At 44.0% G+C, this 144,179-nt stretch overlaps 1 protein-coding gene across 3 annotated transcripts; it reads left to right on the top strand.

The window, feature by feature from the left end:
• The first annotated feature begins 58,140 nt into the window (after positions 1 to 58,140).
• On the top strand, positions 58,141 to 142,791 carry HPS1 (HPS1 biogenesis of lysosomal organelles complex 3 subunit 1). 3 transcript variants are annotated; one of them, XM_030202913.1, is made up of 19 exons: positions 58,141 to 58,298; positions 65,451 to 65,567; positions 70,481 to 70,615; positions 71,843 to 71,985; positions 74,708 to 74,816; positions 81,119 to 81,279; positions 88,898 to 89,000; positions 95,593 to 95,712; positions 100,775 to 100,844; positions 105,078 to 105,139; positions 110,086 to 110,250; positions 122,134 to 122,313; positions 125,332 to 125,399; positions 128,219 to 128,350; positions 134,896 to 134,961; positions 136,382 to 136,526; positions 137,570 to 137,683; positions 141,553 to 141,635; positions 142,489 to 142,791. In XM_030202913.1, the coding sequence occupies exons 2-19, from the start codon at positions 65,451 to 65,453 to the stop codon at positions 142,649 to 142,651; spliced, it is 2,136 nt and encodes a 711-aa protein (XP_030058773.1). In that variant the 5' UTR covers positions 58,141 to 58,298; the 3' UTR covers positions 142,652 to 142,791. The 3 variants fall into 3 exon arrangements, with proteins under 3 accessions (XP_030058773.1, XP_030058774.1, XP_030058775.1); XM_030202914.1 differs by lacking the exon at positions 65,451 to 65,567; XM_030202915.1 differs by lacking the exons at positions 58,141 to 58,298; positions 65,451 to 65,567; positions 70,481 to 70,615; positions 74,708 to 74,816 and having other exon boundaries at positions 71,908 to 71,985.
• Positions 142,792 to 144,179: the final 1,388 nt, after the last annotated feature.

The following is a 144,179-nucleotide window of genomic DNA, read 5'->3' as shown; positions in this document are numbered from 1 at the left end:
TCCCTGAGATGGGCGTCCTAATTTCGATTATTCACAAAATTCCTAAACGTCCCCAGCTGCTCTCTGCGATTTGGGCGTCCCCATTTCGATTATGGTTGGTGAACTATAGACGTCCCCAGCTGCTCTGTGTTTTGGACACCCTAATTTTGATTATGGGTGAAAAAGATAAACGTTCCCAGCTGCTCTTCCGGTTTGGAAGTTTGCATCCCCTTTATTGGCGCCTCTTTAAAACGGTGTTCTCTGTGCTTGCACTTTAGAGGTTTTTCTTCAGATCATGGGGTGGTATTTTTAAGCATTTTACCTTCAGTTATAGTAAACCTTGTTTTTGCCACTGTATGCTTTTGTAGACCTGTTTGTTTTTTTCAGTCTAATTTTTTTTTGGAGGGGGGGGGGACACCTTTTGTCCAATTCTTAAAAGATAACTGGTGTGTGGGCTGTGTACCTTTCCTTTCAAAGGGTTTCTGGCTGGGTATTAGCTGGCAGCTTAGCATATACTCTGCATTTTCTGCATCTGACCAACTCTCCATCCTCTACCCTCCAGCAGCTGCTTGCTATGTTTGATGCAGTCCCTCACTGACCCCCATTCTCTCTCCTTAGTTGAAGCAGCCAGCCTCTGGCGCCTTGGAGAAAACAGACTGGTGTTACTTTTGGCAATTTCTGGAACCACAAGTTCAATGTAAGCTCATACCTCTCAGGCACCTCTTTTCCTTCTGCTATGTAGGTGCTAAACAAACACTTCTTGCATCTTGCACTGCAGCTGGTCAACAGGATTGCAAGGGACAGCAGTGGACTCTAATACTCTGGACTATGATACTGATGATTGTTTCTACCCAGTTCATTGTATAGATGTCATGTTCTCTATTGGACACACTCAGTTGTGCCTGCCTGTGGGGGTGGGGGAGGGGAAGAGGCCCTGAGAATAGATGTGTGCATCCCTCATGGTCAAGGGCTCCCCATTCTCTCTATGTTCTCTGCATTCAAATCTTCTCTATTTTCACCAGGTTTGCCGGTGGTTGCTGTGCAGTGGTGGAAGGAGACGCCACTTGTTGCTGCATCAGGGCTTTACTGTGTGCTTGCAGGTCACGCCGTAGACCCTCGATGCTATGCTCCAGCCGTTGGAGCTGCTGTACCACTTCCCATTGGGCCTGTACCCAGTGGCGTACCAAAGGGGGGGGCGGTGGGGGCGGTCTGCCCCGGGTGTCGGCGGGTGGGGGGGGTGCTCCGTCGTCTCCTGCTACCATCCTGCGTTTTTTTTTAATCCATGCAGCGACGCAGGCAGCGCCTCGTGTCTGCCCTGCAGTGTGTTGTCAAAAAAGAAAATCGCTTTGCCGGCGTCGGGCCTTCTCTCGCTATGTCCCGCCCTCGAGGAAATAGGAAGTTACCTCAAAAGTGGGCGGGACATAGCGAGAGAAGGCCCGACGCCGGCAAAGCGATTTTCTTTTTTGACAGCACACTGCAGGGCAGACACGAGGCGCTGCCTGCGTCGCTGCATGGATTTTTAAAAAAAACGCAGGATGGTGGCAGGAGAAGAGGGCTCTGTCGCTCTCCACGGAGGGGGGGGGGCTCAGATGGGAGAAGGAGGTGGGGGAGCTCAGAGGGGAGAAGGGAATTGGGGAGGGGTGAGGGAGCTCAGAGGGGTTCGCAGAGGGGAGAAGGGAGGGGTGGGGGAGCTCAGAGGGGTTCACAGAGGGTTGAAGGGAACTGGGGAGGGGTGGGGGAGCTCAGAGGGGTCCGCAGAAGGGAGAAGGGAACTGGGGAGGGGTGGGGGAGCTCAGAGGGGTCCGCAGAAGGGAGAAGGGAACTGGGGAGGGGTGGGGGAGCTCAGAGGGGTTCGCAGAGGGGAGAAGGGAACTGGGGAGGGGTGGGGGAGCTCAGAGGGGTTCACAGAGGGTTGAAGGGAACTGGGGAGGGGTGGGGGAGCTCAGAGGGGTCCGCAGAAGGGAGAAGGGAACTGGGGAGGGGTGGGGGAGCTCAGAGGGGTTCGCAGAGGGGAGAAGGGAACTGGGGAGGGGTGGGGGAGCTCAGAGGGGTCCGCAGAAGGGAGAAGGGAACTGGGGAGGGGTGGGGGAGCTCAGAGGGGTTCTCAGAGGGGAGAAGGGAACTGGGGAGGGGTGGGGGAGCTCAGAGGGGTTCACAGAGGGTTGAAGGGAACTGGGGAGGGGTGGGGGAGCTCAGGGGTTCGCAGAAGGGAGAAGGGAATTGGGGAGGGGTGGAGGGAGCTCAGAGGGGTTCGCAGAAGGGAGAAGGGAACTGGGGAGGGGTGGGGGAGCTCAGAGGGGTTCGCAGAGGGGACAAGGGAGCTCAGAGGGGTTCTCAGAGGGGAGAAGGGAACTGGGGAGAAGGGAACTGGGGAGGGGTGGGGGAGCTCAGAGGGGTGCTCAGAGGGGAGAAGGGGATTGGGGAGGGGTGGGGGTGCTCAGAGGGGAGAAGGGATCTGAAGCTGGAACTGGGGTCCGACAAGGGGGCAGGAGGGAGAATGGGTCCATGCCTGGGGCAGGTGGGAGAATGGGTCTGGGGCTGAAAAGGGGGGTTGCAAAGCATGTGGTGGATGAAGGGGGCTGGAACTGGGGGCTGAAAAGGATGGTATTTGGGATAAGGGGGCTAGTGCTAGAACTGTGGGCTGAAACGGGGCAGGGGCTGAAACTGTGGGCTTTAAAGGGGACAGGGAGAACTGGCTGGGGCTGAAGCTCAGGACTGGTGAGAGAAAAGGGCTGGGGTTGAAACTAGGGGCTGAAAAGGGGACAGGGAGAAGTGGCTGGGGGCTGAAGCTCAGGACTGATGGGAGAAAAGGGCTGGGGACTGGTGGGATAGTGGGGCTGAAAAGGGGGGCCGGTGGGAGATGTGGGCTGGGGCTGGAACTAGGGGCAGGTGGAACTGGGGGCTGAAAAGGGGGGGCAGAGAGAGAGGGGACAACAGACCCTGGAAGGAAGTGGGGAGCATGAGGGAGGGCAGACCCTGGATGGATGGGAGAGGGAGAGCAGACGGATTGAAGGGGCAGAGAGAAAGGTCAGATGGTGGGTGGAAGGGGGAGAGAGAAAGAAGGCAGACTGGGGCAAATGGTAGATGGAAGGGAGAGAGAGGGCAGACAGTGGATGGAAGGGGCAGAGAGAGAGAGAGGGCAGACAGTGGATGGAAGGGACATTAGAGAGGGCAGACACTGGATGGCAGAGAGAGAGCAAAGACAGATCCTGGATGGAAGGAAGACAGTGAAAGGAAGATAAAAGCAGAAACCAGAGACAACAAACTGTAAATATATATTTTTATTATTTTGCTTTAGGATATAGTATTGAAGCTGTGTTGTTTATAAATAGAACATGTAAATAAGGTAATCTTTTTATTGGACTAATTTTAATACATTTTGACTTAACTTTCAGAGAACAAAACCCCCTTCCTCAGGTCAGGATAAGATACTGTAACAGCACTATACTGTACTGACCTGAGGAAGGAGATTTTGGCCTCTGGAAGCTAAATGTATTAGTCCAGTAAAATGGTATTATTGTTAATTTGTAAAGTGGTGATTGGTATTTGTTAGTTTTTTCAAATTTACATCTGCTGTCTTTATATTTTGCACAGTACTAGGGGACAGTTTCTGTTTCTGTGGTGTTGCATTGTATGCAGAGTCTGGCATTGGGGGTTCAGTTTAATTTTTGTCTAAATAGAAAGTTTATGATTACTTATCCTATAGTGGATTAGGGTGTATCTGTGTTTGTGAAAAAGACATGGCTTTCGGTTGGCATTGACTGTGCAGGATCTACGATCTGTACTGTTCTGTCTGGTTTCGTTTTACAATAGGTGAATTGATGTTCTAGTGCTCACTGTAGTGTTTAAGATGCTTTCCTTTTCCTTGTGTGACTCGTAGAAATGACTGCTTATGGTATGGTAGAATTGCTCTATAGGTCCTGAGTGTTTTGTATTCTCGGTATGCCTAGTACTGGATTTGGGGGGGGGGGGGGGTGTTAAAAAAATGACCGGCCCCGGGTGTCAACTACCCTAGGTACGCCACTGCCTGTACCGCTCCCCGGTAGGTTCCATCCTTCTTTATGTGGTGAACCCCAGTCCCCTTTTATGAAGTGCCCATCCATTCTCAAGGTTGCTGGGGGGGGGGGGGGGGGGGAGCGTATATGCACTGAATGTTTTTGTTCACATTATTCAACACAGTCCTACAATCCTTAGTTATGTAACAACAACATTTCTAAATTCTATCCTGCAAACCATTTTCAAGGTGGCCACAGGTGCGTGCCTACCACGGCCTTGAGCCCTTAAGTCATGGTGAGGGAGAGGGGTTCTGGTTACAGTTCCTATTCTAAATTACCTGCAGGTGGCTACAGCCTGGTGCCTATATAAGTCTCCTAGCCTGTGCCCTTCTGTACCTGATGTATTATATTGCAATTGTGATGAAGTAAACATCCATCTAATGCTTTTACCGTTGTTTTCTCTTTTCTCCTCAGCACTATATACCATTGCTGATACATTCAATGTGAAAAGATGACCCTGCTGTTTGTAGCTCCTTCCTCGCCCTCACCAATGTGGTTTGGTTGTGGGTAAGGGTGTCTGGTGATCAAAGAGCAAACATCATCTATGCGCTACCTATGGTTATCTGCAAGTTTCTACTTGGCAGGTCACTAGTGCTAGACAACATACCAATTATTTACAAAACTCTGTGCTGTGGGGTCTATGGTACGGGGGGGAGAGGCTGGATGGGCATTTCTGTTCCTCAACAGAAATACCCACCCAGCCTTCCCCCTCCCCCCTTACCATACAGCCATGCAATTTGGAAGGAACCGGTGGCCTCACTTATGACACATATGTACCAAAGTTTTTCTGTCACAGTTCATCTGTCATGCAACCCAGATTGCTGCCTCCCAATGGCGTAGGAAGGGGGGGCAGTGGGGCAATCCGCCCCGGGTGCACGCCGCTGGGGGTTGTCGGCTCCGTTGGTTCCTTCCTCCCTCTGCCCCGGAACAGGTTACTTCCTGTTCCGGGGCAGAGAGAGCAAGGAACCAACGGAGCCGACGCAGCTCCCAGCGACGTGGACTTGGGGGCGGATCGGCCCTCCCGCCCACCCCTCGCTTCTTCGTTTCTTCGTTAATTAAGAATGCGCTCCGGGGGGTGGGGGGAGGGTGCGCTCCGGAGGGGGGCGACGAGGGGGGGGGCACTGCGCTGCACCCAGGGGGGGGGGGGGTGCGCAGCGGCAACCTAACCTGGGTGTCAGCCGCCCTTGCTACGGCACTGCTGCCTCCTCTCACATCAACCCCAGCATTTGATAATATGTAGTGCACAAAGTAGAGACACACACCCTGTTATATCAAAAATATGAAACTTGTATTGAACCAAACAAAAAATAGAACTATGTACAATTTGTTTTTAAACAAAGTTTCTCAAGGGAGGCCTTGTCCTCCTCCCTGCATGGCCCTTTGCAGCAGGCTAACGAGCAGCACCAGGAGCAGCCTCTGTGCCCTGAAGTGCTGCTCGTTAGCCTGCCACATTGCCGACACCTCCTGCAGCAACTGGTTTTGGCTATTCACCAGTGGCTGCAGGAGGTGCAGGGCTGGGGATGGTGCGGAGAGGGCTGGAGGTGTTGGGCCCTCCTCCTCCTCAAGCGGAGGCATGTCCTACCAGGGGTCTTCCTCTTCCTCCTCCTGCTGCACCACTGATTCAGGCAGTCCTGTCTCCTCCTCCTGCTGCTCCTCCTCCACCACTGGAGCAGGCAGTCCTGCCTCCTCCTCCTGCTGCTGGTGCCCTGTGTATGTAAAAGGATTGTCCTTGAGATCAGAACATTCAACATGGCTTGCATAGTCCTTCGGCGGGCCTAGTAAGATGGACGTCCTTCGGCAGTTCTGTGAGAAACACGTCCTTCTTACTGTACTTTACACTTATGAATGTTCCTTGTATTTCCTCATACCTGGATGTCCGCAACTATATACATTGTAGTTGCAGAACAACCAGGTACATCAAGGAAGTCCAAAGTATAGTAATAAGGGCGTCTTTATTGTAGAACCGGCAAAGGACGTTAATATGATTCAAGTACAGTGAGTTTTAGGGACGTCCTTTGGCGGTTCTGGAAGATGGGTATCCTTTTTACTATACTTTGGGCGTCCCTGATTTGGGCGGTTTGCATTGCTATAATGGAATGTCTAAGGACGTCCATACTATTTTTTCAATTATACCTACCTGGTTTTGGCTGACTTCGCGAGGGCGTCCTAATTCATACTTGGATGACCTTTCGAAAATGCCCCTCTTTGTATTGTTATTTGAATATTTTTATTGCTGTAATATCTATTGCTTATGTTTGACTTATTCTTTGTGGCACCATAAATGGTTACCTGCACCCAAGTGGCTGCCATAGAGATGAACGAGAAGTGGAGAATGGCATTTGATACTGCAGTGTCACACAACTGCCTGTGCCTGCAGCTGGTGTCTCACCCCCTGGAGATAATCTGCCTTATGCTGCCACAGGTAAAGGGCAGACTTCTATGGTCTGCCCCGATTGTGCCTGGACAGATTTAGCTTTAGTAGCTGAAGAACAAGGCTAGAGCCAGGCAGACTTCTACAGCCTGTGCCATGATCGTGGCTGGTCAGATTTGGATGGGCTGGAGTGGGGCTTCGATAACAAGTTAGAAGTTGGAGAACAAGGCCAGTGCCAGGCAGACTTCTACAGTCTGTGCCTTGAAAATTGCAAGGACAAATCAAGATCATGTATACATATGTAGTATCACATCATACCTTATGCTATTAGTTTATCTTGTTGGGCAGCCTGGATGGACAATACAGGTCTTTATCTGCCATCATCTACTATGTTACTATGTAAGGGCTTGGAAGGGAGAGGGAGAAGGAGCTGAGTGGCAGGTTCATGACAGATGTTTCACAATGTTATCTTCCTATTCTCAGTGATCGGTAGCCTAGTGGTTACAATAGTGGACTTGACATTCAGGGGTGGCTGGTTTAAATCCCACTACTGCCTACCTGTCATCTTGAGCTAGTCACTTCATCACCCATCGCCATAGGTACAAAATTAACCTTACACTAATATAACATGACTGGTCTACTTGCAAATAAGTAATCAACAGCACTGTAAGAGTAGACAACTGGTTCATTACAAATTTGATGTGCGGGGGGGGGGGGGGGTCTCATACTGTCACAGGGCAATAGTCCTCTAGATCAACACTCAATATATGGGTAAAACCCTTTTGTGACCGGTATAATCATAGACAAATAAACCCCACCTACCAAATATATATTCATGCAAAAATTTAGTTAAATTTTGTCATTCATAAATTGTTTTTGTATGTTTTTAAAATGTTTGAAATATTCTTAAAGTTTTTAAATGAAAGTTATCTGTAAAATGACAGGCAATAGGCAGTGAACATTAAACAAGAATAATCAAGTCACTTATCTATGTCATCTGCAAGCTCATCAGACCCCGACAGGCTTTTTTTTCCGTATTGCTATGTTATTGGTGTGATGAGTATCTCGATTATGTTGTATTCTACCTCTTTTCTTTTCCTTTTGTCTTGTTTATACATTTAATGTTATTCCTCATTCCTACACTGATTGGAGGTCAGTGGCACCACATGGTTCAAATTAAGCAGACCTGGGGCAGCAGAAGTGGAAGATGTAGCTGATACTATGTTGATGTCCTTTTCCTTCAGACACCAAATCAGAACAGGAGATCATCAACACATGCCACCAGTTGCCTGCCTGCACTGACCCAGTCCCTAGTTTCCCTGGGGAATGGGCAATTCAACAGAAAGGGGCAGATATTCTAGCCCTTCCCATGGCCACAGAATGGCAGAAGACCAGGGGCACTGAACTTAAGAATAGCCATACTTGTTCAGACCAATGGTCCATCTAGCTCAGTATTCTGTTTCCAACAGTGGTCAATCCAGGTCACAAGTACCTGACAGAAACCCAATTAGTAGCAACATCCCATGCTACCAATTCCAGGGTAAGCAGTGGCTTCCTCATGTCTATCTCAATAGTAGACTGGACTTTTCTTCCAGGAACTTGTCCAAATGTTTTAAAAACGTTTTTACCACATTCACCAGCAATGATTTCCAGAACTTAACTATTCGTTGAGTGAAAACAATTCCTCCTATTTGTTTTAAAAGTATTTCCATGTAACTTCATTAAGTGTCCCCTAGTCATTGTACTCTTTGAAAGAGTAAAAAATCTATTCACTTATACTCGTTCTACGCCACTCAAGATTTTGTAGTCCTCAAATGTATCTCCCCTCAGCCATCTCTTTTCCAACCTTAAAAGCCCTAACCTCTTTAGTTCCATCCCCTTTATAATTTTGGTTGCTCTTCTTGAACCTTCTCTAATTCCACTATATCTTTTTTTAAAATACAATGACCAGAATGGAACGCAATACTCAAGGTGAGGTCGCACTATGGAGAAATACAGAGGCATTATAATATTCCTGGTCGTATTTATCATCCCTTTCCTAATACTTCCTAGCATTCTGTTTGCTTTTTTTGGCCACTGCCGCACCCTGGGCAGAAGATATCAGTGTATTGTCTACAATGACACCTAGAACTTTTTCTTGAGTGCTGACTCCCAAGGTGGACCCTAGCATCAGATAACTATTATTCGGATTATTCCTCCCAATGTGCATCACTTTGCATTTGTCCACATTAAATTTCATCTGCCATTTGGATGCCCAGTCTTACAGTTTCAATTGGATATAGTCCTTTGGATATAAAAGGTTGTGTAAAGTTTTTATAGATTTCTGTACATTTTGGCTAAAACATTGCAATCAGTCTCTAACAAATCCTTATTTCTCTCCTTCAATAATAATTCTCTATTGTTGTACTTTGCTCTTCTATATGCACCCTTTAACACCTTATAAGGATAACCCCTGAGCGTCAAATCTCTTTGCAACCCGTGTGTTTGTTGTCAGTAACACCATTATAAATGTGTCTGTAACTCAAAACTTGAGAATAGACTACCACTGGATAAGCTATGGTATTCACAAAACTAGTAAATGCACCTACGCCATCATCTATATTGATTCAGAGCAGAAGAAGATGGGTCTGGATTAGTGTGATGCCTTCGTTCTAGTTCTCCTACTCTCTGGATCCACTGGAGTCAACAACTGCATAAATACAGTATAAAAAAAGCAGTGTGACTCATCTCAGAATTGCTGGTTCCCTTTGTCACTTCTTTAAATGATGTTTTTCATCACTGACAAGCTAACAGAGCTTCATTCCTGGCAGGACGCTCTTGTGTGAAATGCATTTTCAGTCAAACACGTGATAGGGTTGGTTTTTTTTGATCCTACGCAGAGCGCAGTTTAACAAAATCCATGTGGTCCGATTTCATGCAAGTCCAGATTGACAGATCCCCAAGGGGAGTCAGAAAATGCATCATGAGAGAGACAGAAAAGTCCTGGATGCTGTTTTGAAATGAAAGTAGACAGCTAAGAAAACCCAGGATCTACTTTCATTGCCCCTGGTGCAATGAGAACTTGAAACCTCAGAGCAGCTATCCAAACTGTATTTCCCATACCTTGATCTCTGCTGTGTGAACAGATTGTGAGTACTATGCCTCCTTTATCATACCTTGTCTTGATAAAGCAGCCTAGAATGACCTCTGACACTGAGATTTCCTTTTGGGAACAGCAAGTTGGATATACCTTGAGAATTACATCCTCTTTTGCTGACCTTACAATGTAGGCTGGGGAAATTTCAAGTTCAATTTCTTTGTGTAGCCTGAATCAGGAAGAAAAGGTTAAAGGGAATTTAGGAATTACAATTCAGCACAATCTTAAGAAGGGTATTTGGATGTGGGGGTGGCCTGCACAGAGCAGCCAGCTGCAACCCCCAAACATCTTGCTGCTAGACTAGGCAAATCAGGAATAACACACCATAAGGCAAAACAAAATTGATCTAACAACATTCAAACAATGCCCCAGGCTTAGACTAGCTATTTCACAGGAGGAAAAGACCTCAGTAGTCAGCAAAAAGCATAGCAGTAAATCACAATAAAATCTCTGTGATCGATCATATTGCTGACTTTCAGTCTCCTATATCATTTATCGGTCTGAAAAACCTATTACATAAGTACATAAGTACATAAGTAGTGCCATACTGGGAAAGACCAAAGGTCCATCTAGCCCAGCATCCTGTCACCGACAGTGGCCAATCCAGGTCAAGGGCACCTGGCACGCTCCCCAAACGTAAAAACATTCCAGACAAGTTATACCTAAAAATGCGGAATTTTTCCAAGTCCATTTAATAGCAGTCTATGGACTTGTCCTTTAGGAATCTATCTAACCCCTTTTTAAACTCCGTCAAGCTAACCGCCCGTACCACGTTCTCCGGAAACGAATTCCAGAGTCTAATTACACGTTGGGTGAAGAAAAATTTTCTCCGATTCGTTTTAAATTTACCACACTGTAGCTTCAACTCATGCCCTCTAGTCCTAGTATTTTTGGATAGCGTGAACAGTCGCTTCACATCCACCCGATCCATTCCACTCATTATTTTATACACTTCTATCATATCTCCCCTCAGCCGTCTCTTCTCCAAGCTGAAAAGCCCTAGCCTTCTCAGCCTCTCTTCATAGGAAAGTCGTCCCATCCCCACTATCATTTTCGTCGCCCTTCGCTGTACCTTTTCCAATTCTACTATATCTTTTTTGAGATATGGAGACCAGTGCTTTTTTATATATTTGCTGTGACAACACCTATGTGCACAATTAAGAGTCTAAAAAGTCACCAATGGAGGGTGTTTCTTGAAATTTTAATAAAAAGATTTAAAATAATATAGGTTTGATGTCCAGGCTTGGGATAATGCACCTATGGGAGCTACAGAGTTTGCAATATCCCTCCCTAACTGATCACTGCTTTGGTACATCCCAAGCAGCTGGCTAGTCTGGTGGGATGAAAAGGAAGGATAAATTAGATCTTTCATCCTCCAGCTTCTTCAGGGGATGAAGTAATTTTTATCAATAAAATTCTGTGCTCAGTCTACTATGGAAGAAAATGCTTGCTAGTTGTGTGCTTCACAATTGTATCTAAATAGCTATGCTTTTAACTTACAATTTTTTAATTCAAAGTGGCTCCTCCTGGCTTAATGCCTTTCAAATATGGTAATGACTGTCTCAAATACCCAAGCTAAATACGGCAGGTGCAAAATCATGCATAATGTCATTCATTCACCTTGTACTCTAAGCTAATGTTAATTGTTGTGAAATTTTCAATTGTATTAATTCTCATAAGTTACCAATTAATTTCAGAAAAGTCTATAGTAAAAACTCGATCAGAAGCTTTGTTTTCGGGTCACATCTTTATGTTGTTAAGTTCAACAATGTCCTATTGAGACATATCCCCAAGTACAAAAATGACACAATCTGTATCCTGTTCCTAAATAAACACTAACCATTCAAAACAATTGTTTAAGCCAGATGGTTCTATGGTGTTTAGATGATACATTCACCATAGCTCTTGCTGCTGAAGATTTCCCCCCCATCACCCCCATGAACATGTGGCAAAACTTGTTCAAATACAAACCAGGTCAGCTCTTCAAATTTATGCTGTTCTTTGTTACAATGTGCTACCAATGGAGTATCCACTTTTTTCCTTTTACTATTTGACTTGTGTTCATTCATCCATCAGCATAATGGTTTGATAGTTTCCCTGCATACAACTTCTCACACTTACATTTAATTACATTTAATTCAGACCAATGAACGATATAAGAGTCTGAAAGGCAGCAGTATGATTCATCACAGAGATTTTATTGTGTTGTTATTATTATGCTTGCCGCTGACTTCTGAGACCGTTTCCTCCTATGAAATAGCTAGACTATGCCATGGACGTTGTTTGAATGTTGCTTAGATCAATTTTTTTGACTTGTGGTATGTTATTCCTAATTGATGTGGAGGGACATTTTCGATATGACATCTAAGTCTAACTTTGGACGTTTCACAAAAAACGTCCAAAATCTGAATAGGAAAGAAGGTCATTTTCCAAAAATTAAAACGCCTTTTTTTAATACTTTTTTGAACAAGGTTTTGTGACTTGGGCATTTTGGTTTTTTGGGCCATTTTGAAAAAAAAAAATGTTCAAGTCCAAAACACACAAAATCAAGCCATTGGGATATAGGAGCCAGCATTTTTAGCAGAGTGGTCCCCCATACATCCCAGGAAAGCAATAGGATACCATTGGGGGCACTGCAGTGGACTTCATAAAATGCTACCAGGTACACATCTCCCCATTGCTCCCCTATCTTATCTGCTGAGCCCCCCAAAACCCACTACCCCCAACTGTGCACCACTATCATAGCCCTTACGGGTGAGGGGGGCACCTATGTGTGGGTACAGTGGGTTTCCAGTGAGTTTTGGAGGGCTCACAGTTTCCTCCACAAGTGTAACAGGTAGGGGGAGGTATGGGCCTGAGTCCATCTATCTGCAGTGCCCTGCACCCATCACTAGACATCTCACTGTTGCTCCCATATATTGTATGGTGAGCCCTCCAAAACCCACTGCTCCCAACTGTACACCACTATGAAGCCTTTATGGGTGATGGGGGCAACTATATGTGGGTTCAGTAGGGTTTTGGTGAGTTTTGGAGGGCTCACAGTTTCCACAAGTATAACACGAAGGGGAAGGTATGGGCCTGGGTCCACCTGTCTACAGTGCATTGCACGGACCGGTAGACTATTACGGGGACCTGCATACTGTTCTAATGGACCTGAGTATACAGGCTGGCAAGTAATGTTTTAACTCACATTTTTGGGGGTGGGGGGTGGGAGGGGGTTAGTGACCACTAGATTCCTTCCAGTGGTCATCTGGTCATTTAGGGCACCTGTTTGTGCCTTATTAGTGATAAAAACAGGTCTAGCTCAAAACGTCTTTGTTTTAGTCCTGGAAGGTTTTGTTTTCTTACATTAGGGATGAAAAACATCCAAGTGTTAGGAATGCCCAGATCCTGCCCTTAGCACACCCCTGACACGCCCCCTTGTGATCTGAATGCACTTCTGACGGACTTTGTAGAAAAAACGTCTACAAATTGTGTTTGAAAATACCAATTTGGACATTGAATATTGTAAATTGGAGCCTATTCCTAAAGATATGTATAAGCCACCTCATTTATCTAAAATACGATGAGTAATTTGTCGACAGATGGAATAAGATCTTGAACAAATGCTCCTTAGATTTGATGCTTTTGATTAATAAAAAAGCAAAAATATGGCTAATCTTGAAAAGCAAGCGTTAAATACACATTTGGAACTCATTAAAGCTAAAGTCTCATTGGAGAAGTTTGAAGTGCAATATAAACTGATGAATCTTTAGAAGAATTCAGGGATAATCTTAAGATGAATAAAAACATTTTAGAGATGAGAAAGACTATTAAGGATGTACAATGAGCAGAATGATAATAATATAGAAAAGTAGAATTCAGTGGCTCTTTCTCATCTGACATTGGGTCTGACAGTAATGATTATTAATCTGAACATTTTTTAGGCCAAAGGAAGTCAGATCAACAAAGAGGATGTGGAAACAGAAGAAATCAAGTGAATCTGCGGTTAGCTTGGCAGAGTTTAAAAAGGGGTTGGGCAGTTTCCTAACGGACAAGTCCATAAACCGCTACTAAATGGACTTGGGAAAAATCCACAATTCCAGGAATAACATGTATAGAATGTTTGTACGTTTGGGAAGCTTGCCAGGTGCCCTTGGCCTGGATTGGCCGCTGTCATGGACAGGATGCTGGGCTCGATGGACCCTTGGTCTTTTCCCAGTATGGCATTACTTATGTACTTATCCATCCATTGACAAGATCGCAGAGACGGAAGAACCAGTGGTGATCAACTAAAGGTTTATCTTTTGTATCAGCAACAAGGTTGGATTTTTTTTCCACTTTCAGAATATCATTCAGTGCTGATTGTTTTTGGTACTGAGATTTGAGTCCCATTTACTGAATCCCTTAATGTGCTTTATTCCCTTAATGCATCTTTATCCTACTAAATCTCATATCAGTGTAAGACCCAATACACTTGAATATATGACAATACAACCATAGCAGAAAAGGTATTAAAATACATACTGCTGCTTACTTATTTCTTTGGAAAAATATCAAATACAATTGGCCAGAGGTAATCTGGGCCATAGCTGAGAAGGGTTGACAACGTTTCAGATTGGGTTTTCAGAGCTGATACACAGTGGCAGAGCTGTTATTGCTCCTTCCTTGACAAAAACTACACTTGAAATAGTAAAATGAGCACCACCTTTTTTTTTTTACATACTTCGAGCTATGTCACAGGGCACTGAATTCTCTAGCCATGCCAAGGGATGTACTATGGGTTTTCTTTACTCTCAGATTCATTAGCTTTTCTCCCATTTGTGCCTGCCTATGGGAATAAAACCTATCAAATCAGACCCTTTGCATTTAATGCTTGCTGTACTTTATCTGGCCCAGCAATTTAAAGCATGGCCTGAAGTTCTCCCTGGCCTCTTCCATTTACATCTGTAAGCACAGCTTTTTTTCTGGCTGACTGGCCTGCACATTTTTCTTCCACTATCCACACAGGCGGCTGGTGGTTTATCTCTCATTGCTTCTTGAGCATGAATAAGAAATTTCTGGGTTATGTAGACAGTGTTAGAGCAACGGTAAAGCTAGTTCTGGAACTGTGTTATTTACAGTAGATGGTAGAAACAACATTTTCATCAAAAACTAAAGTCCTGCCACTCCACCTGCTGGTAGGAAACAAAGAAAAGAAATCGGGGAGCCTGCTGAGGCATGATATTGCAATGAGGCAAGAGCTAGAGAAATCCGCAGTATTGACAGGGAATCTCAAAGAAGGTTTGAACTACTGCTGGTAGAACCCAGTTAAAGGAAACCTGCTTGAAGCTGCCTCTGCCTATTTTGTAAAGAGAAATCTTTCAAAACTACATAAGACATAAGCATCGCCACACTGGGACAGACCAAAGGTCCACCTAGCCCAGCAACCTGTCTCCGACAGTGGCCAATCCAGGTCACAATCACCCGACAAGATCCACGGAGCAAAGCATTTTGTACTGCTTGTCCCAGGAATAGTGGATTTTTCCCTACGTCCATTTAATAACATTCTATGGCCTTTTCCTTCAGGAAGCCGTCCAAACCTTTCTTAAACTTTGCTAAGCTAACCGCCTTAACCACATTCTCCGGCAACGAATTCCACAGTCGAATTATGTGCTGAGTAAAGAAATATTTTCTCTTATTTGTTTTAAACTTACTGCACTCCAGCTTCATCGCAAGCCCCCTTGTCCTAGTATTTTTGGAAAGCGTAAACAGACGCTCCATATCTATCTTTTCCATTCCACTCATTATTTTATATACCTCTATCATATCACCCCTCAGGCGCCTTTTCTCCAAGCTGAAGAGCCCCAGCCGCTTTAGCCTTTCCTCATAGGAAAGTCGTCCCATCCCCTTAATCATCTTTGTCGCTCTTCTCTGCACCTTTTCTAATTCCACTATATCTTTTTTGTGGTGCGGCGACCAGAATTGAACACAATACTCTAGGTGCGGTCGCACCATGGACTGATACAGTGGCATTATAATATCCTCATTTTGTTTTTCATCCCTTTCCTAATAATACCTAACATTCTATTTGCTTTCTTAGCCGCAGCAGCACACTGAGCAGAAGATTTCAACGTATCATCAATGATGACTCCTAGGTCCCTTTCTCGTTCCGTGACTCCTAACGCTGAACCTTGCATGACGTAGCTATAGTTTGGGTTCCTCTTTCCCACATGTGACTACATAGTATGCAGATCAAACCTTGCATGAAAGCAAATACACTGTTACTACTGCAGGTTTTAACCTATTTTCCTACTAACCACATGCAGCCTGGGAAGAGTCACATTGACACTGAAATAATGATTATGAATTATATATGGATAAATTAGATCTTACCTGCTAATTTTCTTCCCGTGAGTTCATCCAGATCAGTCCAGATGCTTGAGTTATACTCTTCTGCCAGCAGGTGGAGACTAAAACTAATGAGTTATGATGTCATCCTTTAAAAATCCTGTGCAGCCCCCTGGTCAGTCAGAATTTATCATATCAAAGCAGTAAAGTAGCAATAAGAATTCCCAAAGAACTCGGAAAAACCATCAACAGACGTCTGCAAGCTCTACAGATGGAGAAAAAGACAAGAAAGAAAATTTCCCAGCAAGGTTAATTTACTACATTTACCACAAAAGTGAAAACAAAAAGGGTGGGTTCTGGACTAGTATGGAGGAACTCAAGGAAAAAAAATTAGCAGAAAAGATCTAATTTATCCTTTCTTATCATCCCACCAGACTAGCCAGATGCTTGGGATGTACCAAAAGCAGTGATCAGTTAGGGAGGGATATTGCAAACTCTGTGGCTCCCTTGGGTGCATTATCCGAAGCCTGGACATCCAACATATATTATTTTAAATCTTTTTTATTAAAATTTCAAGAAATACCCAACATATCAGTGAACAAGCCAACAAAGAAAACACAGGGTTTATCAGTATTTCAACAAATATACATCAGAGAAGGGCTTGGTTTCTTATAGCCGTACTCTAAACGAGAACTCCTTACACCCCAAGAAATCCCCCTAACCCATCCTCTGATTCCCTTCTACCCCTTTAAAAAAAATATATATAAGGACTGAGTATGCAAACAGTTATGTCTCACCCAAAAAAATGCCTATAAGGAATTTAATATCAGACTTCCAAGTCTTTGGGGACAGTGAATGGATATAAGGATCCCAGACATTCAAAAATTGGTTCTTGAGTCAAAAGGACAACCCAACCTTCTGGTTTTCCATTAACATAATATGATGGAAGAGAGTACACCACCCCAAAAAGAAGGTGAGCCCAGAGCCGTCCAGACCTTTAAAATAGACTTTTTACCCAAAAGTACTAACTTATGGACAAGCAGATGCCCCTTCCCCCCACTCTGCAACACAAACACTTCATGTTTCAGCTTCAGAAGTTGGAGAACTAGGCCAGTGCTGGGTAGATTTCTACGGTCTGTGCCCTGATTGTGGCTGAATAGATTTGGATGGGTTGGAGTGGAGTTTTTCAGGGGCTTCGATGACAACTTCTGAAGTTTTAGAACAAGGACCGTGCCGGGCAGACTTCTACAGTTTAAGCCCAGAAAATGGCAAGGCCAAATCAAGATCAGGTATACATATAAACTATCACATCATACCTTATGTAATGAGTTTATCTTGTTGGGCAGACTGGATGGACGATACAGGTCTCTTTATCTGTCTTCAACTAATATATTACTATGTTTATCTAATAAAAAGCCTGACATTGAAAAGGGAATACTCGAGCCCAGCAAATGTTCCAAATAGAGAATTATTTGCCACCAAAAAGAGCAACCTCAGAACAATCCCAAAAAGCATGGAAAAAAGAATTAGGTTTAGAAGAACATTTCAAGTAAAGGGGAGTGCCAATACTGCCCATGTTGAAAAGTTGGGTTTGTGTAATATATGTTTGGGAAAACACTCTAAATTGACATACCCTCAATTCCACCGCTGTTGTCAAAGTGGGGATTCTCGCAAACAAGCTACCCAAATAAACATCTTGAGGAAGGAGGTGTCAGTGAACTATACATTAAATAGTTTGCATGATGAAAACACTAACATTCCAGTATGGACTGAGTTTGTATTGATGGGCAATAGAGAAGTGGACATAGTTATGCGATTGGTGACACCAACACGAGCATTGCAGGATCCATGTTCATCAGGAATCTTGTGTAATCTTGCACATAAGATAATACCCTCTGTTTGATGGATTGTGAACAAGTCGTTGCATGATAGTCTTTTCCCTAAATTTTGTAAACAGGCTACTGTGAAGCAGTTGTTGAACACTAATTTGGATCCTACTGAAGTGAGTAGTTATAGGCCCATATCTATTATTCCGTTTTTGGGTAAGGTCATTAATAAAGTAGTCCTTAAACAACTTGATGAGTTTTTGCAGCAAATAGGTGGGCTGGATCCGTATCAATACGGATTTCAACATGCGCATAGTGTTGAGACTTTATTACTCTCAACAGTGGATCAAATAAAGAGAGAAATGGATAATAATACATGTTACTGTTTGGTTTTGCTAGATGTATCGGGAGCTTTTGATTTTGTGGATTTGGATCTACTACTTACTAAGTTGAAAGATTTAGGGATAGATGGGCAAGTTTTGTGCTGGTTTATCTTTTATTTGAAAGAAAGATCAATGATCATCCATAGTGGAGCACAATTGTCAGGTTCGGTTAGTGTTGAGTGTGGGGTTCCGCAGGGGTCTGCATAGTCATCACTGCTTTTTCAACATTTATTTGGCACCATTGGATAAACTGTTGCAGTCATTAGGAGTATTTTATCATTTTTATGCAGATGACGATCAGTTTTTTTGTCCTGATACAGTCATGGGGTATTGATCTGGATTCTCAACTAGGTGACTATCAGGCTTATTTTCAATAGAGATGGGTGCCCATCTTCCGACACAAATCGGGAGATGGGCGTCCTTCTTTCAGAGTCACCCAAATCAGCATAATCAAAAAACAATTTTGGGCGCCCTCAACTGCTTTCCATCGCGGGGACGACCAAAGTTCACAGGGGCATGTCGGAGGCATAGTGAAGGCGGGACTGGGGCGTGCTTAAGAGATGGGTGTCCTCGGCCGATAATGGAAAAAAGAAGGGCATCCCTGACGAGTACTTGGCCGACTTTACTTGGTCCAGGTTTTTTCACGACCAAGCCTCAAAAAGGTGCCCAAACTGACCAGATGACCACCGCAGGGAATCGGGGATGACCTCCCCTTACTCCCCCAGTGGTCACCAACCCCCTCCCACCCTAAAACAAATTTAAAATTTTTTTTTGCCAGCCTCTATGCCAGCCTCAAGTATCATACCCAGCTCCCTGACAGCAGTATGCAGGTCCGTGGAACTGTTTTAGTGGGTGCAGTGCACTTCAGGCAGGCGGACCCATGCCCATCCCCCCTACCTGTTACACTTGTGGTGGTAAATGGGAGCCCTTCAAAACCCACCCAAAACCCACTGTACCCACATGTAGGTGCCCCCTTCACCCATAAGGGCTATGGTAGTGGTGTACAGTTGTGGGGAGTGGGTTTTGGGGGGGGGTTGGGGGGCTCAGCACACAAGGCAAGGGAGCTATGTACCTGGGAGCAATTTCTGAAGTCCACTGCAGTGCCCCCTAGGGTGCCCGGTTGGTGTCCTGGCATGTGAGGGGGACCAGTGCACTACGAATGTTGGCTCCTCCCATGACCAAAGGGCTTGGATTTGGTCATTTTTGAGATGGGCGTCCTCAGTTTCCATTATTGCCGAAAACCGGGGACGACCATCTCTAAGGTTGCCCATCTCAGCATTTAGGTCGACCATCTCTAAGGTCGACCTAAATGTTGAGATTTGGGCGTCTCCAACTGTATTATCGAAACGAAAGATGGACGCCCATCTTGTTTTGATAATTGCGGTTTCCCCGCCCCTTCGCCAGAACATCCTTAGAGATGGGTGCCCTTAGAGATATTCGTCCCCATTTGATTATGCCCCTCCATGTGAACCCCAACCTTCCTATGAGAGGTAGGAGACTTATGTGTTAGGCAGGGAGAGTCTGATAGGTACTGAGGGGGAGAGGGATCTTGGGGTGATAGTATCCGAGGATCTGAAGGCGACGAAACAGTGTGACAAGGCGGTGGCCGTAGCGAGAAGGTTGCTAGGCTGTATAGAGAAAGGAAGTGTTGATGCCCCTGTACAAGTCATTGGTGAGGCCCCACCTGGAGTATTGTGTTCAGTTTTGGAGGCCGTACCTTGCGAAGGATGTTAAAAAAATGGAAGCGGTGCAAAGAAAAGCTACAAGAATGGTATGGGATTTGCGTTCCAAGACATATGAGCAGAGACTTGCTGACCTGAACATTTATACCCTGGAGGAAAGGAGGAACAGGGGTGATATGATACAGATGTTCAAATACTTGAAAGGTATTAATCCGCAAAAAAATCTTTTCCGGAGATGGGAAGGCGGTAGAACGAGAGGACATGAAATGAGATTGAAGGGGGGCAGACTCAAAAAAGATGTCAGGAATTATTTTTTCATGGAGAGGGTGGTGGATGCTTGGAATGGTGGTGGAGATGAAAACGGTAATGGAATTCAAACATGCGTGGGATATGCATAAAGGAATCCTGTGCAGTAGGAATGGATCCTCAGAAGCTTAGCCGAAATTGGGTGGCGGAGCAGGTGGGGGAAGAGAGGTTGGTAGTTGGGAGGCGAGGATAGTGGAGGGCAGACTTATACGGTCTGTACCAGAGCCGGTGATGGGAGGCGGGACTGGTGGTTGGGAGGCGGGAAATACTGCTGGGCAGACTTGTACGGTCTGTGCCCTGAAAAAGGCAGGTACAAATCAAGGTAAGGTAAACACATATGAGTTTATCTTGTTGGGCAGACTGGATGGACCATGCAAGTCTTTTTCTGCCGTCATCTACTATGTTACTAGGAGACTCCACTAGTGAGCCTACCCACCATTTCTGAAATTTTGTATGCTCCTCAGAGAAAAGTTGGGTTTCCTGTAACATTGCAATATCCACTTTTGTCTCTATTTAAAAATTGTAAAATATTTTGCCATTTGATAGGCAATGTCACTCCCTCTACATTCCAAGAGGATAACTTAAGAGGACTCAGTTATCTAACAGATAAATTCAACAGACAAAGTAGAACCATATTGATTGAGAGGGCACTCCCACAAAAGAACTGCATGGATGATAGATTCCAGAGCAAATTGCATCCCCATTGCCCTCAAGAAAAAGCAGACAATTTACCAACACAAGGAACACAAAAAGCAAAACAAAATTATCCCCCTTCAACTTTGTCAAGCACCATTGCAAAATCAGAAACTCAATGTAAAAAGAAAAAGAAAACCCCACCCCAGCCCACCCTCCCTCACTCTCTCCCTCTCTCTAAGAGAATCACTAAACCATCCCACCATAGAGGACCTAGGTCCATATGAGAGCATGCCCCCCTCCCCATTGCCCCCTCATAAAAGATAATCCAGCCAAATGTTGAACCTTAACATATTAAGGCAGCCCCAATTAATATCAGTCTCATACAAAACCCACAGCAGATAACAAGTGAAACAAGATATATCTATAGAGAATATCTTAACTCCCCACAAAATGTTTTTGAGTCCAAATCAGAGTGTTCCACTAAACAACGGTGTCCTTTCCAAAATTCTGAGGCAAGGCTCGGGCAATCTCAGTAATGCATGGCCACTCAAAGCTAGTAATAACTATAAAGAGTTCCTTCGCAAGCAAACAAATGAAGCCAATTGTCCAAGAAACGAATAATACTTCCCAGAAACTGTACCTCCTCTCCAAAATCTCATGGCTGTTCTAGCCCAGAGATGTCTGTGCACTAGAATAGTGAACAGTTAAAGCCAATAAAAAACAATATCTGTAAATATTATCAACAGCTCCCAATAGGCTTCAGGAGATTCTCAGCAAACTGTAAAGCCTCTGTAGCACTAGAAAAAAAAGAGTTTTGCCACCATGTTGAACCCGAAGCCAGGCAGGGTACATTAGGTTGGAAGGCACCTTATTCCTGTGCAGTAAGGAACAGGCTGGTACAAATTCTTTGTATCGGACAGCCACCGCTGCAGAGGAATCCTGGAAACATAAAACTTAATTATTCTTTCAATTATTCTGATACAAACTTCCCCCCAATACAAAACTTTATATGATTCCTGCTCGAGCACCTAAGGAAAAAGATAATGAGCTTACTGAAAAAGTTTTGGAACATTTAGATGTATCCGCGTTGCTCGAGCAATCACAAGAAGTGGTTGAGTATAGATCCACTTTGTTGGTATCTTTTGTTTTTTTGGCGGATAAGGAAGCTATCTTGAGGCAATATCTGAGACAAACCTCTTCTACGGTTTTTCTGGGGGAACGATTCCAACTATTTCCAGATGTATCGAGAACCACACAGGAACGGAGGAAAAAATTCCTGATGATGAGACAAGAGACACTACAGATAGGAGCTAAGTTTCAGCTCCGATTTCCTTGCAAATGTGTAGTTTCTTATGAAAATAAGACTTATCATTTCTTTGAGCCTTTGCAACTTCGTTCATTTTTGAATGCAAAGCTGCCTAACCCGCCATAAGGATCCAACAGAGCGGACTGTATGTGTTTATTAGTGACAACCTGATGCCATACTTGTATTATAATTTTATATTTCTTTGTTAAATATCCTTATCCTCTTGTAAGGTTTCATTTCAGTCTCCCTAAGTAGAGGACTATGAAGACTAATAGTTTCCTATGGGATTTTCCCAAATAATGATTACTGTTATTGACATTATTGTGTTATTTCTTGACAAAGCTTTGCTTTGGTATGTAATTTAAAAGTTATAAATAAATAAATAAAAAACTTAATTATTGTCGCACTTTAACCGACCCACTTGTCTCATTGCATGGAAAATCTCCTGCTTATGCACATAATTGAGCAATTTGATGATAACCACATGGGGGTCTTCTGTCCTACTGTGTGACAGGACCCAGCCGATGTGCCCGCTCAATTCTTAGGGGGCCAGCCAATGAAGAAAGTTTTAATTCCTGTAATAACCAGTTATCTAGGAACCCCCAAAGCTCCACTTCTTTGATTGATTCCGGTATGCCGATTAAACGAAGATTACATTTCCGTGATCGATTCTCAGCCACTTTGTCGGCTAGTTTTAGATTTTAATCCAAGCTGTTGGGATTCGTGTTGTTGGAGCTTGTTCTCCATATCCGCAGGACGTAGCTGGTAGTGAGCAAAATCATTCTGAAGTTGTTCTAACTGAACTGTTGTTCAAAGTACTTGGTCTAAGTACTTAAGCAAAAGTAAATATAAATGTATATTTTAATACTTAAAAGTAAAAGTACAGTGAAAAACACATTAAAAATATACTTAAGTAAAAGTAAAAAAGTTATTGCCTAATATAATATTTTTGAGTACAAAGTAAAAGTACTACAACTACAATGAATGAAAGTATTGTTAATATTTTTATCCCAACAACTTTATTGCTCTGTAATTCAATCCACTTTGCCTTTAGTGTAAGTGTACTTTTGAGTCATTAATCCAGCACAACTAAAAAGTTGTTCAACTGCACTAGCAGGAATTGGAATCTTCAGTCTGATAAAAAGTTCCTGCAAATCAGGCAAGATTGCAGTATTACTGATGTCTTCTCACTTGGTCTGCAGGTATTGATAAAGGGAAACTATGTATGAAACACTTGACTTCTATATAGCAAAGAGTACTTTATCATCATTATTGTCGTTATATTGTAAGTATATTTTCATGACACTGTAAGTAGCATACTATGCCATACTTTGTATTGTTATTTGAATATTCTTACTGCTGTAGTTGCCTATTGCTCATGTTTGATCTATTCTTACTGTACACCGCCTTGAGTGAATTCCTTCAAAAAGGCGGTAAATAAATCTTAATAAGTAAATAAATTATCCTCTGTATTTTTTATTTTTGTTACATTTGTACCCCGCACTTTCCCACTCATGGCAGGCTCAATGCGGCTTACATGGAGCAATGGAGGGTTAAGTGACTTGCCCAGAGTCACAAGGAGCTGCCTGTGCCTGAAGTGGGAATCAAATTCAGTTCCTCAGTTCCCCAGGACCAAAGTCCACCACCCTAACCACTAGTGCTGTCTAATTCATCACTTGCATCTTCATCTTTATCTTCATTATCATCGTCATGCTGTCCAATTACAAAGAAAGCATTCACAGAGTTGGAACCATCATCTACTGTTGTTCTAACAATTTTTCGTGTGACTGCAAACTCTGAGTATCTTCAAGAATTGATGCAAAAACATCAAATTTGTGGGAACCCTTCAGTCTTAAGGCCAGACAAGCAGACTTCCTCTCTAAAGGCTCTACCAATCCAGTAGACAGTCACCCCAGTGTAAAATTTTCTATGGGATGACCAGCAGTCTGTTGTGGTAGAGGCATATCTGTTCACCAAGAATTGCAACCAGCTTGATTTTCATCTCCGCTTCAAAGTGACTTAACTCATCACTGTTCTGTTTGGCTGGAGACCAGTTCAACAAATATAAGCAACTCCACTGAACAGCAATATTTAAAATGAGATGATCCACTGTTTGTGTGACAAGGTTTGCAACAACAAAATTCTGTTCCAGTTTTGCTGTTTCATTTGGTTTACTAAAGAATCATCATTTATTTATTTATAGCATTTATATCCCACAATTTCCCACCCACGGGCAGGCTCAATGTGGCTTATAACAGTCTGTAAAAACATACAGCAAACAAACAATCAATTTCTTAAAAGTGTAAGAGAGAAAGGGTAATAGCAAAGAAGGGAAAAAGAGAAAGAGAAGTGGTGATCAATACTTTTACTTTTTACTTTTTACTTTTAACTACAAGCATCAGATGTAACTGAGTAAAGATATTAAAAATTGGTTAAATTATTACTTCAGTAAAAGTAACAAATGTTATCTGTACTTAAGTAACAAAACTTTTATTTAAGTACAGTAACTAGTTACATTTACTTAGTTACTATACAACACTGTCCATCTGTGTATCTACTGAGTCCAATTTTGCAGAAATCTCCCTAAGTTGCTGCTCAATGGAGGAGACCAGAATCGCTTTGACCTCCCATGTGATCTCGGCCACACAGGCAGAGCTAATGGTATTAAGCCCAGCTGTCTCATCATTATTTGTATAGACTCCTGACACGGGCCTGTATGGCCGAAACACAGCTGTGTCGAGTCCCTTTCTCCCTGCTATCTTTTGGCTAATAAAGTTCATTTTTAATTTTTACAAAGTGTCGTCTATTTAATGTATTTATATTTTTAAATACATATTCTGTGACTATTTTTATATTTTGATAATTTTATTATTTTTATTTTTGGGCCATTTTATTTTTATTTTCATTTTTATTTGTGTTCCTGTGAGTCACCTTCGCTGTTTTTTTTTTTTGCCACTTTACAAATTTCATGACACAGAATGAGGGTATATTCAGTTCATGATGCAGGCTGACTTCTAGTACAATGGGCTTTAAGAATTTCTAGTAAGGATAACCTCAGAAAATATACACAGACTCTATCACCTCTTTAATTTATCTAGCCACTGTCACCTTAGATGAGCTCTTCCAAAAAGCATAAATAGTCTGTCTGACTTTCTGAACTCCTCTGTCTTCTTAATGTAGGCATGCAGCACCTATCTGACATCTAGCCTATGAAGATGAGAGGAATTTTCTCTTTTCCCCATGTCCTGAGAAAAAAAAAACAGTAGAGGATAGACTGAATGAGATGAAAAAACAAGACCATGTTATGAGGAAAAGATGTAACAGGTCCAACCACCGTTTTTTTCTATTAAAAACCAAGAAAGGTTCATGACAGGACAAGGCCTAGAGCTCCAAAATCCTTCTTGCTGAACAGACAGCCACCAGAAAAAAATGTTTTAACAGTAATATAATTCAAAGAACCAGATTTAAATGACACAGTGAAATAGATGGAGTAACAGGCTATTCCCTATTACTGAGGCAGAACTTGAATCACCATTTTTAATTGTCCCAATTGATCTAGTGTCTCTCTGACAGTTATCTATTTTGGACAAGACCAGTATGATGATTCCAGAAATGCCTCTGGAAGAGGGCTTCCCAGCCTTTGAGTGCATCCATTGTAAATGACCTCAAGCACCTAATGATCTGTGGTTATCTGGGCCCAATTCTGTTAAAACAACATTGAATGCCCTTCCACCAGAGGAACAACAGCATGGGCTTGCAAACCTTCATTGGGTACCTTTAGAAGTACCAGCATTACCCATGGTGAACTCCCTACCACTTCTGTAACTACCTCAAAAGAACTGACTCCTGAAAGGAAACCTTTTACTTTGAGCACCACTCACTCTTTCTTGGTCTGTATCTCCTAAAATCTCTAAAATATCGTCTATTAGACATAACCCTAGCTGAAGCTCTAGGACTGTCCTCTGGAAGCCTAGGAGTCTCAAATTCATAAAGATTCTACCTACTTTTCTAGCTCCTCCCCAAATAGAAGATTGACATTAAAAGACAATTTGCTCAAACGAGTCTTTGACATGACATTCACAGACCAGTTTCTAAGCCACAAATTTCATGAAGCAGTCACAAGCAAAGCAATGCCTTTGACAAAAATTCTAATTAAATCATACAAAGTTTCCACAAGATACATTGTTCTCATCTCTAAATAAACAGCCACAGAAACACTGCCTGCCAAACACTTTTGTGAATCCTCTGGTAACTGCTCAGACCACTGAACGCATGCACGGGCAACACAGCTCCCACAAACTGAAGCTTGCAGTGCTAAGGCAGAGACCTCAAAAGCTTATTTCAGTAGTGCCTCCATCTGGTGGTCCTATGGATCTTTCCACACTGTCTTGAATTCAATTGGGATAGTAATCTTTTTATTAACTGTTGATACAACAGTATCTACCTTTGGAAGACAAAGCTTGTCATCCTGAGGTTCAATCGGACATAACCACATCATAGAGCATCTTATATGAAACCTGCATCCAGGGAGTCTGATTCTGCCAAAATAATATATTTAATAGCTTGGTGAATAGGAAAGGATTTAAAAGACTTCTTAAGCCTCACCAATAGCAGGTCCTGCACTTTCTCACAGACCAAACTTGTGAAATCAAAAAAGAATACACATCTCTCTTCAAAATATGAACAACTGAAGAATCTATGAAAAGAAGTTTACCTTAAGAGGCAAAAACACACAATACAAACTTTTTTTAGCTACACTGGAATCAAGAAGCTGGTAAGACAATCAATTGGACCAGTAGATTATTAAGGGCTAAAAGAGGCACTCAAGGAGGACAAGGCCATGGCAGAAAGACTAAATGAATTCTTTTCTTCAGTCTTCACAGAGGAAGATGTGGGTGAGATAACCATGGATGTAACAAAAGAGAGGGAACAAAGTACAAACTAAAGTCCAAACAAAAAAAACAGCACCACGGGCCTTTAAAAATGGAACACAGTTCTTTAATGAATGAGCCTTGACAAAAAGACCCGACACGGGCCGTGTTTCGGTGACTAGCACCTGCGTCAGGGGTCACAGTAATGACGTGGAAAACTTGGGGAATAACTCGAATATATTCCTGTACAATATATTATTCCTTACCCCACGTCTCATGTAGTAAAAGCTACAAAGCACCAAGGCACTTTCACTTTCTGTATCAAAATCACTGTGACCCCTGACGCAGGTGCTAGTCACCGAAACACGGCCCGTGTCGGGTCTTTTTGTCAAGGCTCATTCATTAAAGAACTGTGTTCCATTTTTAAAGGCCCGTGGTGGTGAGATAACCATGCCAGAAAAAGAACTTAATGGTGATGAGTTGGAGGAACTGAAACAAATCTCTGTGATCCTACAATAGGGCAAGGTATTGATACAGTACTAAAAAATGAAATTGCAGATCTATTATTAGTAATATATAACCACTCTTTCCAAAGAACAAGGACCAGGGGGCATACTATGAAGTTACTATGTAGTACATTTGAACAAATTGGAGAAAATATTAATTAACTTAGCATATCTTTAAGCACTGGAATTCAGTGCCAGAAAATGTGGCAAAAGAGATAGTGTAGCAGGGTCTAAAAACAGTTTGGACAAGTTCCTGGAAGTCCATAAACCATTACTCTGATGAACTTTGGGAAAACCCACTGCTTATTCCTGTGATAAACAGCATTAAATCTATTTTACTATTTTGTGATCCTGCTAGGCATTTGTGAACTGGATTGGCCACTGTTGAAAACAGGGCTTGATGAACCTTCAGTCTGTCCCAGTACAGTAAACCTTATGTACTTATATAATTAAGTAACTATCTTCTTCTGGTGAAACTTACACTTCCCCACACAGTCCACTTTCTGTCCAGTATCCTTCTCTTCACAGTCCAAAGACCCCATAAAAGGCAAACAAGCTCCCCTCACATTCTTTCAACAACCTAAGATGCTTAGAATCAACATGGAAATCTCCCGAATTTCCAGGAAAATCTAAATTGAAAAGTATTCCTGCCCCAAAGTCCTTCCTCATAAAAAAAATCCCTTATGCATCAACAGAATAAATCCTGGAGAAAACCCTTGCAGAGGCTCTGTAGTTTGAAACTTACTCTATGCTACTGGTTTGCATCTCCTGGATCCAAGGAGGGCCATCTTGAGGTGATACTACCTAACTCAAAATAATGGAAATGCCCACCAAAATCGGGTCATTCACTGGATCTAAGCAACCACCTACGAAGGATCTCAAACAGAAACTCAAGCCTTCTGCATCTCAAAGAGATCTAACAAATTACTTCCAACTGGGTCCATAGCTCTCTCTTCACAAGCACTAAACTGACCCAATAAGGTACTAGCACACAGAGAGGGGCATAATCAAAAGGGGTGCCCAAGTTTTCCTGAGGACGTCCTCGTAGGACGTCCTGGTGAAGGGGAGGGGAAACCCATATTATCGAAACAAGATGGGCATCTTTCATTTCGATAATATGGTTGGGGACGCCCAAATTACGAAATTTAGGTTGTCCTTAGAGATGGTCGTCCCCGATTTTCGGCAATAATGGAAACTGAGGACATCCATCTCAGAAACGACCAAATGCAAGCCATTTGGTCATGGGAGGAGCCAGCATTCGTAGTGCACTGGTCCCCCTGACATGCCAAGACACCAATCGGGCACCCTAGGGGGCACTGCAGCGGACTTCAGAAATTGCTCCCAGGTGCATAGCTCCCTTACCTTGGGTGCTGAGCCCCCCAAACCCCATTACACACAACTGTAGAACATTACCATAGCCCTTAGGGGTGAAGGGGGGCACCTACATGTGGGTACAGTGGGTTTCAGGTGGGTTTTGAAGAGCTCACATTTACCACCACAAGTGTAACAGGTAGGGGGAGATGGGCCTGGGTGCGCCTACCTGAAATGCACTGCACCACCTAAAACTGCTCCAGGGACCTGCATACTGCTGTCATGGAGCTGGGTATGATATTTGAGGCTGGCTGGGTATGATATTTGAGGCTTCAAAAAATATTTTTAAAGGTTTTTTAGAGTGGGAGGTGGTTAGTGACCACTGGGGGAGTAAGGGGAGGTCATCCCCGATTCCCTGCCGTGGTCATCTGGCCAGTTCGGGCACCTTTTTGAGGCTTGGTCGTAAGAAAAAATGGACCAAGTAAAGTCGGCCAAGTGCTCGTCAGGGACGCCCTTCTTTTTTTTCATTATCGGTCGAGGATGCCCATGTGTTAGGCACACCCCAGTCCCGCCTTCGCTATGCTTCCGACACGCCCTTGTGAACTTTGGTCGTCCCCGTGACGGAAAGCAGTTGAGGACGCCCAAAATCGGCTCTCGATTGTGCCGATTTGGGCGATCCTGGGAGGACGCCCATCTCCCGATTTGTGTTGAAAGATGGGTGCCCTTCTCTTTCGAAAATAAGCCTGAGAGGCTCAAAGACTTCACCTCTTCCTGAAGTACAAGCTGTATCCTTCACCAGGTGATTTACAGCCAAAATGGAGCTCTCTGGAGGCAATGAAGAAAGCGAAGTACCAATGGCTGAGCATGCAGCTTCTACTGTGAGATTAATGAGAAAATATTCGTATTAATTTGCATATTTACAAGATCTTTTAAATGCAGGTCGGTTATGTGGTTAGTAAAGAAAACTATGGGGATAATGAGGAGACAGTAACAATATAATGGGGATGGAAAAGAATTGACTGGGGATGGGGACCAGATTATGTCCCCATGCACTCAAGGAACCTTCCCAAATAAGCAGGGAAAAAGGTGGAGACACAAAAACAAAACCCCTTAATTTTGAATTTGGGGTGGTCAGGTAAAAAACGGGGTGGATGAAATGGGGCCTCCAAGTGTGACACCCCAAAGTTAAAATATGGCGGTGCTAGTACAAGCTTTAGTTGTTTCTTTTTCTTTTCTTTTTTTAACCCACAAACCAGCTGATAATCGAAAGACAAAAACGCCTATATTGCGACCTAAATCGGGAGATAGGCGTTTATCTCCCAAAAACGAATAACGCGGTATAATCGAAAGCCGAACTTGGACGTTTTCAACTGCACTCCATCGCAGAAGCGTACAAAGTTGACGGGGGCGTGTCGGAGGCATGGTGAAGGCGGGACTGGGACGTGGTTATCACCCGAACAGAGATGGGCGCCTTTCGCCGATAATGGAAAAAAAGTATGCGTTTGAGGCTAGAATTTAGGGCACTTTTCCTGGGCCCTGTTTTTTCACGAATAAGGCCCCAAAAAGTGCCCTAAATGACCAGATTACCACCAGATGGAATCGGGGATGACCTCCCCTGACTCCTCCAGTGGTCACTAACCCCCTCCCACCACAAAAAAATGATGTTTCACAACTTTTTATTTTCACCCTCAAATGTCATACCCACCTCCCTGGCAGCAGTATGCAGGTCCCTGGAGCAGTTGTTAGGGGGTGCAGTGGACTTCAGGCAGGTGGACCCAGGCCTATCCCCCCCTACCTGTTACAATTGTGCTGCTTAATGCTTAGTCGTCCAACCCCCCCAAACCCACTGTACCCACATGTAGGTGCCCCCCTTCACCCCTTAGGGCTATAGTAATGGTGTAGACTTGTGGGCAGTGGGTTTTGAGGGGGATTTGGGGGGCTCAACACACAAGGGAAGGGTGCTATGCACCTGGGAGCTCTTTTAGCTTTTTTTTTTGTTTTTGTAAAAGTGCCCCCTAGGGTGCCCGGTTGGTGTCCTGGCATGTGAGGGGGACCAGTGCACTACGACTCCTGGCCCCTCCCACGAACAAATGCCTTGCATTTATTCGTTTTTGAGCTGGGCGCTTTCATTTTCCATTATCACTGAAAAACAAAAACGCCCAGCTCACAAATTGTCGAATAAAACATGGACGTCTATTTTTTTCGAAAATACGGTTCGGTCCGCCCCTTCACGGACCCGTTCTCGGAGATAAACGCCCATGGAGATAGACGTTTTCGTTCAATTATGCCCCTCAAAGTCTGTTTTTATTCCATTTTCTTCTTTTTAATAAATAAATGACTGACCAAAAGTACCAAATTCATACCAAACCACGCCAGGCTGCACAGGATTTTAAAGGATGGCATAACTCATTAGTTCAAATTATTGTTGCAATTGTCTGGGTCTTGCCATGTCTGAGTAAGTGGAACTAACGTTTCAGTCATCGGCTGTGGCTTTCTTCAGGGTATGCTGTAAGGTCTGCAGTTTGTCTTTATATAGTGGGTTCTCAAACCTGACTGATTGGGACTTGAGGTGGGTGGTTTCCTCAGGCAGGCAAGAGATTTCAGCGGGAAATTGAAGCAGGAAAGTCTGTTGGTCACAAATTTGAATTTTGGTGGGAAAGTTCATTGGTCACTATTTTAATTTTTTATGCAAAATGAGGCTGGAAATTCGTTGAAACAGTTCTGACTCTAGGGGGGGGGGGGGTGGTGGGAAGGAATTTCTGTAGCTCAGATTCTGAAACTCTGGGAAGGGAGAAGATGACATTTTTCCTTGGCGCCTGTCCTTTTTGTGCTAAATTTCTTTTGAGAGAGTGGTTGTCATGCTCTATTTATGATAAGTCCGTTGTCTCCATTGACGTTATTAGGGTGTCTTCCTATTTCTATTGCCTCTTTGATTCTTTGTGGCCACCAACAATGTTCTTTCTTCAAGATTTTTGTGTCCTCAAATCTAATCTTATGACCAGTTGCCTTAGCATGGAGAGTTACAGCTGATTTTTCCATGTTGCAGAGCTTGTGGTGTCTTTTATGCTCTTGTAGCCTTTCCTCTATAATGCATCTGGTTTCACCAATGTACAATTGGCCGCAACAGCATGAAATTTCATACACTCCAGAGGTTTGGAGCAGAGGTAGCTCATCTTTCACATGTGTGAATATGGATGCCAGCTTCTGTGGTGCACTGTATGCTGTTCTGATGTTCAATTCAATTCAGGTCTTATATAACACTAAAATCCTCTTTCCTGGGTTCAGTGCAGTTTACATCAATTGGATTATATAGTTATAACATTGTGTAAGGAGATTAAGCAGTAACATTAAGAGAGATAAAGGCATAATTGTAAGGAATTGGTAGGCAGTCTTAAAGAGAATATCAGTGCAGTGCAGTGCATAGATGTGAGATCATCAAGTAGATTTTGGAAACACAAATGTTATTTTTTTTAGCAGTTTACATATGTGATCTGTCACTCCTTAGACATAAGGGAACACTACAAGTTTTTGTTCTGTCATGGGGTTTCCATCTATGGTTATTGGCTATTGTTGAAATAGCAGGTTGGGTTGTCCAGAAGTTTTAGGGCTTGAGAAATGGCCCTTCTGCTGTAGCTATTGGCTACGAATGTGTCCCAGAGGGTGTCCTTTTCTTTCTGAACACTGACCAGGTTGCAAATTCTTAGTGCTCTGTTCATTAGTGTATGTAGGACACCTCTTTTTTATGTCCAGATGGTGGTAAAAAAATCTGTTCACTTTTACCTGTTGTATACCACTCAGGATTTTAGAGACCTCAATCTTATCTCCTCTCAGCCATCTCTTTTCCAAGCTGAAGAGCCCTAACCTCCTTAGCCTTTACTCATATGAGAAGAGTTCCATACCCTTTATCATTTTGGCTGCCCTTCTTTGAGCCTTTTCTAATTACGCTATATCATTTTTGAGATACAGCAACCAAAATTGCACGTAATATTCAAGGTAAGGTCCCACCATGGAATGATAGAGAATATCCTTTGCTTTATTTTCCATCCCTTTCCTAATAATTTCTAGTATCCTGTTTGCATTTTTGGCTGCCGTCACACACTGGGCAGAAGACTTCAGTATATCGTCTACAATGACACCTAGATCTTTTTCTTAGGTGCTGACTCCTAAGGTGGACCCTAGCACTAAATAACTATGATTTGGATTATTCTTCCCAGTGTGGCATCACTTTGCATTTGCCCACATTACATTTCATCTGCCATTTTGTGTCATCTGCAAATTTAATCACCTCACTTGCTTCGATGTCCAGAACATTTATAAATATGTTAAATAGCATCGGTCCTAGTACAGATCCCTGTGGCACTCTATTATTCACCCTCCTCCACTAAAAGAAAATAGTCATTTAACCCTACCCTCTGTTTTCTATCCATTAGCCATTTCCTAATCCACAACAGAACATTGCCTCCTATTCCATGGCTTTTTAATTCTCTCAGGAGTCTCGCATGAGAAAATTTGTCAAAAAACTTTCTGAAAATCTAGATACACTACATCACCAATCTTGCCTCACCAATGTGCTTCATTTCTTTTAAGGCGTGACTAAAGGTGAGCCAGTTCTTTCCCTTGGCAAAAGTGATATACAGAATTAGAAGTGTGGGCAAATGCTTGGCAATCAAGCTTTAATGTGAACAAATGAAGGGCGATGCATTTGGGGTGCACAAATCCAAAGGAGCTGTGTGCAATAGGAGGTGATAGGCTGATATGCATTGACCAGGAAAAGGACTTCGGGTTGATAGTGTCTAAGGATCTCAAGGTGGCAAAACAATGTGATACAAAAGTGACCAAGTCAAGAATGATGGTTGGCTGACTAGAGATAGACATAACCAGCAGAAAGGAGGTGATAATTCCCCTGTAGAAGTCATTGATGAGACTGCACTTGGAATACTGCATTCACTTTTGGAGGTCAAATCTTGCCAAGGACATAAATAGACTTGAAGCAGTTCAGAGAAAAGTAACTAAATGGTATGTGGTCTCCAACAGAAGATGTATGAGAAAAGACTTGAAGACTTGAGCATATCCCCCTGAAGGAGAGATGAGATAAGGGGATATGATACAGACATTTAAATAGTAAAAGATATAAATGAACAAACAAACCTTAGAGACAACAGAACTGGAGGACATGAAATGAAACTGCAAGGGGGAAAATTGAAAAGTGACATTAGGAAATACTCTTTCACAGAGAGAGTGATGGGATGCCTGGAATGTTTTTCCTTGGAAAGTGTTGGGGATGAAAATAGAGATGGAAATCAAAAGGGTGTGAGATATATACACAGAGAATCCCTATATGGGAAAATGATCGAATAAAAGTATAGGAGACAATTCTTAAAAGGGTGCTAAAGTTAGGCACCCAAAATCTAGGCACTAAGCTAATATTATATAATGGTAAATTTGTACGCATGACTAAAATGCATTATGCGAGTACAAGAGCCTCGGCGTTCTCAGTGGCTGACCATTTGTTGTGGAATGTGTTGCCAGGGCAATTGCGGCTGTATTCAAATAAGATCCACTTCAAAAGACTGATAAAGACTCGCTTTTTTTGTGCGAGCCTTTTGGTAAGATCCAGAGTATTTGAGTGAGGAATAAGGCACAATAGTTAGTTATAGGGTAGAAGCAGACTATGAAAGATATCCTGTGAGTAGTACTGATGATGCAGGATGGTGGTTGGGTGAGTAGTTTAACTATGTGAGTTTTGTTTTTTTATGTATTTGTATATGATTGTTTTATTATGTATGTACTTTTGTAACCTGCATAGGTATAAGCGGGTTAGAAATGTTGAAATAATTAAATAAAATACCTGTGTAAGTTAGTAATTAGGCACCTAAATTTAGGAATTACCACTTAACGCTTGCTCTATGGCACATGTAAATGAGTGCACCTAATGCAGCAGTTAGGTGTCTGATAGTATTCAATAAATCATCTGCTTAAATAGTCAGAATGCCCATGACCCTCCCATGTGAACTCCCCCTTTGCAGTTACACACTAGAGCACTTCACCACAATTAGGCATATAACTTCCATTTTAACACTGAAAGTTGTTGGAATGTAATTGTATTTTACATGCATTGCCTGTCACCTATTATTTCTCTGTGATTACTCTGTGACCTCTGATGTGAATTACTTAGAGAGGTCACATAGCTATGCAACTTCCTGTGGGGGTTAGACACAGCACATGCAGCACATGGAGCACATGGAGCTCATGATCTCTCCTAACCTGAGAGGATCTATGGTGGTGTGAGCATCCATTACCATCTAAGCACATGGAAGGAGCTGATAATACAAATGTATAGTAATATGTATATATAAGCCTGTCTGATTATAATCTAACTACAAACTGTGAGTAAACAGATGTTTTGTTACTTCAACTTTAAAGTGACTCAGCAGTGAATTATTCAGGGGTGAATGAGAGAGAGATGAAGAAAGAAATTAACATTTCTAAAGCTGAAGCTGTGTGTACTAAAATCTGCTAATTATTTACTACAAATAATCCAACAAAAGGGTTATGGGCCCAGGGCTCAGGAATTGAAAAAGAAGAGAAATATTACCAGGCAGAAAAAAAGGCCACATTTTTCTCTTAAGTTTTAAAGGAAAGATTCAGTCTGTCTCTCTCTCCCCCCACACAGCAGACAGAAGGCTAAGAAAATGGCTGAGGGAAGAAATTCACCATTTTTCTATTCTCTCAAGGTGCCTAAATTAACTGAGTTTAATTATCAGCAGTGGGAATTAAGATTCATATGTTTCCTTCGAGCAAAAAGATTAGATATATGCTTAGATCAAGACAGAACAGCTGAAAATATGGCTGAATGGGACAATGCAAACTATTATGTGAAGTGCATGCTTTTGGAAGCTCTCTCAGAGAAACAAGCCATATTAGTGGAGGGAAAAGATACACCAAAGGACATTTTATATAAACTGAGAACTATGTATGCAACTACATATGCAAAGCAGCAACCAATTTGGCTGGCAGAGTTGAATGAAACCAAATTAAGGGATAAAAGTAAATGTAATGATCACATTATGCATCTTATGTCTTCATTTCAAAAGCTAGAACTTTCTGGAATTCCCATGTGTGATGCATTGAAAAGAGCATTTCTTTTTACCTCACTATCAAAGAAGTTTGATGTTTTTAGGTCTGTAAATGAGGCCATTGAAGGGCAATCTTTTGAACAGACAACATCAAAACTAAGGCAGGAATGCATAATAAATGATTCTGAGGAGATGTGTTCTCAAAGCAAGTCAGAGAGAAATGAAACAAATTTCTTGGCAAAGAACAGAGGAAGGCGGAGCTATGGGAAAACTCCACCCAAGGGCAAGCTGATTTGCTACTCATGTGGAAAGGAGGGACATGTATCTAAATGGTGTAAGGAAACACAAAACACTCCCTCTAGCTCACCTAAGCCAATGGAACTAAAGAATTTTCAAACCAGGAAATGTATGAAGGACAAAGATAAACACAAGGGCTTTCTAATGGCAGAAAAATCTTTGACTATGGTAAATAATAATTCAAATGAAAGTACTTGGATTTTGGATTCAGGGAGCACATGCCATTTAACCAATTGTAAGAATTTCTTTCAGGAAATGTGTCCAGAGGAAGGTATTCTTAAAACTGCAAACGCAGGGACTGCTAAGATCCAAGCAAAAGGTATTGGATTCTTAAAATGCAAAGTGTCTAATGAAGTTAAAGAAATTCCTGTAAGTGATGTCTTGTATATTCCCCAAGCAGTTTGTAATATGCTTAGTGTATCTACATTAGATAAGAAGGGATTTGCGATTCATTTTGAAAACAGTAAGTGCACAATCTCTAAAAATGATGAAGTGTATGCTGAAGCTTTTATGCATAATGATGTTTATAAACTGAGCATTTCAGGTGAAGCCTCACATCTGGCGCAAGTAAGGAAGAATGATGGTAAATGTAGTCTGGAAATCTGGCACCGCCGCCTGGGACATCGTGATTCTAAGGTGATCCAGGATCTTTACAGTAAGCAACTGGCCACCGGCATTCAGATAAGTGCAGATGCTGGTAAAATGGAGAAATGCATAGACTGTGTTACTCAAAAAGGTGTGAGACCCTCATTTCCTGCATACACAGGAAATAGGAGTAATAAAGTGCTGGACTTAATACACAGTGACTTATGTGGACCGTTTAATATCCCATCATTGGGAAATAACAGATTTGTGCTAATATTCTTGGATGATTTCTCTAGATATTGTGTGGCCTATTTGCTGAAAGAGAAAAGTCAAGTCACAGACATGCTGAAGAAATACGTAGCCATGGTGAGCAATAAATTTGAAAGAAAACCAAAGGTTCTTCAGACCGACAATGGTGGTGAGTTCACTTCACAAAGCATGCGCACATTTCTAGAACAAGAAGGCATTCAGCATATCACAACAGTAGCTTATACACCAGAGCAAAATTCTGTTGCAGAGAGAAAATTTAGGTCACTTGTGGAAATGACCAGATGTATGCTGTCAGATAGCAATCTCCCTAAAAGACTATGGGGGGAAGCCATTCTCACAGCAGTGTACCTACAAAACAGAATGCCAACTAAAGGCGCTGAGCGCACACCACATGAGACATGGCATGGTAGGAAGCCAAACCTGTCACACATAAGAACATTTGGAAGTACAGCATATGCTCATGTACCAAAGCAAAGAAGGCATAAGCTGGATTCCACAACAGAAAGGGGCATTTTAGTTGGCTATGCTCCAGGACACAAAGGATATAGAATTTTGAATCTGAAAACTGGCATTGTTGGCATAAGACATGTTACATATTTTGATGAAAACAAAAGGGTTGATAAAGGCTGGATTATCCCAGATGAGCCTTATCATCCAGAATATGAAACTAGAACCATAATAGACATGCCAGTGTATATAAATGCCATACCAAGGCAGATGTCTGAAAGCAACTCATCTGTTTCTAACGAGGAACAGGCAGAGGAAACAGACACAGAAAGGATCATTGAAGAAGACAGTACAGTTGGAGAAGGGGAATCAATTGGAGAAGAACTCTCAGATTTAGAGGATGCGGAAAGGTCAGACCAACCTGTTGTCAGACGCTCATCCAGGGAAAACAAAGGTGTTCCACCCCCAAGACTGTCTTACCTAACAAAGTCAGCAGAAGCTCAAGAGCCCTTAACATGGGATGAGATTGAGAAAATGCCAGCAGAAGAAGCTGCTGAATGGCATAAAGCTGCACAAGAAGAAATTGATGCATTGGATAAAAATAATACTTGGATTCTTACAAAATTACCTCCTGGCAAGAAAGCTATAGGATGCAAATGGGTATTCAAGTTAAAAAGGAATGCACAAGGAAAAGTGGAAAGGTATAAAGCCAGATTAGTCGCAAAGGGATATCTTCAAAAATATGGAGAAGATTTTGATGAAGTGTTTGCACCTGTAGTGAAACACACGACAATTAGAACACTTCTGAGCATTGCAGTCTCAAAAGGCATGCAAGTCAAACACATTGATGTGAAAACAGCGTTTCTTCACGGAGATATAACTGAAGACTTGTACATGGAACAACCAACAGGTTTCATAAATACAAAACAAAGACAGCTAGTGTGTAAATTAAACAAAGGTCTTTGTGGATTAAAGCAAAGTGCAGAATGTTGGGATGATAAATTGCATGAAATATTGACAAATTTAGGATTTAAGCAAGGTGAAGCAGATAAATGCTTGTACACTAGGTGCACAAATGGACAATATGCATACATTTTAGCTTTTGTTGATGATCTGCTCATTGCAAGCAAAAGTGAGCAAGAGTACAAGGACATTGTAAAATGTTTAAACCTCAATGTTGAGATAAAAGAACTTGGTAATGTGTCATACTATCTTGGTATAGAAATTGAGAAACAAAATGATGGTTCTTATCTTCTAAGCCAGAAGCAGAAAATAAATGAGCTTATTGAAAGTTTAGGTATGCAAGATGCCCAAGTTGTAAGCACTCCCATGATCACTGATTTTCTGAAGGATGAAACAGTAAGAGAACCTTTACCAGATAACATCCAATATAGATCAGCCATAGGTAAGCTTTTATATCTAGCTACCACATACAGGGCTGATATAGCAAATGCAGTAGGAATTTTGAGCAGAAGGGTCAGCTCACCTACCAAATCAGATTGGACTGCAGTTAAAAGGATGGTAAGGTATTTAAAGGGTACCATTGATTGTAAATTAAAGATTTCAGCCAATAGTAATCCAAAACTAATATGTTACTGTGATTCAGATTGGGCAGGGGATCATTCTAATTATAAATCCACAAGTGGATATGTGTTTATGTATGGAAATGTACAAATTTCATGGGCCAGTCATAAACAAAGTATTGTGAGTTTGTCTTCTACAGAAGCTGAATATGTGGCTGTATCGGAAGCGTGCAGAGAACTGATGTGGATTGAAAAACTTTTGCTGGATTTCGGAATAGCTGAACAGAGACCAATCCAGTTAATGGAAGATAATCAGAGCTGCATCCGACTGTCACAGAATGACAAGGTTCAGTCACGCACCAAGCACATCGCAACGAAATACCACAACGTGCGAGAGTTGGTGAAAGAAGGGGTCATCAGTCTACACTATTGTCACACCAGTGAGATGACAGCTGACATCATGACCAAACCGTTACCCAGAGAACATTTTGTGAATCTGCGTATAAAGCTTGGACTTTGTATGAATAAATAATTGCATGACAGTTATGCATGAGAAGGGGTTTGTTGGAATGTAATTGTATTTTACATGCATTGCCTGTCACCTATTATTTCTCTGTGATTACTCTGTGACCTCTGATGTGAATTACTTAGAGAGGTCACATAGCTATGCAACTTCCTGTGGGGGTTAGACACAGCACATGCAGCACATGGAGCACATGGAGCTCATGATCTCTCCTAACCTGAGAGGATCTATGGTGGTGTGAGCATCCATTACCATCTAAGCACATGGAAGGAGCTGATAATACAAATGTATAGTAATATGTATATATAAGCCTGTCTGATTATAATCTAACTACAAACTGTGAGTAAACAGATGTTTTGTTACTTCAACTTTAAAGTGACTCAGCAGTGAATTATTCAGGGGTGAATGAGAGAGAGATGAAGAAAGAAATTAACATTTCTAAAGCTGAAGCTGTGTGTACTAAAATCTGCTAATTATTTACTACAAATAATCCAACAAAAGTTAGGTGCCAAATTAGCACCAAACCTTTGGTACACTATCAGGCTTATTTTCGAAAGAGAAAGGCGCCCATCTTCCGACACAAATTGGGAGATGGGTGTCCTTCTCTCAGGGTCGCCCAAATCGTCATAATCGAAAGCCGATTTTTGGCACCCTCAACTGCTTTCCGTCGAGGGGACGACCAAAGTTCACAGGGGCGTGTTGGCAGCGTAGCGAAGGCGGGACTGGGGTGTGCTTAAGAGATGGGCGTCCTCGGCCAGTAATGGAAAAAAGAAGGGCGTCCATGTCGAGCACTTGGCCGACTTTACTTGGTCCTTTTTTCTTGCGACCAAACCTCAAAAAGGTGCCCAAACTGACCAGATGACCACCAGAGGGAATTGGGGATGACCTCCCCTTACTCACCCAGTGGCCACCAACCCCCTCCCACCCTAAAAAAAAACTTACATTTTTTTTTGCCAGCCTCAAATATCATATCCAGCTCCATGACAGCAGTATGCAGGTCCCTGGAGCAGTTTTAGTGGGTGCAGTACATTTCAGGCAGGCAGACCCAGGCCCATCTCCCCCTACCTGTTATACTTGTGGTGGTAAATGTGAGCTCTTCTAAACCCACCAGAAACCCACTGTACCCACATGTAGGTGCCCCCCTTCACCCCTTAGGGCTATGGTAGTGGTGTACAGTTGTAGGGAGTGGGGTTTGGGGGGCTCAGCACCCAAGGTAAGGGAGCTATGCACCTGGGAGCAATTTCTGAAGTCCACTGCAGTGACCCCTATGGTGCCCGGTTGGTGTCCTGGCATGTGAGGTGGACCAGTGCACTATGAATGCTGGCTCCTCCCACGACCAAATGGCTTGGATTTGGTCACTTCTGAGATGGGCGTCCTCGGTTTCCATTATCGCCAAAAACCGGGGACAACCATCTCTAAGGACGACCTAAGGATGACCATCTCTAATGTCGACGTAAATGTTGAGATTTGGGCATCCTCGGCCGTATTATCGAAACAAAAGATGGACGCCCATCTTGTTTCGATAATACGGGTTTCCCCGCCCCTTCATGGAGCCATCCTGCAAGAACGGCCCCAGGAAAACTTGGGCACTCCGTTCGATTATGCCCCTCCATGGGGCTCATTTTTGAGAGAGAAAAACATCCAAAATGTGTCATAAAGCAGCTTTTGGTCATTTTTCTTCTCAAAATGTCCAAATTGGTATTCTCAAAACCTATTTTGCAGTCGTTTATCTATGCAATTCGTCTGCAGTGCGTCCAAATCACAAGAGGGTATGTTGGGGGTGGGATGACAGCGAGCTTAAGGTGAGCTTAGGGCATTCCTAACACTTGGACTTTTTACAGCCATAACAGAACAAAATGTCTAGGGCTGAAACTTCAGCGTTTTGGTCTAGACCTGTTTTCTGTAGAAGCGCATGCCTTTGGGCTGGTGTGATGGATCAATATACCTTCTGTTTTCCTTGTGCTCCATGAGAGTGCTGCCCCAGCATTTTAAGATATATTGCTTTGGTTACAAAGACTGTTATTGTGACCCCTGAAGTAGGCGGTTTGTGCCGCCGAAACACGGACCATGTCGAGTCCTTGCCTACAACCAATAAAAGATTTTAGCACCTATTCCTGTGTTGGATCATCCTTTGACCAGCCTCTACTTTCTTCTACTTGTGTTGTTTCAGCATAAAGGTCCTTCCTGTTTGCTGTACCTGATTCAGAATAAGGCACAAAAAGGTGCCCTAAATGACCAGATGACCACTGGAAGAAATCAGGAATGAACCCCTTACTCCACCAGTGGTCACTGACCCCCCTCCCCCCCCCCCAAAAAATGTGAATAAAAATAGTACTCACCAGCCTCTATGACAGCCTCAGATGTTATAGTCAGGTCCATTAGAACAGCATGCAGGTCCCTGGATTAGTGTAGTGGTCGGTGGAAAGCACTGTAGCCAGGTGGACCCAGGCCCATACATCCCCCTACCTGTTATACTTGTGGTGGAAACCGTGAGCCCTCCAAAACTCACCAAAATCCTACTGAACCCACATATAATTGCCCCATCACCCATAAAGGCTTCGTAGTGGTGTACAGTTGGGAGTAATAGATTTTGGATGGCTCACCATACGATATATGGGAGCAACAGTGAGATGTGTACCTGACAGCATTTATATGAAGTCCACTGCAGTGCCTCCAGGGTGGCCCATTGCTCTCCTAGGATGTCTGGAGGACCAGTCTACTAAAAATGCTGCCCCCTCCTACATCCCAATGGCTTGACTTTCTATGTTTTTATGTGGACATTTTTTTTCAAAAATGGCCTAAAGAGGTAAATGCACAGAGCAAAAAACCTTGCTACAAATGTTATTTTTCGAAAATGGCTATATTTGCTATTTGGGTTTTGGGCAAAATGTCTAAAGTTGGATTAAGACATCATATTGAAAATGCCCCTCCACACAGAATGAAGGAGATAGAGTATTTCCACTCAAATTCACACAAATAAGAAAAAAAACGAGAGAGCGCATAAAAGGGGATGGCATGGAATGGCAGGTGCAACCCTGGCCACCTTTCTGGGCAGACTGAATGTGTGCGGAATGAAAGAAAGGATAGGGATGAGTGAGAACCAATGCCAGTGTTTTTGTGGGGCTTGGGAATGCTATGTTGGGGCTGCTGGGCTCTTGTTGTTTTTATGAGAGTCAGATGTTATGTAGTGGCTTCTCGTCCCCCGTAAAAGTACCGACATCCTTGGTACTGGGATTTTTGTGGAGGGTAGGAGATGTTGTGTCAGCTACTGAACCCCTATTTTTCTCTGGAGTTACCAGTCCCCGCTCTTTTCAGCTTTCGCTTTCTTTTTCTCACCCCCTGACTCTTAAAACTATAGAAAAAATTATTTTTTGTGTCACACTTTGCATGCATTTTTCAGAAGTTTGGGGGTACTTGCTACCTAAAAGTTTGAGAAGTAACGGTCTATTGCATTAAAAGACTTCTCGTTTCAAGTCCTGTATCATTTTCCAAGAAAGTCACATGGAAAACATGCATATGAGCTACACTGGTTTAGGAATAATTCTCTCACCCACCTACCATGCAAAATTCTACTGGTAGTATCCTGAAGGAGCACCTTACATATAGACATAAATCTGACAATGACATTTCTTCTTCAAAAAGTTGCTTTAACAGAGGGTCACTGACTAGATACGACAGAAACTACCTAAGAATCAGAACCCCTGAAAGAAACATGGCAATGAGAATCAATAGAGTTAGCCAAATAATGAGTTTCAGGTATTGAACGAGAAACAGAAAGGCCATTTCAATGAATATCTGATAAAGGAATAAACTCGGCTAATATTTTATATTGTACACAGGTCAAATCTACAGCTGAAAATCTGTTAAAACCATCAGCTTTAACTCTTCACTCCTCTCTGGTTCCCATGCTGTTTTTACTGTTCTTCCTATAGTCCCCAAAAGTAAAATCAGTTCCATAAGAAATAGGAGCAGGCCTGCCCTGAACCTGGAATGAGTGCTCTGTGCTGAAATGAAGGCAGCAGCACAGCAGCAGGCAGGAAAACACCAGTTAAAGCAATGTCAAACTCACAAGCACATATCAAGAACTCAGCGAGAGCAAGCAACACTGCAGGTTCAAGTCAGATCATAATGAGTAAAGCAGACGCCGGTATGGACCTGGGCCTCCTGCATAGGGACAGGACAGATTACCGGGATTCCAGCAGCGAGCAAGAGAGCTGTATCCGGATGCCAAAGCAGCCTTCCATCTCAATTACCAAACACCTGTCAAGCACCACATCTCTTTCATTTCCTGAAAGATATAACCTTATTTGAAAATATGGAAAGAAATTCACTGCAGTATGAAAACTTAATATCACAATAGGAATATTTGACTTGGTCATTTCAGAAAAAAATTTTAAGTTTTCTGTGATTGCATAATTTTGAAATGAATAAACAAACAAGCACAAAAGGGCCTCAAAGGTTGGAGCAGAGCACAAACTTTAATATAATGGACCGGACACGGGCCGTACTTCGGCGCTCCAAGCACCTGTCTCAGGGATCCAGGATGGGGTCCACAGAATCAACTCTTCACGTCTTCACGTTACAAGTTTAACTTGAAAACATCCTTTGTGTCTGAGTGGAACTTTTCTGTACTTTACACATCCACAGTGGCAGCATATGGAGCGCCGAAACACGGCCCGTGCCGGGTCCCTTTTATTAACGTTTGTGCTGTGTTCCAACCTTGGAGGCCCGTTTGTGCTTTGTTCCTTATTCATTTGATTTGTGTACTTTTGTACCCTCTCTTCTACTGTTCGTTTAATTTTGAAATGAACCATTATTTTCCATTGCATTTAGGGGATCTTTTTCAAAGCCACGCTAGCATTTTTGGCTGACGCTAAAAATCAGCATGTACTAAATGCTGAGACACCCATAGGAATATAATGGGCATCTCAGCGTTTAGCGCATGCTGATTTTTTAACGTGAGCTAAAAACGCGGCTTTGTAAAAGACTCCTTTAATTTATCTACATCTTCTAGAATGGAAAATAAATATTCTACTGGGAAAAAATGTGCTATGGGACTTTTGCCTAAAATGGCTAAATTTAAGAAATAGAGGAAAGCCCCATAACACTTTTTTTTACATAAGATTTTGCTTCCACAAGTTTCTGTGCATTTATCACATAGCATCTGGAACTAGTTGGGGAAATAAACTCAGCATTTGGAATGCAAATGAGATTCATTTCCAGTTTGTTTTCGAAATCTAAATTATTCAGATTTTTCAGGTCCATTAAAGTGATAGGATAAAGAATTATTCACCTTAACCATGGAGTTTTCCATCCATTTTTAATCAAACTTGCTTAAAACTTGCTGGCAGGCATCTGTTACAATTTTTCAATCCCCTTGATAATAAGACCTATATTCTGAAACATTTTACTACATACTCTTTGCTTTTTGTCTTTTGCATTATCAAATGTCCTTATAACAAGTTCTACTGTGGAAAAATGTCAAGGACATTTAGACAAAGGATAGCCAAACTTAAAAATAATTTAAACCATCAACAGATAGAATTTCCTTTAAATCACCATTGTGCTACTCTGTCTTATTCTTTTGAGTCACTATAATGTTGGATAATTGATCAAGTACTTATATTAGAAAGAGGAGGTAACTGTGATCCGCATTTTTTTAAATAATATATTTTTTATTGATGATTCAACATAACCAGCATCAATACAAGATGTCATATTCCCATCCATTAAATCATATGACAAGAGTATAAACATTTGACAATCAACTCCCACATCAATGGTTTTACATTTATATACCCTGCTCCCCACTCCCTTTCCCCCCCTCCCAGACCTCCCTTCCCCCCCTCCCCACCCCCACTTCCCCTTTCATCCGCCCTTTCCGCCATGGCATTCCCAGCCCCTACTCAGGTTCTGTGATTAAGGATTACATTCAAATGTAGCCATTCATCTGCTGACGGGTTAAATTTCCCCCAGCGGCGATCGGTCAGTTTTTCCATTGATGACACCACTCTGAGTTTCATTATCCAATTATGTATGGTGGGACCCTCTTTCTGCTTCCAATTCAAAGCTATGATAGTTTTCGCCGCCGCCGCCACAAGTCCCATCCGTTTAATTCTACATTACCATCTCTTCCCTTTTCTATTGCCCCAACCCAGTAAGCACCACTTGGGATTGTGATCCGCATTTTATGGCAAACAGAACAAAGATGAATTTATAAGTTAAACATCATGCAATGTATCGGACTCAATGCTCAGAGTGTGGATTCATTATAACAATATTCTGTGAACTGTACTGTTGTCAAGCGTATTAGCATATTCACTGTACAGCCAATGCACAAAATAATTTCTCTTTGAATATATAGGGGGGGGGGGTCAATATTGAAAGCCCGCCCATCACCCTAGCCAATGTAGTTTGAAGTGTCAATTTATTGTAGTTCTTTTCCTTTTTCTTATGATGTGCAATTTTTGATTTATGAAAACCACAGAGATCTGCCAGTTAGCCTAGGCAGTACATTAAATTTCTAATAAACTATAAAGTGATTTAACCAGCCAGAAACGGCTCCAGGCTGGTTAAATCACTTGTACGGGGCTGTCTGCTGATATTTAGGGGTGCTTAAGTGGTTATTGCCACACTGAATATCACCACTGACCACTAAAGTGAAAGGCAGCTATTTTGTGGGTAATCCAGGGACGGAGTCAGCACTTATGACATTAAGTACCGATATTCAGCACTTAACCGCCTAAGTGAAGTGGCCAAATCGGTCCTGTCTTTACGCAGTGTTGCTTAGGTGGTTAAGTGCTGAATATCACACTTAACTGCATTAGAGTCAGCCGGCTGCATAAACCTGAATATTCAGTACTGGCGCCCAGACTTGGACCAGCATAGAATATTTTGTAATAACACTGCCGGCAGCAGAATATCTACCCCATATCTGCCTATGGATTATAGAACGAGCAGTCATCAGTTGCTATTTTTCGTACGCAGTATAGTATGACTCAGCACTGAGGCATATCCAGAACTTGTTCCAATGACAAATACAAATGAAGATGGTCTTTTAATCTAAATGAACCAATAGGATTCGATGCATAGCAGGAATAAACTGGGGGAGGGGGGCTTCAAACCTCTACATGACAGTGGCACACAGACCTCTCAGCCAGTGCCTGGTCACCCAGGGCCCTTCAGCAGGGCCTGGACTGATCTTACATGCCCATAGGGAAATAACCTTCTCAGGGGAACAACAGGGCTGCCGAGAGACCCAGCCAGGCCTGGGGCAGGTCCGGACCACTGCGCCCAACCCCCCCCCCCCCCCACTTGGGCCGCTGCCACCGCTGCACTGCCCCACTTGGACTACTGCTGCACGAGCTTGTGCTGCCCACCCCCTTACCAACTGCTGCTGCCCTCTCCTGCTCCTGCTGCGTGTGCTGCCCAGGACCCAGATGATTGCATTAATGCGCACTCGGCTCCCCCCTGAGGACAAACATCTATCATATCCTTGGCTCCAGGGATCCCTGCTATGTCATCTCACTGGCGCCACAGATCAGAGATGTCCCCCAAGTAACAGCCGGCAGCCCCTTGCTGTTCCAGTCCTCCAACAGCCAGCTGCACTACTATGCAAGCCAAGTAGAATGTGTTGATCTCAACTGCAAAACTTTTATGTTTCAACAATTTTTTATTGAAGGAACAACAACTTGATAGTCCAACATTGCCATATACAAGTAACACATGCATATCCAAGCCACCGAAATTTTGTCCTGTCTCCCCATGCCCCAACAAGACTTTTTCATTTTCTCCCCCCCTTCCCCCATCCGAGTCCCCCCTCCCAAATCGTCTTTAAGTTCCCAACTTTTGCTAACATTTTATATAAAGCAAATTCAACACTTCACATTGACCATTGTGCATTCCCCAACCTATATGTGCCCCATGAAATAGACAGCACTACCCACCTTCATCAAACTTTACATTATCCAAAGACAATATGAACATCCCAGCCCCCCTACCATATCCCCCGGAGTAACAGACCCCCTATGTACCCCCCATTCATCCTTCCATCCCCATAACCCCCAAGAACGCCCCCTTTAACCCCCCCACAACCCCCTAACCTCCTGACCTAGTATACTCTCCCCAACCCCCCTATACCTAACACTTCCCACCCAATCCCCCAACCCTCACTTACTTGTGCTGACCAGGACCAACCCCCAACTATAACCCATTAACTACCAAGCTCCTCCCCTTGGGGGACAGAGCCGACAAACATGGGCCACAGAGCTTCAAAAACCCCACCCTCCGTTTGGCAGACCCTCTGGCCTCCTGCACCTCCCACACCATCAATTGATGTAACGTTCCTCCAATGCCAAAAAGCTGGGGGGCAATCTGACACCCAGCATTACTGCAAAACTTTTAAACAAACATATCACCCTCCAGCTGCCACACAGTCTTTTTTTTTCAGTCTTAGTATTTTTATTGATTTAATTACAGAAGAACAACATAATACAAACCAGTGTAATAATAATAATGTACATATTTTAGAAAGTGTAAAGAAGGGGGGAAAGAGAAAAAAATGGCTGGGAGGCCATTCCACGCATCCACCATTCTTTCTGTGAAATTGTATTTTCTTAGATTCTTCCTAAGCCTGTTTCCTCTTAACTTCATTGTATGCCCTCTCATTCCAGAGTTTTCCTTCATTTGAAAAAGGCTCGCCTCCTGTGTATTAACACCACTGAGGTATTTAAACGTCTCTATCATATTCCCTCTCTCCCCAGACAGTGGAACATAATCTAAGGGCCCTAAACTAACAAAAATATTTATTAAAAAGAAACATTTTTAACTGCTTCCTAAATGCCACAAACTCAGGGATAACATTCTAGAGGGAAGACGGCTCCAAATGTGAACCGCAAAATATGAAAAGGTAGCTGAAAAGGTTTGTTTAGAACAGATACCATGTGGAGTAGGAAACTGTAAAAGCAAATGATTTCTTGAGGAGATATTCCTGGACCATCACAATAAACTTAAAAGATCTTTCATATAAGAAGGTACATCTCCATACAGTATCTTAAACATAAAAGTGCAAAACTTAAAATGTAATCTGGCTTCCGTTGGAAACCAATGGAACCTAAACAGCAATGGAGTAGCCCTTCCAAAATTACGTTCTGAGCAAATAAGACAAGCTGCAGTATTTTTTTATCGTTGAATTTTTCTCAATAGAAGCTTAGAGCATCCCAAATAAATACTACTGCAGTAGTCCAACCGACCTAGTATAAAACTCTGCACAACTAATTTGAAAGCTTCTTCATCAAAATAACTCCTAACCCTTTTCAATTTTCTCATCATATAGAAGGTTTTCTTTATAAGAGCTTGCACTTGTAAATCAGGACATATTATGTGTATTAGTCAAATTTATGCCCAATAGATTCAGACTGGCTTCACATTTTAAGATGGGCAGGGAGGGGGCTTGGCGTATGGGCTCAGGAAGTTTATTCCAAGCATAGGGTGAGGCGAGGCAGAAAGGGCGGAGCCTGGAGTTGGCGGTGGTGGAGAAGGGTACTGAGAGGAGGGATTTGTCCTGTGAGCGGAGGTTTCGGGTAGGGGCGTAAGGGGAGATGAGGGTAGAGAAGTAATGAGGGGCTGCAGATTGGGTGCATTTGTAGGTTAGTAAGAGAAGCTTGAACTGTATGCGGTGCCTGATCGGAAGCCAGTGAAGTGACTTGAGGAGAGGGGTGATATGAGCATATTGGTCCAGGCGGAAGATAAGACGCGCAGCAGAGTTCTGAACGGATTGAAGGGGGGGATAGATGGTTAAGTGGGAGGCCAGTGAGGAGTAGGTTGCAGTAGTCAAGGCGAGAGGTAATGAGAGAGTGGATGAGAGTTCGGATGGTGTGCTCAGAGAGGAAAGGGCGAATTTTGCTAATGTTATAGAGGAAGAAGCGACAGGTCTTGGCTGTCTGCTGGATATGCGCAGAGAAGGAGAGGGAGGAGGCGAAGATGACTCCGAGGTTGCGGGCAGATGAGACGGGGAGGATGAGGGTGTTATCGACTGAAATAGAGAGTGGAGGGAGAGGAGAAGTGGGTTTGGGTGGAAAGACAATAAGCTCAGTTTTGGCCATGTTCAGCTTCAGGTGCCGGTTGGACATCCAGGAAGCAATGTCGGATAAGCAGGCCGATATTTTGGCCTGGGTTTCCGCAGTGATGTCTGGTGTGGAGAGATAAAGCTGGGTGTCGTCAGCATAAAGATGATATTGGAAACCATGAGATGAGATCAACGAGCCCAGGGAAGAGGTGTAGATTGAAAAAAGAAGAGGTCCAAGGACCAATCCCTGAGGAACTCCAATAGAGAGCGGTATGGGGGTGGAGGAAGATCCATGCGAATGTACCCCCATCGTCTCTTCGCCACCCTTAATTCCCTCCTTAAAGTGCCCTCCACTCCCACCCCACCCCTCGCTCTCTCCTCAATCACTGGCCGATTACTTCCACGACAAGGTGCAAAAGATCAACCTTGAGTTCAGTACCAAGCCATCTCCACCTCCTCACCCTTCAACCCTCTCCCTCAACCAATCAACCCAAGCCTCCTTCGCCTCCTTTCCTGACATCACCGAGGAAGAAACCGCTCACCTTCTTTCCTCCTCGAAAAGCACCACCTGCTCTTCTGATCCCATCCCCACCAACTTACTTAACATCATCTCTCATACTGTCACCCCCTCCATCTGTCATATCCTCAACCTCTCTCTCTCCACTGCAACTGTCCCTGACACCTTCAAGCACGCCGTAGTCACACCTCTTCTCAAAAAAACCATCACTTGACCCCACCTGTCCCTCCAACTACCGCCCCATCTCCCTCCTACCCTTCCTCTCCAAAATACTTGAGCGCGCCGTTCACAGCCGCTGCCTCAATTTCCTCTCCTCTCATGCCATCCTCGATCCACTTCAATCCGGTTTTCGCCCTCTACACTCGACAGAAACAGCACTCTCTAAAGTCTGTAATGACCTGTTCCTTGCCAGATCCAGAGGCCACTACTCCATCCTCATCCTCCTCGATCTATCCGCCGCTTTTGACACTGTCAATCATGATTTACTTCTTGCCACACTGTCCTCATTTGGGTTCCAGGGCTCTGTCCTCTCCTGGTTCTCCTCCTATCTCTCCCACCGCACCTTCAGAGTTCACTCTCATGGATCCTCCTCCACCCCCATCCCGCTATCTGTTGGTGTTCCCCAGGGATCTGTCCTTGGACCCCTTCTCTTCTCAATCTACACCTCTTCCCTGGGCTCCCTGATCTCATCTCACGGTTTCCAGTATCATCTCTATGCTGATGACACCCAGTTGTATCTCTCCACACCAGACATCACCGCTGAGACCCAGGCTAAGGTATCAGCCTGCTTATCTGACATAGCTGCCTGGATGTCCAACCGCCACCTGAAACTGAACATGTCCAAGACCGAGCTCATCGTCTTTCCACCAAAACCCACTTCTCCTCTTCCTCCACTTTCTATCTCAGTTGAGAACACCCTCATCCTACCCGTCTCATCTGCCCGCAACCTTGGAGTCATCTTTGACTCCTCCCTCTCCTTCTCTGCGCATATCCAGCAGACAGCCAAAACCTGTCGCTTCTTCCTCTTTAACATCAGCAAAATTCGCCCTTTCCTCTCTGAAAACACCACCCGAACTCTCGTCCATGCTCTCATTACCTCTCGCCTTGACTACTGCAACATACTCCTCACCGGCCTCCCACTTAGCCACCTATCCCCTCTTCAATCTGTTCAGAACTCTGCTGCATGCCTTATATTCCGCCAGAACCGATATACTCATATCACCCCTCTCCTCAGGTCACTTCACTGGCTTCCAATCAGATACCGCATTCAGTTCAAGCTTCTCCTTCTTACTTACAAATACACTCAGTCTGCTGCCCCTCACTACCTCTCTACCCTCATCTCCCCTTACGTTCCAGCCCGAAACCTCCATTCACAGCACAAATCCCTCCTCTCATTACCCTTCTCCACCACCGCCAACTACAGGCTCCGCTCATTCTGCCTCGCCTCACCCTATGCTTGGAACAACCTCCCCGAGTCCTTACGCCAAGCCCCCTCCTTGCCCATCTTCAAGTCTTTGCTTAAAGCCCACCTCTTCAATGCTGCATTCGGCACCTAACTCTTACCTTTCAGGAATTCCAGACTGCCCAATTTGACTGCCCCTATCGGTCTGACTGCTCACGCGTCTTTTAGATTGTAAGCTCTTTGAGCAGGGATTGTCCTTCTATGTTAAATTGTACAGCGCTGCGTAACCCTAGTAGCGCTTTAGAAATGTTAAGTAGTAGTAGTAGTAGTAGTAGTAATACTCTGAAGGTATGGTGGGAGACATAAGAGGAGAACCAGGAGAGAACAGAGCCCTGGAACCCAAATGAGGACAGTGTGGCAAGAAGTAAATTATGATTGACAGTGTCAAAAGCGGCGGACAGGTCAAGGAGTATGAGGATGGAGTAGTGACCTTTGGATTTAGCAAGGAACAGGTCATTACAGACTTTAGTAAGTGCCGTTTCTGTTGAGTGTAGAGGGCGAAAACCGGATTGAAGCGGATCGAGGATGGCATGAGAGGAGAGGAAATCGAGGCAGCGGCTGTGAACGGCGTGTTCAAGTATCTTGGAGAGGAAGGGTAGGAGGGAGATGGGGCGGTAGTTGGAAGGACAGGTAGGGTCTAGTGATGGTTTTTTGAGGAGTGGTGTGACTACAGCATGCTTGAAGGTTTCGGGGACAGTTGCAGTGGAGAGAGAGAGGTTGAGGATATGACATAGTAACATACATAGTAACATAGTAGATGACGGCAGAAAAAGACCTGCATAGTCCGTCCAGTCTGCCCAACAAGATAAACTCATATGTGTATACCTTACCTTGATTTGTACCTGCCTTTTTCAGGGCACAGACCGTACAAGTCTGCCCAGCAGTATTTCCCGCCTCCCAACTACCAGTCCTGCCTCCCATCACCGGCTCTGGTACGGACCGTATAAGTCTGCCCTCCACTATCCTCGCCTCTGTTTTTAACTACCCCTCTATAGACCCCCGGGGGATCCTTCCACACGGAGGTGTACAGAGGGTTTGTGCTTCTACAATCTGTTTGAACGCCTCCCTGAATTCCTGTGATACCCCTTCCCATGGGTACCGGCGTTGGGGAGGCATCAGAAGGCTCAGTTCAAATCTAATTCCCATGACCACAGCTTTCTGTCTATCAGGATCTAAGTAGATCTTTGGCCATTTATGTTCCCACATATATTTTATTAAAAACCAACCCAAATTAGTTCAGGGACTGAGTGTCACTTGTGTGTGTATTACTTTGTAGAACAAATGACAGATAGAGAATGAATAGAAATAAAGACAGAAATAGTTCACAGAAATAAAGTGTTTATTCTTACCAAAATCAAGTCTTCAATTTGGTACATTCATCAGACATATTCTAGGTTCAATTGCACAGAGCTTCGCCCTTGGAGAACCGTTGGGGAATGTTCCAAAGATCTGTCTAATTCTCATCTCTTTTATAGTCTTTCGTCCCAATACAAGTCTATGGAGAGGGATTTTTTTCTCTAATATTACTTAATCTATGAGTCATGACCTCCGGTCAGGTGCCCACCTGCCCCTCCTCCCAAAGATTGCTTAATAATTTCAACTTTTACACTTTCACTTCCTCTTTTCTGATCTTATGACAGAGATCATGTGTTTTTATATCTTATGATACCAGGAGCCATTTTCTCAAATACATTCTCCATCTTAAGAACCAAACTTTTACCATTTTTATCTCTAATTTCCTCATCTTAAGTGTTTCACTCAATTTGAAAGTTGTACCAGGTTTCTTTAAGATTCACCAAGCAGGCCTGCTTTTGCAGGCTCTCTGCTATAAGGCCATCAGCAGGTTATTAGGCCTAGTTAGTACTTTTCAGCTGTTCCAAGCTGTGTAGCTTGGCCCACCACCATTCCAGTGGATAGGTCTCAAGCTAGAACACATATTAACACCTCCCAACCACCAACCTCTCTTCCCCCACCTGCTCCGCCACCCAATTTCAGCTAAGCTTGACAGATGGGGGGGGGGGGGGGTGACAGTAGGAGAGATGGTGTTTAGTAAGTTGGTGGGGATGGGATCAGAGGAACAGGTGGTGCATTTCGAGGAGGAAAGAAGGTGGGCGGTTTCCTCCTCGGTGATATCAGGAAAAGAGGAGCAGGAGGCCTGGGTTGGTTGGTTGAGGGAGTGGGTTAAAGGGTGAGGAGGAAGAGGAGGAGGTAGCTTGGTGGTGAATTCAAGGTTCATCTTCTGCACCTTTTCGCGGAAGTAGTCAGCCAGTGATTAAGGAGAGAGTGAGGGGGGGGGGTGGGAGTGGAGGGCACTTTGAGGAGGGAGTTAAGGGTGGCGAAGAGACGACGAGGGTTGGAGCCGAGAGAATTGGTCAATTGGGTGTAATAGTCCTGTTTGGCAAGGAATAGGGAGGACTGGAAGGAGGATAGCATGAATTTGTAATGAATGAAGTCGGTATGGGTGCGAGATTTCCTCCAGAGGCATTCTGCAGATCGGGCGCAGGAGCGAAGGTATCGGATTCAAGGGGTCAGCCAAGGCTGGGGATTAGTACACTTTGTGGGACGGGCGATGAATGGTGCAAGGGTGTCCAGAGCAGAGGAGAGAGTGGCATTGTAAACAGAGACAGCCTTGTCGACAGACTCGGAGGACATGATGGAAGGGAGGAGATTAGAGATGCTAGAGGATAAGGTGGGAGGGTCGACAGCCTGGAGATTCCTGAAAGTAGTGGTTAATGTTGGGCGGGGCTGAGGGGGAGGGTGATGAAGTGTGAAGGTGATCAGGTGATGGTCAGAGAGAGGAAGGGTTGAGGCACAGAAATTGGAGGGTGAGCAGGTCAAGACAATGGCCAGTTTGGTGAGTAGGGGTGGTGGAGCTTAGATGGAGGTTGAAGGAGGTTGTCAGAGTGAGGAACTGAGAAGCGTAAGAGTCGGATGGGTCATCAGCGTGTATGTTGAAGTCTCCAAGAATGATGGAAGGAGATGAGGGTTCAAGAAGAACGGAGAGCCAGGCATCAAAGTCGGTAAGGAAGGAAGGGAGGGACTTATTAGGAGGTCAGTAAATGACTGCAACTCTGAGTGGCAGCGGGTAGAATAGATGGATGGAGTGAACTTCAAAGGATGAGAAGCAGTGAGACTGCGGTAGGAGGAGGGGTTGAAAGCTGCAGGAGGGCGAAAGTAGAAGCCCGATGCCTCCACCGTGGCCAACTGGGCGGGGAGTGTGGGAGAAAAGATAACCTCCATGGCATAGGGCTGCAACTGAGGCAGAGTCGTCGGGGGTGAGCCAGGTTTCAGTTAGGGCGAGCAGTTGAAGGGAACGGGAGATGAAGAGATCATGAGTTAAAGAAAGTTTATTGCATACCGAGCGGGCATTCCACAGGGCACACGAGAAGGGGAGGGAGGAGGGGGGGAGGAGGGGAATAGAGATGAGATTGGAGACATCCCAGAATCGTTTACAAGGATAGGATGAGGACAGATGTGGGGGACCTGGATTGGGATTGATGTCTCTCGCGAATAGCAGGAGAAGGAGCAAGAGAGTGCGGAGGAGGCTGGGGGAGGTAGGGCGACGAAGGCGACGAAGACAGGATGCGCTTAGGAGGAAAGCAAAGATACACTACAGGAATGACAAGTTCTCTATAGACTTGGCTCCAAAATACCTTTAACGCGTATACTGTGATATGTGGCTGCAGCAAGAATCACAGAAGAAAAATGTTGCCATTGATGTGTTGCCGTCAAGAAAGCACTTTTGTATGTGCCAATAAAAGACTTCAAATCTAAGCTAAAAGCCCACCTTTTTGATGCTGCTTTTAACTCCTAACCCTTATTCACTTGTTCAGAACCTTTATTTTACCATTCTCACTTTAATATTCCCTTATCTCTTGTTTGTCCTGTTTATCTGTCCTAATTAGATTGTAAGCTCTGTCGAGCAGGGACTGTCTCTTCATGTTCAAGTGTACAGTGCTGCGTACGTCTAGTAGCACTTTAGAAATGATAAATAGTAGTAGTAGTAGAATGGGGATGGGTTAATGGCAGGAAAGAAGTGTTGAAGGTTGAGAGCTAAGAAGGAGGAGGGGGATAGGAGAGATGGTGAGGTGGTGAGGGATGGGGTGGGTAGGGTATTGCAGTAGTGAGCAGGACGGGAGATGACATGGATGGGCAGTGAGTTCCTGCGGTAGACAGCGGTGGGGGGAGGGGGAAAAATTAGGAAGGGACAGGGCAAGGAAGAGAATGTGTATGGGGGCCATAAGTAGTGACTGAGGTGTTTACGGTTACATATGTAGTGAGTGAGGTGTTAGGCAACAGATAGAGCAGGAAGGCAGGACTGGAGGCTTAAACTGGAACAGCAGGCAACAACTTGGAGAGATGGGCTGGCGGGTGGTTTGACAGCCAGATTGGTGGGTCGGGAGGTAGGTAGGAGGGCTGGCAGGGAGGTTGGTAGGTTGATGGGTGGGTAAGCAGGCAGGCAGGCAGTAGGTTGATGGGTTGGGAGGCAGGCAGGTTGATGGGTGAGCTGGCAGGCAGGTAGGTTGATGGGTTAGGAGGCAGGCAGGTTGATGGGTGAGCTGGCAGGCAGGTAAGTTGAAGGGCTGGCAAGCCGGCAGGTGGGGAGGGAGGTAGGTAGTGCAGGCTTGAAGGCAGGCAGGTAGTTGTGCAGGCTTAAGGCAGGCAGGCAGGTAGTTGATGTGCTGATAAGCAGGCAGGTTGGTTGATGAGCTAGCAGGTAGGCAGGCCAGTAGGTTGGGGCTGATGCGATGTGACTGGAACAAGCATCAAGGGCTGGCAAGCCGGCAGGCGGGGAGGCAGGTAGGTAGTTGTGCAGGCTTGAAAGCAGGCAGGCATTACCACCCGCATTGGTGCCTCCTCCAAAATGGCACCTGACCCCCTAACAGTTGTCTCATGGTACTACCATACTTAGCAGTGCTATTTTGGAGGAGATACCAATCTGAGTAGAGAGGAACCACCCACTGCCACTGTGGATGACCTAATACAGTGATGGCGAACCTATGGCACGCGTGCCAGAGAGGGCAAGCAGAGCCCTCTCTGTTGGCACGCACGCCGTCGCCTCAGCCAGTTCCAGCCCCCCCCCTGCCCTCCGAGCACCAGGGCCCACCTCCGAAATTTAAAAGTCATACCTGGTCCGGGTTAAGGCAGCGTTGGCGGCAGCAGCAATAGTGAAAAGCGTGCTGACTCGGCGTGCCTTCAGCCTTCCTTCCTTTCTGTCTCTCAAGCTCTGGTCCCGCCCTCATTTCCTGTTTCCGCAAGGGCGGGACCACAGAGCTTGAAAGACAGAAGGGAAGGCTGAAGGCGTGCCAAGTCAGCACGCTTTTCACTATTGCTGCTGCTGCCGCCGACGCCTTAACCACGGCCAGGTATGACTTTTAAATTTCGGAGGGGGGCCCTGGAACTCGGACGGAGGGAGGGTGGGCTGCTCAGGAAAAGCTTTTGTCTTTGACGCCATTGGAACTGGAAGGGAAAGGGGAGGGGGGATCCTAGCCCTGGAACTGGGAGGGAGAGGGGACCCTGTGGAACTGAGGGAGGGGGGATCCTGTTGAACTGGGAGGGAGGGGGACCCTGGAACTTGGGGGGGGGGGGCGAACGAGAGGGAGGGGTATGAGGGGGAGAGGGAGGGGGGACGAGGGGGAGGGGGGAAGGGAAATGGCACTTTGCGATAAATAATTAGATTTTGGGTTGCTGTTTGGGCACTCGGCCTCTGAAAGGTTTGCCATCACTGACCTAATACCTCTGCAAACCCCCGGGAAGGGCATGGGGAGGTCAAATTTATGTAGCAGGGGGCAGAGTTTACTTGGCACAGGGCAGGACTGGATGGGGGGTTCAAGGGACTGTTGCTAGGGGCCCTGCATTCATAAAGGGGAAGGCAGGTATGAGTTGAGGAGTCTGGTTCTAGCATGGGGAAGGGTGCATTGTATCAGGTCTCGGGGTGGATGGGTTGGTGGGAGGGGGATTGGGCAGGGATACTGAGGGAGGTGGTGGTGTGCCCGGAGTTTAGGGGTTATTTCTGTTATCAGCCCGCAACATAACCTGGGAACAGCCGTCCTCTCAGGCACTGCATGTAATGTGGTGCCTCTGTGTTAATGCAGGACAGATAGTTGCCATGTCCCCTGCATTTACTGCATGGTAATTTTTGCATTACCCACAAAAGTTACTGCAGTTTAGTTAAAGGACCCCTTTATTAGGCATAAATATGGGAAGGCCCCTTTTCCTGGGCTAATTTTTTTAATGTAAAAGTAGATATACAAGTTCACTTTGAAAATCCAGCAAAGGTCACAAAGTAAAAAAGTATGTGCATGCTTTTCACAACTGTTGGTAATTTAAAAATTACTCTTTTGTAGGCGGTTCTACTTTTGGTGCTTACAGTGTAGTTGAAGGAGGGCACAAACTCACTTCCCACTGTTAATGCAATGCAAAACCATTGTATCTCAAACTCTTGATTATAGTTTCACTTTCCTTTACAGTTTTCTACAATAACTTTCTACTTACGTATATGGCAGGAATAAGAGAAAGAAAATAAGACAAGAAGAGTCTGCCCTGTTTCGGTAACCTGCCCATTGAACCTACACTTTCTGTAAAGTGCCGGTGCCACTGTCATCCTGTTCGCAGCCAGGCTTTCCCCGCCCGCTGGGAGCGTCACAGACTAGTGCCTCATCCCTCATCCCCTCCCCCAGCTGTCTCTCTGCAAGTCACATGGGCCCAGCATCACATGCCATTGCCCGCATGCATGCAGGAAGCAAAATAGAGAAACGCAGCAGGGAGAACTGAAGTGCTGCTGCAGATGGAGTGGACTTATTTTGGACCTTTGGTGTTTCTTGTAGCTGGATAGTAACCTTCTGTCCCTGCCAAGTAAGTTACCGTCCTTGCTCGGGGATGAAGTCAGTAACTTGTACGAGACGCCAAGGTTTAAGTGGAAGTTCATACAGTTGATTCCTGGTGTGGAATTTCTGCCAAAGAAATTATGTGAAATAGATCATAGGAAACTGGTGGGTAATCTGACCTAGGATTACAACAACAGAGTTAGAACAGTATGACACAGTGGATATGATATCCTTCATACAGACCTCAGAGTCAGTGCAGGTGAGTAAGGGTAGTTAATTAGTGGCTATTCCAAAGCTAAGTTCAAATTTAAGTTATATTCAGCTTACGTGTACCACCTGCATTAACACATATCAGTGTGAGTTCTTGTCAGGCAGGAAAATACTGGTTGTTTGTGTGCAGTTATGTGTGTCCTGTGGGTAAGGGGCACTTACATATGCAGGTGCACAGGGTAAGGTAGTGTGTAAGTGAAATGGTGCATAACTCTAAGGGGTGTGGCGCATGGGTGTCACCAAACCAGACACACAACTTATAGAGTACTATTAGTTATGCACTTTGCATGGTGCACTTAAGCACTCACACTTTTTCCAACTATTCACCTGACATGAATGGTTGTGCCTATACGCAGCTTTACTCTAATATTATATAATGTCTTGAGCGCATCCAAATGCTGATATAGAATATTTACTCAGCATGCACCATTTTGTCTACATCGAGGCAACAAGTTATAGAATTGCGCCCTTAGTAACTAAACCCCATTGAGAATTGGGGGGGGGGGGGAGGAGGAGGGATTTGCATTAAGTAACACATTGATACAAATGATATAAAATTATATAATGTATGTTAACACAGCTAGTAAACGAGACTCTGTGTACCTGAGGTAGTAGGACTTGGGTTTGCTTTTCCAGATGAGGGGTAGATATGATGGGAAAGCCTTGCCTCAAGGCGCTAGTTGTGAGGTGCTTGAGATTTGCCAGTTGTTCAGAATTTCCCCAGACTTTACAGAATTTCAGGCTAAGCAGTGGTGGATCTATGGAATGTGGATGGAATATGGGGTGATGGGGCGAGGCGGCCTTTGTAACTACACCAAAGCCCTGGCAGTGAAGGAGGTGCCATGAAGAACAGGCTGTTCCTATGGAGTCTAAGCAAAACAGCAAAAGTAGAGGCTGACAAATGCACAAACCAATAGGGAGATAATATCAAAAAACAGTTTATTCAGAATATTCATATCAAGGCTCCTCCTGTTTTCTTGGATTTCCTATAGAGTCTAGCCATTCCTCACCCCTACTCCACCTCCTCACCAGTGGCGTTCCTAGGGGGGGGGGGGCGGTGGGTGCGGTCCGCCCGGGTGCACGCCGCTGGGGGGGGGGGGGGCCGTGGGTGCCTGTCCATCGTTCGTTCCATGCTCCCTCTGCCCCGGAACAGGTTACTTCCTGTTCTGGGGCAGAGCAAGAGCATGGAACAAACGAAGGACAGGCGCGCACGACACCCCCCCCCCCCCCCCCCCCCCAGCGGACATGAATCATTTGAAGTGCCTGACCTGGAAGCATTTTTGCTGGCAGTCAATGAACTGCAGGCCCTAGTAGCTGATCCACCTTACGCTAAGTTTCATCATCATAGAGTAGTTCTCCGCAAGCATCCTGTTCTTTCTAAGGTGTTTTTGGAGTTCCATCTTAATCAATCAATTGTCCTTCCAGTGTTTTTCCCACAACCTCATCCTGGCAAAAGTGCACTGCACACCTTGGACTGCAAGAGAGCCTTGGCCTTCTACCTGGAATGAACTAAAGCCTATAGACAGTCCACCTAGCTTTTTGTTTCTTTTGACCCAGATAGAATGGGGCAGCCATTGGTAAACTCACTATCCAGTTGGCTAGTGGACTGCATCTCCTTTACTTATGCCGAGAATGAGCTGACTCTTGAGGTCCATGTCACGGCTCATAATGTCAGAACCTGACTGTGTCAGCCCACTTGAGGTCAGCTTTCATTGAGATTTGTAGAGCTACAACTTAGTCTTCAGTCCGCACATTCAATCTCACTACTGTCTTGATCAGAATACCCGATGCGATAGCTGGTTTGGTCACAAGTCCTGAAGAGTTTGTTTGGTGTCTAGAATCCAACTCCACTCTCCTAGGCCCATTCTTTTCTGTTTCAGGCTTCACAGGCCTGTTTTAATTGGCATTGCTAGTGAAAGCCCTGTTGACCATTGTTTTCAGTGAAACTGGTAACTAGGGATTCCCCCATGTAAAAAGACTATATCCCGCTTGTCCTTGGAGAAAATGAAGTTGCTCATTTGTAGCAAGCAAGTGTTCCCACCTACCCTCCTACTTCCCCTAGGAGTTGCATTCTTTGTGCTTTTTTATCCAACTGCATGAAATGCTCCTGCATGAAATGGGAAGGCACTCATGCATTCTTGGTAGGGGCCTGCCAAAAGCTTCTAGAAACTACAGAATGCTGGCAGCATTCACACCTGGGTTCTGACGGTAGCGTTACCCACATGTGAGAATAATTGTTCTGCTGTTCTCGGAGAATACTTGCTGCAGGTGTAAGTGGGAGCTCCCACCTTTGATCCCTCCCATGCTCTGCCACTTGTGTATGCCCCCTTTGCAAATATATGTTGTGCTCGTTAAGTGAGTATTTGCAGAATAGCATTTAGGTGTCTTGCTAACATTTACACGTGTACATGTGAGCACCTAGGTTATAGAATTGCTCTGTTAATGGGTTAGCTTGAGGATCCAAATTTGGCCAGTTTGAATCTTTCTAAAAGGGCCTGACAGTGAGCCAGCCTTTGTGCATTTTGAAAACATCTGAACCTTTGAATATTTGTAAGCCTGAATCAATCCAGACTTGGATTCAAAGCAGATTGCAGGTGAATAGGAGTCATAACCAAACTCTGTAAGCCACATTGAGCCTGCAAATAGGTGGGAAAATGTGGGATACAAATGCAATAAATAAATAAAGTATTCACAGATCTGACAATGGTTATGACCCAGACTGGAAGAGATGTATGCATTCCTGGTTGGACCATTTTAAAGAATGCTGTGCTTATCTCTCTGATCCAGCTGTAGAAATCAAGATGGCAGTTGCTGGGTGACCCCTTCCCAAAGCCCTTTAATCAAACGTTATAACAGAAAAATTGGTGTTCCCAACTTTATCTGGTTAGCTATCCAGATAGTAGTTTGAATATCACTGCTTGTTGCACTACCGTGTTTCCCCGAAAATAAGACACTGTCTTATATTAATTTTTGCCCCCCAAAATGCGCTAGGTCTTATTTTCAGGGGCTGTCTTATTTTTCGGGGAAACATCGGGGTTGGATCAGGGTTGGCCCGCCCGCTCTCCGTCACTCCCGGAACTAACCTTAAACACCTCCTTTCACCTTTGCAGCAAGCAGCAGCAGGGCAGGCCACTCCTTCCTTTGGTGTAACGTCCGTGAGGGCGGGGCACGGAAGGAAGGAGAGGTCTGCCCTGCTGCTGCTTGCTGCGAAGGTGAAAGGAGGTGTTTAAGGTTAGTTCCGGGAGCGATGGAGGGTGGGGGGGGGGGGGGGGCGGCCTTGTCTGGCTCTCGGCGGCCCTGCTTTCAAACAAAAATTTGTAGGTCTTACTTTTGGGGGAGGCCTTATATCTAGCAATTCAGGAAAACCTCTACTAGGTCTTATTTTCGGGGGATGTCTTACTTTCAGGGAAACAGGGTATTCAGATATTTGGATTGTATTTTAAAGAAATGCCAGGCTGCATATTTTTATACTAGTCAAGATTTTCTTGCTGCCACCTCATAATGAAAGGAGATATGATTGAGGTCTACAAAATCCTGAGTGGTGCAGAATGAGTAGAAGAGAATCGATTTTATTTATTTATTTATTTACTATTTCAAAAAGTACAGAGACTAGGGGACACAATGAAATTACATGGAATAACTAGAAGGAAATGTTTTTCACTCAGCGAATAGTTAAGCTCTGGAACTCATCCGAGGGTGTGGTAATGGCAGTTAGCATATCTGGGATTAAAAAAGGTTGGATAAGTTCCTGGAGGAAAAGTCCATAGTCTGTTATTGAGATAGACACAGGGGAAGCCACTACTTGCCCTGAGATTGGAAACATGGAATGTTGCTGCTAATTGGGTTTCTGCCAGGTACTTGTGACCTGGATTGGCCACTGTTGGAAACAGGATATTGGACTAGATGGACCATTAGTCTGACCCAGTATGCCTATTCTTATGTTCATATGTATGTGTGACCTTTCTTGTCCTTCTAGACTGTGCCAGTAGATTTTCTGGTCTCTCTTACGTTCAATATTTTAATCTGTGATGCAGAGAATCTGTCACGGCCCGTATCATTGAATGCACAGTATTAAGAACATAAGAATTGCCATACTGGGTAGGATCAAGGGTCAAACTGGTCCAATATCATTGTTTCCAACTGAGGCCAGTTCAGGTCACAAGTACCTGGAAGAATTTGAAAAACACCATGCTACTTAACCCTAGGGTAAGCAGCAACTTTCTCCAGAACTATCTTAATAATGGTTTATGGACTTTACGTCCACTAATTCGTCTAAACCTTTTTTTAAACCCAGCTACGCTATGTGCTTTTCCCACCTGCTCCAGCAATGAGTTCTGGAGTTTAGATATACATTGAGTGAAAAAATATTTTCTGCTCTTGAAACCTCTGGATTTGGTCTGTGGCATGTTAAATGAAGAAGCTGCTGTATTAGAAGAGAGAGTAGTGGCAATCCCAGCATGAAGTTGTCATAAGGACTCTGCATAGAATCTGCCTCTATCTTTCAGGAGTATTTATCTACTTAAGTTTTATTTAAATGTGGAAATAGCAATGTCCAAAACGTACTTGGCACATCATACAAGAACATATCATATAATTACATGAAAATCATGTTTCAAGTTTTAGTTTATTTTGATAAAATACTGTCTGGGCGGTTTACAGTGTATTGCATGTTTATATTACATACACATATCTATGTATATAAATTTAAACAGAAACATAACAAGCTAACAAATGCATAAAATGCTCAAATAGAAAAGAACCTATAACGTGCTTACTAAAGTAGTAACTAAAATAACTCTGAATAAAACTACGTGCTTGAGAAATCTCATTTAAACATCCAGGTCTGCACACCCTTTCTAAAACGTAAATCTTCTTGCGCTTGGGGAAGAGAGTTCCAGTAAAATGGGGCCTACTTCTGAGAATACCTCTACTTTTCATATAAACTAACCTGGTCTGTGTCTTATCTGGCAGCAGGAGAAGCCTCTGAGATGCAGGCCCAAGGGGTCTGGCCAGCATATATGCCACAAGTTTCTGCTTAAGATACAGAGGACCCTTCCCCATCAATTATTTAAATGTCAGGATAACGATCTTTAAAAAAAAAAAAACTCCAGTGAGTTATGTTTGTTGTGCTTTCAGATACTTCACATACTTTGTTACAGCCAGAAATCTTCCCCTTTGCTTTATAGCTCTTTCTCCGTAACTACACAGGAGAAATCTTTAAAACCATGAGTTAATTTCACCTTTGGGAAGACTAAATTACAGCTCCTTGGTGTCTCTTGCAGTTTGTCATCACAGTGATTTTCTTTTTTCATTCAAAATGATCCTTCCATTCTAAAATATTCTCAATGCCTTATACAAAAACCTTGATTATTTCAACATATGCTCTGGGGAAGCAAAAGGTTTGCTGGTGTCATGATACAGTATAACCCCATGGAGAATACCCATCCTAAAAGCTTTTCTTTGAAATCTGGCTAATCTGATCCTTTAGCAGATCACCCGCAGTTAGTCATTAGAGTGTCTGGTTCAAGGAATGCAGTATGACTGGAATAGTTAGAGAAAAAGGCCATTGGTGATATTTCTGCACTCAAAGCCCCGCTGAGGTGGCAATGAGCAGACAAAATAATCATCTTTTTTTCTTGGTGGTCACTTTAGAGATGTGATAAACTAACATGGCAGAAACTGATCCCTTGACCCTATCCAATCTGCCCAGTAATTCCCTTCCACACTACTAAGCATGATCCCAGCTGCCAGCCATAAAGTGTGACCACCAATAGGCTATCCTGCCTTATGCAGTGTCAGTGCTGGAACTTGTGCAAACTGTACATTTGTACATGGTGACAATAGATAGTGGTTCTTTCAACCCCCTCCCAGAGGCATGCCTAGCTAGTCTATTTTTCTCTCCTTTCGCAGAATATAGCAGAATTAGAAAAGGTTCAAAAAAGAGTGACCAAAATAATAAAGGGGATGGAACTCCTCTCATATGAGGACAGGCTAAAAAGAAAAAAAAAGTTGGATGAGGGGAGGTATGATTGAGGTCTACAAAATCTTGAGTGGTGTAGAACGAGTAGAAGTAAATCGATTTTTTGTTTACTTGTTCCAAAAGTATAAAGACTAGGGGACACTCAAGGAAATGCTTTTAAAACAAATAGGAGGAAAGATTTTTTTCACTCAATGAATAAAAAGGTTTGGACAAATTCCTGGAGGAAAAGTCAGTAGTCTGCTGTTGACTGCTTGCCTTGGGATTGTGGTAACATGAAATGTTTCCACAATTTGGGTTTCTGTCAGGTACTTGTGATCTAGCTTGGCCACTGTTGGAAACAAGATACTGGGCTAGATGGACCATTGGTCTGACCCAGTATGGCTACTCTTATGTTCTTATATTTCTTAGCAATTTAAGGCTATTTTAAACATTGTATGGGCACAGCATGGATCATGTTAATAAGGGCCTACTCCAGTTGATTCCCTTAATGCAGGCAATTGTGCATCAAAACACTGCTGTGTTAGGTTTGATATTTCTCTTATTTAATAAAACTGTTGCATCTATTTCCGTTTCAGATTCGGTTTGTCCCCTGCTTGTATTTTTTGGCCTGGCTACTATGTCACTATTGGATTTCAGGATATCTATAATGATTGTGCATGAGACAGAATTGCACATATGGAGTCTCAATGTATGTAAATCTATCTCATTTGAAAATCATTATGGATGTCCTGGAAGCCAAGCTGGTTAGGTGAGTGTACAGGACAAGGCTGAGAACCACTGCTTATTACTACTTATCATTTCTATAGCGCTACTAGACGTAGCTTATCTTATGCCTGAGATTGCACTCAAGTGGGTGTACGTTCCTTAATAGGTAAACTTCTCTGGAATGTGGAGTAATAATAGGGTTCTGTTTACATATCTCTGGCACAGATGAAATGCGTACTGATCAGCAGCGAAGGGACCGAGGTCCTTTTCTACTGGATTGATGAACAGTTTCAGGAACAACTGTGCAATAGATTTGGGCATCCTGAGCAGGACAGGCAGCAGGTAATTTGATGTATTCATTCCACCAACAGCAAAACATTGTTCAACATGATAAGATTTGGTCTAACTTTAGTGAGTAAAGCCTGGGTAAATATCCTACTGGTTTTATTTAGCAAGTAAGGTGCTCTCACAGAAAGGATATGGTTTAAGAATGGGGCAAAAATAATATTCCAGAAATTTGAAAAAATTGCCGACATTCTCCGTATGCAGTGTTTGTACCAGATTTAGATATATGAAAGACGATCACATCATTTCCACCAGCCTTCGAAGAAATCCTACCTTGTGCAGAAAGGACACACATCGGTTTCTTGTGGAGTCTTTTTTGTTGGACATAACTTAATACATTTCTTGATTAGCTTTTGAAGGTTGCCCTTCTTCGTCAGATCGGAGGGCAACCTTCGAAAGCTAATCAAGAAATGTATTAAGTTATGTCCAATAAAAAAGGTATTATCTTATTTTCTTTTCCATGTTTTATTTTGTTTGATTTCTATTGATAACCTTAAGAGTGGACTAACACGGCTACCACACTCCTCTACTTGTGCAGTCTTGAAATTGGCAAAATCTTATAGACAAAATCAAACTGTTCCCACTTAAAGGGCAGTTCTCTAATGTAGTGTGCCATGTAACCCGTATATGTTACAGAATACTAAAACACACGTGGGTAAAGGCTCTACTAACTGAGCCTTACCTGTGTGTATGCTGTTTATGGGTAAAAATGTGCACGCAGTTCCACAGCCTGTGTCCTTTTACCTGTATTGAGTGGAGGCCTTCCTGGAGGGAGCAGTGCACAATGCTTTGTATTTTATTTTTAGGCTGCACATATTTTTGCTGAAAAAAGTACCCACAGACGGAGCAGGTACAAGTCAGTGTGGGTACTTCCTCTTAAGCAATTTTCAAACAATGCATGTTCTTTGACTTTTAAAATTGATGGAAAATCTGCAGGTAAAAATACCAGCAGACTTTGCAACAATATGTGCCTGTGTCTTTGACAGAGCATGAAAATTGCTTTGTCAAAGCCACAAGCACAGCAGGGTTTTCTTTGCTGTTTAGGCCTGGTCTCTAACTTTACACCATCAGAAGAATCCCCCCCCCCCCCCCCCCCCCCCCACAGGTTGAACACTCAAGCTAGCAACGACCTGGGGACCAATTAGTTGGTGGTTTTTGTCTGTGTGTGCTATGATATTTATTTATTTAAAACAATTTATATGTACACCACCATCCAACTGTACTGCCATCCAGTACAGTTCTTGGTGGTGTACATTTGACATAGGAAATAATGTCTTCTCAAAGGGAAATGGTTGGAGCACCGAACTGATAACCAGGGATGTACATAAGTACATAAGTAATGCCATACTGGGAAAAGACCAAGGGTCCATCAAGCCCAGCATCCTGTCCACGACAGCGGCCAATCCAGGCCAAGGGCACCTGGCAAGCTTCCCAAACGTACAAACATTCTATACATGTTATTCCTGGAATTTTGGAGTTTTCCAAGTCCGTTTAGTAGCGGTTTATGGACTTGTCCTTTAGGAAACCGTCCAACCCCTTTTTAAACTCTGCTTGGTTCAAATCCTGCTGCTGCTCCTTGTGACCTTGAGCAAACCACTTAACCCTCCATTGACTCAGGTACAAACGTAAGGGTCCTTTTACTAAGGTGCACTAACAGATTTGGTGCATGCTAACGATTAACGCACACTAAATAAGACACCAATAGGCATATAATGGGCTTCTTATCATTTAGAACACACTAATCATTAGAACATGCTAAATAAACTTTAGTAAAAGGACCCCTTAGATTGTAAACCTCCAGGGACAGGGAAATATCTAGGATATCAAATCATGGCCCACCTTGAGTCAGAGGCGTATCTGGACTTTGGCGGGAGGGGGGGGCCAGAGCCAGAGTGAGGGGGCACATTTTAGCCCCCCCCCCCCACCGGCGCCGCCATTGCCGGACCCCCCCCCTCGCCGACAACCCTCTCCACCCCCCCTCCCACCGCCAACCCTCCCCCGCCGCCGTCACCTACCTTTGCTGGCGGGGGACCCCAACCCCCGCCAGCCGAGGTCCTCTCTTCCATTGCAGCAAAGCTTCCTTCAGTTTCAAATTCTCTTTGCTGCAATGGAAGAGAGGCCCTCGGCTCCCGCCAGCAAAGATAGGCGATGGTGGGGTGGCGGCGGGAGGGGGGGTGGAGAGGGTTGTCGGCAGGGGGGTCCAGGGACAAATCTACTGGGGCCCAGGCCCCACGCAGATAAGCCCCTGCCTTGAGCTACATCCTAAATAAATAAATATACTGTGTCCACAAGCGATGGCCATTACTCACACAGAGCTCCATTTTACATAGAATGTAGAGATAAGAATTGAGATAGCCAGGTCTGGACATGCGCAGTTCCGATGGTATTTTAGAAAGGAATCTGTCAATGCAGAACTCTTTTAAAGATACTTGCAGGAGTGTACAATTATATACCATCACATGTAGCAGAGCAGCCGTTTTACAAAAATACTTCTTAATGAATGGCATAGACCCATCAGCTTCAAGTTGGAGGTGTCAGTACCTAGGTCTGAAAGTGGCAATTTCACAGGTTCCACATGTAGCTGCCCTTTTTTACCAATTTACACATGTAAGTGCCAATTTGGAAGAGGAAATAAACTATCTGGGATTAAGGAAGATGTTTTGTAAAGCCCTGGTCACTTTTTAAAGCCTAGGCATGCCATTGAGCTGTTGTAAAAATTGATTTGGACATTTTTTTTTCCATACATAGGGTTACCATATTTGTGGAGACAAAAAAGACACAAAATAAAATGCTGTCCTGCCCCCATCGCACAGTCACCTTGATCCCCCAAGAAAGCCAGATTCTATAAGCAGTGAAAATACTGGTAAAAGTAACACAAATGGTTTTTCTTCCATACAAAATTAGAAAAGATGTACATTTCCAAAAAAGCAAACATTCATGAGCGGCATGTCCCCCTTTCTTCTCCATCCCCTTCTATCCATGTGCTACATTTCCCCCTTGTCTCTTCTCTCCCCTCCGTGTACAGCATATACTCCTCTCCTCTCTTTTTCCTACCATCCATGTGCAGCTTGCCCCCTTCTCTCCTTCCCATCCATAAGCAGCTTGTCCCCTCCCAGGCTTACCTTGCAGCCCTGGTAGTCCAGCCGCCTCTTGCAAATGACTGCTGAGACTTCAAGTGGTGGCCTGGCAAGACTTCCGTAAAGTCTCAGCAGCCATTTTCAAGAAGCAGCGGTAGCAGGGAGGTCACTGGCAGTGAGCAACTCTTTCCTGCTCCGAAGAGGCCACTAGACCACCAGGATGCACTACGGTAGGCTTGGGTTGCGGAGGAGAGAAGACCAGCCCGTCCATCTATCCATCAACCCGCCGGCCCAGAAGCTCGGACAAGTGGGCTGGCTGGAAAAAAATTTCCAGACCCCCAACAGTTCCCTGAAAAGGAGGACATGAAATTCAGAAGTATAGTAACCCTATCCATACATGCTTATTCCCTTTATAAAATACAGAATACACATTCACATTTTAGTCCCACCCTAACTACTCCCCCCTCGATCTCTGCGTGGTGTGGATCTCCACGTGTAAATAGCAGCTTCCGAAATGGGTATTTACAAACATAAATTCCGTTATTTGTACATGGATATGTTTCTAAAATAATGGCCATAGTCAACCAGAATGTAGCAGATTTCCTTAAAATAACGCCAGGTACCTCTTGTGTAAAAGTCAGTTCCTTTTTGTTTTAACTTGAAGCATCTCTGTTACTGAAAGATACAGTATGGTAGGTTTTGGTGGGCCTTGTGGAGTCTACTAGCTAGGAGTACAAGATGCAATTTAATTTAATACCATGTTTACAATGTCACCTTTATCAGAACATAAAAACAATCTACAAGAATATCCTATATAATAAAACTCACCCTCAACGTTCTGAGGACACTGACGTCACTGCCAGTTCCTCCGGGCACTTCCGGTTCAAAGGGTTCGTGGTGGTGAAGCCACCGAAATCACTGTGTTGGGGCCCCGCCCTCGTGTCAAACGTTATGACGTCGAGGGCGGAGCTATGGCGTCAGTGGCTTCACAACCAACGACTCAGCACATTGAAGGTGGCGTTGGCGTGCGTTGACAAGGTCCGCAACAATGGCGGTCAGTGCCTTCACAACGCCGAAGGGGTGAGCGGGGGGGGGGGGGGTTCGGGAAGAAAACCATGCTAGTGCCCGTTTCATTTGCGCCAGAAACGGGTATGTTTTACTAGTTATGAATAAAAGCAGAACTTACGTTCTTTGTTTAATCTATCTCCTTTCCAACCTGCTATTCCACAGATAATTCAGTTGTAGAAATAATCATGTAACGCAGTGGTTCCCAAACCTGATCCTGGAGGCACCCCAGCCCTCCAGGTTTTCAGGATATCCACAATGAATATTCATGAGACAGATATGCATGCACTGCCTCCACTGCATGCAAATCTATCTCATGAATATTCATTGTGGATATCCTGAAAACCTGAGTGGCTTGGAACCACTGATGTAACATACAGATCTTAAATGCAATCTTATAACTAAGGTCTAGATTTACTAACAGGCACTACCACATACCATGCGTTATCACATGTTATTTACCACATGTCCTGTTTTATGCAAGGAGACATATTTGATAATAACGCACGGGAACACACTTTAGTAAATGTAGCCCTCTGTTAAAATTTCTAAAACAGTACTTCTCTTTTCTTCTCCATACGAAGTACTAGGCAGGAAAAGCAATCCAGTCCACATGTTAAGAATATCTATCTTCTGCCGCTTTCGAATTTTAACATCAGAGCTTTAACCCCCTCTAGTATCCTTTAGCTAAACAGTAGGGTTTTCAGAACTGGGTTTTTAGATTGCACATCATGTTTTATGACTTCCTTTTCTCTTTCTTTTTCTTAGATGTCTGCCTTTGGAGACTGCATTAATACACTTTTTGCGCCTTTGATCATTTCATGTGCCACCCTGCTAGAGAGACTCGGTGATACATATACCTGCTTCACTGCTGAGAATGGACATCTCTGTGTTCTTCACATGGTATGTTCCCTTAAGATCAACATAGCAACATGCAGGTTTTGATTATAGCATGAATATAAAGGTGCTTTTGGACACCATAGAATTAATAAATAGCACTAGATGTGCCATGATCACTTTTAGGGGTTACCATATATATTGGTGGATGGGAAGACCATAAATGGAAGATAATTTATGTTGTGTGATGTATGTTTTATTTATTTATTTAGATTTTGTTCACACCTTTTTCAGTAGTAGCTCAAGATGAGTTACATTCAGGTACTCTGGATATTTCTCTGTCCCAGGAGGGCTCACAATCTAAGTTTGTACCTGAGGCAATGGAGGGTTAAGTGACTTGCCCAAGATCACAAGGAGCAGCAGTGGGATTTGATATGACTGTTATGCTATTGTTGAGATCACCTCTTGTTTTATTTACTATTGTTTGTGGTTAAATGGGGGTTTTTGTTTCTGTGACTTGGAGCATTATTTTTAAGGTAGTATGTACATTTTTATAAAAAAAATTTCAATAAAAGCCCCATTATCTGGCACTTCACCATCCAGAATGCTGAACTAACTAGCATCTCTCCCAGGTGGCACCTTCACTGGAGGGGAATGACAGGAGGTTAGGTTTGGAGTAGGGAGTAAAGCACCATTTCAGTGCACAGCCTCACTTCTTCCCATCCTGTTCCCTAAAAGCCACAGGAAAGAAGGTGAAGAAAAAGGAAGGGAGGGTGGGTTAGGGAGCAGAGTGGCTTTTCTGTTCTTTGCTTTCTGCTCTGTTTAACTCTGACACCACAAGCCTCCCCCTCCCCCATCTCTTCCTGATCCCAGCAGCTGGAGCAGGAGAGGGCTCTCAGAAAACCAGCATATTTGATTGACCAGCACCCCTTATTCCCCATGCCTGCTGGATAATGGGGCATTTGCCATGTTAAGGACAAGATGCAAGAATCAAGTAGTACATTTACTGAGGTATGCGTTACCTCAAGCAAGTGTATATCAGGAAAGCTCAATCTACTAGAGACTAATCAAACGTAAGCTGGATACTCCCTGTTATCCTATTATGGAACACTTTTCAGACCAGCTAGGATAACCCAGCCCTGCTTGTGTAATGCATCTCAGACCAGTAAGTCTTGATCAGGTCCTCCTATAATGTACCCCAGAAGATCCAGGGCTGGCTTGTTTTTACTTGATCAGTTTTGAGGGTTAAGGCCATTGTTCTGTGGTATGATATCTCCTTCTGCCCATTCACAGTTTGGAGACTGCCTTTACATTGCGGTGAATGGCGATGGGACGGAAAATGAAGACGACTTGCGCAGAAAACTGTATGTTCTGAAACGACTCAGTGAGGTTCACTTTGGACTGGTTACCCTGGATAGCCACCTCTTTGAAAAGGAGTATGTATGCACAGTTAGAAATAACCCTTCTGTCTTAGATTTATTTTTATTACTTAGATTTATCGTCTGCCCATCCATAATGGCTTTGGGAAAAGCACAGGATAGGCTTTTGCAACCATTTCTGTTCTTTGATCCTAAATTGGGAGCTACTAAAGGAAACTCTGTTGTTAGCACACTTCCCCCCACCCCAGCTCCCTGCTACGAATACCTTCAATCATCTGGCTGCTTTTCTAATTCAGTTTTCTTTGTGTAACAAGATGAAAAGTTATTATTTGCAGGCAGTTTCTGGTGCTGAATTTTTCATTTAGGACAGATATGTGACCCGTGTTCTTTCTTTCACCGTGCAGCATACAGTCTCCCTTACGATGACTGGATTCTGCTCTTAGCCCACATGTTTTTGCCTCTCCCTGTAATGCCAGGTAGAGGTAACTGCTTGGTAGCTAGAAAAAAGTTGATATGAATTTCTCTGGCCTTCTTTCAAACAGGACTGGTGCTAGATGTATTGTGGCCCAGGGCATAAATTAAGGAGGGAGCCCCTGTTTCCCTCTCCTCAGTCTCCTTACCCGCCATCACTACCCCACATAAAAACAACTTTAAATGACTTCTTCGCACACAAAACATAGACCTTCACTAAATATAGAACAAGGGATCACAAATTAGAAACAGAAATATGAAGACCAAAATTGAACTGGGAATCCCAAGAAGTTAAACTAGGCAAGTCCTGCAACATTGAAGAAATAAAACCAGAAATGCACTTCCTTTTGTACTGAACAGAACAGGGGGCACTTCCCCGCCCCCCCCCCCCCCCCACTTCACACACACACACACACTTTGGGCTCTGCCCCCCACCCAATTAGCCATCTTCTTGCTGTGGCTAGCAGGGATCCCCAACCCTTCCAACTGAAGACCTCCTCACTCGGTTTTCACACTGGGGGCGGTGGAGCCAACAACTCAGGGACACTACTGCGTTGCAGAGCTTGGAGAGCTCTGGCCACCAGACCAGAGGAGGAGGTCTGCAGCTGACGGTGTTTGGCGATACATGCCAGCTCAAGTACTTATATTTTGCATTCAGGTGTGAAGGGCAGGGAGAAAAGTTGATGCCCAGAACTTCCCCTCCCCTAAATCAGCAGTCCTGCTACAAAACATCTGCGATGTGCACTTCCGAAAGCTAACAAATTCAGAATAAAACACTTTTTTCTATCTTTGTTGTCTGGACATTTTATTTTGCCATTATATTGGTCCCAGTTTCTCTCTTCTGCTCTCTGACTGCTGCTAATTCTCTTTACAGTGGCTGTTATTGTCTTTTCTCTTCTGTCCTGTCTTGTTCCATTCCCTTACTATACCTGTCTCTGACATACAGTATTGATCTTTCTCTCTCATCTTCTTTTCTGCCCTTCTGTCCATTCAAATTACACCCTCCTCCTCCTCTTTACTTTTCAGCTACCTATAAACTTTCCATCTCCTCCTCATTCCCTAACTCTCTCATTTTCCATCTCACTCCTTCCCCAGCCTCCCATTCCCTTCCATCTACTCCCCCATTTCTTTCTTTGCACTCACTATCCTTCTACTACTAATAATCATTTTTATAGCACTACTAGATATACACAGCACATTATACACAGGTACTTTCACTGTCCCTAGAGGGCTTACAATCTTTTTGTATCTGGGGCAATGGAGATTTAAGTGACTTGCCCTAGGTCACAAGAGCTGCAGTGGGACTCGATCACAGGTTGCCAGGATCAAAGCCGGCTGCACTAACCTTTGGGCTACTCTCCTCTCACTGCACTGCTTCCCCCCCCCCCCCCAGCCTCTCCCACATGGTTCCACTATTTCCAGTGTCTCCCCTCTCTCTCTCTCCCGCCACTCTTGCAGCCAAGCATCTCCTCTCTCTCTCTCTTCCCACCCAGTCCTCATGGTTCAACATCTCCCTGCCCCTTTCTCTCCAACCTCCTTGTATCTTCCTGCCCCATCTCACTTCCTCCTGTGCCCCCCACTTTGGTCCATCACCTCTCCTCTTCTCCCCCTCCTTGCATCTTCCTGTCCCATCTCTTTTCCTCTGCACCCCCCAATTGGTTCATCATCTTTCCTCTTCTCCCCCCTGCCATGGTCCCACATTATTCCCCCTCTCTTTCCTGCTGTTCTTCCCTCCTGCCCTCATGATCCAGATCTCTTCCTCTCTCCCTTCCTTCTATCCCTAGGTCTAACTTTTCTCCCTCTCTTCCCTCCCTCCATGCATGGGTCCAACACCTCACTTTCTGCCCCAGTACCCTCCCATCCAGCTTCCCTCCCTCCATCCTATTGCTTACCATCTCTCTCTCCCTCGCCTGAATTCCCGTTTCGGCATGTGCCCCTCTCTCAAACCCTGCCCCTCCACAAGTCCCTTAACAGAGCTCCAGGGGGCCCCTGTGGTCTGCCATCTCTTCTCCGTCTCCCTTATCTTCCTGGTCTGCCTTTAACACATTTCTCCCTACATAGGGCTGCAGATATGCCATCGAGTCTGATGTGCTTCCTGCAGCCACCTCAGAGCTTTCCTTCTGCCATGTTCCACCCCCTTCTGATTCAACTTCCTGTTTCTGCTTGGGCGAAACATGGCAGAAGGAGAGCTCTGGTGGAGCTGCAGGCAGCACATCAGACTTGCTGCCATGTCTGCAGCCCTGTGTGAGGTAATTTTTTTCAAGTTTTAGCTGTGAAGGAGCTCTGCTCCTTTCATGCTTTCTTCTAGATTGCGTCCCTCAGATTCACAGCAGCGAATTCGTGTCTGGAAAATGTTCCAGAGTCTCCTCGTGACATACTGTCGACTTCGAGAGGAAGACCAAAGCTTTGCAGTTGAGGTAAGACCTTTCTTTTAGTCATTGTTGATTTTATATTTCTAGTGTGAAGTTGATTGGTGACAAAGGGTAATAAATACATGCAGTTTATCATCAAGTTGGGATAGTCTCTTTCAGGAATGTCTAGCACTCTAGCTGAATACATTACAATATTTATGATCAAAAAGTGTGTGTGAGCTCATTTGTAAACCTTCCCAGAGGAAGGATGACTTGGTAGACCTCTGCTTTTATTTACCCTAACCATTTATACAATTAACCTAATTGGGCCTGTTTACTTATAGTGCACATTAGTATGTATTCTGTGTGCTACCCTTTCAATAAATAGATCCCTATGGAACGGGGAGTGTCATTTATATCTTTGCAAGAAGTATAGAGTACTTACTGTGCCTTTAGATGTGGAGGAGAAGCCGAATGGTTAGTGCAGTGGCCTGGGGACCTGGGTTTGAATCCCACTTCAGCTTTTTGTGACTCTGGGCAAGTCGCTTACCTTCTATTGCCCAAGTACGAAATAAGTACCTGTATATAATATGTAAAATCCCATCGTCTTTCCCTTTATTAGCATTTCCAATCTGTCTTCTGCTTTTACTAATTTTATGGGGGAGGTTTTTGTCTCGAAACGCCTAGCCACTTGCCTGGGTTACCTCATGGCCACTTAGAGGATCTCTCCCCAGCACAACTCAGGTCCGTCTGCACCTACCTCTTGTGCTCTGCACTAGCACCCTCTTCCCACCGACTGGGTCACAACCGAACACAGCATTCCCATCCTCAGCCAGTCTAGAGAGCAGAGGACCTGAGCTAAGAATTTAACTCTTGTTTCCTCTGTGTAGCAGTATGTACCACTACCACTAGGCCCACTCAGGGTTTTATATTTTTTTTCTGAAAATGAGTTTTGTTTGTTGTTTTATATACCTAAATATCAGTACATCAATATATAGATAAATAGTTGTTTGGATTTTTAATCACCTTTATGAAAAGATTTCACCCAAGGTGGTAGAGAAACTGACTTTTCCCAGTGACTTCACCAGTCTAAGGCCTAGTACTCTGTGGAAAACTTCAGTTCTTTTCTCTACCTCTAGTTGTGTGAGCTAGCCTACCTCAAAGCTGTTTAGGCTCTACCAGGTGGTGCAGCCTTAGCCTAATTGCCTTGTTCCCAGGGTTATGCTTCATGGACCTGATCTGGTAGAGCACAGACCTTTGCAACCCCAACTCATTGTCCATGGGTGATAACTTGGTGAGCACTCGGTTCAGTCCCCATAGGGCCGTAGCCACAAGGGGTGTGGGTCCCCATTCCCACTTCTGCCCTCCCACACCTCTTTGAGGGTGCCCCCTCCACCTGGCTCCCTGCAGTTTCAGGCAGCCAAAGGAGTTTAGTTAATTTAATCTAGCTAGGCTGTCTGGTGTAGCATTATTTTCCTGTTGTCAGGAGAATAAAGCTAGTTTAAAAATAAATCGTCTTCAGAAGGATAAAAGAGCACAAACAAGAGCCAGGCAGAGAGGTGGCAAGGGCCCAGCGAATACCAGGTCACAGTAACTCCAGGAGCATGACGCAGGCCTGTGGAAGCCAGCAGGCCAGCACTGCACTGCCTGCAGAAGCCGGTGGCTGAGCATAGCTGCCAGCTCCCTCTGCCCGCAGTGCGATGGGTCATTTCTGACTTCAGAAACTGGCCGATGAGGGCCTTCTATCGATGTCACATGAGCCTGCTTCTGCCTCAGCATCGGGACCTGTATTCTCGATGGCTTTGGTGGGAAGGGCAGCCATGTTAGGTCCTACTGTGGTTAGAGGTTGGAGTCAGTGGTTCTTCATCTGCTGTGGGAGGGCCCCAAGTTCAGATTGAAGCCATTCTCATTAAGCAGTTACTAGCAGCTGATGCTGGTCAGATGCTGGTAGTAGCATCCCCCCAGGCCTAGGGAATCATGCAGGGGGCATTGATCCTGGTGCTAAAAGGTGCGGTAGTGTCCATATGTCAGCAGGAGGTTATTTGACTTTCGGGGGTGGCCATGATGAGGTGGAGGGCCTCTCAGAGTCAGAGTTCCTTGGTGATTCAGTCAGAGGCTGAGCCCCTTCCCTTGCCTTCTGGAGGAGGTATGCTCCCCAGTCATATGCCTGTTTCGGTAGGAAGAGCTTTTCTGTCTTATTGATTCAGTGTCTGAGCCTTTTCGTCTGAGCCCATAGAAGGGGACCCTATTTAGGAGTGCCTCTCAGGGCCCCCAAGCACTTTCCCCTTTGTAAAGTTTTCTCCTGCATATTTTTGACAGAGAGGGAGACACTAGATGGAGACTTCTGGGGGTCCAAGGTCCTGGATTGGCAGTATCCTCTCCCTCCTGGCAGTTTCCCAAGGTGTACACTCTGGTCATGGCTGTGACTGTCATCTCTATGGAAGGGGACTTGGTTTTCAAAGAAATGCATGAGAAGGTGGAGGAGCAGCAGCTCAAGCTGGCCGTCAGCTCCACTATGGCGGGCATTCGGGCCGCCATGTTTCACTGATTACAACAGCTATTCGATTCCCCAGAGGTGGATACAGTCTTCTTGGTGGAAGTCCTCTATTACCTGGTGTGAATAACCTCCCTTTGGTGGCCTCAATTATGGTAGCCCAGAGGTGGCTTTTGCTGCGCCACTCAGTGTTGGATACAGCCTCCAAGAAAACATTTGAGTTAACTTCCCTTCAAGGGTCGTTTGCTCTTTGGGGAGGACGTGGGAGAGGCTCACCTTCTCAGGCTCTCTGAGTTGCGCCAGAAAGTTTCTCAACATGCCTTCTTGACTAAGCCCTTCCCTAGGGTAGGAGGCTGGTTTTAGGCCGATAGGTGACAGTCTGGACTTACTCTGGGCCCTAGGAGGCCCTACAAGCTGGGTTCTTTTGTGGCCCTAAGAGGACAGGGATGGGAGGCAATGTCTTTCTGTGGATTAAGAATTGGTTATTGGACAGAAAACAGAGGGTAGGGTTAAATGGCCATTTTTCTCAATGGAGGAGGGTGAACAGCGGAGTGCCGCAGGGATCTGTACTAGGACTGGTGCTACTCAACATATTTATAAATGATCTGGAAATCGAATGACAAGTGAGGTGATTAAATTTGCAGATGACACAAAACTATTCAAAGTTGTCAAAAAACATGCAGATTATAAAAAATTGCAGGAAGAGCTTAGGAAACTGAAAGACTGGGCATCCAAATGGCAGCTGAAATTTAATGTGGACAAATGCAAAGTTGTTAGATCATTTATTTGTATTGTGAAGCTGTACATAAGAATTTTAATAAACATAAACTTTGATTGTCATTTGCTTCTCCGTCTTGGGGCTCAATGCAGCCTGGCTTGATGAGACTGTTCCTTTCATCTCCTGTGGGGTTTTCATTAGATCCGCCCAACTGTGTGGTGGTGACTACAGATGCGAGCCTGCTCAATTGGGGAGCTCATTGTTTGGGCAGAGTGGTGTAGGGGTGTTGGTTCCTCTTGGAGGCCTCATGACACCTGGAGACAAGGGCAGTTTGGCTGGCTATGTTGGAGTTCCTTCCTTTGCTCTGAGGGAGAGCAGTCCGGGTGATGATTGACAACGTATGGCGGTGGCCTATTTCAATAAGTAGGAAGACACCAGGAGTGAAGCGGTGGCCCTGGAAGCAGCAGCCCTTTCTTGCTGGACAGACTCAAACCTTCTAGCGCTGTTGGCAGTCTATATAGCTGGCAAGGGCAACGTCCAGGTGGCGTTCCCTTGCTGCTCCTCGTGGGAGCTAGGGCAGACAGCCTTCCAGCTCATCCTGGACAAGTTGGGGGGGCAGCCTGTCTTTGACCTTAATGACCTTGAGCAGGAATGCCAAGGCAGAATGTTTTGTTTAACTGCAGGAAGGAGGAGACCTTGATGGGAATGTAGTTGCCTTGGTTCAGCAGTGGCCCAGGGAAGAACCTCTACATCATTCACCTTGGCCCATGATCATCCTTAATAGCACATTATCCTTTCCTGGATCTTCTGCTTGCTCTGGATTATCCCCGAAAACCATGGTATGAAGATCTCATTTGGCTCCCAGTGGAGTCCCTGCTTCTTCTTCCCATGGGTCATGGCTTACTCTGACAGGGTCCAGTAGAAATGGAGGATTCAATCCCTTCTGGCTTATGGTTTGACCCTTGAGAGCAGGTTCCTAAAGAGATGGGGCTTCTCACCCATAGTTATAGCCATGTTGATTAAGGCCCACAAGTTGTCTACATCATTGGCTTACATGGAGGTCTGGAAGGTTGTTGAGGAGTATTGTGAGCAGCATTCCCTCTACCCATGGATAGCCCAGGCTCCAGAAGTCCTCCACTTCCTGCAGCAGGGATTCAGCCAATGTCTAGCACTGAACTCCCTCAAGGTTCAGCTGGCAACTCTTTCCAGTTAGAGGGGCAAGGTTCTGGAGGTCTCCCTCATGGCTCATGACATTTGCATGGTTTCTGAACAGGGTCACTTATTTGCGGCCCCCCTTTTTGCTGATCTATTCCCTCCAAGATTTGAATTTGTTGCTTAACGTACTTGTGGGATCTTTGAGCCTTTGAAAGATGCATCTTTCAAGGATCTTACGCTGAAGACATTCTTCTTGGTGGCCATTTCCTTGGTCAGTAGTTTCAGGCATTCAAGCTCTGTCTTTTGCCAGGATCCATTTCTCCTCTTGTTGTTGGTCATTTCATTGTTCCATGTGAATCAGGAGGTCTGTTTGCCCTCCTCTCTGGATCAGGGTTCTGACCCAAGGGCTAGGAAGCTCTATAAATTAGATGTTCGCAGATGAATGCCTTTTGACTCTCTGATCATTTGTTGTCCTTTTCCATGGCCCATGAAAAGAGCCAAGCTGCATCAAAGGCTTCCATTATACCCTGGTAAAGGTGCCCATCAAGGCCACCTGCATTTGCAGGAATAAGCAGTTGTCTTCTGCATGTGGGCACACTTGACTCGTGCTCAGGCAATGTCTTGGGCATGAGGCCCAAGCAGTCTGCTGGAAGATATCCACAGAGTGGTGACGTAGTCATTGCTCCATTCTTTTGTGATGTATATCCCAGTTGTACAGACTGGTGCAGCTGGATGCTAAGGAAGGTGACATTTAGTCATACTTGCTGCACCAGTCAATTTCCCTCCCTGGAAAACTTCTGGTCAAGGGTCTCATTGAGTTCTCTGCTTCTGTCTCTGGTAGTGTTAAAAAAAAAAGATAGCAAGACATAGGGCAATTCCTTGGCTAATTATGGCTGCAGTGGTTTGATGGGTGTGGTATATGGGACCTTCTGCTCTTGCAGAGGCATACTGTAGTTTTCAACATAGCATTGGCCCTTATACCGGTGATGTCACAGTTTCTTGGCCGCCATCTGCTGGTAGGAAGAGGATACAACCTAATTATACAGATTGGTGCATCAGGACTAAAGAAAAGGAATTAATCATGAATGACTACATTTCATCTTGTTCTATTCCCTCATTGGTCCTTCCAAGTTTTCAAGTTTATTAAATATTTACTACCCAAATTTTCTCCGATTTGTTTTAAATTTACTACACTGTAGTTTCATCGCATGCCCCCTAGTCCTAGTATTTTTGGAAAGCGTGAACAGACGTTTCACATCCACCTGTTCCACTCCACTCATTATTTTATATATGTCTATCATGTCTCCCCTCAGCCGTCTCTGTAGTGACCTGAGACCCAGGGGAACAGGTTCAATTCCCACTGCAGCTCCCTGTGACCCTGGGCAAGCTACTTAACCTTCTATTGCTCCAGGTACAAAATAAGTACCCGCAAATAATATGTAAATTACTTTGACTTTAACCACAGAAAGATAGTATATCAAATCCCATCCCCACTGTGGTGAGATAGTAGACTGGTAACGTCTCTAAAAGCTTATATGCATCTTCATTTATTTTTTAATTTCTTGCTGGTTCCATTTCTAGGGACTCTGAGTTAAACTCAGAAACATAATTTAGATTTCAGGCCAGTCCTGTATTTCTGACCCACTTTGTTTCAGTGCATTCTGGTAACAGTAGTACTGATTTCAGTAGGTAGAATTTTGGGACTACAGATCCCACCATGCATTGAGATGCAAGCTCAAAACTAGGACTGATCAAAACATTTCCCTTCTAGAACTGGGTAACTTGTCAGGTCTGCAGAGAATTCTCAGATATGGACATTTGTGATTAGAGTTGATTTGCAGAGTTAAAGGAGTTCTATTAATTTCAGACAGCACTGTAGATGAAGCACATGGTAGGAATACTCTACCACCAAAGCCCTGAGTCTTTATGCTGTATAGATACCTACCTACCTAAAGTCATTGGATTCTTGTTTCATCCTTCCTTGTTTATACCTTGTCAAAGGCAGTGGAACGACTTATTCACCCTCAGCTATCTGAGCAGTGTATCGAGTTTCTGGACCGCCAGGTTATCCAGCAGATCAACGGCAGTCCTGAACGTGGTGGTGAAGAAGTTATGCATGCCTTCATACTTGTCCACACCAAGCTGCTTGCTTTTTTTTCCAGGTGAGATGTTCATCGTTGACATTCATTGGTTGATGTTTTTTTTTTACCTGAGAACAGGTGTAGTAAATAGGACCGAGTGGGAAATGTTAAGGTACAGCACCAGAAAAGTAAAATGCTCCTGAGAACTGCATGATTTGCTGTGGAGCATCCTAGCCATCCAAATCCCCATGTGCTCCATCTAGTATCTTGCTCTGATCATGGCAAGGCACCTAGGGATTTGATTCAGGGTTTTAGCTCATGCACAGACCCGGTACAAAGAGCTGATTACATCAAATCTGCAAAGTCTTAGCAATGGCAAGCTATAACTCTGGGGACGGTTTTAAAAATGATGAGCAGGGGCAAAGTTCATGCTCATTTCTACTTGATGTTTTTGCACCATTTCTCAAATGGAAAGCATTTTTTCTTTTTAAAATTGCCCATAAAATGACAACAGGAAAAGAGCATCTGATCTTCTGGGTCTGTTTCCGTATTCTGTCTACATTGCTAAGGACACGTCCTGGCTACCAGCCAGTGAGTGGCCACCCACAAGATTTCTCTTTATCCAGGACAGTCTTGCCTTTCTCATTTATTATCCTTCTTGAGAAGAGCCCAACCCAATTTCAGCGAGCACCCATTTTTTTCCCGTATTCAGCAATACTAGTGGCCTTTGCCCAAATCTCTGGCCCAGTCTCTGGTGTAGTCTGCTAGACAGACCAGCTACTAGGCAGTTCTACAGTTGCAGGCTGTCGGACAAACCTGTGTTACCACTGGGACTTCTTACATTTCATGTTAATCATTTTGCCAGATATTCTGGCAGCCCTGACACTCACTACAGAACCAGGTAAACATGGTGCAATGAACTCTTAAACATGTGTCTCTAGGTCGTACTTTCTGCAGCCTCTGCTTTCTGAATCCTTTTGTGCTTTCTCCCTTGCTCTCAGACTCCACTACTCTTTTAGCCATGACATCCAACCTAGGACAGCATTCCACACTTCCAACACCTTTTCCATAGTATTTTGTTTTTTTTGTTACATTGGTACCCCGCGCTTTCCCACTCATGGCAGGCTCAATGCAGCTTATTCTTCATATTGCTCCTTAGCCTGGGTCCTCAGGGCTTCATGTAATGTCCCCTTTGATCTACAGCTTCCTTTCTTTTCACACAAGCTTTCTTGTTTGTTACTAGATTTTAGAAACGTCAGCAAAAATGTCACCACTAGTTCACTTGGATATATATAAGTTAAAAGAAAAATTAAGTGCTAGGGGCTACCTCATTATTGGACAAACTATATCCATTTATGACCAGAAATCAATCAATCTGAATTCTACCACAATTCTTGTGTCATAGGTATGGTAGCATAAATTCTGGGAAACTGACTATATCCATCATAAAAATTGTGGTGAAAGAAGGCAAAAGATTGGAAGCCAGCTCAGTGGGGTTGAAGCATAGTGCTATGTGGAAGGCCTGGATTTAATTCCTGGGTTAGGCTTCCTAATAATGTGTTGGACAAGGCTGGGAACACTTGAGCCACTGTTCAGAAATTGTGCCAAGGCGACACCTAATAGCTAGAGATGGCGTCCATGATAGCAGAATTTCAGAAGGAGCCGTAGTGCATGACCTCTCGCTGAGAACCATCACTGTAATGTTTGGTCTAAGGGAGAGGAGGTTATAGTAGAAAAGACAGCTTCACTCATGAATGAATGCACATACTGTAAGTTTCAGCCCCAATTCTGATTGAGAAGGAAGTTCAAAGGAACAGGAGGGTACTACTGATTTTTAAAAAAAGGGAAACTGTACAAAAAATAAAGCAACCAATATTTTGCAGCAATTAGATCAATTTACAGTAGCGACCCCTGGAGACACTTGTGATCATCTGTGGGGAAAACTGACTAAAGTCAGCAGAAATAACAAATGAGGTTTTAATGTATTCTGTTAGAGCAAACAATTTGTAATACAACAGTCCAAATCTCATCCTTTATAGGTGAAAAATTTTTTTTTTTTAAGTTGCAAAAGTTTCAGACTGCTTATGGACCCATGACTTGAAAAACTGGCTATTCTCAACATTTTGTATCTGCTACTTTAGTCACCTTTTCCCAGAGATGGTAACATTTGTTTTTGGCCAAGCATGTTTCTTGATTAATTAATAGGTTACCACAAATAATATTAAACCATGTGATTTGCTTGACAGGTTTGCATCATTGCACGGATTAAGCTGCACTTTAGGAGGGACAGTTATTGCATTAGCCTTGTGTTTAACTTTGGTCCAAATGTGGACCAAAAGCCTACAGACCTGGCGTATCCCTTTGGGGTAATAGTGTGGATGAGTTCATTACAGCAGTTAGGCCTAGTTGGATGACTGAAAGGGCAATGCCTTCTTGCTCACAGCAAGACACAGAATCAGTAGACGGGTATCAATTACTGACTTGATGTTAACGTGGCCTACTAAATAAGCCTCTAAATTCTATGTCATATTTTAAAATGCAGAGCCATTATCACTTGTTTTGTAACAAGTTGCTCTTCTATTACATTGTGTGCCAACAAAGAAATACAATAACTTCTATAATGCCAAGAAAAATGTAAAAACACATTATGCAAAATCTTAACGGCATGAATTAAACACCAACAGATATCTGTTTTCAATTGACTGCAAGCTATTAGACATCTCAAAATTGTCAGCTAAAGAGTTTTTTTTCCCATTCTCTTTCTATGGGAAAACTGCTTAGTCCATCTGGCTCTTAAATGGATTATGCCAAGAATCTCTCTCAAGTGATGCTGAGATGCTTGCAGTTGCATTTTCCATGATGTGAGGACATAACAGTATTAAAAAGAAAACAAAACAAAAATGGAAGAACTGGAGTGCGGACCAGCTCATTACCTTTTAAGACATGGTCTGTCATATCTGCTCTCTCTGCACCCACCATCATTCTGAAATACATTTGAGTAAAGTTGTAGTTCCAGTGGGTCCTTTGCCCATAACAATGAAGGTTATGGGTCTCCCACAAACCCATGCATCCCTTCTATCCAGCCTGTGCACAGCAATAGACAAATTTCACTTTCCAAAGGGCAGATTTTGAAAAAATAAATATGATTAAAGATATTTCCATATTTATTTACTCGCTTATAGCATTGTTGGTTACCTGTAACAGGGCTATAGATAGACGGGACTGATCAGGCACACACTTAAATGGAACAGCTCCTTCAAAGCCTAGAACCTAGTGCAGTGCTCTGAGCACCTGGTGATATTTGCCTCTTTCTTTTCTGTGGGCAAGTCTTTCCATTAAAAGCAGTTCATGTTTCCTCCTGGCCTAACCACAAACCCATGGTTACGTGTTATCGATCTTTGTTGCATACTTTTACATGGGGAAAGGGTAGGCAATTTTCAGACTTCATCCCCCTAATTCTATAAAAGCTGCTAAAAATTGCGTGCACAAATTTGGGCGCACACATGCAATTTAATTGAATAATGAGCTAATTAGCACCAATATTTGACTCTTTAACAAGCAGTTATTGGCACTAATTAGATTTAGTTGGGATATGCACGCGTAAATTTAGGCACAGGATCCGTGCCTGGATTTTATGAGTGAGTTCAAAAAGGGAGCACGGAAGTGGGAGAGTCATGGGCGGAACAGGAGCATTCCTAACATTTACGTGCGTTGTTATAAAATGAGAGGTGATACGCCAGTAATGTAGGTGCATGCATTTGCTCCATGTTTCAGTTTGTGCCAATGACCGCACCTAAATTTAGGTGCGATTCCCGGGCATAAGCTCTAGTCTGTAAGCCGTGCCTAACTTTACGTGTGGCTTATAGAATAGTGGTATTTTTCGGCACCCCCATATGTAGCTTTTACAAATGGCCATTTAGACAGATAAACTGATGTTGAAAATTGACGGTATCCTGTTTTTAAATTCATGTTTACTTTGAGCTCTGTTCTGGGTTATGAACATTTTTACTTTGGGTCATCTTGATTAAAGAAGCTACTATAGGACAAAGATGTAAATTGTAAGCTGCTTTACCTCTATTGGCTTGATTTATCGGTTTGCTGTTTTTTATATTGTCACTACTACTAAATTATATGAAACAGAACAGGGTAAATTTCTTGCCTAACTGGAAACGAATGCAGGCATTTTTCAGCCCGCTTGATTTTCAAATACAAAGTACCTACATGGGTGTCTCTGAAGATTGGTCTGTTATGTGGATTGAAACCCACACGTACACTTGATCATTGTTGAGCTGCACGCATTAGTAGAATGCCTACTGCACAGGTACATCGCTAAATTTAAATCATGCAAAGTTTTCAACAATGCCTTGAAATGCACCTGCCCTTTCACCCAGGTGCATCTTTATATTGTGCCTAAAAGTGCATGTATTGGGAAAGTATATGCATCCTATCAGGAAACTGAAAATTGATTAATGCAGATTCAGCAAATCTACTTGCACAACTCATTACTGTTCACATGTAGATAAAAACTACAACTTAGAATTTACAGCAGTGGGCAATCCAGATTACAAGTACCTGGCAAGATCCTAAAACAATACATTACATTTCCCCAGGTTCATCTTAATAATGGCTTATGAACTTTTCTTTTAGGAAGCTATCCAAACCCTTTTTAAACCCCACTAAGCTAACGGCTTTTACCACATTCTCTGGCAGTGAATTCCAGAGTTTAATTACATGTTGTGTGAAGAAATATTTTCTCCAATTTGTTTTAAATTTACTGCTTTGTAGCTTCATTGCATGTCCCCTAGTCCTAGTATTATTGGACAGAGTAAACAAGCGATTCACATCTACCTGTTCCACTCCACTCATTATTTTATAGACCTGTATCATATCTCCCTCGGCTATCTTTTTTTCCAAGCTGAAGAGCCGTGGAGGGGCATAATCGAAAGGGACGCCCAAGTTTTGCTGAGGACGTGCTCACAAAACGTCCCGGTGGAGGGGCGGGGAAACCCGTATTATCGAAACAAGATGGACGTCCATCTTTCGTTTCGATAATACATTCGGGGACGCCCAGATCTTGACATTTAGATCGTCCTTAGAGATGGTCGTCCCTAGACTTTGTTGTTTCTGATTTTCAGCGATAATAGAAACCAAGGACGCCCATCTCAGAAACAACCAAATGCAAGCCCTTTGGTCGTGGGAGGAGCCAGCATTCGTGGTGCACTGGTCCCCCTGACATGCCAGGACACCAAGCAGGCACCCTAGGGGGCACTGCAGTGGACTTCATAAATTGCTCCCAGGTACATAGCTCCCTTACCTTGTGTGCTGAGCCCCCCAAAACCCACTCCCCACAACTGTATACCACTACTATAGCCCTTATGGGTGAAGGGGGGCACCTAGATGTGGGTACAGTGGGTTTTGGAGGGCTCACATTTACCACCACAAGTGTAACAGGTAGGGGGGGATGGGCCTGGGTCCGCCTGCCTGAAGTGCACTGCACCCACTAAAACTGCTCCAGGGACCTGCATACTGCTGTGATGGACCTGAGTATGACATTTGAGGCAGCCCTTAATAACTATTCCTCTATGCAGTATAACCTCTGGTTCTAGGGACTACCTTAGACTTCATCATCCAAATTGCAAGAGAGTGCGCCAAAAGTCGGTTCACTCCGCAGACTTTAGATGCCAAGGTGCTAAGTGGAGGAGCTCACTGCCAACGGCACTGATTACTTACAAGCTCATTTTCAAAGCACTTAGCCTCCCAAAGTTCCATAGAAACCTATGGAACTTAGCCTTCCAAAGTGCTTTGAAAATATGCCTCTTGGTATTCTGGAAAAGAGTGAAAACTTTCTTCTTTGAGAGGTTTCTACCCATTGATGGAGTGTGTTAGATTGTAACTGGTCATCAATGGTTTATTATTTAGTTCTTATTTGTGTCTTATTTGTGCTACTTTGCTCTTACTTCATATTTTGTATGTGGTATTGTAAACCTTGCCAGTCATTTTATTTATTGTAAGCCACATTCAAGTCGAGTATGTTCAGGATAATGTGGGGTATACATGTCAAAGTAAATAAATACATTTTACTCGTTTGGGATCCTGCCTGGTAGTTGTGACCTGGATTGGCTACTGTTGGATCTACAGTTTGTCCCAGTACAGCAATGCTTGTGTACTTATGACACCTAGTGGTAGTACCATGAGACTGTAGTTAGGAGGCTGAGACTGCCGTTTTGAGTCATGGAGCCACTGGGGTAGTTTCTGGGGATTACTCCTGCCCCCTCTCAACCCACCAGGAAGTCCCTGGTAGGTCCTGGGGCGGGGGGAGGTTTGAAGATAGATTGGGGTGGAATGGAAAGGTTCCGTGAGTGTCCAAAAAAGGGTTGGGGGTGAGGGATATTTTATAATAAGCACCAGCCAGCCCTTTTAAAGGCCTAACTTGGACCTGCTGCTATCTTTGTGTTGCAGCATCTGGGAACATGGGAATATTTCTGACTGCAGCACGGAAAAGTTAATTTTCTGAGGGATTCACTGAACTCCTGTAGTCCTGTGCTAAATTTTCCTGTGATAAAGTAGCATAAAGGGCACTTTTTTTAATACTATGGGTTAGTAAATAGCCAGCAGATTTTCAAAGCAGTTTAAAGTGGGCAGGAACCTCTCCTGCTGCCCGCTTAAATCGCATCCTACAGCCTGTTGGGGATATTCAGCTGCATTTAACTGTAGAATGCCACTGAATATCCCCACAGACCATCCAACCAAAAAGTGGGCAGGTCAGGGGATTTGCGGGGTGCAGCATTGGGGAGGAGCCCAGGGTTATGTGGGTGCCAGCAATAGTCAGTGACTGCACCTGCATAGCTAAGTGGCCTAATTTAGGACAGCTCAAAAACTGTCCTTAATTAGGCTGCTTAGCTATGCGTGTGGCTGGGACCCACATAACTAATTTCTTAAAATAAAAACATTCCTTATCTCCCTCCCTCCTACCCCCACTGTGATTTCCTATGTCTCTCCCCTCACCACCCAGTCCCCTCTCGATGTCTGTCTAGGTGGACCCCTGGGCCTACCTCTCTCTCTCTAGTGGTCCAGCAGGGGTCTTTGAGAGCAGGAGTGTAGCCCTCTCGCTCCAGTCCCCTCAAGGCAGCCTTTCAAAATAGCTGCCGTGTACTGTGAGATGATGCGATAGGTCGTAGCAGCTGTTTTGAAAGGCAGCTGTGAGGGGGCAGGAGTGTAGGGCTGCGCTCCTGTCCCCAAAGACTCCCACTGGACTACCAGGGAGACAGGTAGGCCCGGATGGGGAGGGGCTGAGGGCCGGGGGGGGGGTTATTCTGGGGGAGGGGAGGGATTTGGGAAATCGTGGCAGAGGGAGGGAGTATTAGAGTGGTCATGGGGATGAGGAGGGTTGTTTTTTTTTAAATAGTTTTGCAGGCCCTTGTTGAATATCAGCCAGGCCCACATAAGCTCTGGCAGCCTGCCCACTCACACTTATCCCCCAATATGCAGTGCTGGTGCCCGGACATGGTCTGTCACTGAATATTGGCGGCTAATTCAGCCAGCGATGGTAAGCATATTAAAAACTATTGCTGACCGCTACCAACTGAATATCAGGGGATAAGTCTAAGTATTTTCCTACAGACAGAAAGCAAAGGACAGTCCATTGACTTATAGGTCCCAACTCTTTTTACTCAGTTACCTTTTTCCTTGTTTGTTTCAGTCGGAATGCAAGTGCTGTGAGACCTGCGGATCTCCTTACTCTGATCCTCATTGTTCAGGACCTGTATCCTAGCCTCAGGGAGGCAGAAGAGCTAAACCCCGAGGTATTCTGGCTCAATGTGTCTCCACGTATGGCATATAAAAAGCATGCAGGGATGCATGGCTGTGTCTTTGTACATCTATGTATAATGTGTGGTGAGATCTATCCCAAGTTGAGGACCCCAGCCCTTAGTTAGTTAGGGCCCAGGACTCAATCAGAATACTTTGCCTTTGAGAAACTGCTCATACTTGCATTGTCATGGATAGGGACCTCTTCACACTCAGGGTGACTTGTCCACACCCTGGTCATCCAGTCCTACCACCTCTGAATTAAACAATAGTTCTGGTACTTCTCATGGCGTCTTTCATAGGAATAAACATAGTAGTTTAGCAGGTTTCAGATGGTATGCAAGTTAGGTCCTGCTCTACCATTATGCAAATTAGTTCCATGTAGCCTTCATCAACCACTCTGTGTTGGGGGGATTTCTTCATCAAAACTGGGGTCTCAGTTAAAACAGCTACCACCCCTTGGTCAGAACTTTAATGTGCACTGTAACCTTATGGTCCTGTCCTCCACCCCTGGCTGTTAGTCCAAGTCTCAGTTCAAAGGACATAGAGTTGCCTCCACGCTGTGGACCCATGTTTTTTGGGGGTTTTTAACATTAATATCATCCTGGTATTTAAGGTAAGTACCTTATCTCCGGCCCCACTTCCTAGACCTCTTTTAGGGTCTTGGCTCCTGGGTTCTCAGCCTGTCTTCCCCATCTTGTCCAGCTTCCTGTGGCTCTCCTTAGGAGTCCACACCCCGGGATTCTCAGCCCATATTGGTCCTCCACCAAGCTACTAGGAGTCTTTGCCTGTCTTCACCAGCTTCCCATCCAGCTTTTTCTGGCTCTCCTTAGGGGTCCATGCTCTGGGATTCTCAGCCCGTACTGGTCAGGCTACTGGGAGTCTCCTCCTTCTCCAACAATCAGGCGCCCCCCCCCCCCTCCTTTTCTCTCCAAATTACTTGAGCGTGCTGTTCACCGCCGCTGCCTTGATTTTCTCTCCTCACATGCTATTCTTGACCCACTACAATCTGGTTTTCGCCCTCTCCACTCAACCGAAACTGCGCTTACTAAAGTCTCCAATGACCTATTACTGGCTAAATCCAGAGGTCAATATTCCATCCTCATTCTTCTTGATCTTTCCGCTGCTTTTGACACTGCGTACGCCTTGTAGCGCTATAGAAATGCTAAATAGTAGTAGTAGTAGTAGTCTTCTGATTGCTCGCTTCTAGGGAGTGCTTTTTACAGGGCTTCCAACCCCACACCTTCTGGGCTCTTCCAGGTTCTAGAAAGGTCCAGAACTCTCTCCACTGTGCCTACCTCTTAAAGGGAACTACTTCCTTCCCTCTGCCATGGGCCCTTCCTTTCTCAACTTATCAAGGAGTAATATCTGCCCCCCCCCCCCCCCCCAGATATTAGTGTCTGGGTTGTCAGTGAGGTGGGGCTCCCTCTAGTGGCCTCTACAGGATAATACAAGCCCCTTCAGTATTAATTTGCCTTCTAGTGGCCTCTTCCTGGCTAAGCAGGTCACTTCAGCCTCCGAGCACCCACTAGCTCTTTTATGTCATTACACAGGCCTTTCCCTGGGAGAGCTCCCTCTGGTGGCCACGTCATATCAGGGCATAACCTATACTTATCACATAGGCAGATAATTTGTTGGTCTTTAGTCTGTATCAAATATGTGTCTGTATTTAGATTTTCTTTGGAAAGCCAGGCATCCAAATGGCAGATGACACTTAATATCAGCAAGTACAAAGTGATGCATGTGAGAATGAGGAACTCAACTATAGGTACTTGATGCAATGTTCCACATTAGGAGTTAACTGCCCAGGAAAGGATCTAGTTGATGATATGTTGAAACCTTCTGCTCACTGTGCAGTGGCAGCTAAGAAAGCAAATAGAATGTTAGGAATTATTAGGAAAAGAATGGAAAACAAAAATGAGAATATTATAATTTCCTTTATATTGCTTTGTGGTGTGACCGCATCTCAAATACTGTGTGCAGTTCTAGTCACTGCATCTCAAAAATTAGAAAAGGAACAGAGAAGGGTGACAAAAATAATAAAGGAGATGGGACGACTTCTCTGTGAGGAAGGCTAAAGTGGCTAGGGCTCTTTTGCTTGGAAAAGAGACAACTGAGGAGAGATACGATAGAAGTCTATTAAATACTGAGTGGAGTGGAACAGGTAGAGGTGAATCACTTTACTCTTTCCAAAAATATTAGGTCTAGGGGACATGGAATGAAGCTACTAAGTAAATTTAAAACAGATTGGAGAAAATATTTCTTCACTCAATGTTTAATTAAACTCTGGAATTTGTTGCCAGAGAATGAGGTAAAAAAGCAGTTAGCTTAGCAGAATTTAAAAAAAAGGTTTGGATAATTTTATAAGAGAAGTCCATAAGCCATTATTAAGATGGACTTGGGAAAATCCTTCTTATTTCTAGAATAAATAGCATTAAATCTGCTTTACTCTTTTGGGATCTTACCAGGTACTTGGATAATTTTATAAAGGAGGTGTCCATAAGCCATTATTAAGATGGACTTGAGAAAATCAACTGCTTATTTCTAGGATAAGTAGCATGAAATCTGTTTTACTCTTTGGGATCTTACCAGGTACTTGTGACCTGGATTGGCCACTTTTACAAACAGGATACTGGGCTTGATGACTATTGGTTAGTCCAAGTATGGCAACACTTATATTCTTAAGTTAATCAGATATGAAGTAAAGTGTACTCAGAATTAGGGGGGGGGGGGAAATATCCATTCCTCAGTTGCCCTCTTCCAGTTGAGAGAGCACATAATGGAGCTGGAAGGCAGTTACAATTTTACCTCCACATTCCCTTCACAGTATTAAACTGTATGTCAGTCTGCATCGTCATTGCTGCAAATGTATCTCTCCCTCTGAAAATGGAGGAGGGTGAACTTCTTGCTCTGTATTCACTATATGGCAGTAGTTCCCAAACCTGGTCCTGAAAGCACCCTAGCCAGTTAGGTTTTTCAGGATATCTATAATGAATATTCATGAGAGAGATTTGCATACAGTGCATGCAAATCTCTCATGAATATTACATGATTACAGAATAAAATATTTTAAAAAATCTCCACATAATACATATCTAACATGCAGAATTTAAACACATATTTGTCGTAGACATTAACACTAAACCCCAGCTTTCACCCTTAATAACCTTATTACATGGTCAAATACTTTGTAAAAAGCCACGTTTCAAACGAGAACAAAACATCACATAATCTGTTATCTCTCAGAACTCCTGTAAAGGAGTCCAATAGTTCAGTCCCTTAACCCAGTAATGTATGTTGTTCTGTATCTACCAATCAACATGGACTGTTCCAAAACAAAATGTCTTCATTAAATCTGAATCTAAAACAGTTACTCAATGTGGTTCAGGTTTCACCTACTCATGGGCTGCTTCAGGGGTACAGTACCAGAAGTGGGAAGGCTAAAGGAGTCGTAATCCCAACTAAAATATGCAAAATGCTCACAGCAGCATGAACACAGACTGTTCTGATTGCAAATGACCTATTAGGATTGTGAATCCTTTAGCTTCCCACTTCTGGTATTGTACCCCTAAAGCAGCCCATGAGTAGGCAAAAACTGGACCAATATTGGGCGATTGTTTTAATAAAGAGATTTTGTTCTGAAGCAGTTCGTCCGGGATCTGTTTTCTTTTGCATCAGTTTCTGCTGTAGATCTGAAGAGCCTCTCTGTTTGCTTCCTACCAATTGACAGACATTTCTCAATGGTCTAAGTCAGGGGCGTAGCTAGGTGGGGCCAGGGGGCATGGGCCCCTGCAGATTTAACCCTGGCCCCCCTGCTTTCACCCCTCACCCGCCGCTGACCCTCCCCTGCCACATTCGACTCCCCCCCCCCCCCCCCAACCGTCGCCGCCAACCCTCCCCTGCCGCTGTCAGGTACCTTTGCTGGTGGGTCCCCAACCCCCGCCAGCTGGTCCTCTTCAGCACCGGTCTCTGGCACGTTGCTGATCTGGATTCTGTTTCTGTGAGTCCTGACGTCCTGCACGTAGGAACATGCAGGACATCAGGACTCACAGAAACAGAATCCAGATCAGCGAATGCACCAGACTTGGAGACCGGCACTGAAGGGGATTTCGGCTGGCGGGGGTTGGGGACACCCACCAGCAAAGTGGGGGAGGGTTGTTTGCGGCGGGAGGGGGGGGTCAAAAGGGACGGGAGAGGGATGGCGGCGCCGGGGGGGTGTCAAAAGTGGCGGAGGGGGGTCAGCAGCGCCTGGGGGGCTAAAATATGCCCCCTCACCTCGAGCTCTGGACCCCCCCCCCCCCCCCCCCCCCCCCCCCCCCCCCGGTTATGCCCCAAGAAGTAATTTCAAATTATGGATAAATGGTAAATTTCTGTGAGGGGTATATCTTCCGCACAGAGCGGTGCCTGCAGCTCTGACCACCTTGATGGGCACACTGGATGAACCATGAAGGTCTTTATCTACTGTTCTTTACTATGCTAAGTGTATAAAGAAGGCTAATATATAAATGCCGATTACACAGATAAATGAGTAAGGCATTATTCTGTAAATACACATATCTTGCATAATGTGTATTTCACAGACAGGCATACAGAGTCAGAGTCTCTGAGCAGGACTCACAATTAAAATGTGTGACACACAGTATATTATAAGTTACAGGGTTATCTATTGCTGGTTTAAGTACTCGTACCTAAGCACATGCCCACTGACGCTAGCATACTATGAAGGAGACTAGGCGTCTACTTTCCTTTTATGTAGAATAGGTGCTCAGGTATAGAATTACTGCCCAAAATGCATATTCAGTGCCGCTGCCTGTTTAGGCTATTCAGCAGGTCTAGAAAGATAATTATCCATTTAGGACTAGATTTAGTAAAGCGCTACGGGGTACTTTTACTAAGCTGCGGTAGTCTGGACACATGAAATTGGGGCGCGCTGGGCCTTTTGTTACCGGGGCTGGGAAAAAATGCTTTTTTTAAATGGGGCAGTAAATGACTGTGCGGTAAAGTTAAAAGCGGTGCGCAGCTATACTTCCTGAGCGCTCACTGCCACCTGTTGACCTAGTGGTAAGGGCTCACGCGCTACACATGCGAAAAACTGCCAATTACCGCAGGGAACAGCCATCTGTCTTCTCTTCAATCAGTCCAAAACTCTGCTGCGTGACTCATTTTCCGCCAGAGTCGCTATGCTCACATTAGCCCTCTGCTTAAGTCACTTCACTGGCTCCCTATCCGTTTCCACATTCATTTCAAACTCTTATTGACCTATAAGTGCATTCACTCTGCTGCTCCACAGTACCTCTCCACTCTTGTCTCTCCCTATGCCCCCTCTCGGGTACTCCGTTCTGTAGATAAATCTCTCTCTCATCTGTCCCCTTCTCCTCTACTGCTAATTCCAGACTCCGATCCTATTATCTTGCTGCACCTCACGCCTGGAATAGACTACCCGAGCCTCTACGTCTAGCCCCGTCTTTGGCCATTTTCAAGTCCAAACTTAAAGCCCACCTCTTTACAACTGCTTTTGACTCCTAACCACTACTCACTTGCCCTATCCTTTTATCCTCACCTCTTTATTCCCTTACCCTTATTGTTCTGTCTGTTTACCTGTCTTATCTAGATTGTAAGCTCTTTGAGCAGGGACCATCTTTTTTGTGTATGGTGTACAGCGCTGCATATGCCTTGTAGTGCTATAGAAATGATAAATAGTAGTAGTAGTAGTAGGAACACCCCCAGCAGTAGAAAATAGGAAATAGTGCATGCCAACTTTGGAATTACCACCAGGCGCCCACGCTACCTCAGCAGGAGTGCTGATTTGGCACGTGCTACCTGCATGTTAGCCCTGCTGCTAGTTAATAAAAGGGTGCCTAAGTGCTATTCTATAAATAGTCTTCGGAGTTGGGCGCCATTTATAGAATAGCACTTAGCACTGAGATCTGCACTCAGTTTTAGGCGTGAGGATTTTCACCAACTGAAACCTAGTGTAAATTCTTGCACCTAACTCAGATGTGCATCTCCCATAATCTGCAAGACTGCGCACATGTTTAGCGAATGCCCCGACCCACCCATCCCCCTTCTGTGGCCACACCCCTTTTTCAGTTGCACACTGAAAAATTTACACACACATCCTTATAAAATAGCATCTAGCAAGAAGCAAGCGTAAATTTATATTGTTGCCAATTAGCACGAATAATTGATTATTAACACAGTAATTGGCACTAATACGCAGTTTTGAGTGCCATTTATAGAATTTGGGGGTTAGTGGTTAAGTATTGCCACTAAACTTAAATTCTGGCACCACTGCTGTCCTGTCTTTAACCCAGCCCCTAATTATATGAATATTTTCTGACCATTTAGTGATCTAAACTGCCTGATATCATTTTTAATAAACTAAGGTTAACATGTACAGGAGAGTTATACATTTTACTACTCGCCAGTGAATGTATAACTCACTGAATGTTGCCCCCTAAGCATTCACTGTCTGTCCTTAAATTCACTAACTGGTGTGGTAAGCTGTATACAACTAATGATGTTTCTAAAACTGTGAATATCGATGGAAGGGATTTTAACTTGCTAGCTTTTGGTGTTTACCCTCAGCTTGAAGAGAAAATGTCCACTCTGAGGAAGCCGAAGGACAGCAGCGAAAAGATACCTGTTCCAAGGCATAAAGGAAACTCCTCTACATTTTGTACAGCAGAGACAGATGGAAGAGAACAGGTACTTCTAGGCAAGGGAAAGGATAATCTTATAACATACATGATCTGTTAGTATCATATTTTACTCATTCAGTTTTCAGACTTGTGAAAGGAAGGACTAGTTCCTGAAAGCTAGTTGAATATTAGTTTATGCCACTGAAAAGGTGTCATCTTATTATCTTTAACTTTATCGTCGTTAGAGGATAATCAGATTGTTGAATCTGAAATGTTGAGCCAGTGTAATCCTATCGGTAGGCATCCATCTTATGAAGAAAAGTATGCACCTGCTTTTCTTTACCTAGGTCTGTATGGGCATATGCTGGTCAGCAGGGCTGCCAAGAGGCTGAGCTAGGCCTGGGGGGGGGGGGGGGGTCAGAGCTCAAAGTGAGGGGGGCACATTTTGCCCCACCTCTTTGCCCCCCACCACAACTCCACATACCTTGGCTGGTGGGGGTCCCCAAGCCCAGACCCCCACCAGAGAAGCCTTCCTCCAGCGCCATTCTACATCGCATTGCCTGCCCTGGGGCTGATTTTCCATCATGCACAACGTGAGGGGAAAAGCAGCCGCAGGGCAGGCAGTGCGGCTGAGAACAGTGCTGGAGGAAGGCTTCTGCTGGTGGGGCTTAGGGACCCCAGCCAGCCAAATCAGAGACCCTGAAGTTTTGTGTCTGCTCCTCCCTCGCCTCTAAGGGGGGGCCTGGCACTGGAGTTTTCTCTCTTCTGCTCCTGTCGGGACGTGATAACCTGAGTCCCATCAGGAGCAGAAGAGAGACCCCGGCGCTGGGCCCCCCCCCCCCCCTAGGAGACTGGGCCTGGGGGAATCTTGCCTCCCCCCCACCCCCCTCAGCAGCCCTGCTGGTTGGCACAAGCACGTGCACCAGCCATAGAGCTGGAATAAATGTTTGCGTCTCAGTGCCAGAGAGATGTGCGTAACTTATAGTATTGTATAAGTTATGTGCATAACTATGAGTCTCGCCCAGATTGTACTTATATGTACACTTACCTGTCAAATATGGGCTGTGTAAGAGAGCGTTTTAAGATGTATGTACAGTATTTATGCTCATATGTACTGGTATTCTAAACATGTACGCAGGTAACTGGTCTGTAAATGTTAGCACGTACACATGGTTTTAGGACGTTAAAAGCACATAAATGATTAAATTCTGACTAGTAAAAAGTGCACACCTTACTTTGATATCATGTACTTTGCCACTGGACATGTGTATGGGCAGAACACATATGTATGAGCATAAATTATAGACTACTATAATTTACATAAACACACATCTAGGCACAGACATTTACGCTCGCTATAGGGCTGTGTACATGGTCGTGTTTGTACTCTGTCACTTGCACCAGTATTCTGTGAAGAAAATTAGGTGCTTACTTTTCTTTACAGAATAGGATTAAAATAGGCATCATAAACAGTGCTTGTAGTAGGCACCCTGTTATAGAATTACTCGCTTAGGGGGTAGGCATGATTAGGAGTCCCTCAGACATGTACTATGGCAATAAAACCTTTGTACAGTTTGAAAATATTCAAATTGTGTAATTTGGATTAGTATGTAACTTGATTATGGTCTTCAACTAGTGAAAGATAACCCCAGATATTCTACATATCCCATTTTTCAGATATGCACGTTTTATAATCAAATAACAGAAATATAAGCAGTATTGCTACAATCAGAGTTCAGCTTGTAGGGATATGCACAGCAAAAACTTTTCTCCATCGACAGTCAGGGGGAATACAGCCACACAAATTGGAGACGTCTTCCTGATGGCTTCCAGTGGTGGTGCTCTCCTTTAGCTCAGGAAAGTTTTGAAGAACCCCCCTCCCCCCCCCCAGGAGTATGCACAGGAATACCAGTGCTGAATTTCATCCCCCTCCTCCTTTCTTCTCACTTTACTGTTCTAACGGATAGTAACATGTTCTCCTGCTCCTCTCACTCACTAAACTCTTCAACATCACTACAAAAAATAGTTTTAAAAAAAGGTGAACTAGCTGCCTAGAATTGTAGATAACACAGGATAACATTTATTTTTTTAATAAATAAAATAACATCACTATACTATCCCATATAGGCCCTGAAAACAAAAAAAAAAAGAAGAGAAAACAAAAAAAGTAACCACCATCATTGACTGGAGATAGCTGGCAACTGAACCCCACAGGGAAAGCCTCAGATACCCACTGGTTCCCAAATGCATTCTCTCCTCCCAACAGGCCCGAACTTGGCATCCACAAAAGTGAACTCTCAGGTGGTACTCGTATGTGTGCTAGCAGACCAGATGCTAACACCATACTGGCTTCTGATGTGATACTGGAAACTGGAACCTAGGTGTGGTACGGCCACAGCCATGCTTTCACCCCAACCCCATTGAATTTTTCTGGTCTTTCTCCAGAGCCAGATGCCATTGAGATCACAGTTCTCCTGCTACGCATACAGGCAACTCCCATGAAGCTCAGCCTGCCATCATGTGCAGCAGCACAGCCCTCTGCTGCCCCTGAAGTGGCCCACTCTGTGGTAGATCATGGGGCAGCCAAGCATTCAAAGAAGGGCAGATCTGATAGCCTCCACAATCACAGCAAAATGACTCTTTTCCTTTAAAGAGACTGCATCTTCTGCCAGCACCATAAAGTTGACAAAAAGACCAGCTTTACTAGATCCTACACCTCCCACAATGGAGCACAAAAAAATCCAAGACCATTAAGACACATTACAGGCTGCCCCATGCCTATTCTCAAGCTGTGAATATCTCTGCCTTCAGCAGCCCCCAGGTTTTCCTCAATTGGGAGTGCTGCAGCTCCTCCAGAAATTCCTTCTGGAGAGTACATCATATTACCAAAGTATTGTCACCCTAAATGCATCCTTACCCCCACAAGAACCTCAACACATGGTTCCTTCACAGCACTCTCACATGGCATTTCTTCTGATGTCATGTAACAGGAAGACTACACATGGGACCTTCCCATCTCCAGTACTCAAATATTTTTCAAGATCAGCATGATTCACTGACCCTTAACAGCATTCTAGGCTCTTTAGAAGACCCTTTCACCCCAGTCTAAATGGAAGCGCTTTGTGCAATGGTGCAAGAATAATTACCTACCAACCGCCTGCCCACTCCCGATGGTGTTAGTGTACCTTTTGTCTTACTTTAAATTGGGCCTCCAGATGATGTCAGTATGAGTGATCTCTTGGCCATCACAGCATTTCACCACCATGTGGATGGAAAATCTCTATCCCTAGGGTTTCACGGTTCACAAGAGCCCTTCTTTACACAAGACCACCCATTCTCCTTCACTGGGACCTCAGTACAGTGTTTTCAGCCCTCTTGCAGAGCCCGTTTGAGCCATTGTGCACTGGCTCTCTCAAATATCTTATCTGGAAAATAGTCTTCTTCACTGCCATCACCTTGGCATGTCGAGTCAGTGAGTTGCAAGCATGAAAGATCAAGCAGTGCAATTTAAACTTAAGAGAATGGAGAGAGCACAGTAATGGGAAAATGTTATCCCAGTGTGCACTACCTATAATTACTTTGGCTTCCAAAACTTTGAATTCTTTAGAAAAAGTTCTTTTTGGCAGGCAAACATGAATTGCATTACAGTAGTTTACGTGATCAATGACTACCACATGTATAACAGTTCTAAAATGCAGCTGATGTACCATTCTGAATTTCAACCAGACTCTTCTGGCAGTCACTGTAATCTGAGGCTCCATAAGGTAAATGAGAGTTTACACAGCATTTTACAGACTTTAATTGGCTGTCTGAAAATTGTCTCTCCGTAATGCAGCAAAACGTAATTACATTGTTTGCCAACACGTCTAATTTCAGCCATGATGAAGAGAGACTTGCCCAGGAGCAATTTTAGATCTCAGGAGGAAATGTGTGTGCTAGATTTCATATATAAAGTAGGTGCCGGTTCCATTGTGAACTTTGTATCCAGGGCATTTTTCAACATTGGTACAGAGCCCACAGGTGAAATGTGAACTGGCTGAAAAATTGCTCTGTAGTAGGTTGGCTGGTTATGTAACGTCCTTGTTTTCTGACAGCTTTGTAACTTGCATTGACCGAACACATGTCTGCAGAACTTCAGAGTTTGCTCTGTGAAACAAGTGCACTCCTTGGTGAACACGGGACTTTTGCCAGCTGCTACCTGGTGTCTGTGCATATGAGGCCTTTCATTCCCTCATAGGACTGTGTAATGATCTTGTTGAATCTATTAGTTGAAAAACGAGCAAAACCGTGTGCTTATGCAATAGCTGGTCCGGTGGTGGGAGGCGGGGCTAGTGCTGGGCAGACTTCTATGGTCTGTGCCCTGAAAATGGCAGATACAAATCAAGGTAAGGTATACACAAAAAGTAGCACATATGAGTTTATCTTGTTGGGCAGACTGGATGGACAGTGCAGGTCTTTTTCTGCCGTCATCTACTATGTTAATATGTATACAGTATATATTTCCAGTTATTCACATGATTTGTAAAGCCTGTTTAGTAATCCAAACGGAAAGAGGGGGGTTCTCGCAACATCCACAAACAGTCAAGTAACATCAACGAGGGTGGAGGTGAGGAGAATTCCAAATGACCAAGGCAAACAAGGAGTAAGAGTGTCCAAGAGTTTATTAGCCAAAAATACTGATACAGAGACCCTACACGGGCCGTGTTTTGGCTCAAAGCCTTCTTCAGGGGTTGTAGCAGTGCAAGTATAGTCGGCTTCACAGAGTATATAGCTAGGGAAAAAACCCCGAGAGCACCGAATCAATATGTGCTATAAGACAGGGCAATCAAGAGTCTCTGCGATTAAACTCTTGGATGCTGTTACTCGTCATTTGCCTTGGTCATTTGGAATTTTCCTCACCTCCACCCTAACTGGTAAATGAGTTCCACTTTCTCTGCCCATTAGTCTGGAGATTGTTACCTCATAGTTCTGTAATTTAGGGTCACTGATGGACAAAAAGTAATGGCTTGGATCTGTGATGTGCTGCCATTGATCTTTTTTGATAAGTCCATAATCCAGAAATGCCTTATCAGAAACAGTTTTGCCTTCAGCCATATTTTCCTTTATCAAGCTGTATTTCTTATGAATAGGAAGTGGAAGGCTGTGCATTACTGGAGGAGTACTACACCCCTGATCCCTCCCCCAATACAAAACACACAGGTAAGACTGGAGGGGAACAAATGTATAGAGGTAAATTTTTAAAGTGCCTGTATTGGAGTAAAGTAAGTACACAGCTGCTTCTAGGTTATGTACTTTAGGAACATTAAAAAAAAAAAACCCTCTCCTTCCTCAAAAATTAGTTCCATGTAGTATTCCAAATGTGGCTGCATACTTTCACCTCCTTATTCTGTCCTGTCGGTTAGTTTTGGCTGGAAAGCAGCACATGTACTTTTGAAAATGTAACTTTCGGGAGCGACTCTTTTTAACCTGGGAACCTACATGTACTTTTAGCCAACTAGAATGTAGGAAATTTTCAAATAGCCTTATCCAAGTCAATAGGTAATATCTGGGTAAAGGACCTTCTAACAATTACCCTGCTAAATAGGATGGGCCATGATAAGTTAGTTCTGTGGTAATGTTGTGATTCCAAGCATGAAATATTATGAACATTAAGTATTTATGAGGTCATTTTTCAAATGATTTTACTCAGGAAACTAAACAATTACCTAGGTAAAATGGAGGGGCTAAAGATTGCCCTTCCCTCTGCAGGTAACAGTATGGGTACATTTTTACTTGTGCCTAAAAGGGGTGGGGTGGGGTGGGAAGCCAAGTAGAGCCATCCAACAACGTTCAGAAATGTAATTGTAAAATCCCTGCTTGCAGTTTCAGCTACAGACTTGTCCCTGCTACAGAGCAGGTATAAATCCATGGGTACCAACTAGGGCCGTATTTCGATTTACTACTACTACTATTTGACATTTATAAAGCGCTACTAGGGTTACGCAGCGCTGTACAATTTAACATAGAAGGACAGTCCCTGCTCAAATAGCTTACAATCTAAAGGACAAATGTACAGTCAGTCAAGTAGGGGTAGTCAAATTGGGGCAGTCTAGATTTCGTGAAAGGTATAAAGGTTAGGTGCCGAAAGCAACATTGAAGAGGTGGGCTTTGAGTAAGGATTTGAAGATGGGTAGGGAGGGGGCTTGGCGTAAGGGCTCAGGAAGTTTATTCCAAGCATAGGGAGAGGCGAGGCAGAATGGGCGGAGCCTGGAGTTGGCGATGGTGGAGGAGGGTACTGAGAGGAGGGATTTGTCCTGTGAGCGTAGGTTTCGGGCGGGAACGTAAGGGGAGATGAGGGTGGAGAGGTAATGAGGGGCTGCAGACTGAGTGCATTTGTAGGTAAGAAGGAGAAGCTTGAACTGTATGCGGTATTTGATCGGAAGCCAATGAAGTGACCTGAGGAGAGGGGTGATATGAGTATATCAGTTCAAGCGGAATATAAGACGTGCAGCAGAGTTCTGAACGGATTGAAGGGGGGATAGATGGTTAAGTGGGAGGCCAGTGAGGAGTAGGTTGCAGTAGACAAGGCGAGAGGTGATGAGAGCGTGGATGAGAGTTCGGGTGGTGTGCTCAGAGAGCGGAGGGCACTTTGAGGAGGGAGTTAAGGGTGGCGAAGAGACGACGAGGGTTGGAGCTGAGAGAATTGGTCAATTGGGTGTAGTAGTCTTGTTTGGCAAGGAATAGGGAGGACTGGAAGGAAGATAGCATGAATTTGTAATGAAGGAAATCTGAATAGGTGCGAGATTTCCTCCAGAGGCGTTCAGTAGATCGGGCGCAGGAACGAAGGTAACCGATGCAAGGGGTCAGCCAGGGCTGGGGATTAGTACGCCTTGTGGGACGGGAGACGGATGGGGCGAGGGTGTCCAGAGCAGAGGAGAGAGTGGCATTGTAAGCGGAGACAGCCTTGTCGACAGACTCGGAGGACATGATGGAGGGGAGGAGATTAGAAATACTAGAAAATAAGGCGGGAGGGTTAATAGCCTGGAGATTCCTGGAAGTAGTGGTTAATGTTGGGCGGGGCTGAGGGGGGGTGAAGAAGTGTGAAGGTGAGCAGGTGATGATCAGAGAGAGGAAGGGCTGAGGCGTGGAAATTGGAGGGTGAGCCGGAAGAGGAGAGGACGAGGTCGAGACAATGGCCATTTTGGTGAGTAGGGGTGGTGGAGCACAGCTAGAGGTTGAAGGAGGATGTTAGAGTGAGGAACTGAGAAGCGTGAGAGTCGGATGGGTCATCAGTGTGTATGTTAAAGTCTCCGATAATGAGGGACGGAGATGAGGGATCAAGAAAAACAGAAAGCCAGGCATCGAAGTCAGTGAGGAAGGAAGAGAGAGATTTATCAGGGGGGCGGTAAATGACTGCCACTCTGAGTGGCAACGGGTAGAATAGACGGATGGCGTGGGCTTCAAAGGATGAGATTTAAAATTTTTAATTGTGCGATTAAGCAGGTCATAGCCAGCAGTCCATTGGGGTGGAACATTCATTTGGGAGGGCCACACATTTCCTCCCCCTTCCTCTTTATTAAGTATCATACCTTTGCTGGTGGGGATGTTGAAGCCCCACCAGTTGAAGAAATCCACTGCAAAGCGGCCCCCTTCCTCATTGTACTGCCTCAGGAGTGATAAAGTCGGCAGGGTGCCTCCACCTGCCACTCACTGAGCATGCAGTTCATGCATGAACCTGAGGAGTGCAAGAGTTGGCTGGAGGTATACCATTGACTTCCTCATTCCTGAGGCAGTACGAGAAGGAAAGGGTTGACTCGTCAGGTCCATTATCTCTATCTTCCCTCTATCCCAGCCCCCTCCCTCATCCAACACTTACCCCCACCCCAGATCCATTATCTTTCTCTCTCTCTCTCTCTCTGTCTCCCTTCCCTCTCTCTGAGCCCAACATCTGTCCCTCTCTCTTCTCCCTCCACTACCCTACCTCCATACTTCTCTCTCTCTCTCAGTTCAGCTTCTCTCCCTATTTCCCCCTTCCCCTTTGCACAATCCTACATCTCTTCCTCTTCTTTTAGCCTTCTCTGTGGTTCTCTCTACCTCCCCCCCTCACACCATGGCTCTCTCAAGTCCCCCTTGTACCTACCTGTGGCTCGATCTCCCCCCCCCCCCCACTTGTGCACCTCCCTCTGCAGTCGCACCTGCAGTACCTTTTAAAGCAAAGTCTTTGGCCTCTCTCCTCTCCCCTCCTCTCTCGGACTTGACCACACCTTTCCCTTCTCCCCCCCCCCCCCCCCACCACACCTTCCCCTTACCCCTTCTGGACCTAACCACACCCCTCTCACCTCCCCCCACCATACCACACCTGCCCCCCCCCCCCCCCCCCGGTACCTTTTGAAGCAGCAAGTCTTCAGCTCTGCAGGCCTGTGGCAGCCGTACTGAAAGCTGTCTGCAGCCTGCACTGGGCCTTTCCCTGTGACTTGGCCCGCCCCCCCCCTTCTGACACAACTTCCTGTTTACAGAATGGGTGGTCCTAGTCAGAAGGAAGGCCCTTTCAGTATGGCTGCCACTGGCCTGCAGGGCAGAAGTCTTGTGGCGCATTACTCTTGGGTGCGTGGCCAAATTTGAGTGTGCAACTTTGAGTGCCATATATAGAATTCCCCCAACAGTGTGAAGAGGTCACAAGTTGCCTTGGTGCAGTATTTTTTTGTAATGATATTTACATTCCTCTACCAGCAAGGACTGTAAGACAATTTACTCAGGAAATCAACAAATTCAAAGTATGCACATCCGATATAGTAAAGAGGACTAAACAATAACATTATCTCCCTTTTCATTAAAAAAAAAAATTTGGAACCATAAGTCTAGGGAATACAAACTCTTACATTTCATTATCTCTGTATCATCAGGAAGTGATGGAACAACACTTCCTTTAATTCTGTCCCTTACATCTGCAGTCCCCGGCTATTAAATAGGGATCACAATTAAGTTCAAAGTCACTGTCCTAGTTAAGAATTGAGGGACAGTATGTGAATGAAGTTGAGATGTTATCCTGGTAGAAGATAAATGATTTGATGTTCTTTGATTGCTGTTTTTGCTTCTCTGTTCCCTTCATCTTCTTCCTGAGCTATTGATTTGAGAGATATTCAGCAGGCTTCTCTCTCATAGCTCTTGAGCTTTCTTGCAGTTCTTACAAAAAGCGGCCTCTACATTCATCCATTGGGTGCAGCTATCCGAGGTGGTTCCATCAGATGAAGCTGTATTGCTGCAAGTACAGTTTTGATCTACCATGTATCTCTCTATATGACAAATTATATTGGTGGCTGTGAAGGTTATTGGATTTCCTCTTGAATGGGTGGAAAAGGGTTAATGTATAGATGTTGGTGCAGTTGCACAAAAATATTATTGAAAAGTGCAACAAATGCAGACAAGATAAAGTTTACTCTTTTTGAATTGCAGGAGCTATGAATTGGTCAGAAGAGAGGGTTCCTATTTTTCAATTTGTTGATGCTGAAGTGCAGGTGCGTTATTGGAAGAAAATCACTAGATGGGTAAAGTTGTTAGACTCCTGACACATGCTTCTCTGAGGTTAGCATCCAGATGAGATCACTGACCAGAGAATAATTGCAGATAGTCAACAGTATTAATGTTTCTGGCCTGAGATACACTATAACAATCATAAATGTGATATTAACCAACCACAAATTACTGTGGATGTATTTGAGAACAAGTCATTTGGCCTAAAATGGTTGTTTAGATGAAGGTCACTTAAGAGTAGCTCAGAAAGCAAAAGACACCTGACATCCTGTTCAGTTGAGTTTATTGAATGAGACTGATTGGGAGTGTACCAGTGAACCAGGCTGCAGTCATTTTACTGATGTCCAACTAATTTCCATGATTATCAGCAAGTCCCCTTCCATAAACATTTCTTAATATCAGAAGCCCTGATACCAGGTGTCCTGCCATAAAGGTGTCTCAATATCGGTGTTGCTGATATTGAGAAAACATTGTAGAAGCAACAGTTGCTGATGAAGGCATCCAGATAAGGATGTTACACTGTCTTAAGAACATAACAGCCATGCTGAGTTAGACCAAGGATCATTAAGCCCAGCCCACTATCACCGACAGTGACCAGTCTGGGATCACCAATACCTAGTATGTTCCAAAAGGTTGATATCTTTCTCATTGCTCGTTTCCAGGGATGAGCAATGACTCTTCCAAGTCTACCTGGTTGATAATTCGTATGGACTTTCCCCCCAGAACTTGTCCAGTCCTTTTTTGAATCCCAGTGTGTCGGTTGCCTTGACCACATCCTCAAGCAACAGATTCCACAGCTTAAGTATACATTGCATGAAAAAAAGAAACTTTCTATGATTATTTTTCAGTCTGCTGGTCATTGGTTTCATGGTGTGTCCTCGTGTGTTATTTTTTGTTGTTGTTGTTGTTGTTGTTGTTGTTGCTGTTGTGTGAAAAGTTAAACTGCCATTACTTATTTAACTGTTCCATGCTATTCATGATTTTATAAACTTCTGTCGTTTGCACTCACAACTGTCTTTCTCCAAGCTGAAGAGCCCTAATCTGTTTTGCCACTCTTTGTAAAGCAGGTGTTTATTGCCTTTTTTTCTTTTTCCTGAACTTTTACCAGTTCCACTATATTCTTTTTCAAGATGAGGCGACCAGAATTGCACACAGTACCCAAGTGTGCTCGTATCAGGGCATAAGGATGATCTCAGTTTTGTTCTCTATTCCTTTTTGAATGATCCCTAACATTCTGTTCTCTTTGCTTGTTTTGGTATCCGTGGCACACTGGGCTGAGAATGTCAACATAATGCCCAGAATGACTCCAGGATCTTTTTCTTGGGTGGTGACTCCTAACTCAGAATCCAGTAGATAAGATTATTTTTATTTATTTATTGTACATTTATACCCCACGTTTTTCCCACAGTTTTGCAGGCTCAAAGTGGCTTACAATGCACTGATAGGCTATCGCCAAATCAGAGGTGCCACAATTACAATTAAAATTAGTTAGAATAGAAGGAACGGGGAAGGAGAAAATAAAGAAGGGCAAGAGAGACTAAAATGGTTTGTAGATACATTTTGGTAGAAAGGACTGCAGACAATGCGTTGATTCCTTGGAGTTGGCTGAACCTCGACTGGCTAGAAGAGATGACACACCAAGATAACCTCGCACGATGGGAATGGAGATGATATCCGCTCCTCAACCGTCCACTCCTGCCCCCAGGGCAACTGGTGCAGCGACTCACACACTCGCAGACATCTTCAATGGGAAACAGCTGGGGAGACATAGTTGCAGCAAACAAACAATCAAGCCTGTTAACGCCAGCGGCCCGGAGGAACAGACAGATGGCCTCAGTCGGCGGGTAAAATGAGCCCCCAGCATCGCACCGGACCTCGCTAGGTGATCCAGTACCGGCCCGCACCCACCTACAGCCACCACCACACCCCCAATGCAACCGCGCCACGGGTCAGGCCGCAGGTGGTCAGCGGCTGGTCTGTGGAAATGCCAGCAACAAGCAGAGCCGACTACAGGCACAGGTCCAGCGACAAGGAGCTGATTCACGGCCATACGACGGCGGATAACCCGAGGGCCCCTAGAGGCAGCGACTCCCCGTTCCGCTACACGGCGCTGACGATGCCATCGGTCTGACAGCTGGCCCACCGATACGCCAGAGATGAGCAATGTCGGTCGGAGCCCCCTTTGGTATTTCGGTCCAAAACTGGCGATAAGGAGCTCTGCAGCAACGAAGGAAGCTGGCGCAACCAAAATCGAGCAATAGACAGCCAAACAACGGGTTAGCTCCGAGATGGCATCAGGAGCTAATGGTTCTTAAGCCCGTTAATCAGCGGCCATTTTTAGAATATTTCCCTATGTGTATCACTTTGCACTTGTCCACATTAAATTTCATCCGCATTTTAGATGCCTAGTTTCCTAGTCTCACAAGATTTATTTATTTATTGCATTTGTATCCCACCTCTTTGCAGGCTCAATATGGCTTACAATACATCATGAATGGTGGAAATACATAAGAAAATAGACATGTAGTATTACAGAAGGATCTTGGGTAACATGATAATAATAAGACATCATCATAGTAGCGTAACAAGCAGATGGTATAAGATAATTCTGGATATATGTGGAGGAGTTCACATTTGCTGATCTTTGTGGTATACCTTGTTAAAGAGATGGGTTTTCAGTAGTTTCCGGAAGTTAGTTAGTTCATAGATCGTTTTTAAGTTGCGCGGTAGCGCGTTCCAGAATTGTGTGCTTAGGTATGAGAAAAGGTCAACGCATGCGTTAATTTGTATTTTAGACCTTTGCAGTTGGGGAAGTGAAGATTCAGGAATGTGCGGGATGATTTTTTAGCATTCCTGGGTGGCAAGTCTATCAGGTCTGACATATAGGCCGGAGCATCTCCGTGAATGATTTTATGAACTAGGGTGCATATTTTGAACGTGATGCGTTCTTTAAATGGGAGCTAGTGTAGCTTTTCTCTTAGGGGTTTAGCACTTTCATATTTTGTTTTACTGAATATGAGTCTAGCTGCAGTGTTCTGGGCTGTCTGAAGTTTCTTAATTATTTGCTCTTTGCAGCCAGCGTAGAGTGCGTTGCAGTAGTCTAGGTGACTGAGTACCATTGATTGTACCAGGTTGCGGAAGATGGTCCTTGGGAAGAAAGGTCTTACTCTTTTTAGTTTCCACATTGAGTGGAACATCTTCTTGGTTGTGTTTTTCACGTGGCTCTCAAGTGTTAGGTGTCGATCAATGGTAACTCCAAGAATTTTTAGGGTGTCTGAAATTGGAAGCTTCAATTTTGGTGTGTTAATGGTGGTGAATTTGTTCATGTTATGTTGAGAGGTGAGTATTAGGCATTGGGTTTTTTCTGCATTGAGTTTCAGCTGAAATGCATCCACCCATGAATGCATGATATGTAGACTTTGGTTGATGTCATTGGAAATTTCCGTTAGATCTTGTTTAAATGGGATGTAGATCGTTACGTCGTCTGCGTATATATATGGGTTGAGGTTTTGATTTGATAGTAGTTTGGCTAAAGGTATCATCATTAAGTTGAATAGAGTCGGTGAAAGGGGGGATCCCTGTGGAACTCCACATTCAGGTATCCATGTGGCTGATGTAGTCGAATTAGATGTCACTTGGTAAGATCGTGAGGTTAAGAACCCCTTGAACCAATTGAGAACGTTGCCTCCAATTCTGAAGTACTTAAGGATGTGTAGTAGTATTCCATGATCAACCATGTCGAAGGCGCTAGACATGCCAAATTGTAAAAGTAGTATGTTCTTACCAGTTGCAATTGTTTGTTTGAATTTAGTCATGAGAGTAGTACTGTTTCAGTACTGTGGTTAGACCAAAATCCTGACTGGGAGTCGTGTAGTATTGAGAATTTGTTTAAATAGTTTGTGAGTTGTTTGGTCACCAATCCTTCCGTTAGTTTGGAAGATCCTGCAGATCCTTACAATCCTGAATTTTTTAATAACTTTGAATAATTTTGTGTCATCCTCTAAATAGATCATCTTGCCCATCACTCCTGTCTTTTTATTATAGGGGCATAGCTACGGTTGGGCCTGGGCCCACCCAGTTTGGGCTGAGGCCCACCCAGCAGCAGGTCACCCTTGCCAGTGCCGGAGCAAACTAGGCTCCTGCATCCGCATTTCCCTCTGCAGCTGCTCCTGTTCAAAGGGTCGCCAGCAGCATGTAACAATTGCTGCTGCCACTTTGCTGTTTCCGGCTGACCTGGAAGCCTTTCTTCTGCCTCTGCACCCATTTAAAGGGACGCCGGCAGCATGTAAGAATCACTGCTGCCAGCTGACCCGGAAGCCTTGCCTCTGCCACGTCTTTCCCCCCAACTATGATGTAATTTCCTGGGTCAGCCGGCAACAGTGCAGTGATTCTTACACGCTGCCGGCAACCCTTTGAAATGTGCTGTGATGCTTCCCCATGCGACACTGAGGGGGGGAGGAGGGTTAAAGAGAGGGAAAATTGTTGGGCATGGGAGTGGAGTGGAGGGGATGGAGAAAAGGAGAGGTGCTGCACGGGGGGGGGGGGGGGGGGGGGGAGGGGGGTTGGAGAGAGGGAAAATTGTTCGGCACATAATAAAAGAGATGTAAAGGTATGAGATTTATTTTTATCACTTAAGCCAGGATTTAGTCCCAAGATTGGTTTCACCCGGAGGGATATTTTTAGAGTCATTACCTGTAAGACAAAACAAGCTCCTACTGATTAGTCTGGGCAAGCATCAAGTCAGCATTCCCTTGCTTTTGTGCATTTCCATATGATGTGATTACTGTGTCTTAGGACAGAACGGCAGTGGCTCCCCCCAATCCTTAAAAATTGGAATTAATCTTCTTTGAGAAACTTAATGGGGAAAAATGAACAGCTGAAGTGATTTAATCCTTTTTCACCTATGTACTACTGTATTGTTTTTTTAAAGGTGGCAGAAGACACCCTGCAAACTTTGATCTCCTTACCAGAGCCCTGTAATCCCAGAAGGATTTTTCTAGATTCAAGCTTGCGTGAAGGTTACTGTCCTATGATGCCACACTCCATGTATTGTTTGCCCCTCTGGCCTGGAATCTCTCTGGTCCTCCTCACCAAGGTGAACTACTTTTTTCAAGAATTTGATGAGAGATCTAAAAGAAAAAAGCAGGCAAAATATGGGATAGTTCCACATTTTAAATTATGTTTTAGTAAAACTACTCATTTGGATTTTATATTTGTTTTACTTGTCCTTCCAAATCTGAGTGCAAGGTGAGTGCAAGGTGAGTTGTATACAGGTACAGTAGCTTCAACATGCAGGATGATCGTTCTATTCTCCAAAGAGATTTTTTTATATCCCCTTTCCTCTTACCCTTAGAAACTTGATCTCTGACTATGCATTGTAATTATTAAAACTTATGATTCAATTGTTGGCAATGGTTAACCAACGGAGCTTCAACCTTGTTATTAGAAGTGCAATGAACATGTTCAGTAACTCTCGTCTTAAATTTCCTTGTAGTATGCCCTATGTATAAAAAATCACATGGGCATTTAAATGCATATATAGTACATTAACCGAGTCGTATGGGGTTTGATGTTTCAATTTAAATTCTTTATGTCCTCCTTAAGTGACTTGTCTGAGATCACAAGGTGTAGCAGTCTGAATCTGGCTTCCATGGTTCTCAACCTGCTGTTCTAAACATTACGCTAGCTCTCCACTCCAGCAGGCCTCTGCAGAAATTCTGATATACCAAGAAAACAGCAGGACAGTCAATTTGCAGACTCCTGTGTCAGGCATTCTTGGTTCATATGTCACTAATACAACTTGTTTGACCTTTCTGTTGCCATCTTGAAATTCTGACATATTCAAAACACCCATGTTAAAAGAATTTTACCAATGATACTCACGAACACCAAGAGACCAAGTCAGGCTTAAAGCAGTTTTATTTCTTGCAAGGAGACAAATCCAGCATACCCTCATGAAATTGTCTGCCCTCCCCATACCTTCCCGTTTCTTATATACCTTTTTAGACTCTCATCTACGTGCATCTGTACATGAAGCATATCTTTTTTTTTTTTTTTAATTTTTGAAGTCTTTATTAATAGATAATACAAAACATCTGAAACATAGTACATTATGCAAGCCGTGTTACATGTCATTTATGTAAGCCAGAGTATTCTCATAGGTTCACAGTTATACAATACAAGTCAGAGTGATTATTGCTCTATGTACCAAAGAGAAAATAATTCTTATTGCATTGAAGTGTCAAATAAATTATTCAGATTTATGATTCCAAAACTTCACATTTTCAGAGTTTTTATTTATAATATTCTGTTGTTTACCCATCCCTCCCTCCCTTCCCTTCCCACCCACCCTTCCGGCACAACTTTAACAGAAACCTTATCTCAAGTTATACATGAAGAAGAAAAGAATCCCAGATCTGATGCCATCTGTCTAATTGATTATGCCTCTCTGCTAGAAGCCTTTCCATCTCACAGGTGTATCTCAGTTTTTGGACCCATCTGGTGATAGGCGGAATCATGGGCTGCTTCCAACATGCAGCAATTATAACTCTTGCGGCAGTTATGGCCTGTCCCACAAATATATGCTGATTTCTGGAAAGGCTCACTGCTCCCCCAAGAAATAGAAAGAACATTGGGCTCCATGGCATTGGGCTGCCCATCCACCTCTGTAACCTGCTGTGAATCGATCTCCAATAGGCCCTGACCTTCTTACAGGTCCACCATATGTGGCCAGCTGTGCCACGTACCCCACAACCCCTCCAGCACAGCCCCGTCAATGTGGGGTAGATACGCTGAAGACGCTCAGGTGTCAAGTACCAACGATACAGCACCTTCACCGCATTTTCCCTGAAGGGCACATGAGACGACACCCTCACCACTGCCCGCTCCAACCTCTCCCATGTAGCCTCCTCCAGTTCCATGCCCAGTTCCCTCTGCCAACTCTTCCTATGAAGTGTGTAGTTCGGGGATTGTCTGTTAATAATGTGATACAGGCGAGAGACCAGCCCAGTAGTCGTAGGTGGACCTTCACAGATAAGCTCTATCGCTGTCTGTTCTCTGGCCATAACCTCCCGAACTGCCCGTGTCTTAAGAAAGGATGCCAATTGAAAATAGGCGTATCGATCAGATCCCACTATCGGGAATTTCTCACGAGCTGCAGAATAAGACAACAAATTCTCGCCATCAAATAAATGGCCCCACTGTCGTAATCCCCCAGTGTACCATCTTGTGAATATTCCCTTTGTCGTACCGGGGTAAAACAAAGGATTATAGGCTATGGGGGACAGACGAGATAGTGTTGTGCGTCGGAGTGTGAACATGCTGTCCCAGTTTGAAAGGGTAACATATATTGAAGGACATAATCCTGTTTCCAGGGACCTAAGTGAGCCCGGTATCCACATAAGAGCCCCCAAGGACCTATCACCTAAGGTATATTGTTCAAGCTGCACCCATTGCCTATCTGGGTAGTCCTGGAACCATTCCACTGCTGCGCGTGCCTGAACTGCTCTATAATACCAGGCCAAATTGGGTACTCCCAGCCCTCCCCTCGCCCTGTCCTGGTACAGAATCGTACGTGCCAAGCGTGGGCGTTTCCCTCCCCAAATAAAGCGCATTATACGATCTTGTAGCATTGATAGAAATCTACGTGGCATTTTGATTGGAAGGGCCTGAAACAAATAGAGCAGGCGCGGTAAGACATTCATCTTTACTGCTGCTATTCGGCCAAACCACGAGAGGGAAATATCCCCCCATCTACCCAGATCCTCTGTAATTGCCTCTCCCAAACCTTTATAATTAGCCGAAAAGAGATCTGAGAGATCTGCTGTCAAGTTAATCCCCAGGTAGCGAATGCTCTTATCCGCCCATCTAAATGCGTGGGAAGTCCTCAATGACTCCATAAGCTCCGTCGGTAGGGTTATGTTTAAGACTTCAGATTTGGACATATTTACTTTAAATCCCGACACAATCGAATATTCCTCTATCTCCCGCAGAAGCCCAGGGAAAGTGGTCAGGGGGTTAGTAACAAACAACAGAACGTCGTCTGCAAAAAGGGCTAATTTATGTGTTCTCCCACCCATGGTAAGTCCCGATATATGGGGGTTAGCTCTCAACCTGGTTGCAAATGGTTCCATTACCATTGCAAATAATAAAGGAGACAAAGGGCAGCCCTGTCTAGTGCCTCTATGTAAGGGTATCATCCCTGAGTTACCCCCATTTACACGAACACAGGCTTTAGGGGAGCTGTAGAATGCTTGTATCCATCCACAAAACTGTGGTCCTATCCCAAAGGTCTCCATCACCTTATACATGAATGGCCAATGCACCCTATCAAAAGCCTTTTCGGCATCTAAGCTTAAGAGACAAAGGGGTTTCTTCATTCTCTTAGCCAAATATATTAAATCGACCACTCGCCTAGTGTTGTCAGTTGCTTTTCTGTAAGGGACAAATCCCACCTGATCAGGATGAATAACAGCTGGGAGCAAAGGTGCTAGACGGTTGGCCAGGACTTTAGCTAGGATTTTGACGTCAGCATTTAAGACAGATATAGGGCGAAAGGATCCACAATCCTTATGGTCTTTATTCGGTTTGGGCAGTACTGCAATCCATGCTTCCAACATGGAAGTGGGCAAAGACTCCCCCTTCCCAATCAAATTAAATAAGTCAGCCAGCAGGGGAGCCAATTCAAGGGCATATTTCTTGTAAAATTCATTCGGGAATCCATCTAAACCTGGTGATTTACAGGAAGGTAAATGTTGAATGGCTTTTTGGACCTCAACCGGAGTTACCGGTGCATCTAGGGCTGCCCTCTGCTGGCTGGTTATAGAAGTCAATTCGCTCTCTGCCAAATAGTCCAAGATAGCATTTTCAGATGGATTAGTCTCCTGCGCATATAATTTCTGGTAAAATTCACTAAAGCGTTTCCTTATGGCCTCAGAAGTGTTCAACAACTCTCCTTTCGAGTCCCTAATATGAGGGACCGTTCGGTCCACTCTTTGCCTACGCAGCTTTATTGCCAGGAGTCTACCTGCCTTGTTAGTAAATTCATAGGATCGGACTCTATTTCTGGATTGTAACCAACTTAGCTGATCAGAATAAATAGTATCCAACTGGAACCTCTGTCCACGCAGCTCCTCCAGAACAGAGGGGGAACCACCTGATTTATGCTGTGCCTCTAGGATCCTAATCCTGTCCAAGCACTGTGCCAGCTGGGCCCTACGAACCCTCGCTCGCCTACTGGCTAACTGTATGAAGTACCCTCTTGAGACTGCCTTCATAGCATCCCACACCACACTAAGGGGGGGGCCCGATTCCATGTTGAACTCCAAATACTCCTTCAGGACCTTCCTACACCCCTCTACAACCTCCCCCTCCAGCAATAGGTCTGTGTTAAGTGTCCATCTTTGATCTTTGGCCTCAGCTCTGATGTTCGACAAGGTTACCCAGACTGGGGCATGGTCTGAAAATGTAATGTTGCCAATTTCTGCTTTCGGGCCCCTCTCTGCTAATGTGACGTCAAGGAAGATATGATCGATCCGAGAGTATGAGTTGTGTACAGGAGAAAAAAAAGTGTAGTCCTTAGTCGTCATATGAGTTAATCTCCATACATCCAGGGTGCCCAGTGAACGGACCAAAGAGCCCAATGCCACTGAGTCCCTAGAAGTTGGGTGTTGAGAGCTCCCAGATCTATCTAACCCAGGGTCCATAACCTCGTTAAAATCACCCCCCATAATCAAAGAGTCCCGAGTGAATGCAGCCAGAATGTTTTTCACCTTAGTGTAAAAGGACCCCTGATGTTCATTAGGAGCGTAGATCGAAGCAAGCGTGAGATCTACCTGATCCAGGACAATTTGCAAAAGTAAGAAACGCCCTCCCGGGTCCCGCCTAATTTTCTTTACTTGGGCTGATATTGTTTTATGGAACAGAACTGCCACCCCACGTTTTTTGGAACCGTCAGCAGAGGAAGCGAAGAAGGAGTGTGGGTATTCTGGATGAGTTAACAGCCTCTCATGTGCCCTGCGGAAATGGGTCTCCTGCAACAATACGATGTGCGGCCTAAGTATCTGCATCTCTTTGAAAAACTTCTGTCTTTTCTGAGGCATATTCAGCCCCTTGACATTATATGATAGGATTTTTAAGTCTGTATTCATTTCTGGGATGTTACATCAGCTATCTCTCCCACCAAGTGGGATCCATCCATTGCATGTCTTTGTTCTATCCAATACCAGTTGTGCTCCCTTCCCTCCCTAACCCTCCCTCCCCCTAATGATGACCCTCCCCCTACCCATGTCCCCTCCATCCCCCCCTGTCTAGCACCAACTAACGGGATCAAGTCCCAGTAGTGAGAAGCGAGGAAGTAACCCACCAGCATCCAGGCAACCCAGCCCCCCCCCCCCCCTCAAATACTTATGTCATCACCAATTTTATGAACCCAGATTGGGCAACCTTAGTTACCCATCTGCATGATTGGTCCCTGCCCATTGTCCATCACCTTAAATTTTCCCTCCTCTTAATTTCTTGTAACTTATGCAACTTCATTCACAACGAGCCTCACATCCTTAATTACCATTTCCTCCATTAACTATATTATTAAAGTTCACTTTTGCAGAAAATAGCATTAATAAACAAAGAACAAAACATATTCAAACTTATGGCAGAGAGTAATATCAGTAACTCTCCGCAACATTACCAACCAGGATATCAATTTCAGCCATTTTTCTTCTGGTAAAGTTCAGGTTTCTTCCACAGCCACTTTTCTTTTTGGAATATTTCTTTTAGGAGTGGCAGGAATCCTTTGCCACTTTTGAAGCTTTGTCTTCGTGGCTGGAGCCAAAGCGCCAGGCGGTTTGTTAGTCTGCACCAGGCCTGCCCCATGCAGGGATTTCCAAGCTTCCATCATCGACGTCGCTCTCATCTTGACACCCTGAAGTGAGTAAATCAGAGAAAAAGGAAAGCCCCATCTATATGTTATCTGTTCCTTAGCCAAAATGTCCAGAACTGGCTTCATGAAACGTCTTTGCTGCAGAGTGAACTGTGATAAGTCTTGATAGACAGACACATTGGCCCCACCAAATTCCAAGTTAGACTTTTTCCTGGCGCAGTTAAGCAGTTGCTCCTTTGTTTCATACCTGTGGAACCGGGTGATAATGTCCCGTGCTCTATTTTCCTGCCACTGACCCAGGGATCTGTGTGCTCTGTCGATCTCAATCTTTACCCCTTCAGCGTCTGCCCCCAGCAAGCTGGCACACAGTGTCTGTACAATTTGAATAACATCCTCTGTTTCTCCACCCTCAGGAACTCCACGGAATCTCAGGTTATTTCTCCTTCCCCTGTTTTCAAGATCATCAAGCTTATATGTTAGATCTATTTGTTTTTGATCTAAGGCTTGGAGGTTGGTCTCGACTGAGTGTATGGATTCAGAGTGTTCTTCCAACTTAGCTTCTACCTCCTCAACTCTGTTCCCCAGTTCACGGAGGTCGGAGCTCAACGACTCCATTCTTTCCAAAATCTCATCCTTCGATTTATTTATATCAGCTTGTATACCACATAGGATCTGGCGAAGTTCGCCTGAGATTCCTTTTTTAATATGCGGTTTCCGCGATTCCGCTAGTGAAAGCGCAGAGTCAGAGTCAGAAAGAGAGACCGGCGCCATTACCTCATGGCGCTTCGCGGTTTTGGCCGGCCCGCCGTCAGCTGCCTTCTCCTGCACTTTAGCTCGCGCCGAAGACGCTTTACTCATCCTAAGTTCAATGAGGAGCAGCGGAGAACACTGCAGGCAGATCCAAACAGGTTGGTGATAGCTTTTTATAGCTTTGTAGTTATCGAGGAACGGGAGCTAGAACGCTAGGCAGCCATCAGCTTCAGTGACGTCACTTCCTCCCCATGAAGCATATCTTTTAAGCTTGGATGTGCATGTTACAGTTTTAGACCATTAGGCTTTTACAAGCTAGCCAAAAAGCATATCTAAGAACATTCAGTTCTTGTAACACACAAGGTCAGAAGCTGTTTCTTTTCTTATAATCTACACTTGTTCAGTATATGTTAAAATGATTAACTCAATAATTTCCCTACAATCCATTCTCAAACCTTCATCAGATTCCAGGCCTAATGTTTCTTCAGACATCTTCCTGGGCATATCATACACGTGGGAGCTTAGTGGTACTACAATAGAGGGCATCTTCAGGATCTCCAAACACTCTCTCTTCCATATTTCCAAAAGTAAAATGAGATTATAAAATGGAAAGTTCAGAAACCTATTTTCCAAATCTAGCATTCCTCCATATTTTTTCAATCCCTTCAATTGCACATTTTGGCTTTTACTGGAGCTATCCCAATGTATTAGTCAGTTTAGACATTCAGCCAGCAACTGCCTTCTCCAAGTTAGTGATTGCTGCCCAGATAACTTCTAAAGTCACCAGTCCAGTTTAACTAAGAGGGCACATGTACTCTGTGCAGGCCTGACCATCAAACTGACCACCTACTAGGAGTTCTAGTGGAATTCTGACCTGTTCCATTTGAGTGCCCTTCAGTTAGTTCTTGTCCATATTCCAGATTTCCCAGTGAAGATATCTTGCTTCCTGGGGTCATCTCCACCAGTTTTATCCATTTGTATCTTGAACCAATGTACTAATTGGCTATTCAACCAAACAATTATCATTCAAACAATCTCTAAAAAGCCTTTAGAGCATTCCAAATGGCTCATAACTCTAGGAGATTTATGTGATGGAAAATCTTCTGGTCTCCTGAGTAGACCAGTGACCCTGAGTATGAAGTCATCTAAATGGCCTCCCCAGCTCAGGCTGGATGCATCTGCCGAACTGTGGCCTGATGGACCTTCTGGGTGATGGACATTAAAGCCTCTGCCTTGTGTTCTGAGAGGAATTCCAGGCTTGAACCATGTCTAGCAGGGCTCCTATGAATTCCAATTGCTGAGCGGGAAGGAGATGGGACTTTGGGTAGTTTATGACAAACCCTTGCAGCTCCAACACCCGAATGCTTTTCCACATGGAATCCTGAGCTCTTTCTTTGGATGTGGTCTTGGACATTCAGTCATTTAGGTAGGGAATCATATGCACCCCCAGTCTACATAGATATGTTGTGACTACAGCAAAACATTTGTTAAGACTCGGGGAACAGATGCAAGGCTAAAAGGCAAGATGCAATATTGGTAATAGTGTTTCCCTACTCAAACTCTGAAGTACTTCCTGTGACTGGGACATAGCTGTATGTGGGTATAAACATCCTTTAAATACAGAGAGCACAGCCAATCATTTGCCTAAATCACGGGAATGAGGGTGCCCAGGAGAACCGTCCTGAACTCTTCTTTGACCAGATATTTGTTCAGGACCCTTAGGAAGTATTTGGAATAGAACTCCCTCCCTTCTCCTGGTGGGATAGGTTCAACCACATGAGGCTGTAGAAGGGAGAAGAGTTCCTTTGCAAGCATAGCTTGGTGCGGAGAGCTGAAATTTGATGCTGTTGGAGGACAATTTGGAGGAACCTGATGCCAATTTAGGGCATAACACCCCCTCCCCAAGATTATTTAGAGAACCCACCGGTCAGAAGTTATAAGGGCCATCTTGCATGGAAAACATTTAGCCTCCTTCCTATCGGTAGATTGTTCAGGATGGTCACTTTTATTGCAGCTATGCTGTCTTGGAGCCAGTCAAAAGCTCGTCCCTTCCTTTGACTAGTGATCCATTTGGGCTTTCTTGGGCCTTTACTGCCTAGGTCTGGAGCAAGCTGTTTGGGACTACTGAGAACGGCTGGCCTTTGAGAGTAGTAGGATCTCCTTTGGGTCCCATCGGAAAAGCTCAGAAAAGTGGAGGCTGCAGAAGAAGTCGGCCAAATGAGGGGCCTCATAGTATTGGTTCTTTTCGTGAGGAGGACCATGATCACCTCATTGTTGTCCCCCAAAATATTGTCACTCTGTTACTTTGTATGTTACTGCATAACTGTGGCTGCTCCCTGTAGGTTTCCACAGCATTTTTGGAAACTTAGGGGGTCTTTTACTAAAGCTTAGCTCGAGTTATCTGCAGCGCTGCGTATGCCTTGTAGCGCTATAGAAATGCTAAATAGTAGTAGTAGTAGTAGCAGGGCCCATAGGAATAAAATGGGCCCTGCTGCAGATAACTCGAGCTAAGCTTTGGTAAAAGACCCCCTTAGTGCAATCATTCACCACTCTCTGCTCATTGGCTTGTATTTTCCCCTAAGTGACCTCTAACCTTGGAGCCAACTCTGTGGGTGCTTGAGCACCCCCAATATTGAGAAAATTCCTTGTATGTGTCCAGGGAGGGGTAATTTCCATTGGGCTTAGCGCCCCCAATAATTTTGAAAAGTTGGCTCCTATGACCTCTAAGGTTTCATAAGACTGAACAAACGCTTAAGGCTCCTCCCCTACTCTTGTCTTCATTACTGCTTCCTGTTACCCCTGTGCTCTGTGTCTGTCCCAAGGCTGTTCAGTTTTGTCACTGTTTAGTTCTGTTTAGTTCTGTTGAGCAGGGACTGTCTTTTCATGTTAATTTGTACAGCGCTGTGTAAGTCTAGTAACACTATGGAAATGTTTAATAGTAGTAGTAGTAGTTCTGACAACAGACATTTTTGCAGACATCATATCACTTTCTTATAAGAAAAGTATCTTCTAATATTTCTTTTGAACCTTCTTCTCTGCTACTTCATATGATCCCTGTGCATGAATTTCCTTTTCTATGGAAAATTTCACCTTCCTGTGCCGTATTGAAGCCTGTTACAGATGTGAACGATTGTTTCATATTGCCACTTTTCTTTCTTTCCTCCAGTGAGTCTCTTAAACCTTTCTTTGTAGGGTTTGAGATACAGGCTTTGTATCATTTAGTTGCCCTTTTCTAATATTGACTTTTTTTCTTTAAAGTTTGAAACTCTTGGTTTGGATGCATGTGTGTTAGTCCAGAATTTATAAGCAACTGCATAGCATCTTTGGTAGAAAAATAAATACAAATATTAGCTTTAAAATGCTTTTAGTTGTTGATGACAAATTCAATAAAGTGATATAGTCAGCTTAGTTTCCAGGATGGCTAGAGACTGTCCAGCTGATATTCAGCAACAGTTAACCAGCAGGGAACAGCCGCTGCCCGGTTAACTCACTCGTTGGTGGCTAACCAATCATTTTCAGCTATTTTTGCTGAAAACCAGTTATTTTTGCTGAAAATGACCAGTTAGCACCGAAGTACAAGCCACCTATGTCAGGGGTATTTTGGGAGCGGAGTCCAGTTAGCTCCCCATTTTCAGAGCTTACCAGCTAGTGTTAGCGCATAAATAGGACTGTATAAATAGCTATCATATCTTTAAACATTAATGCATGTCCAGTTAGTAGAGAATGACGTGGGGACAGTTTGTCCCCGCCCCTGCAAAATCTGGCCTGTCCCCACGAGCTCTGTCGTTCCATCCGCACAAGCCTCGAATAGTTATGATTTTATGTTTAAATCATTTTATTAAGGAATATAAAGAAACAATATTCTGTGCAACAGTCCACCTCTGTCCCTTCCAGCAGCCGCCCAAGGGTCCAGCACCTCTGTCCCTTCCCTCCAGCAGCCCCCCTCCAGCGCCTTTCTCCCTGCCCCCCAGCCCTCTTATGGGTCCAACACCTCTGTCCCTTCTCTCCCTTCCCCCTGCAGTTTCAGCACCTGTGTCCCTTCCATCAGCTGTCCAAGGGTCCAGCACCTCTGTCCCTTCCCTCCAGCAGCCCCATTCCTAAGGGTCCAGCACCTCTCTCCCTGCCCCCCAGCCCTCCCATGATCCTGCAACTTCCCAAGGGTCCAGCATCTCTGTCCCTTTCCTCCAGCAACCACCCAAGGGTCTAGCACCTCTGTCTGTTCCCTCCAGAAGCTCCTCAAGGGCCCAGCACCTCTCTCCCTGCCCCTAGCCCCTCCCATGGGTCTAGTGCCTCTCCCTTCCCTCCAGCCCCCCACCCCATGGGTCCAGTGACTTCCTCCCTTCCCTTCCTGCGGATCTAGCAGCCCCCTCCCACATTTCCAGTGCCCCCCTAGAGGTTCAGCACTTTTGTCTTCTTCCTCCTCCCTCCCACCGCGGTAGCTCTCTTGTGCAGCCAGCTGAGAGCAATCTTCATAGACCTGCTCTGGGCCTTCTCTCTGCCGGGTCGTGCCTTCTTAAGCAACTTCCTGTTTTCTCTAAACAGGAAGTTGTCAGAAGGCAGGACCCGGCAGAGAGAAGGCTCCGGAGCAGGCCTGTGGAGATTGCTGTTGTCTCAGCTGGCTGCATAAGATAGAACTACTGCAGGAGGGAGGGAGAAAGGAAGGCAGTCACAGAGATGCCAGGCCTGCGGGAGTGGTTAACTTCAAGCACTTTTTTTTTTTTAACCATGGGAGCACAGCTTTCTACCGTTCCTGCGAGACGGTAAAATGTTTTGCTCCCACACCAGCGGTAAACGGGCCGATTTTCTTTTACCGCAGCTCCTCATCCCTGCGTCATTCTCTACCAGTTAGCTCTAAATATTGAGTTAACCAAGCATGCGCTAGCCAGCTTTAAAAATAAAATGGATATTCAATGTCGGTGGCCGGATATGGCCCAGCATTGAGTATCCGGGTTTAATGCCAGCAACAGACATCAACAGTGCTGTCCGCCGCCAGCTGAATCTCGAGGGGTGTGACTGTAGCTTTTGGAGAGTGAATCACCCTAAAAGTGATATTTGATGTGCTATGGTGGATTTCTTTTGCATTGAATGTGGCCCTCTGAATCCTTCATGACTATATCAGCCCCCTCAGACTGTTGTCCCATACATGGAGCCTGTATATGCCCGCCATTTGTCCATGTCTGACCAACCGTCCAGCTAGTATTGTACTTTATTAAGTTATTTCCAACTATATGCAAGGTAAATATCTGTCTTTCTTGTTTTGAGTGCTTGCCTTTGGGCTGTGCTCTCAAAAAATGGACTTATAAAGTGACTGACTTGATGCTGATTGTTCTATATTCTTTCTAATAATAGGTCCCCAGCAGCCATGTAGCACTCTCCCTCTATCAGCTACTGGATGGGTTTTCTCTACTGGAGAAAAAGTTAAAAGAGGGACAGGAAGTTAACCAGATCCTTCGTTCTCATCCAATTATGTCTGAGCTTCGACAAAGAACAGACAAGTTTGTCAAGAGCCTGGGCGGCAGAGAAGTTCTGGTGAGAGCTGTGTAAATGTGTTCTCTGAGTCATATTGTATCCAGAAATCTGTAGCACAGCTGCAAAGTCCCAGTACAAATAATAAATGTACTGTGTACACCGGATGTTGTTGAACTCCCCTGCAAAGTAAACACATATCCCAAGGAAAAAAGTCAGGCACACCAAGTTTCAGAAAATAAATACAGTGCCCTGTAAGTGTTTACATCCTGCTACATTTTTCACACCAAAACATAAAATTCAAGACATATTAAAGTAGACATTAGTTTCACAGTAGTATCCAACATAGTCTATGCTTTTCACGCAAAAGAATATAGACATATTCAGAAAGTAATTAAGAATAAGTAAACAAAATATTGATGCTTATGTCTTTAGACACTTTATTGTAACAAACAAATTAGTGCTGATTTCCAAAATTAGCTTACCAGGGCTCATTATAAGTTAAATAGAGCCCCTGTGTGTCCAGTCACAATAGCTGAGCTGATTTAAATACTCCTGGATAAAGAATCAAGTTGTTTCATTTAAATGAAATGCATTTGAAGCAGTGGTCTAACATGGAGCTACAAAAAACACTCCAGGATGTAGTTATTCAAAAGTACAGGCTGAAGGAAAGCTACTCAAAAATTTTAATGTGTTGGAAAATCTTGAGGCACTGTCAAGGCCATCGTTTTAAAAAGTTTGTGATAGTATCTTGGTGATGCACCAGCACAAAGCTGGAAAATATAAGTACATAACTATTGCCATACTGGGAAAGACCAAAGGTCCATCAAGCCCAGAATCCTGTTTCCAACAGTGGCCAATCCAGGTCGCAATATACCTGGCAAGATCCCAAAAAAGTGCAAAACATTTTATACTGCTTATCCCAGAAATAGTGGATTCTCCCCAAGTCCATTCAGTAACGGTCTATTGACTTTTCCTTTAGGAAGCTGTCCAAACCTTTTTTAAACTCCGCTAAGCTAACTGCCTTAGCCTTTCCTCATAGGGAAGTCGTCCCGTCCCCTTTATCATTTTCGGCGCCCTTCTCTGCACCTTTTCTAATTCCACTATATCTATTTTGAGATGCGGCGACCAGAATTGAACACAATATTCAAGGTACGGTCGCACCATGGAGCGATACAAAGGCATTATAACATCCTCATTTTTGTTTTCCATTCCTTTCCTAATAATACCTAACATTCTATTTGCTTTCTTAGCCACAGCAGCACACTAAGCAGAAGGTTTCAACGTATCATCAACGATGACACCTAGATCCCTTTCATGGTCCATGACTCCTAACGTGGAACCTTGCATGACATAGCTATAATTTGGGTTCCTATTTCCCACATGCCTCATTTGCAAATAGACATTTCAAACTGTTTGTTGTTCCTATTTATATCTTGCTCAGCAGTTGCCAGTGATAATGTGCAATCTTGAAAATCTTTGAGTGTGGCATCTTCCACCTTTGTGCGGATGCTGTGTTTTTCTATGGAAAACCTTTTTCTGTTTTTGGTTTGACAGTATTTTGGTGATGCCAATCAGACCATCCCTCCAAAATCAGTAGCTGTGGGTTAAGGAAGCTGCTGAGGAACGTCACAATGAGGCCTAAGATGACTTTAAAAGAATTACAGAAATCTCAGACTGAGACTGGGGAAAATGTTCACTATTCAACAGTTTCAAGATTACCCCATAAACATGGTCTGAATTTGGGTGGCAAGAAAAAATCCATTGCTGAAGAAAAGCCATATGCTGTGCCACATAGAGTGAGGAAACATGCATGAGGAAGGTTTTATGGTCTAAGGAAACCAAGTTGGAACTTTGTCTCAATGCTATGTGATATGTGTGGTGTCAAACAACTTGCGAAATACCATCCTTATAGTAAAGCATGGTGGTGGCACAGCATTATATTGTAAGGATGATTTTCAGCAGTAGGGAAAGAAAATAAGATGATACCTTTTTTATTAGACATAACTTAATACATTTCTTGATTAGCTTTCGAAGGTTGCCCTTATTCGTCAGATCGGAAATAAGCAAATGTGCTAGCTGACAGTGTATATAAGTGAAAACATTCAAGCATTACTATGACAGTCTGACAGGGTGGGAGGATGGGGGTGGGTAGGAGGTATGCATGGGGACTACTACTTCTAACAGGATGGGTGTGGATAGGTGAGGGGTGGGGTGATCAACAGAGACATACAGCTTTATGGTTTATAATGGGCTAGGAACCCCAGATCCTTGTTAAGTCCTTTCTGTTGGGTGTTAAAATATTCAATCATTCTGACTTAAAAAGGTCTTACGTTCTTGTATGGTTTTAAAGTTACCTTTCAGGATTCTCACTGTGAAGTCATTGGTACAGTGTCCTGGTCCTGTAAAATGCTGACCAACAGGTGTGGGAACCCTACTGGCACCAGTATTGTTCATGTGATGTCTATCTACACCCATCCTGTTAGAATATCAATGATATGCTTTGATGTCCCCATGCATACCTCCTACCCACCCCCATCCTCCCACCCTGTCAGACTGTCATAGTAATGCTTGAATGTTTTCACTTATATACACTGTCAGCTAGCACATTTGCTTATTTCCGATCTGACGAAGAAGGGCAATCTTCGAAAGCTAATCAAGAAATGTATTAAGTTATGTCTAATAAAAAAGGTATCATCTTATTTTCTACCCCTGACCTAGCCAATTGGTTTTCAGGATTGCCACAATGAATATGCATGAGAAAAATGTGCATATATTGGAGACCCATTGTATGCAAATTTCTTTCATGCTGCATTTTATGGTGCTTGAAAGGAAACAGGTGACCATAAATTTTGTTAGTCTGATCAATCCTGCTTCTAGAAATTAAAGTCTTGTATTGCTATATACTATGTGTTAACTGCTGTCAGATATCAACAGTTCATCATGGTATTAGTATCTTGGAGTAGAGCTGTGTGTTGTAAAAACGTTTTGTAGACCTGTCAGGCTACTCTTCTGCTTAGACTACAGAGAAATCTTATAAATATGATTTATCACAAATCAAAATGTTTATTTTTTGTCTAGTTGCAGAACAGTTGGCTTGAATTTAAGAACAAGGTTTTCTCCAGAAATGAGCATTGGAGCTCTGGGGAGTAAGTATGGCATGGTGAGGCAGGTAAATTCAGCAAGCCTGAGGGTGTAGAGGAATCTATAGATCAATACAAAACGTACCATTCTTATTTTCAGTAAAACAGCTTTTTACTAACTTTCAAACAAGTATTTACACATTTTTGGCTTGATCAACATGATTATGCTGTGTGTTTGAAAAGCAATGATAAGGTTCACTACTTTATTTGTAAGGTTGATTTTTGAAGCTTGCACTGATTTGGATTTTAGATTCATTACTCTGCTTTTTCCAGATCTAAGCTTGAGGCAAGTTTCATTCAGGTGCATAAGTTAATTTCCTGCCCAGACAGACTCAGCTGTGCAAGTCTATCAGAGACAATAGAGGGTGAAGTGATTTGCCCAAGGTTACAAAGAGTGTCAGTGGGAGAAGTGGAATGTGAACCCTGGCTTCCCTGGTTTGCAGTGGTGTATTTATTCAAGGTGCATGTGTTGTATATATACCCCTTGTAAGCTCCCCTACCCCGCCCCCCCCCCCCCCAGACAAGCTTCCCTGGTGGACCAGTGGGCTACCCCCCCAGACAGAGGGGCCTGGAGGTCCGGTGGACATCCAGCCCCCCTGCTGCCCCCCTCCCCACACCAAAACACTTTCCCTGGTGGCCCTGTGTGCAACCCTACCCCCACCCATCCTGGTGGCCTAGTGGCCCCCAACCCCCACCCTGAACCTTCAGAAGTAGAGGAGAAAATATCACTCCCTCCTCCTGGGGCACTGCCTTCAAAATGGAGGAACCCTGCCCGGTGCATTCTGGGATGCACTGGGTGGGGCTTCAATACCGTATGAGAGAAACTCCCTTCTATGGTATTGAAGCTCTGCCCAGTGCATCACCATTTTGAAGGCGGTGCCCCAGGAGGAGGGAGTGCCACTTCCTCCTCCACTTCTGAAGGTACAGGGGAAGTTTGGGTACACTAGACTACCAGGGTGGGTGGGGTAGGGTTGCACACTGGACCACCAGGGAAAGATTTTTGGTGTCAGGGCTGGAGGTCCACCGGACCTGCAGCCCCTTCTGTGCGGGTTGGGGGGTGCCTCCAGGCTGGTCTGTGTGATAGGTCTGGGCTTTTATTTATTTTATTTTTTTTGACAGCCCGGACCTGTCAAACAATTTCTGTGAGAGGATTGTGCCTTGGGTGCATGCCCAGGCACAGTCCTCCCGCAGAAGTTCTCCCATGATCAAAACTAATAGCATACATAAATTTGATCATTGGGGCTTTAATTCCCTGCACTGTTCCAGTGCAAATTGTTCAGTGCTGTTCGGAACAGTGCAGGAAATTTGATCATCGGCCTTCTAGATCCTATGTGGTGTAAAAATGTTCATCCTAAGCTTGAATATCATATCACTCAATTCCTCCGACAGGCCGATGATCAAATGCCCCACGCTTTCCCAAACTGGAATGCACTGGTGGGGCTTCAATACCATATAAATATAAATGTATACATCTCCCACATCTTTACTCAGAACTAGTTTTATAATATCGGCTTGCTTTAAACTCTAATATGTTATTCAACATTCTATCAAACATATAAATGGCAAGAGGCGTACTCACTCGCAAATGCGCAATAGAGACCCTCTCTGTCCCGCCCCCGCGTCAATACGTGATGACGGGGGCGTGACAGAAGGGAACCTGCACACCTGCGACTGAGGAAACCGCCGTCGCCACCACTCCCCCCCCCCCCCCCCCCAGGGTTGCCGCTACTGCTCCCCCCACCCACCCTCCACCCGGCCCGGGTACCTGGCTTCACTATTCAAACCGTCGGAACGCAGTACACAGCTCATCTGAGCTGCCGTTGGCCTTCCTTACCTGCCTGTGTCCCGCCCTCGCTGACGTTACGTCACACGAGGGCAGAACACACACGGAGAAGAAGGAAGGCCGACGGCAGCTCAGATGAGCTGTGTGCTGCGTTCCGGTGGTTTGAATAGTGAAGCCAGGTACCCGGCCCTGGTGGAGGGGTGGCGGAGGGGACTCCGGGGGGGGGGGGGGGCGGCGGCGGCGACTCCGGGGGGGCCTTTCAACCCCCCCTTCCTTTACTAGCCCGTTTTTACGGGCTCAACGGCTAGTGTAACAATAAGTGATTACGTTCTAATCTATCACCACAAGAACGATATATTGTTAGCCACATTGAGCCTGCAAAGAGGTGGGATAATGTGGGATACAAATGAAATAAATAAATAAATAAATAAATAAATATAAGGGAAAAACTCCCTTATATGGTATTGAAGCCCCACCCAGTGCATCCCAGGATGCACTGGGCAGGGCGCCTCCATTTTGATTGCAGCGCCCCAGGAGGAGGAAGTGCTTCTAAAGCACCCCTCCTCTGCTTCTAAAGCACCCCTCCTCTGCTTCTAAAGGTACAGGGGGGGTGTTTGGGGGGTAGTTGACCACCAGGATGAGTAGGGGTAAGGTTGCCCACTGGACCACCAAGGAAAGTTTTTTTTGGTGTTTGTTTGGGGGGGGGGGGGACGGTTGGGACTTCCAGCCCCCTGTGTCCGGGGGGGGGGGGTGTAGCTGATTGGGCACCAGGCCCATCAGATCTCCAGCCCCCTGTGTCCGGTGGGGGGATGCATGCTGGACAGGGCTTCCCATTCCTCCCCAGTGCTCCGCAGACCCTAATACCGGCTCCGTGTTTATACAATTATAGGTCTTTGATCTAAAAATATAAAATGTCATAGGAACTCAAAAGTTTGGAAAAATGCATGTACTCTGTTTTCCCTCAGTTAGGATGATACACCAAGTGCTAATAAAGTCTCTTATTTTATGTATTATAATGGTTGAATGTGTTCTCTGTGTTTAGACTTCTTCAGTCTTGTGGCATTGTGAAACGTCGGCTCTGCTCTCTGTATCGTCAGTTCTTCCTAGCAAAACCAACTGGAGGAACCCTGACTTTGTCTCAGAACCTACAGGATCGAGCCATGAAGTTTGTTCAGTAAGTATTCTATAGGAAAGAGAGGGGGAAAAGGCAGATATAGGATGGCACGTTCTTCCTGGAGGGTGAATGGAAGTTGTGAAATAAGTCTTGTCAACATTTACTGAAACCCAAAAGAAAAAAAAAACCTTCTAGATGGACAAATGAAATATTATAGAACTATGGTTCATAACATCTTTTCTGTGATATTCCCAGTTCCAACTAGCTTAAGGTTATTTTCAGATTCAATTATGGCAGAGGACACACTTCTGTATTGTCCATTAGGCCATTCAAATGGATGACAATTTTTTGAAGGAATACTCTTTGTGTTTTCATTAATTGGGAGATGAGAAAAGGACATTTTTAGGTGAGCTGAAAAAGGCAGGCTTATGAAAATAATGAAATGGAGCTCAGAGGAGACAATGTTACATTTCTTAAAGTAGAGCTGTGTGAATCTTTCAGAAATGGGTTTTATGAAGGCGCTACAGGGGTCGTGACTGTAGCGTACCCTTATGCAAGTCTTTTCCACGTGCTAAGGCCTCTTTTTGCTGCAGCTGGAAAATGGACGATTTTCCATTTTATGAATACAAGACCATGCACTAATATCGCCATTTGCATGCGGCCATTCACCAAAAATTAGCACGGGAGCCCTTACTTCCACTATTGTTATGCTGTTAACAAAATTGTAAGTTTTATGTTAAAACTGTAACTGCTGTACACCGCCTTGGCTGAATCTCTTCATAAAGGTGGTTAGTAAATCCAAATAAATAAATAAAAGTTGACTAACATGGCTACCACATTACTTCATTCTAAATTAAAAATAAAACTCATTTTTTTTTTTTTTCAACCTTTGCTGTCTGACCATTTAATTTTTTTTGTGTTGGTTCCAGTCTCTGGTTACTGCTTTTCTGTCTTCTTTTAACTCTCATTCCAAGGGTCTCCTGTCCATTTGTTATTTTTTCTCTTTCTTTTTTTATTCATCTTCTCACTTCCTCCACTACATCCAACACTAATCAGTTCCTTTCAGCTTTACTCTATTGTTTTCTGTCTCTATCCATTCAGAATTCATTCATATTATCTAGTCTTATTTCCCTCTGTATTGCATCTACTTATAGCTTTCCATTTCTTTCCCTCACCCTGACCCTCTCATTCTCCTCCATCTTATTCTCCAGTCTTTCATTAACTCTTTCCTTTCTCTCTCTCTCTCTCCCCCCCCCCCCCATGCAGTATTGCCATCTTTCTCTCTTCCCATGCAGTATTGCCTCTGTCTCTCCCCCTCATCCAGCATCTCCACTCTCCCCCTCCCCTACCATCCAGTATTGCCCATTTGTCTCTCTTCCCTTGGTACACAGCACTGCTCCTATCTCATTCTAGATTCCCCCATCCAGAATTACCCATCTCTAGCTCTGACTCCCCCCATTCAATATTTTTCCTCTCTGCTGTCTCCCACTGTCATCATCTCACCAAGATTTGCCTCTGCCTTTCTCTGCCCCATCCCATCCAGTATTGCCCCGCCTCTGCCTCACCACAGCTAGCACTGCCCCTGTTTTTTCTCTCTGCCTCTCTCTCTCCCCTCTCATTCAGACTTGGCCAAATTTCGCTTCTCCCCTTTTCTCCCCAACCATGAGCTAGCATTTTCCATCTATCTCTTTCTCTTCTCTCTCTCCTAACCCCACCACAATGCAGCACCTTTTTGGCTCCCTTCCTCCTGTTTCCACCTCTGCCAGGTCCATGCAGAGGCTAAAACGTACAGTAACAATTTTTCAGATACATCAGAAGCAGAAAGCCTGTGAGGGACTCCGTGTGACTGTTAGATTACAAAGGAGCACTCAGGGAGGACAAGGCCATAACGGAGAAACTGAATGAATTCTTTGCTTCAGTCTTTATGGAAGAAGATGTAAGAGATCTGCCTGTACCGGAAATGGTTTTCAAGGGTGATGATGCGGAGGAACTGAAAGAAATCTTGGTGAACCTGGAAGATGTACTGAGCCCAAATCGAATTAAAGAGTAGTAAATTACATGAACCGGATGGCATATGACCAAGGGTATGCAAAGAACTCAAGCATGAAATTGCTGATCTAATATGTAACCTGTTGTTAAAATCATCCATTATACCTGAAGACTGGAGGGTGGCCAGTGTGACGCCGATTTTTAAAAAGGGTTCCAGGAGTGATCTGGGAAAATACAGACCAGTAAGCCTGACATCAGTGCCAGGCAAAATAGTGGAAACTATTATAAAGAATAAAATTATGGAACAGATAGACAAATATGGTCTAATCGGACAGAGTCAGCATGGGTTAAACCAAGGGAAGTCTTGCCGCACCAATTTGCTTAATTTCTTTGAAGACGTGAATAAACATGTGGATAAAGGTAATCCGGTTAATGTAGTGTATCTAGATTTTCAGAAAACTTTTAACAAAGTTCCTCATGAGAGACTCCTGAGAAAATTTAAGAGTCAGGGGATAGGAGGCAATGTTCTGGTGTAGATTAGGAATTGGTTATTGGACAGAAAACAGAGGGTAGGGTTTAATGGCCATTTCTCTCAATGGAGGAGAGCAAACAGTGGAGTGCCACAGGGATCAGTACTGTGACCAGTGCTATTTAACATATTTATAAATGATATGGAAATTGGAACAACGAATGAGGTGATTAAATTTGCAGATGACACAAAACTATTCAAGGTTGTTAAAACATGTGCAGACTGTGAGATGTGGCAGGAAGACCTTAGGAAATTGGAAGACTGGCATCCAAATGGCAGTAGAAATTTAATGTGGACAAATGCAAGATGATGCACGTTAGAAAGAATTATCCAAATCATAGTTACATGATGCTAGGGTCCACCTTGAGGGTCAGCACCCAAGAGAAAGATTTAGGTGGTGGTGTAGATAATACTTTGAAATCTTCTGCTCGGTGTGCGGCTGCGAACAAAAAAAGCAAACTAGGAATTACTGGGAAAGAGATGGTGAATAAGTCCAAAAATACTGTAATGCCTCTGTATCGCTCCATGGTGCAACCTCACCTTGAGTATTGCAATCAGATCTGGTCGCCGTACCGCAAAAAAGTTATAGCGGAATTAGAAGATCGATCAAAATGACAAAGGGGATGGAGCTCCTCTCATATGAGGAAAGGCTAAAGAGATTAGGGCTCTTCAGCTTAGAGAAGAGTCGGATGAGAGGAGATATGATTGAGGTCTACCAAATCCTGAGTGGTGTAGAACGAGTGGAAGTAAATCGATATATTTTTTTTACTCATTCCAAAAGTACAAAGACTAGGAGACACTCAATGAAGTTACATGGAAATACTTTAAAAACAAATAGGCGGAAATATTTTTTCACACAACAAATAGTTAAACTCTGGAACTCTTTGCCGGAGGATGTGGTAACATTGGTTAATGTATCTGGTTTATAAAAGGTTTGGACAAGTTCCTGGAGGAAAAGTGCATGGTCTGCTATTGAGACAGACATGGGGAAGCAACTGCTTGCCCCGGGATTCTGATAGCATAGAATGTTGTCACAGTTTGGGTTTCTGCCAGGTACTTGTGACCTGGCTTGGCCACTGTTGGAAACAGGATACTGGGTTAGGTGGACCATTGGTCTGGCCCAGTATGGCTACTGTTTTGTTCTGATGTAACGCGGAGTAAAGATGCACAGGACCGTGGCTCTCCCTGCTCCACTGCTGCTTCCTCTATCTTTCCACCTCCTTACAGCACCTTTTGTTTCCCTTCCTCGCGTTTCCACCTCTGCCAGGTCCGTGCTAATTAATGTTAAGTGAAGATACACGGGACCACAGCTCTCCCTGCGACACTAATTCTTCCTCTGCTGGTCCCACCTCCTTTGATGTGAACATCCAGGACATGCAGAGGAAGCAGTAGTGATGCAGGAAGAGCTGCGGTCCCACGTGTTTTCACTCCGCTTTAATTAGCACGGACCCGGCAGAGGTGGAAACAGGTGGAAGAAAAGTAAAAGATGTTGTAAGGAGGTGGCAGGATCGAGGCGTGAGAGTGAAAGTCAGTACAGGAATGCGGTTTTCCAGTGGGACCAATTTCTCAGAAAAAAACAACAACCAAGAGAAAAACGCACAAAAACAAGCCATTAGGACTTATTGGAGGAGCTAGCATTCTTATTTATGTATTTATTTATAGCATTTGTATCCCACATTATCCCACCTATTTGCAGGCTCAATGTGGCTTACATAGTTTTATTATGACAATAACATTACAGGATATCAGATACAATTAGTGGTGTGTAGAGCTTGTGTAAGGGGGAAAAGAGGGGAGTGATTAGGTGGGTAAGTAGAAAAGGTGGACTTTCATAGCTGAGTGGGATGATGATGTGGGTTAGTGCAGCTATGGGTTCCCTTTGTAGGCCTTGTTGAAGAAATAAGTCTTTAGAGATTTGCGGAAGTTATTTGTTTCGTCAATTGATTTCAGGTCTGTAGGCAATGCATTCCATAGCTGTGTGCTCAAGTAAGAGAAGGAGGTGGCATGCATCAGCTTGTATTTTAGTCCTTTACAGCGGGATGTTCTTTTGGCATTCTTAGCAGACTGGCCACACAGACATCCCAGCAGAGCAATGGGGCTCCCTAGGGGGCACTGCAGTGAACTTCACATTAAAGGTCCCAGGTACACATCTCACCATTATCCCCTTATATTGTATGGTGAGCCCTCCAAAACCCACCAGAAATCTCCTGTACCCAACTGTATTTTATTTATTTATTGCATTTGTATCCCACATTTTACCACCTTTTTGCGGGCTCAGTGTGGCTTACAATACATTATGAATCATGGAAATACAATTTGTTACAACTCGGTTATGGATTACATTGTGATGAGTTATGCGAGACAAAGTCAAAGTATCGTTAAGGAATATAATAATGGATAAGAGCACTGAAACATTGGAAGGAAATAACGGAAACAAAAAGGGGCAATATATAGTAACAGGAAAACATTTGGTATACATTTTCTGTGAGTAAAGGTATGAGTGTGGTGAGATTACGGGGGATGAGAATTCAGAAGTGGCTGTATTGATGCATTACTGAACAGTGAGTGTGGGCTTTATGTGTTTTGGTTCTTTCCGTAAATTTTCTCAAAGAGATGGGTCTTCAATAGTTTGCGGAAGTTGGCTTGCTCGTAGATCGTTTTCAGGTTGCGCGGCAGTGTATTCCAGAACTGCGTGCTCATGTAAGAAAAGGTTGACGCGTGCAGTGCCTTGTATTTCAAGCCCTTGCAATTAGGGAAGTGGAGGTTGAGGAAAGTTTGGGATGATCTTTTAGCGTTTCTGGGTGGTAAGTCTATTAAATCAGACATGTAGGCTGGGGCTTCACCGTGAATGATTTTGTGGACTAATGTGCATACTTTAAAAGTAATGCGTTCCTTGAGTGGGAGCCAGTGTAGCTTCTCTCGTAAGGGTTTTGCACTTTCATATTTTGGTTTTCCGAAGATGAGTCTGGCTGCTGTATTCTGGGCTGTTTGAAGTTTCCTCAGTATTTGCTCTTTGCAACCTGCGTATAGTGAGTTGCAGTAGTCCAGATGGCTGAGTACGAGAGATTGCACTAGGCTGCGAAAGACGGATCTTGGGAAGAATGGTCTTATTCTTTTCAGTTTCCACATGCAGTAGAACATCTTTTTGGTTGTGTTGTTTGCATGTACACTACTACAGTAGCCCTTATGGCTGCAGGTATCACATATTTATGGGTACAGTAGGTTTTTGGTGGGTTTTGGATGGCTCACAGTTCTACCACAAGTGTAATAGTTGAGTAGTTCCCTTCTCTACAGTGCACTGCACCGACCACTAGGCTCTTCCAGGGACCTACTTGCTTTTCTAATAGACATGGCCATAACATCGAAAGCTGTCATAGAGACTGGTATGTACTGTTTTCTTTCACATCTTTAGGTGGTAGGACGGGGTTAGTGACCACTGGGGGAGTAAGGGGGGGGGTCATTTAGGGTAACTTTTTGTGACTTAATCGTGATTGAAACGGGTGTAAACCAAAACGTGTGACTTTCAGACCTGGACATTTTTGTTTTGTTCCATTATGGCAGAAAAAGTCCAAGTTTTGGGAATGCCCAAATCCCACCTCTAACACGCCCCCTTGTGATTTGAACATACTGCATAGAAAAACATCTTTAAAATGGGTTTCAAAAATAGCGATTTGGACGTTTTTGCAAAAAAACGTCCATCTCCCGCTTTGTGCTGCTTTTTGTTCGTTTTTATGTTTCAAAAATGAGCCCCTTAATTTCCCACAACACAGTGCTTGTAACATCTTGCACTAAATATTCTTGCAGCTGATTGGATTTTTATTTTCCCTAACTATATCTTATTAGATACCTTTCTCTAAACATCACCTGAGTACATTGTAAGTATGAATGGCTTATGATGCTGTGGATTGTTCCTGTTACTGATTAGAACTTCAGCTCCAGATAATTCTTTGTATTTCCATTTGCTGTGCTTAAACCCCTCAGTTATTTCTACTCAGTGCTATCTAAACTTTGTGCTGCTTGATTAGAACACTGGATATTATCACTGTTTTGTAGTAATTGAAATACATGTCTTCATTTTCCATGGCAGGGAAAAGTTGATAGACTGGAAGAACTTCTTACTTGTGAAGAGTAAGAGAAATATCACTATGGTTTCATATCCTGTTCCAGAAGAAATCCACCTGGGTGGAGAACTCAAGATCCCACGAAGTGTAGCAAAAGAAGTGGGAAATGGACCACGGACTCCCGGAGTCCGTGGTCCATTTCCCACTTCTTTGCTTTTTTCATATCCTGTTTAGCAGTTGTTTTAAGCAGCAAGAAATAGTTGATATGGGTTGTTAAATCATGTGACACTTGCATGGCGTTCTTAAAATTTGAAACCAAAAACACCCCCCTGGTTGCCCCAGTGTTTCAGATCAGAGATGTAGATATGTGTAGCTCGGAGTCTGATTGTGCTAACCATGAGCCTCGGATAGCACTATGCATAAAGGTATTGATTCAAAAGACTATCTTCAGTCCATTGTATTAGGAATGTACAGGAAGAAAATGTTCATATTTTTTGTGTTGTTTCATTTTCTATCCTTTCACTTTTAACTTCGTTTTATGACTCAGTATTTCATGTTACTGCATGCTACTAAGTATTAACCCCCCCCCCGATTCTATATATGGCGCTCAAAATTGCGCATGCAAATTTGGACGCACATCCAGTTTACATGTGCAATTTAATTTGCGTAATGAGCCAATTAACACCAATAATTGGGCATTAGTAATTATTGGTATTAATTGGCAACAATTCTGATTTAAGCACGCATCTTGCTAAGCACTATTCTATAAATATGCGTGCATAAATCTCTTAGTGCGCCACTTGAAAGGGGGCACGGCCATGGGAGGAGCATGGGCGGCGGGTTGGGGTGTTCACTAAAGGTGTGTGCAGTATTATAGAATTTGGGGGCTGTGCGCCTAATTTAGGCACAAGGATTTACACCAGGTTTCAGTTGGCATTAATCCTTTGAGCGCAGATCCCAGTGCTATGCGCTATTCTGTAAATGGCACTCAACTCCGAGCACCATTTATAGAATAGCGCTCGACTCTCGTTTTTTTTCAGCGCCCAAATTTGGCCATCATTTATAGAATCTGGCCCTAAGAGTGCACTAAAATTTATGATGTGTTCTGATGTGAAATAAAATATACACCCCTGTGGCAAAAATCATGTCTTGATTGCTGAGTAAATGAAGGAGTAACCAGAGTTTAATGTCTTGGGTGGGGATGGGGGGTCTAAATGCACAATTTCTTGTATTTGAATTGGGAACTTAGAGGAAATGCCCTCTTATGTGTTTCAGGTAATGTATTTTGAAGTTCAGGTAGTACTGAAGAGACTGTGTTCATCATATAAAGAGCTTAAGGGGTCCTTTTACAAAGGCACACTAGCGTTTTTAGTGCACGCTAATGATTACGGCGTGCTAAACGCTAGAGACACCCATAGAAATTGTTGTTCAGTTTGCTAACTTGCCTTATGCCATAAAGAACAAGTGTGTTACTGCACTTGGTAAGTTCTTTGCCTTAACCTCGAGCCTTACCTACCTGGAGGATTTTCCAGGGCTGGTACACTTTATTTATGTGGATCGCACTGCAGGGCAGATGATCGCCCCATCCCTCAGCATCAATGAGAAGTCAACTTCTGAGCTAGGAAACAGCACCTTAGCACATTTTATAAAAATGAAGGTAATTATCTTGTCTTATCTCAGGTTTTGAAAGTTAGCACAAAATATTATGGGGCCTGTATAATAAGGTTTTGCACTTACTCCTGGATTCTATATATGGAGCGTCCAATTTGCATGCACAATTTAATTGAGTAACGAGCCATTCAACGCTGATAATTGGCCAATAAGCAATTAGCACTAATTGGTAGTAATTTACACGTGCATCTTTTTATTATTATTATTTGTTACATTTGTATCTCACATTTTCCCACTTATTTGCAGGCTCAATAGTGCAGTAGAGGCGATCGCCAATACTGGTAGGGACAATACAAAGTGAGGTTATGGTAGAGTAATGATAAGTGTGATAGACACATTAGGGGTCATAAGAAGGAAGAGTTGGGTATTCTATAAAGAGATCCACGTAAATTCTAGTGTGTGGATCTAAAAAAGGGACGTGGTCATGGGAGGAGCATGAGCAGGTCGGGGGCATTCCAAAAATTTAGCGAGATCCATGCCTAATTTACGGGTGGGGATTTATTCCAGGTTTTCATTGGTATAAATAGTTACATCTAAATGTAGTCACGGTTCCCAGCGCTAAGCGCCATTTTATAAACCGCACCTAACTAAACTTGGGTTATAGAATAGTGCTAAGTGCTGGGGTTTTTTTAGGAGCCTGGTCTATAAAGGAAAGTAGGCACATACAGAAAAATGGTTGGATTAAATTAGGACAGGGTTCAGATTTGAGCAGTGATGGCAGTCACCAAGGCTTCAACCTTAGCTACTGACCAGCTGCACATCTTTCAGAAACATTCATACTTCGAATGCAGGAGCTTTATAATAAAATGATCGATATATACATGTTTGTGAAAGATGTACGACAGGTCAGTTGAATCCTTCATGATTAATACTACCACTCAAAGGTTTCACATGTGTGCTAATTCAGTTATTTTTCTGAACTGCATAAAACAACCATATCAGAAATAGTAAAGCTGAAAGTGTACACATGAAAACAGCAGCTTGGGCTGTAAGCATACACCCTGCCAACTTGTGTTTCTTCCTGTTCAGATCTGGTCATTGATCGGCCTGGCAAGACGGTACCTCCAGAAGGGCTACACAACGTTGACTCTCCGTGATGGTGACTATTACTGCTGCTACTTCCTCTGGTTCGAGAATGAAATGGTACATGTGGCAGTCGACCCAACCACTGTTGGGGGGGGTATTAATAGTAAACTACAGGGCTATAGAAGTGTCAGGTCAAACATTTGTTTCATGTTTTGTTTTTATGTTCTGTTTTTTAAAACTTTTTTAAAATGTTTTTAGTTGAAAAAATAGTGTGTGCTTGTACTACTGAAAAAAAATTGTGCACACCATTTTTTGATAGTGCATGTGTGGACTATGAAAAAATAGTGTGAACTGTTTACAACACAAGAAGAAAATCCTGAAATTTCAGGGTTTTCGCTCTCATTTTGAGATATAAATGGCATGAAATGGGATGGGAAATGTTTCAAAACAATGCACATCACATCCTACGGCAACAAGTTCCAAAGCTTAACTATTCTTTGAGAAAATAGTTAAGCTGTAGAACTCGTTGTTAGAGGATGTGGTAACAGCGGTTAGCGTATCTGGGTTTAAAAAAGGTTTGAACAAATTCCTGGAGGAAAAGTCCATAGTCTGTTATTGAGATGAACATGGGGGAAGCCACTGCTTGCCAAAATGTAATGTTGCTGCTAATTGGATTTTTGCATGGGCTTGTGACCTGGATTGGCCACTGTTGGAAGCAGGATACTGGGATAGATGGACAATTAGTCTGACCCAGTATGGCTACTCTTAACGTTCTTATTCTCTCGCCTGTGGATTCTTTAAACACATTAACATGGGGAGGTAATTTTCAAACCAAGGTTTCATGGACTGAAATGGGGGTTTTGAAAATTGTCTATGACATAAACAGGTTTGGTTATGTGTATTTTGCCAGTACGTACCTAATTGTACCCATGTAATGGAGAGACATTCTTGGGGCAGTTGTTGAGGTGGAGAGTGCACTGACATAGTTCTGTTTCCAAAGGTATGCATGTAAGTATACGTGGAAAATGGAGGTACAGATTTGTGACACATCTTTTGGGGGTAATTTTCCAAAAGGTTTTTGCACATAAAGGCTTTTTTTTACACTTGTAAAAGGGCTTTTATAAAAGTATGCCTAGTGTCAGGAAACACATACTTTTACGTGACCTGCCTGGAGGCTTTTTTAGGGGGCACAATTCTGGCAGAATCAACAATTTACTACTACTACTACTATTTATCATTTCTATAGCGCTACTAGACACAGGCATTATTTTTAAAATGTGCACATACTCATTTAGGGCCTCTTTTACAAAACCGAAGTAGTTATTCCCGGTGCGGCAAATGAGAGGAAGCCCATTCAGTTCCTATGGGCTTCCCCCTCATTTGCCGTACGGGAATCACTAGCGTAGCTTTGTAAAATAAGCCCTTACTTTATGTGCAAACATTTATCCCTACTCCCAAGTGGGCGTAAATGTTCCTGGCATCAGTCTGGTTATGATTCCTGCTGCTTTGCTGCTAGTATTTTTTTAAAGATAGATGAAGGTTCCCTTCACAAAGTAGTCTTAAAAGAGGTGCCTGTTTGGCCTTCATACATCATAGGTTGCCTGTTAAAAAAACATCACCCTCGGGGGCAGGGAGTCCGGAGGCAAGATGGCGGCCGAGTAAGTCGCAAGTGAAGCAGCTCCAGCTCTGTATTCTGAATTACCTCGTAATCGAGTTCCTGATGCCTAAAAGAAGAGGTAGACCACGCACCTGCCCGTCGGTGCAGTCTATACCCTCTGCTGGAACTTTAGATCGCTTCATGGTGCCGAGTGTGATTTCGGTAGCTTGTCTTCGCTGCCGCTGAGTATGGAAGGGGGCCTCCCATACCCGCGGCTTGAAGCTGAAACATCATGGAGCCCCGAGGAGCGTAATCCTCCCCCGATGCCGGCGGAAATCCCAGAAGCAACCCAGGAGACTCGGGACGCGCGATCGTCAATGGGGTCTCCTGGCACGGGCGCTGCTACAGGACTACAGACACCGATGGCTCCCGCGATTGTATCGGCGGGAGATCAGGGGGAGAGTGCCTTCGGAGAAAATCTGGCGATAGGAGGGAGTCAACTACCGAAGAACCCAGCTGAATTTGGCTTACCAAGTAAGTCTTTATTACCCCAAAAACCGAAGGAGATAACTTTAGAATCAATTTGGGAAGCTCTAGTTTGTCTAGAAGCTTCTTTTGGTTTGAAACTCACATTTGTTAATCAGCAGATTGAATCCTTGTCTGGAAAATTACCTTCTTTAGATCAAAAGATGGAAACTTTGAGTAAAGACAATGAAACTAATTCTAAAGCAATACAAAGCTGCCAACAGTTGCAAATCAATTTGATCAAGGAAAATTTGTATTTACAAAATAAGGTTGAAATGCTTGAAAATTATCAACGTTCAAACACGCTTAGACTGTTAAACTTTCCAAAGCAGCCGTTCATACCACCTCTTATTACCTTTAAAAAATACCTTACAGAAATACTGAAAGTATCTGAACAGTCATATCCTCCTATTTCAAAGATATTCTACATAACACCTTTCCTGAAAAGAGATCTTGAACAAGGAGAAAGAGTAATACCCCCAGAAGAGACTGGAGACATAAATCTGACACAAATGATAGAGGATGATACTGGAGGCCTTACAGCAGCAACACTCAAAGTTACATTTATTCTGCAGCCCGACAGAGATTGGATACTAAAGCAATATTTCCTACATAGAGCACAGGATTTCCTTGGTTATAAAATAAGAATGTACCCAGATGTCTCAAAGGCAACGCAGAAAAAAAGACAAGAATTTCTTAAACTTCGCCCCAAAGCATTGCAACTGGGTGCGTTGTTTTGGCTAAACTTTCCATGCAAATGTGTTATAAAATTAAATTCTGTTAAATATGTATTTTTTGATTCTAAACAACTGACCTCTTTTTTGGAATCTAAGCTAGCTGGCTCATCCGTCTCGCTACCAAGACCTGTGATAACTTCTATGCCGTAAAAGTTTAACACTTGGCTCGTCTGCTTTGCCACCTTTTTCCTTAGTAAATATTAAGATAATTTCCTGTGGTATAGTTTTGTATTGCCTCCACATTGTGGACTAAAGATGAGCAATAGATCATGATGTGATTGAATTTAGATTTTTTTTTGTATTTCCTGTATATTGTTATGACATAGTCATCTTTACTGCACTCAAGATTGTACTTGATTTAAACTGTAAAAGTGATAAATAAAATAAAAAAATTTAAAAAAAATTAAAAAAACATCACCCTCTATGCAATGCAATTTTCAAAGAGAACATTTTCTCTTTGAAAATTGATGAGATCAGTGGATTGGCCACTGTTGGAAGCAGGGTACTGGGCTAGATAGACCATTGGCCTGACCCAGTATGGCTATTCTTATGTTATTATTTTGCTTCCTAAGGGACCCTTTTACCAAACTGTGGTAAATAGTGGCCTTAGAACTTAATTACAAAGGTCATTCTCTCATGCTAAAGCCATTTTTACTGCAAGAATGCGCTAATTCTCCCATTAGCGTGTGGCTACTATCACTTGAGTCCCTACCTCCATCTACTGAGTAGGTAGTAAGAGCTCACGCGCTAACCAAATGCTAATTGGTTAGTGCACATCAATCTAGCCGCGCTAATAGATTAGCACAGAACACGCTCACTCTCTACCCCCCCCCCCCCCCACACACACACACACACACACACCTGCCTCCAGTGCTAAAAAATTATTTTACTTTTTAGCACATGGGTAGAGTGCCAATCCCAAAATTACCATGGGACGCTTGAGCATGCCCCACTGTAAGATATTTTTATCTATGGTAAGCACATGTTAATGTTTATCACAGCTTAGTAAAAGGTCCACTAAGAATGAAATATAATCAATCCCCTGCTGTCAAACATCAGTTTCAAGTGATTATGACATTTTCTTATCTAACAGTTTTCATCTTTTCCTTCTCCTTTCTCTGCTCCAGGGTTATAAGCTAGAAGTGATGGAAGTGCCTGTCTTGTCAGATGATTCTGCTCCCATTGGCATGCTGGCAGGAGATTATTATAGGTAAAAAGTGAGGTGTCCATGAAGGTTACCAGGCAGAAATCATAAACTTAGTTTATTGCTGGACTGCTAGTTGACTGTTGCTAAAAAATACAGGGTCATGCATTTGGGCTGCAAAAACCCATGAAAGGAGTATAGTTTAGGGGGTGAAAGAATTTAGGTGCATGAAAGTGGAGAGGGGTGTGATCATCTGTGATGATCTTCAGATGGCCCAACAGGTGGAAAAGGTGATGGTAACAGCTAGAAGGATGCTTGGGTGCACAGAGAGAGGAATGGCCAGCAGAAAAAAAAAAGAGGTGATAATGTCTCTGTATAAGTGTCTAGTGAGACATCATTTAGAATACTGTGTACAATTCTGGAGGCCGCACCTTAAAAAGAAATATAAACAGGATGGACTCCATTCAGAGGGCAGCTACTAAAATGGTCAGTGGTCTTTATGGGGACAGACTTAAAGATCTCAATATGTATACTTTAGAAGAAAGGCAGGAGACGAGAAATATGATAGAGACATTTAAATATCTCAATGGCTTAAGGAAGCTCTGGAATGAGGGGGCATAGGATGAAAGTGAAAGGGGACAGACTTGGGAGTAACCTGAGGAAATAGTTCTTCATAGAAAGGGTGGTGAATTCATGGAATGGCCTCCCAGTGGAGATGAAGATTGTATCCAAATTCAAGCAAGCAAGTACATATGATCTCTAAAGGAGAGGAAGAGATAGTAGATGGCATGGATGGGCAGAGTGAATAGGCCATATGTTCTTTTCTGCTTCAATTTTTCTCTGTTTCTAAAGAATATGGAATCTGTCATTGACTGCCGAAGGCATTGTAAATAGTACATTTTCCCCTTCATGCTTCCAGGAAACTGCTACGCTATTACAGCAAGAACCACCCATCAGAGATGGTAAAGTGCTATGAGCTGATGACAGTCCACTTGGGAATCATCCCTACTGAATTTTTGATCCAACAGTGCTGTGATCTTGCACGAAAACTCTGGGAACCTTCACGAATCCCACTACTGTGAAAATTCATCAGGGAAGAATAGAGATGACTCTATAGTCTCTGATATGGATGCTGTTCTAACAGATGTTCTTTTGTTTTTGATAAGATCTAGGGGTCCTTTTACTAAGCCGAGGTAAAAAGTGGTGGCAAAAAGTGGCCTGCAGTAGCGTGTGTTTTGGGCATGCGTTAGGCCATTTTTTACCGTGTCTGGGAAAAGGGCTTTTTTTTTTAATGGGCCAGGAAATGGACATGTGTTGAAATTAAAACTAATGCACGCTTATTTACAGCCTGAGCCTGATAAGAATCTTATCTGTTTTAGAGAGGATGGGTTTTTCTGCTTCCTGTCCTGCATACAGATATTGGAGAATTATTCTGTCAATCCACTGGTGGGATACATCATCCATACTAAATTCTCAGTTTTAAAGTGTTATGAACAGTGTTAATAAACATTTTAGCATTTTTGCAATCCAGAAACTTCTTATCATTTCTATAGTACTCGTACATAGCGCTGTACACTAAACATGTAAGCAGTGTAAAAGAGGCTCTTCCAGTCTACAGCAATCACAAATGCAGCAGACTAGGAGTCCAGAAGATATTTTATTAAAATAGTCCCAATATTCTTTATTTAAAAAGTTCTGACATGGCCACGGCTGAATCAGGGGTATAACAAAAATGTAAATATTCAGGATACAAGAATCATGTAAATACATACATAAAAACATGCATATGAACTAGTCTGCCCAATAGCTGCCCTGCATCAACATAAACCACATACTGTAGCCTGGCATCAGCCCTACCCTACCCCTCTCCCATCCATCCCTGTAGCCCACCATCAGCCCTTCCCTACCCTACTCTACCTCCCATTCATCCCCTTAGCCCAGCATTCACCCTTCCCTTCCATCCATCCCGTAGCTAGGCATCAGTCCTACCCTACCCCACCCCTCCCTGTAGCTTAGCGTCAACCCTATCCTACCACCTACTCATCCTCCCAGAGTCTGGCATCTCCTCTGCCCTTCCCGATCCCCCCACCCTGAAGCACACCAGCATTAAATATAAAACATAATGTCCTGGGCACTACAGAGCCCACCCAGCCCCAAAACCCACTTACATTAAAAATAAAACTAACTTTTTAAACAAATTTTAACCTGGTGGACACTGCAGAGACCATCCCCACCCAAAAACCCACCAACCTGAAATATACAACCTTTTTATTATTTTAACCTGGGCACTGAGCTCACTCCCACTCAGAAACTCAAACCAACATTAAATATACCTTTTTTTCCCACTAGGCAGTCACAGTCTACCCCCCAGCCAGAAGCCCACAGTATTACACCAACCTGAAATATACAACCTTTTTATTATTTTAACATGGGCACTGAGCTCACCTTCCACTCAGAAACACACAGCAACATTAAATATACCTTTTTTTCCCCACTAGGCAGTAACAGTCCATCCCCCAAACAGAAGCCCACAGCATTACACATATTAAAAACAAAACAAAAAAACATTTGTTTTACCTGGAGTTTCTGTTTCCCAAAAGAAGTTATATG

Source organism: Microcaecilia unicolor, chromosome 5, assembly GCF_901765095.1.
Source record: "Microcaecilia unicolor chromosome 5, aMicUni1.1, whole genome shotgun sequence".
In the NCBI taxonomy this organism is placed as follows: Eukaryota; Metazoa; Chordata; class Amphibia; order Gymnophiona; family Siphonopidae; genus Microcaecilia; species Microcaecilia unicolor.
The sequence above is the reverse complement of the archived record's forward strand: the minus strand, read 5'-3'. Positions and strand labels throughout refer to the sequence as shown.

What these genes read in the sequence shown, in the direction of transcription:
- HPS1 (XM_030202913.1), top strand. Translation starts at nt 65,451, where the DNA reads ATGAAATGCGTACTGATCAGCAGCGAAGGGACCGAGGTCCTTTTCTAC. An exon ending in CAGAAGAGCTAAACCCCGAG is followed by an intron (nt 89,001 to 95,592) that starts GTATTCTGGCTC and finishes GTTTACCCTCAG; the next exon opens with CTTGAAGAGAAAATGTCCAC. An exon ending in TTGTTGATGCTGAAGTGCAG is followed by an intron (nt 105,140 to 110,085) that starts GTGCGTTATTGG and finishes GTTTTTTTAAAG; the next exon opens with GTGGCAGAAGACACCCTGCA.